Below are 118,166 nucleotides of genomic sequence, written 5' to 3' on the forward strand. Positions count from 1 at the left end.
TTTTAAACTTTGCAATAAACAATGGCAAACTTTCCATCACAGGATAAACAATGAAACATACTTCACATCTGGCTTTAAGTTTTGAAGTTTAGTATAGGCATCCTGTAAACTCAGGTTTTGTGTTTTCATGAGATAAGCCGTCACTACAGCAGCACTTCGACTTTGCCCCACATGACTATAGAAACAAGCAAAAGGCTGAATTTCAGTAACATATAAAAGACAAATAGCACATATTACTGATATACTTATGATTAGTAAATATGACATTGGTAACACTATAATAAACTGAATTAAATAGTCACAAACATTGTATTTTGCTTACCAGAACAGTAGTTTTAGAAAATATGAATCGATGTTTTATCACAACTGTAACTATTTTGAATGCACAACTAAATGACCTGTTAAGCATAATATACTGTAATGTGTGGTAATCTTACCCTCTATTGACATATTAGCAGTTATTATATGAGTACTAAATATAACAACTTATATAAAAGCTGTATAATTTATATGTAATTATAGGTATTTAGGCCTTTTACAAATATTAACTTATTATCTTATTAAGGTGTAAATAATTCAAACACATGTACGTTATGAAAATACTAAACCTACCAATGCACAAGGACTGCTGGTGGTTTGGACTCAGGTTGTGTATTGAGAGCGTCACATATGAAGCTGATACAGTCATCCAGTTTGCTCAGGAGATCTGTGGATGCATCATCCAGAGCCCGGACAAATCTCGTGTGGAATCCGGTCACAGCAGCTTCCTCTGAGTCAACAGTGAGTATGTGGGTTATACCTGCATCTGACAGGCTTTGAGTATCCCTCAGATCGGACACAGAACCGATGTAGAGTCCAGACTCCACTGCTATCATGGTTTACTAGGTAAAGACAGTAACACCTTTAATATCAATGCATTTGGTAGAATCCATCTAGACAGTGTATGTAAAAAGCTAAGCATATATTCACAAATTGAATACATATAGGTGTAAACTTTTTAGCCAAACTGCTACATTTCCGAGGCTACTGATTACATTATAAAACAGTCATTGTAGACTGTATTTTATTTCATACAGAGTCAACATTTATCCATGCAAATCTTCAAAGCATTACTTTACTGTAAGGTACGTTTTATCGCTATTTCTCACGTGTAACCTGTGATCAATGTGTAGGTCCAGGAAAATAAAAGAGTCGGTAGGAAACAAGCGTGAATTTGATAGTTCCGGACAGAACTTCCCGTTGCCGCTAGAGGGCGTTAATAGTAAAGAAATAGCATGTTTCTCTATATTGCAATATTTTACTTTAAGCTGTTAATATAACGACATATTGCATAAGACGTTTAATTCCTGACGTGCAATTCCTGTTTATGTCATCTGTTTTTCTGAATGAACAATGCACATGCCCATAAGCACATTTTTATGATCAATAACTGATTAACATCTAGTTTTTATGAAGTTAATGATAATAGCTTACTACACCCAACCCTACGCCCTAAACACCTTTGTGCATTTTTATTAACGTGTTTTTTATTTTATTTTATTTTATTTTTTATTTTTTTATTACAAGTAAGGACCATCATCTCAAGTCAGTTTAAAGAGATGTTGTTTTTCTATCATGGGAAGGACTTTCTATTGGGGTCTTCAGTTGCTTTTCTACTAAGCTAATAATTCATTCTCATTCCTTAACCCTAGCCCTACCCCTAAAACTAACCCCCATAGAAACCTTTTTGCATTTTTAGATTTTCATTCATTTCAAGACAGTATTTAGTATGTTTATTACAACATTTTCCTAATTTACATTTTATCAACATTTGATCATTTGATCAAGTTTCCATGGTGTTTCTAGACCTGTAGTACTGCCTTTTTGGTAGAGGTTTGGCTGTCCTACATGTGGTCTATGAAAGCCAACACTATGACATCTAAACAAGAGTGAGGGAGACCAATGCACATCACCTTACATAAGTCACATGCTGTCTATTCCTCTTACCTAGGTCATTTATATTATTGCCTGTAACTCAGTTAAAATGAAACAGTCTTCCTCATACCTGATAATTGTGTCTTTTCTCAGAGATCACTTAATAGCATGGGAAGGGTTAGGAAGGTGTTAGACTAAGCGAATTACTGAGAGGTCTTTGTTGAGCATGATGGTGGATTATATAGTGGCGGCAAAATATTTTGACACTTAAAAATTTAATTGCAATATAACAATATAGATTTATCAAACAAAGGTGCATTTGCCAAATGATGCTGAACTTTTTCTTATATTTTTTTTCTCTTTTTTTCTTCTCTTTTTGCAGTTACTGTACTATTAACCAACTGGTCTCAAGATGTTACTGTATAAAGTGGATGTACGAAGTTAGTTCCCCTCAAGTTCACACAGGTGTCCTAGCAGAGTAACCGCATGAACTATGAACATGTTTGACAGCCAGAAAGTGTCTAAATGAACATTTTGAACAGTATATCTATTCTTTTATCATTTTAAACCTTTAAACAATTTAAAAACAAACTTACTGTGCTTGTACGATCATTCTTTAAAATAAAGGCCATGTGATATTTTGTTATGTAATGCAATGACATTCACACATTTTTAAGTGTGGCTATGCAAATACTTTTTGGGGCCACTTTCTTATGGCATATTATGGAAACTTGAATAACACCTCAACAAGTCACTGTAATATTACAGAGCAGATGCCTGTGCCTTAATCTGACTGGTCCTCTCAGGACAAGTCCAACTTAACCTCGTGTGGTCCCTCAGAATCCCTACCCAACCTGTTCAACTCACGTATGTCGTTCCTGGGATGCACAGCATTTGCACAGCATCACTACATTATCACATGAAACCTGGTCAGCAGAAACACATATTTTTCAGTCTTTTCTTTTATTAACCGCAGTAATTTGCCCTGTGGTTGTCATGTTTAGGGTTACTGATTTTGTAAGAACATCAGAAATTTGCATCAGCATCATATAATGGTCTAGACCCAAAAAGGCAGAGATTTAGGATTAAGAGCTTAAAGAAAAACAAGGACTGATGCTTCCTAGAAATGAACATCTCTGAAAAGTTCAATAGGCTTCAAGTTGTTCTCCAGCAATCTTTATGCTTGAGACATTAAGATTTCAGTTGCAAAACATAATTTGCTCTTGCAACAGAACAGGGTAAGATAGGAAATGAGCAGCACAGGTCATTGTCGAAAGTTTCTTCTTGCCTCAATATTTTTCATGAAGGAAATGTTACTTGCACCATATTGATACATCTTGTGGAAACAAAACTGCCTGAAAAAGAAAGTCAAATGCATGCATCCACAATTACATCTTCCATTTACACTTATGAAAAAGGGAAAGTCTCTTGTCTCCAGAATTAAAGACTTAGCCTATATTTCTCATCTACAAAAGGATTCATCATCAAAAAAGTATATGGTTTGCACCAAAGAGCCTGATCATATCTATTTCATTGTTTTGCCCCACTTTATTTCTATAAGGTTCCAGATTTTGCCATGTCTTTTAAATTCAGGTCCTTTCTAAGAGGTGGCTTTCATCTCAAAGAGGCCCAATTCTGTGAAGAGCTGAAGAAGATGGTTGATATCTGGACACTGTTTCTCTCATTTCAGCCAAAAAACTTCCTCTCTGAAGTCTACATTATCCTTCCTGCACTTTCTTCAAACTTTAAATGCACCTGGCCTGTTTGAAATCTCCCTGCAGTACTCATGGTTGTTTTTCATATAAATTATTCTACCAGAGCTCTAGTTTAAAGCGGAAAGCATCAGAATAGTTCTTCTCAGCTGGCAGTCCAAGAGGTGTGACTCCCTGTGCCAGCGCTCTTAAGGCACAATTGATTTTTGCCTTTTGTTTCCTCTCAGAAGTTCCCTCAGGTAGCCCTACTTCATTTGTTTCTATTTCAGTGCTTCAAAACATGAGTGCTTCATTGCCAACTGTTTTCCTGCATTTGCTTTTTGATTAATTAACCATTGTTTAAAGTCTATTTTTCTCGCTCTGTTCTTTCCTCTTTTCTATTAATACACAATTGAAATAAAAACGTGGTATGCCTCTCTTGTACAGTCGTTGTGGAAAGTGTCCCGTGATCATGCTGTCAGTTGTACTCAACTTTCACTTCACTTTGCTTGGCTGATTAGACAATGTTCAGATTATTTTTTTCTTCTTCTAATTAATTATTGTCATTTTTTATATGTTGAGAAATTTCTTTGAGATATTTGAAATTTTCATTGTTATTGCATTGATACTAATGTATCTTGGTTTGTCTTGAACTTCATTGCCAAAATAAGTTTAACTAGTTACTTTGGAATTAAACAATACTGTATAGTTCAGGGTTCCCACCCTTTCAGTGGATTTGCATGACTTTTTCATGATCTTTCAAGATGTTTGTGATTACTGGATACAGTGTTTTACAAATTATTTTGATTTAGGCCGTTTTGCTAATGAATCCTTTACACTGATTTGTGAATGTTTCAACTAATTAATTGAAAAGAACTGACTCAAAAGAATGATTCACTCACTAATCGGACATTATTACAGATTGTAAGCAAGTTTTAATTCAGATAAGAGTAATATCAAGCTGATAAAATATTTTAGAGCAGAGAAAAACTAGAAAAAATGGATGTTTACTATAGAAAAAAGCCCTGGAAAACACAATTTTAGAATTCCCTAATATTCTTCTAGGATTTCCATGACCATGGGAACCCTAGTTACATACCATAAAGGAATGTTTTTATAATGTCTGTCTAATCAGTAAAATGTGTTGGCTTTCATCAGAAACATGCTGAAATTCCTTAGTGGAATGCACTCTTTTCACATTAAACATTTAAAGCTCTCTTTTTTTTTTTTACACTCCTTTAGAGATATTTCAATGGTTTCCCAAAACACCCCTCTCTTGGTATATATTTTATAGTGACAAGCAGCCCGTTCTTTGTGAGCCTATGTGTTCGTTTACGTTTAGTACTCGTGTGTTGATCAGTATGGCATGGGTCGTGTCCCATGAGCTCCTCTGTCAGTCGACTTGAGTAAGATTTATGATGCACATCCTGTGGAGAAAGAGTAGCAACACGCCACTCATGAGGTAATGCTGGCAGTCCTTCCTGGAGGTCATCTCTGACTGTTGTCTTGCTTAAGTCTTCTTCTCACCACAAAATGGTCATAAAGCAGTGGTGGGAAATTTGATATAAGAGTTACTTTGACAGAATACCGTGTAGCCTAATAATGTCCGATCAGGTTTAAGCCAATTAGCTGGCATCATATTTATTTCAGTAAAGTAAATACAGTTCATAACCCTTTAGAATGATAACTCACAACTACTTTCAGTTATAAAAGTCTTCCACTTCTTAACTGTCTTCCATCTTGTAATTACAGTGTTTGAATGTGATCAGGAATTTAATTTTTATCCTACACACAAAGAGTGTGCAACATTGCATTTTGGGCCCATTATTACAGGTCTGAAGGCCAGAGTTTACCAGTAAAGAATACAATACTGTGGTTAATGATTACTTTTTTCTATAACTGGAAACAACACCAGGAAGAATACACTTTTTTTTTCTTTTTTACTATTTAAATGATTACAAATTCTAATAGTTTGCAATTGTGCTTCTATGAAGTAGCCGTCTGCACACAACGATTGATTTAAAGCAATTGGCATGCTGTTTGATGTGATATGGAAAAAAATGGTCTGCATCAAAAAGAGCTTTCACACTGAAAATGTGCAGCACGTTACACTTTTGTGCTCAAAGATTAATGACCTGTGAGATTGATGATACTTGCCGTGGCTGTGCTGGCCATGCCCGAGCCTTGAAGCAGTGTGGTTCCACTCATATGTGTGTGTGAGTGGGTGTGGTCTGTGTATGGGGACTGATTAAAACATTAGGGGGCTCGGTTAACAAATGTATGACAGATGGAGAACTGCTCCCCAAACACACACACACACACACACACACACACACACACACACACACACACACGCTGGTACGGCTATCCTTATGAGGACTCTCCAGAGACATAATGATTTTTGTACTGTATGAACTATATATTCTATCCCCTAACCCTAAACTTAACCCTCACAAAAAACTTTCTGCATTTTTACATTTTCAAAAAAAACATCGTTTCTTATGTTTTTTAAGCGATTTGAATTAGGGGGACACTAGAATGTCCTCATAAACCACATTTATAGCATAATACCCTCATATTTACCAGTTTGCAACCTAAAAAAAAGTCCTAGCAAATGGGAATGCAAAAATAATATTTGCTATGGTCCTACATTCACCGCTACATATATATATACATATATATATATATATATATATATATATATATATATATATATATATATGTACAATATCAGGAAGATAAGACCCTTCCTCTCTGAACATGCCACACAACTTCTTGTTCAGTCACTTGTCATAACTAGACTGGACTACTGTAACGCTCTCATTGCAGGCCTCCCTGCATGTGCAATTAGACCCCTGCAAATGATCCAGAATGCAGCAGCACGTCTGGTCTTTAATGAACCAAAGAGAGCACATGTTACACACATGTTGTCTCTCTCCACTGGCTGCCAGTTGATGCACGTGTCAAATTCAAGGCTCTGATGCTGGCATACAGAACAGTCACTGGGTCTGCTCCAGCATACCTAAAATAATTTATGCAGAGCTACGCGCCCTCTAGAAGCCTGCGGTCGGCTAAGGAACGTCGCCTTGTTGTACCAACACAAAGAGGCACCAAAACACTTTCCCGGACTTTCAGCTTCATCGTACCACATTGGTGGAACGACCTTCCCAACTCCATCCGTGAAGCTGACTCACTCTCTGTGTTCAAAAAACGACTAAAAACACATCTTTTCCATGAGCACATAACCAGTCATTTAAAAAAATAAAAATAAACAAAAAAAAAACATTCCTGTTGCACTTTATTCTGTTTTGAATACTATTATGATGCTAGTGATGCATTGTAATACACCACTTTTCATACCACTGTCTCCTAAGATGATTCGCTTATGTTTTTCCTCTTTTGTAAGTCGCTTTGGATAAAAGCGTCTGCCAAATGAATAAATGTAAATGTAAATATATATATATATATATATATATATATATATATATATATATATACAGTAGGTGCAAAAGTCTTAGGCAGATTATATTTTTCACAAAAATATTTGTCTTAAGATGGTTATTTTTTTATATTCTGCTTTTAGTGTATCAGTAGGAAATATCTGTTTAAGACATTTTCAACATTCCCTTTGCAAATAGAATTGAATAGTAGAACAAGGAGTCCAACAACAGATGTCATGGCCCCCAAAGAGCCTGGATCTCAACATCATTGAATCGGTCTGGGATTACATGAAGAGACAGGAGCAATTGAGACAGCCGAGATAGAAAGAAGAAACTGTGGCAAAATCTCCAAGAAGCTTGGAACATCCTATCTGCCAACAACCAAGAAAAATTGTGTCCAGGCGTACCTATGAGAATTGGTGCTGTTTGAAGACAAAGGTTGTCACACCAAATATTGATATAGCTTTACTGGACTTTATGATGTTAATTGATAAATGAAAACTATTTATGGCATTATTTTTGAATGCATCCTCACAATGCAACATTTTTCACAAGAGCCTAAATCTTGCACAGAAGGCTGCTGTATATTTTAGCCTCTTTTTAAGATTTAAGAAATTTCAGTTTCATAACAAAATTCCTTTAAAAAAATCTTTAGCAAAATTAAATTAATAAAACTTACATTTATTCAAGTTTTATTTATAATTTTGTTAAAGATTACTCAAGTCCGTTTGATGGAATTTTGTTAAATCTTAAAAATAGGCTAAAATATTTGTTTGAACGTATAGAAGTTTACCCTGCGATAGTTTAATTCTGCATTCCAAAAGCCAGACGTGTAAGTCTATACAGTAGGTTGCACTAACAAAATTTATTTTAAAGGTTAAATCTAAAGTAACAATTCCAGGTAAGCACATTTTACAGTGTTAAAAACAATTAATTATTTGAAGCTTGTTTTGGTTTCCATGACCTCATAAACAAGTTTTATTGTACTTGAGCTTAGTTACCTACAGTATCTTTGAGACCAGTCTAGTGTGAAAAATTAGCTTGAAGACGTTCATTTCAAACAAATATCAAAGAGAGCAAATTTGTGGCTGAGTGACCAATATCTTGGAGAACAGTAGCACATTTATCTGGGTGTCAGGCCCTCTGTGTGTTTTTGCCACATGTTCCACCAGACATAGGTTGTTGTCTGAGGGTGAGATGACCAGACAGTGCTCATTTCTCCATGGCTGGCCTCAGCACAGTGACTGTTAGGTTAAGGGGTGGGCCACTCTGCTTTTAACTGGTGATAGATGATTGCAAGGGTGAGGTCTCCAACACTCTGCAACTGAATGGTTCACTGCCAGCCATTGTTGTGGACAAACAGTAAGATAATGCTCCAAACATTCCCTCAAATTTGCCGTGATTTAGAAGGGCTCTAGATTGCGGAGGGCACCGAACATGTGATCTCCTATGATTTCATTCCATTTCCATTAGCCATTTGAAAAGCTATTACACATCTTTGCATTCTGAAAATAAACAACACACACCACCTTGCATGTTTGCTGTTCTCCTTGTTAATGAAAACAATAGGATTGAATACATCACCAGAAATCATTACTTTGTTTACGGTCGCACTAAAATATAATCCACATTCTTGTTAGCCCCATTGACTTTGCAGCTCAGGGTGATTGAAATGCTCTGGAACATGTGGCTCCATTAGAGGGATAAAAGGGAGGTTGATAAATTGTCATTTTAGTCCCTTTCTTTGACTCCACGAATTTACATTATCTAACAGGGAACAAATGAAAAGGCCCTGATTAGTGTGGAATGAGTTGGAAGAGAATCCATTCATCTTTGTTAGCATCCCCCTGTGTTCTTTTATGTTGTGTTTTTACAAGGATGGGAGCCAGTTTGTTTTTCCCATTCGACAGCCCGTCTCATGGACTGACACAGTGGTCATCACTAACACTCTCTCAGTGTCCCGCTTAAACAGGAGTTCAAGACTCTGAATGCTGGTGACTTCTGAATAACCTCCTGAGGTAGTGGGAGCTCACCCTTAAATGACCCCTCAATCTGAAGAGATCTTGGGGGGGCATTAAGGGGTCTTCAGACCCTCTGGTTGCATAGTGGGGACTGAGTGCTTGGAATTTGGAGAATTTTTTCCCCCACTCCAAATTCTCAAAGGCCATGGTCAGCAGATCGTTCACTAAGTTGTTTGTGGACAAAGAATATTATTATAATCCCCCGTCCAATACAACGGCAAAAAAAGAATGCAAGTCTGCAATAATTATTTGGTGTTGATAGGTGTAAATGCACAATGTTTTATTTATTGTACACTGTGTTTTGAAGTTTCATTATTTAGAAATGAACTAGGATGGTGTATTTCTAAGTTATTTAACTAGGCAGATTTGCTTCAACTTTCCATCGAGGAGTTGCTTCCTTTCAGTCCATATATTTACCTGCTAATTAAATAATAATAATAAAAATAAGCTAAAATATTAACATCAAATCTCATGCAAAAAAGATTAAAAAAAAAAAAAGAAGAAGAAAAGTAATTGATTCTCCTGTATAACTGTTGCTTGTATTAGCATGACCCACTATAAAGTACATAGGCTACAATATATACCATACTACTAAATTAAATACTATGTTGGTTTCCAAAAAGCTGATCAACATGGTGATTGGACAGTGACATTTCAGTATTTGTCAGTTTTGCGATTTGATCCATTATTATGTAGGCAAGTGTGATTCTGAGAGTGTAAATTGTAGGCCGTCATTGGGAGAGGTCTGGCCCTCGCCACCCCCTCGATGGGGCCCCTAGTGTGGCAGCAGTGAATCCTCAGACAGATCGCGGACAGCGAAGGGGAGATGCTGCCGTCCAGAACGGCAAAACAAGACACCTTACGGGAAGATTGGACAGTTCTTTCATATTCGTCAAAGCATGGATAGTAATGACACATATCTACACCTTAGTAAGTGTTCCGTAGTTTTTTTTTTTCTTTTTCTGCCTTTTTCTCCCCCGAACGCTGTACTCTTCTTTTTCCGTGCCTCTGTTTTGAGTGCTCCCCCTTAATCTGCGTTATCCGAACTGCGAATTCTTTAGACGGACTTTGGACGAAATGGTCATAAATTGTAGGTGGTTGAATTATCGGCGCGGTCGCGTCAAGTGTTTTGACTTGGAACCAGTGCCAGTGTTAAAATCAGGTGATAAAGACTGTGCCTCTCAGTCAGGGTCAGGGGTTGGCAATTTAATTGCGGTTATGTAATTTATAGCTTTCTAGAGAGCCTCTTGTTAAACTGTTTGCTGTCGAGTAGTTATTAATGGGTCTCAGTTGGTATCTGGACAGCAGCATGTCGCGGGTTATTTATTTAGCAACAGTTTTGCCTTTGTAGGCAGATCGATGTTTAAGACAACCCAAGATTGATCAGGCAATCACGGGAATAGAAGATCGCAACTGATTTGAAATCAGGACATCTACTAGTGGACAATATCTACATCTATTTACGATTAATTTAAGTTTCTTTTAGAGTTGAGTTGAACTTGTGCCTTGCGTACACCCTGAGTTTGTCATGCTGTGGTGAAATTCAGTCCACGGTACCTTGGGCAATAAATATGTTTTTCTTGCAAGACTCCACAATCCACCTCTAGACTTGTGCAATAGCGTATGTGAAAATCGAGATGATCGTTTATTTTAGTGTTCTAGATACCAGTAGGCCGAGTAACTGATATTAGGCTTATATTGATAATTTAACTACTATTGAGCATGTTTTTAATTACTCATTCTTTAGGTTACGTCGTTTGTTTAACAGATTTACAGGTATACTATACAAAAGTGAGTGACTCTTGCTTTGTTGGCTGTCGTGTTATTAAGATGTTATTTCCAATGTATTTAACCGATGAGGTACCGGATCACCTGTGCAGTCACTCTGCTCTCTGTATGAAGGTGTGTCTGCATTTCTTTCTAAGCTACTGCGGTGCATAACATCGAGCCTGGAGTCATTTTTGTTGTTGCCTTCACTAACACCTTCCTTGTTGTGTTTCTTTATCCTCACCCCAGATGTTGTTAATCAGAGCCTTACTGTGGGCTGTAATGTCTATTTTAAGACTTGCGCGCGCTAAATGTCAGCCGCTGCCTCGAGCTTCGTAATTTACGTTACGCGCGTGTCAGTTGTGCGCAGGGCGTTTATGCACGCGCGGCTTCAGCGGGACATTCTGTGAAACGGAGGTTTTTCCCAATTATTAAAAAAAAAAAAAAAAAATTCTGGCATCTCAAACTAAATTAATAAAAGTTTTATGTATGATGGGATGTACAGTAATTATGCTTTCAGAAAGGTAACAGGATTGAAAGTTTTACAGACTAATTTGACATTATAAGCTTTGTGGAACTACAAGATGCTTCTTAGAAAGAGACTTTAGTGTGGCTATTTCTACAAATATCCACTTTTCAATTATCGAGTCATGGTAAAAGGGTTGACCATCCCCTACTGACAATCGTTAAACATAAGATAAAATGCTGAGATTTTAACTTGGCCTTGTGGTGTTTACTTCTTGAAAGGATGATGATGTTATTATAAGTTTTTCTTTTTTACTTATGAAATAGTTCATTAGGTCTATTTTAAATGGTAAAATACTGATGCACAATCTATGTATATGACAAACATATAATGTGTATATGAGGGACATAAATGGCACCTGTATTGTAGGATGACCCATTGACAAAAGAGCGCAACAGTGCCCGTCCACTTTTTCAACCATCAGTATTTTTCCCTTTCATTTCTTCCTTAGGGATTTAATCAAATGCTTCATAAAACAGTTCCAAGCTATTAACCAAACCTGCCAGTTCCGAGGTAAATCACAACATTACAAACTTTGATTTGAAAAGGTACAATACTATGTGCTTAACATCTTTCATGTGTACATACATTCCAATGAAGCATTGCAAATAACATAAGAACGATGGAATAATGTAAAACTACTGATTTAAAGGAAGTGATTATAAGTATCGAAACAATACATTTAGATTTTATTGCAAAATATTCAGATATTTGCAAAGATATAAGTAGTTTAAGAGTGTTGGGAGGCCGTCTGGATTGCGTTATTCTCAGCACGTCATGGAAATGAACGGTCGCTGCAGAGCTTATTTGATGCACTATGTTTGGTGTGATTCTCTGTTTGGTGGATCATTTCCCTTCAGGATCATGGGTAGTGTAGTTTTTCACCAGAAGTTCTTTTAAAAAAATAAACATGAAATATCTTGGACTGATGGCTTCAACAGAAGCATATAGCATTGGTTATTACCGGGTCTCTGTAATACTCGATTTTAATTGGCCAGTGGAGCATGTAGCGGTCTGATATTTCTGAAGGACAACTGCACATCCGGGGATTAAGTCATATCAGACCAGATATTGAGCAGTCAGACAGTAATTATTTTATTAAATAAACACCAACAGAACTTAGACGCAAACCGGTGGTGCAATTTAGCTGATCAGCAATTTCTTTCTTTTCACATAATTAGATAATTTCAATGAAAATCAATATTTAATGTCCATTTATTTATTCATTTGGTTAGCAGCATAATAAGCAGGATAATGTACAGTCAGCCGGTTGTTATTTCAAAATAAACCCCTTCGGGGCAAGGTCGGATTGGGAGACAAAATTTTACAGGGAATTTCAGGATTCCTGCGGCCCACTGAACATAGGTTTCACCATAGATATCTAATATAGCTATTATCATTAGTAGACATAGTAGTAGTAGTATTTATTATTGATTTATAAATGGGTGCATAATAGAATAAATCGATCTAGGCTATGTGAATCATTTTAAAATTATGCAGTATGGGGGTCATTTTTTATTTTCAAATTAAATATATTGTGCAGCAATAATGTAATATTTGAAAGGAGATTTATTAGTTTAATGTTGCCTTAATAAACTATTATATATATATATATATATATATATATATATATATATATATATATATATATATATATATATATATATATATATATATATGCTGTAGGCCTATATACTGTATACTGTAAATGTATCATAATGTGCATTTTCCTGCTAGCGGCCCACTGGCCCAGCAGGAAAAGTCTTGACTCTCCTGATGGCTAATCCGACCCTGCTGATGGCTAATCCGACCCTGAGTGATACAAGAGTGATCTGAGTGATACAAGAGTGATCTGAGTGATACAAGAGTGATCTCCCTGTAGGAGTTTATTTGTGATAACAATTGGCTGACTGTACATTATCCCCAGTTGCGGGTTTACGATGTCTGAGGCCCCAAGCAACCAACAAACCCGGGGCCCCATTTCGAAAAAATTTGCTAAAAAAATGATTTAAAAAAAAAAAAAATCATAATTTTAAATTCTTCCTTTCAGCCACTGTAGCCAAGTACATTCAAATTTTTAATTAAATAAAAAACTAGTTAAAGATAATTAATGGATGTTTTCCAGTTTTTCCACAATACAGTGATAAAAAAGCAATATTTACTTACATATATGTTTACAAAACACTTTTGTGTGTGTGTGTGAGAGAGAGAGAGAACAGGGTGTGCAAAACGTACTACTTCACCCAGTAACATTTTAAAATTCAGTTGTTACAGTATATTAATATTATAACCCAACAATTATTTATTGTTGTCCAGATTCTCATTGTAATATGATACAGTATTATTATTATTATTTTTGAGGATTTGTTGTATACAATAGTAATATAGTTCTGTCTTATTTATTTTCACCTGGAGCTTATATTCTAATGCTGCAGTGTATTGTTCATCATGTTGCAAACGGCTGTATTTTATGTAGGCTAAGCATCGTAGGCAACATTCGTTAAAGTATTGTAACAGTACACCACGGCGGCCCCTCAGCACACTAGAGCATAAGAAAAAACTAAACAAAAACATTGCCGTTTATCAAGCGCTGAAACTTTGCTTGGTGCAGAATAATCTGGAATAATGTTAAAAATTGTAACAGTCACCTCTTTGCAGCCTGAACTTGTTCAGAACTTTAAATCTTTGTGAAACCTGCGCTAAAAACAGTCTAGATGCAGCGCAACGATTGAAACAGAACGCAGGTGTCTCGACACACATTTTTGAAACCTGAAGTTATTTTTAACTTGACACAGAATCTAAAAATGTGCCGGTCCTACATGAGACACTGAAGAAACAGTGAGACGTTGTACAGCAGTCAAGGAAGTTCGTCCAGCGCGTTTACATAGAAAAACAATGGAAAAACAGAGTAGACGCACGCAGAGCATGTAAAGTGTGAACGGCCCCTCATCCATTTACGTGTATCTGTGTGAGTGAGAGCGCGTGGGCGAAACAAGTTCGGAAGGCCTGTATATTTTTTTCATAAATTACAAACCCGAACCCAAAGTCCTACTGACCCGAACCCGGCGGCTTCGTGAACCACTCTGAGACCGCAGACAACAGCGTATTCACATGTGTACCCAGAACAACATGTCACCTCTCAAGTGGTTTTTCCAGAGCTTTCCTACTCGGGCCCCGATGTCCGGCACCCCACGCAATTGCGTGGTTAACGTGGTGGTTAAAACCGCTACTGATTATCCCCTGCTTAACCTCAGAACTAACGGTAGGTCTTTCGTTAAAAGTTATTGTTAAAAATCAATTTCCCTATGGAAAAGTCAATGAGATTTTTACTTCTGGATCTAGACTGTTGCGCTTTATTGCCCTGCCAATTCTTAGCCTTGTCGATTCACCGAAAGTTTCTGAATTCACATGAAATGTAAAAAAAAATAATTGCCATTAGAAGATTATTTAATAAAGAGGTGTATGCAAATGGCTGTACAACTGCAGAGAATTTAGCATTTTGTTTTCTTAATTTTCTCCAAAATTTGAGCATGACCAAAGAGTAACATCTAATGATACAGACTTTGTGTATCCTGAAATAGAGAGAATAAATTGCAGACCCTTGGCAGACTCTTCAGCAATGTTGTAGCCATGTGTTGAGTTCATGTTCCAGTAGTCAGTGAATAGAGTGTGTGATGAACACTTTCAATGCCAGTGTTGTGTCTTGGGTATTTAGAGGCCCTTTTTCCTTGTGTTTCAGGTGGCCTCGTTAGATAAAGACTGCAGTGTCGTATTCCAGCTTCACTGTTGAAACTGAATCCAAGTGTTGGCCTTCTCATGTCCTGAGAAGATACCTGGCAACTATTGCTAAGGGGATGGAGAGCCAGAGGTGTGCTCTCAGTATAATTTCTGTTTGTTTTTAGGGAATCCATCTCCATTTGGACCAGACTCTGTGAAAAGCCCAAGTCTGTTTGCATTTGTTTGCATTCAAAGTAGACTTTACACAAAAACATTGGAACACAGCGTGCCTGATCCATTAGATAACATTTAGTCTGAAAAGCCCCACCGTCCATGGTGACCATCTTCAACACAGGCTGTGTTGATATTCATCTTGCTAATCTAATTGACAGTTGTTCTGCCCCAGTTATGACAGGCTCTCCCAAGGCAAGTCTCAGACAAAAAAAAGAAAAAATTGTTCCAGATCACTCACTCTTGTGCTTTAAGCTGTTGGTTGTGTCACTCCCCTTCCAAGGTCATACCTAGATAGCAATGTATTGGGTAAGTCCTCTGCTTACCAATGCACTGTTCTCTTATTATGGATTTGTTAAATTCTAAAATGAAGCTCAGTTGATTTAAATTGAAAAATCTGTAGTTTCTACAATAAAAAAAATACACATTTTTGCCTATAAAAACTTTTTATTAAACACTACAAAACCAAACCAGCACACATTCCTACCATAACATTTAGAACTAAACCTTATTATCAGATTTTGTGCTTGCATCAATAAACCAGTTCCCTGTGAGCCACGGGATGTTAATCTCTTTAATCTGAGTAGGTAATCCAGCATCACTCCACCACACATCCACAGGGGAATTGTTCCCTTACCCCACTACTCATTAAGAAAACTGATACTTCAAGATCTAGCTTTGGTATATCTTCTTGAAAAGATGAAAAAGTTTGTTGAAATTGCACAGGAGATGGTGTTGCTTAAAATGAAAATGTCTGCCAAATGGAATTGTTTGAAAAACAATGTTGCAGCCTTGAAAAAAGCAGGGAGTGGTAACCAAAGTCTTTCTAGCAAGTCAGTCCACTGTCTGCCATCTTTGGAACGCTCTCAGGAGGCTATTTCCAGTCATGCCAGTGCAGCTCCTACACTGTAAAATATTTCAAATTGGTTAAACGTAGAAACGAAAGTTCACCTGCTGTCTTAAAAACATGAGTAATCTCAACTTGAAGATAACCTTTGTTTCAACTCAAATAGTTATGTTTTACAAGTTGTTTAACCAATGATCATTTGTTGTTTCAGCTTGATACTCTGAGTTAAAACAACTTACTGTTACATTATAAATTCAAGAAAACTCACTTTATCTTGCCAAATAACCATATAATTCCTCACTATTTAAACTCACACTTTCAAGTTAAGATAACTTAAACTATATTCATATCAATTGCCATTTTAAATTAAGAGCACTAATGTTTTTAAATTGTTTCTTAAATGTATTTCTCATCTTCACTAATAACGGCAAGTTTGCCAGTTTCCTTATTTACACTGAATGATCTTACAACTTATCTGCTCAAAATATATAATGTATTTTAACAAGAACAGTGTTACAAAAGCTTTAACACTGGCTTGGGAATTAATTCCTAGTGGGACAACAGGTTCTAATAAAGACTGGTTGTTATCAGTTTAATCAAAATAATATCCAGGTTTCTCCAGTGTTTTACAGAACTGGTGCAGTCACATTCGCAGAGCACAGTCAATGTGCTGAACTTTTCACCATGCAGGAATGTGGCAACATTATTCGATTTTATCAACACAAATTAAAAAATACAAACGCACCTCCTCGCCGCCTTTGTGTTACTCAACAGAAGTTCAGCTACTCCAGCTCACTCAAAAAGGCGGCAACTTCTCTGTATTTCCCGCTCAGTATCACCCCTCCTCCTCCTTCCCCTTTTTCAACTTATAACTTACAGACATTAGTTAAATGAACATTGAAAACCCAGACAAAACTCACAAGTAGTCTAGACAATGGATTGCTTTAAGTTTAATTTTTTGAAAACTTATAAACTTGAGTTCAATATCCAAAAATTGTCATGACAATTGGAGTTAAAGATAAGAAATAAGTTAACATAACTTAATGGGGCTGTCATGTTTTACAGTGTAACTACTTGAATGGGGAGAGACCGAAATCTCAAAAACGGTTGGTCAAGATTACGATCAGAACGTATTTCAAATCAGAAATAAAATTTGACAACACTTGAATCATAAATTGTGCTTCTTTACCTCAGATTACGCTAGAAAAAAGCAATTTTCCCGGCTTGTATAGCTAATGCGTATGTTCGTTCTCGAGTTGATTGACAGGCGATATCTGTAACTAAAAGGTGACTGGCTCTTTTACCTGTAAGGCGGGACTTCCTTTCTATATCCGTTGACCGTTGGGCACTTAGAGCTCCTTGGTTGGGCGTTCCAATTTCTCCCATTTTAATAGAAGTGGCCCATCTCTGCTAAATAATCTCTTGTGGTAACAAACAAAAGACAATTTTCTGCATTTTCTTTTACAATCTTACCAGCATCGACAGCCTAGAGGCTTTGAAAACTCAAAGTCATTCCCTGTGTAGAAATGGTCTTTTTTCAAAAATGGTTTATTAGAAGTTTATTACACTTATGAAAATGTGGATAGCCCACCCTTTCGAGTCAAGGTTTTCTCTTTTGAGTAGAAGGTTAGGTGTTTGTGTTAATACCACTGTTAAAACACTGTACAATTGAACTGAGTCATCTCCCAGTACTTGATTCCATACATCGTTTTGAATGAGTTCCAGGAACTAGAATGAATGAATGGATTTCATTATTTTTTATTTATTCTTTTGTGATGTTCTTACCTATTGTTCCAGTTATAAGGTCTATTCACAGCCATGATAGTTGTTGATTCATACAGAGTTCTGGCCACTAAGTCAGGTGGTATTATATAGTACTATAGATACAGTCTGTTTGAAATCAGTAGATTCTCTGCTCTGAAAATACACTGTCTAATGATGTCATACAAGTAAACAAGAAGCACTTCCAAAAAGACAAATGCTTTCTGTTAATATAGGGTAATCTTTGGAAACAAGACTACTGGAAGTGTTATACATTATAAAGCCACGCTAGGTTTAAAAGTTTTAGTAATTCACTTAATCTTCATTCTAAAATCCTATTAAAAAATATGGCAGTTACAGCCTCGTATGTCTGAGTGTCACATGTATTAGTTCATATGTATCCATATGGTCACATATGCAATAAATAAGCTACACGTGCTTGTGAAATAATAGGATGACTGAGTGTCCGTATTGATCTACCATAATCCACACTAGAAAGCAAATAATTGCTCGTCATCACTCTGTCAAATCTGATCTCCACTTGTTGTTCCACCAGCAAGAGAGAGAGAAAGATCTTGTGCAGGAACTGTGGCTGTGAGCATGCACATCCAGTCTTTCCATGAATAGATGTTCCGTCTGGTTGGAATGTGACATTTAGAGGTCATTAACACCACGAGAATCTGGCCAAGGCATGAAGACTCCTTTAGGACTCTTGAGTGTGTGTGTGTGTGTGTGTGTGTGTGTGTGTGTGCCTGTTGTCAAATGATGAGATAATTTCAGATTTTAACAAAGCAGTTATAACAAATCTGAGATAAATTTAATACAAAAGGCATGTTTACAAAGACTTTAAAGAGGCTTAATTGCAATCCAATAATTGGTCGTACGGTAACTACATATTAAATAAAAATTCTAAACAACCAAAAAAATGTGCTGACATATTTCATTCAAGTATTTCTTTTTTTTAATTCCACTAATAACATCAAAACTCGTAATGTGTGGGCCTATCTTTAACTACAAATTGTCTATAACTGCAACGCCTGACTGAAGTCTCAGGAGCCTGAAATATAACAATGTTCATTTCGAGCTGTACATGACAGAAGTCATAACGTTCAGGTCAGTGAGATTAACTAACGACTGAAATGTTTTTAATTCTTTTAAAAGAACTCATAGAGTCATTCGCTCAGGAATCGGACTACACTGGTTTTGCTGTGTGTTTAATTTCAGTAGAGACTGAGGCCTCGTTGTCTCTGAATAGTGCAGCAGAAAGTATGGTGTTTTGTCTGCATCGCTGGAAAAATTCACGTTCAAAAGCAGGGTCTAAAAACAAAATGTTTTTCATTTTGGTTCGTTCTCAGCAAAAAAATTATTTTTTCGTTCCGGATCAGAAGTTCTGCAGCCTCCTTTTCAAAAGGTTACCGATTAGAACAAAATAAAAGAACGGTTAATAACATTATTTTTAAACTAACAGTACTCTGCACTAAGGGGGAAATACCAATAGCAGTGTTGCCAGATCTTGCAAGAGAAACAAGCAACATGGTCTGGAAAAGCAAGCCCAAAATAAGCCACTTTTCTCACCAAAATAAGCGAAAATAATTATCCAGTTAATTTGTTTTCCTGTGTGGTGGATTTATCGGCATAGAAATCATAACAAGCAGTTAATTAACATTAAGTATAATTTTATTTACAGATCTGCTTCTGAGTCAAAACCCGGCAACAATAATTCATTGAAGACTTTGAAACAACTGAGAAATGTACTTTTTACCTCTAATAATGTATCTGGATTAGTCGTGCATGTACAGTATATATAGTAATTGTACATAGTTGTTAAAAAGGTCTTCATTCAGAGAATGCGACATCCACAATGGGCAGTTAGGCAAAGAAATGTGAGATGCAGCAGTTTCCTTCAGGATCAAAGCACATGTTTCATTTTTTCAGGAAACATGAAGTGGTGTAGTTCCAAAAATGTACTGTGATAAACCCTTTGGCCTTTAGTTTCATGAAAAAAATATCGGAACAAAATTAACCAGTTTTAACTGGTTACCAGCATTTACAAATAGTTTTCTCTCCGGAACATTTGAAAATCACTTTGTTCCAGTTTGTGGTTACGTTCTGCTAAAAATTTCATTCAAAAGTCATGAAAGTCATACTGTTTGAGTATTTTTTTTTTTTAAATGGAACCGGTTCCAAATTAAAACTGGTTCTCGGTTCACAACCCAATTATCTTTGTACCATGGTAATCTCTCCCAGAAAGAAGGGTGGTAGGCCTAACTCTAGTGGTTGATCAATATGGGTTTTTAAATAGGTGATGTGATATCTAGAGTATAGTGTGTCCATTGGCCAATATCATGCAGATATACTTTATACACAATACAATTTAATGATGGCAATGTGTTTAATGATGTACACACTTATTTTACACAATATTTACTCAAAATGCACTGAAAATGTGAAAACAGTATATATACAGTATACTACCCATTGACTAGGCTGTTGGTAGATTTGGAACTGGCAGAGTACCATTTCTGTTAATTGGCCAAGCCAAATATTGGTCAGTTTATCAGACTGCTCAATACTGTATAATGGTCTGTCACTAGTTAACTCACAGATAATTATAATACATGATATATACTGTATATAAATTACATAGTTAAAATAATGAACATTCTGATGAGTTGAGAAATCTGAGTGTCTTAAATTTGATGTGCGATGTGCTCGCAGTCACTGCTAGTCATTCCCGTGACCCCAGCTACTGTGCAAATGCCACCAACCATTACCCCCACGATTACCTCCCAGATGCCTCACAACATTTCTAGGGTGAAAATGACAAATTGTCACACTGTATATATTTTATATTTATACAATATAGATCCTTGGAGAGAAAATATATTGTGTAGAAGCTTGACTAGGTCAACAATGTACATGAATGACAGTGTGATGACAGCTGATTTATTCATCCATTCCAACACAGATCTTCAGTTCTGTTTGTGGTTGTGGATGGTAAATGACCACCTTCTCTTTCTGTTCTCAGGTTCTTCTTTGCAGGTAACGCACAGTCATCTGAGCTCTCCACCATCCCATCCTCCTCTCAGCTCCATGGTGGGCCACCAGCACCCCTCTATTATCAACAGTGTAGGATCACCCTACTCAGTCATCAACTCTTCATCCCTGGGCTCGTCTGCAGCCTCCATGCCCACCACATCCGGCATGGGTTATGGAGTACTCAATAGTCCACAGGTACAGTACAGAGAAAGACCAGGTGTTGTTTCTGTGAGACATTGTAACATTTATATCAAGGAACTGATCATAAAATCTGAAATAAGTTAAGAATTATAACAACTGTTAGTTACGGTTAGCCAGTTAGTCCTCTAATCTGATTGGACAAGTAGCACATAAATAGTGCCAAGTTAGTATAATAGCACTGGGATGCTTCATTAGCCCCGTTCACACATGCAACCAGGTAAATTACAGGAAAATCATTCGGTTGCCTTTACTGGTAAATGTACCACATGTGCTGTTAACACATACCATCAGTATGGAAATTTATAGGTAATGATACAACTTCTCTGTAAAGGGAAATTGCAAGAGGAAAATTTACCAGTATTTTCAAAAAGGTTGTGTTCACACATGACCTCTAACCTGAAAAATTACGTAAATTTTCTTGAAAAGACTGTGTGTGAAAGGGGCTGTTATATCACTCAGACAGAGTGTCAGTCTGTGTTGCATCCTGCTTTGGATTAGTTTGGAAATATTTTTGTTGACAGAGTGAAAATAGACAAAATAACTGGCATTATTGTGTCTGAAATGTAAGTTACTTCTCTCCAAAATATCGTACTCTGGTACCTTTTCTATGCTCTGCATCATATATGCTGTGTCATGGAAGAGACAGTAAGACTTTCTTGACATCCAGGATTCTGAAGACTGTATACACAACAGCCAGTGCAGGAAATACAGAATGCTCTTTAAATGCATTTCTCCTCCGCAGGGCCTCCCTCCATCCCAAAGGAGAGGAGCCCATTCAGTTTAGTCTAGCCTAAAAAGAGCTAATGTAGCATGACGGACAGCCCTAGTACAACCTTGGCTCACACAGAGAGAGATATCATTGTGTTAAGGCTGCGCTACAGCAGGCACAATATGTGGCACTTAAAGAAAGCTGCAGCAACCTGCCATACTATTAGCCATAAATAGTGTCGTGTGAATGTCTTGCCTGAGAGTATGGACGCCTCTATAAGGGGAACGCGAGGGGCAAGAGCTTTGAATAATATATAGGCCATAGGCAGCAGATTAAAGGGTGTGAACGTGATGGTTGTTGGAATAGGATGGTGGTCTGGTGTGGATCACCTTCAGAGCATCTTTGTGCCTCGCTATGCAAACCTGCTGAACAGCTCACCGTTTCAGAATGGCACTCTCACAAAATGTGCATGTTTGTTTGCATGCAACATGAAGGTGTGTGTGCATGAAACATCAAAGTTATGAGGCAACCTTTGCTTTAATGTTTGAAAGTCTCAAAAATAACACTCCTCAGTCATGGGATAGTTCACTAAAAAATGAAAATTCTGTTACCATGCTTCAGTCCAGTATGATTTTCTGTCTTCTATGCACATTTTTTTCCATACAATGAAAGTTAATGGTGACTGAGGCTGTCATTCTGCCTAACAATTCCTTGTGTGTTCCTCGGAAGAATGGAAAAAACATTCGAATTTTGAACAACATGAGGGTGAATAAATGATGACAGATTTTTAATTTTGGGTGAACTATCCCTTTAAGCTGAGTTAAGCAGCATTTTAAAGAAAGACTGTCTATTTGTTATGCATATAATGCTTGAAAGCCAAATGTTTTAGTATGCTATTAAGATGAGAAGCTGTTTCTCTGCAAAGTTTAAGGTAAGGAAAATTTGTATTAAATATGTATTAACAATCTATGCGTTCCCAGGACCATTAAAAATGCAGATTGTGACATTGTATGAAAGATCTTTTTTTGTCTTGGTCAGCTTAGTCAAGTCATTTTTATTTGTACAGCACTTTTCACAACAGACGTTGTTTCAAAGCAGCTTTACAGAAAAGTATGTTATAACAGAAAATTAAGCTGTTATGTCTTAGTCATCTTTGTGCTGTATGATAAAAATGTGATTGTAGATTGTGCTTTAATAAGTAAATAATATTTATTTTTAGACCCCAGTGAGCAAGCCAAAGGCGACCGCGACAAGGAACAAAAAAACTCCATAAGATGTCGGCTAATGTAGAAAAACAAAACTGGGAGAATCAAGGCTCACTTTGGGGGCCAGTTATCTTCTGGCTAAACTGTAAGATTAGTGACAAAGTCTTTGAGGTCCATCCTGTATTAACTGTGGAAGTGCACGTAGATGCATTGTCCTTTTATATTTGGCTGATGAAGGCTTTAGTTGGCAGCTATTTCATTGTCTGTATATTCCATTTTAAAAGAGTGTAGTCCATTCTTTGACCAAGACGATTCAAGGAACAGTCATTGAGGGGCATCGCAGTCCAGCTGGAAGATTGTGGCAGGTAATTTTGGTGAAGTCCATCCTAAGTACAAGGTTCAGGCAGTGGCACATGAAGAATCCCATGTCTTGGAGTTTGCATCAATTCATACTCTGTGAAATCCATTGTAGTGGACTGAAGTGAAGTCTGGCTGGGACAGACTGCAGTTAGTCGTCATCCCTCAGCGGTACGTGGCAGTGGGATTCCGACATCAGGTAGGAGCTGGATCTGGCAGGCTCTGGTAACCTCAGGATATATATCCCGAGGTTGAGACAGGGAATCAAATTGAATAATATTAGCGTAGATGCCATTCACTTTAAAGCAGGGTTATAGAATAAGAGAAACGCTTCCTGTTCCAGTAGACCTAACTGAAGCAGCATAACTATGAATTGAGGGATAAATTAGGTGTAGGCCTATCTGAAGTTTTAGTCTAGACTTAAACTGAGAGAGTGTGTCTGAGTCCTGAACACTGCTTAGAAGACTATTCCATAGTTTAGGAGCCAAATAGAAAAATGATCTCCCTCCTTTTGTGGATTTTGAGCTTAAGGGTGCAATGCATAATTTCTGTGTTACTAGCGGCTCTACACGGATATAATGATTTTTCAAACTGGTTTCCTATACACTCCTACAGTGCCACCTCTTCCATCTTGCCCCTGTCAGCTATTGTTTGGTCAAACAGGTAATTCAGCTGCAAATTCTGGTAGATGGGGGGAGTGTTTGAAACTTGCACTGATTGGTGCTGCTAGTGCCACAGAAATTACACACTTAACCTAAAAGCTAAAAAAAAGATAAAGTATCTTAAAAAAAGATAAAGTATTTTACAACCCCAATTTTGAAAATGTTGGGACAGTATGGAAAATGTATATATATACTGTACACTTATTTCAAATCAGATGATTGCAACATGCTCCAAAAAAATTGAGATACTGACAATTTAGGACTAATAACAATCTTACGTGTTGAAATAACAAGGTGATGTGAAACAGGTGAGGCAATCGTGCTATAGTGTTTAAGGTAAAATAAAAGCCTAGTCCTTTAAGATAGGTCAGCAGATAATCCAGTGCTTTGAGAACAATGTTACCCAAAGACAAATTAAATGGATTTTGGGCATTTCATCCTCTACAGTGCACAATATACGTTAAAAGATTCAAGGAATCTGATCAAATCTCGGTGCGTTAAGGGCAAGCCGAAAACCACTCCTGAATGCGCGTGATCTCCGATCTTTCAGACATCACCATTTTAAAAACGTCATGCATCTGTAATGGATATTATGGCATGGGTTGGGAATACTTCGGTAAACCTTTGTCAGTCAACACCATTTGCCGCTGCATCCACAGATGCAAGTTAAGTCTTTACTGTGTAAAGGATGAGCCATACATCAACACTGTCCAGAAGCGCTGCCGACTTCTGACTGGGCTCGGTCTCATTTGAGATGGAAAGTAGAACAGTGGAATCATGTTTTGTGGTCTGACAAGTCCACATTTAAAATTTTGGGAAAAAACAGCCATCATGTTCAAAATGGCCAGTGGAAAAGAACCATCCAAGCTGTTATCAGCGTCAGGTCCCAGTGTCTGTCATAGTATGGGGGAGTCAGTGCCCATGTCATGGGTAACTTGCACATCTGTGAGGGCACATTAATGCAGAAACACGTGTACAAATTTTGGAGCAACAAATGCTGCCATCCAGACACCGTTTTTACCAGGGACATCCCTGCATTTTCAGCAGGACAGCGCCAAACCACATACTGCCCGGATTACAAGTTTTACAAAATTACACAACTGTGCTTACTAAACTTATCTTCAGTGCCCAAATGCTTAATAAGTGTTATTAGAGAGGGGGCCTGGGTAGCTCAGCAAGTAAAGATGCTGACTACCACATCTAGAGTCGTAAGTTCGAATCCAGGATGTGCTGAGTGACTCCAGCCAGGCTTCCTAAGCAACCAGTTGGCCCGGTTGCTAGGGTGGGTAGAGTCACACTGGGTTAACCTCCTTATTATAACCTACTATAATGTGGTTCTCACTCTCAGTGGGGCACGTGGTGAGTTGTGCGTGGATGGCGCAGAAAATAGCATGAAGCCTCCATACGCGCCGGTAACGTGATCAACAAGCCACGTGATTAGATGCGTGGATTGACGGTCTCAGACATGGAGGCAACTGAGATTAAAACTCCCGCCACCCGGATTGAGGCGAGTCACTATGCCACCACAAGGACTTAGAGTGCATTGGGAATTGGGCATTCCAAATTGGGGAGAAAAGGGGAGAAAATCCCCCCCCCCAAAAAAAAGTGTTATTAGAAAAAATTGTTACACAGTGGTAACCATTCGACTGTCCCAACTTTTTAAAGCGTGTTGCAATCATCCAATTTGAAATGAGCGTCGAATAAAAAAAAAAAAAAAAAAAAAAAAATATATATATATATATATATATATATAAAGCATTTAAATTCACAAGGTACAACATAAAATAATGTGTTGTTGTAGTGCTTTCAATGTAGCACAGGGTGAAAAGAATTGACAAATCACTCCTTTTTGTTTTTATTAGCATTTTCAGACTAATTGAGGTTTATTTGGTTTGTTTGCACTCTCTCTCTCGCCATGATGTTTGTAGTCCTCTGATCTGTCTACTTGACCATGATCTTGTTTCGATCATAAAAAACTGCCACTTCTATTCCTACTTTTTGCTGCCCTCTACTGGTGAACTAAATTTTAAACTTAGCCAAGAGACATGCAGTCATTCAACTTTTATAGCACTTTATTGTAATTAACGACTTGTATTTACAGCCTTCAGCTGTAACGATCCAAAGTTGACATTCCATTGTTGAAAAATGTTCGTCCATACCAGGTAAACTCCTCGAAAATCATTTACTGCTCATGTCTAATTAAGCTCTAAGAGTGGAACAAACAAAGCGTAAACAAACATTACCCTCCAACCAGAGGAGTGATCAGATCATGTGATCTAATGAGGACGTATTCAGGTAACAACTTGATTTGGTTGTTTAGGTGGTAGTTCTGCCTACCTCACACACAATACACCCTCAGCAAATGCATACCTCCTGTCACACGCTTACGCTTACACGTCTTACTGTCATTCTCCTGCCTTACAGATGAACTCTTTGAACGGTGTTAGCAGTTCAGAGGACATTAAACCTCCTCCAGGTCTGGCTGGACTAGGCGGTGTCAGCAGCTACTCATGCGGCAGCCCAGGCTCCCTCTCCAAACACATCTGTGCCATCTGTGGAGACCGCTCCTCAGGTAACTGCCCTCATACTTGAGCACCAACACAAGAGATTACAAGTCAACTTCAAGGGATAGTTACTAAAAAAAATACAAATTCTGGCATCAGATACTCCCCCTCATATTGTCCAAACCTGTATAACTTTCTTTCTTTTTGAGGTAAACAAAAGGCAGCATATTAGGGACTGACAGTCTCAGTCACCATTAATTTTCATTGCATCTTTTTCAATACAATGAAAGTGAATGGTGACTGAGGCTGTCAGTCCTCAGCATTCTGCCTAACATCTTTTGGGTTCCACAAAAGAAAGAAAGTCATATGGGTTTGAGCGATTTTTCATTTAATTTTCATTTTTGGGTGAACTTATAGTTTAACCTGTAAATGATCTCAACATGACCGACTTTAAAATGTGAAATGTTCTGTAACTTTTCTACCTGCAGGGAAACATTATGGTGTTTACAGCTGTGAAGGCTGCAAGGGCTTCTTCAAGAGAACCATCCGAAAAGACCTCACATACACGTGTCGAGACTGTAAGGATTGTCAGATAGACAAGCGCCAGCGTAACCGCTGCCAGTACTGCCGCTATCAAAAGTGTTTGGCTATGGGCATGAAGAGAGAAGGTGATTACAATAAAAAAAAAAAAGAGAGAGATTTATGAATTAATATAGTATTGGAGGGGAACATTCAGTCATTTGAACCTTTATTTACTGTACTTTAAATTAGAATTGTATCCTTTGTGTATTATGAATATTTACAATGAAATGTACTTTGGATGTAGCGGTGCAGGAAGAGAGGCAACGTGGCAGAGAAAAGAGTGATAATGAGGTTGAGTCCAGTGGCAGTTTTAATGAAGAAATGCCAGTAGAGAAGATCCTTGATGCTGAGCTCGCCGTTGAACCCAAGACTGAAGCCTACATGGAGACAAGCACTGGAAACTCGGTGAGAAATCTCGTTAACACTTTAAATAAGCAGTTAAAAGGATATCCCTTTTCATTTTTTAGCAATGTGAGCTTCTGAAGTACCTGTAAAATTGCACGTCTACTAAAACGAGCACACCATTAAAAAAGCCCTGATAAATGACAAAGTGTTGCATTGACCATTAAAGTGGCCACAATGATATTGTATCACAGAGTGTTAAGGCCCCTTCACATTTTCGAAGAAATCGACGAACGAATGGGTGTGACGTCATTTAGAACTAAATCTGGCTAAAAAGATGGTCTTTTTTTGTTTCGGTGGTTTATAACAGCTCGCCAATGCACAATTAACTTCTGATCGTCTGCTAAAACCCTTCTTACTGCCATTGGTCCACATCATCGGTATGTGTGACCTGGAGCTCCACCTACTTTGATTCTGACAGCTAATTCCAATCCTGTTCAGTCAGTTAAGATCAGTCAACATGAATGCACTAGCGTGCAGAGCTATTAGCGAGCTGGTGCAAATTTACCTACATCTACACGATCGTTTTTGTAGAGACATTTTCCAAGAAAATGTCATGCAATACTTTTGTTTAATTAGTCTACATCAAATCTACTCAAATTCTATCAAGTGGCCATCTACTCTGTTTGATATGCTGCTTCACTCATTTGCCATCTGCAACCGAAAGCCATAAACACATCTGTCCAAAGCATAGATTTGGTTTGAACATTGAGAGGATGACAAAATCTTACGAAAAAGTATTTTATATTATATATTTATACATTATATATAATATAAATTCATGGTTTTTAAATGTGAATTCTAAATTCTTATGGTTAAATTAACCGTGATATTTTGAATCGTGGTTAAGAGTAAAATTGTATAAACCCGTCATCCCCAATTCAGTGCATACTCTTATATATTTATACACTGTATCATATATCAAACATCCAGAAAAAGCATTAGGGTTAATGTTTCAGAAAAATTTACCCATACCTGCTCATCTGAAATGCCTGTCTGCTGTCCTCACCATGAAAAACAACTGATCATTTCTATGGACACCTTTAACATCTTCACTGGCCCCACATATGACTTGTGATGTATTTCATATTTTCTAAATTCATACGAAAGTTTTGTGTGGGTAACAGACCTACAGGCCGAAATTGCACATGTTGTCAGCTGCTGACTGTCTTGTGAGTTTTATTCCTGTAGGGGGCGCTTGACGCTTCAAAACCGAATCCTCCATTCATCGACATTTAAATCTAAGAACACTTTATATCCATTTGGATACATTTTAAACTGGATAGTTATTTTGAATAAAAACGGAAAATTGCAAGGATTCATACCTGTGAATGAAAATCCACCACAGCATTATCTATAAAAGCATTTTTTTAAATCCTCATCCAGTAATAATAAACGACTGTGAGTTCATGCATCCTGGCCAGTGCTGAGAAAAGTAACAGGTACCACGTGACACCGCTGTCTAGTTGTGAGATACCAACTCATACAATAGAGGGGTGACTTCAGTTTTTTGTCTCAATATGACAGACTTACAGCCACGCAATTGCAACGTATCTCATACAAAATTATTTTCAGCGTTGATAAAAATATATAAACAAGGACATATGCATGATTGGGGTGGGGGGTGGGGGGGACAAATCACCCTCTTCACAGCATTGGGTGCCCCCCATCTCCCCAAATTCTACGCAGTGGTCCAAAGTAAGAGTTCTTTTGTCTGTATTAACACTTACTACCCATTAACACTTTTTTTATACACCCATCTTTGCAGTAGTAGCCTATCAGTGTCATCATAAATTACAATAACAGAGTGTAATCGGAGCATATTATGGCCGGGTATAGCGTGTTAATGCATTAGCGCCATGAATGCAAAAGATAAACATTACAAATGACACATCATGCAAATGATCATCGAGTAGTTAAAACAGCTTATTTTACTGATCTTTGAATTTTACTCCTAGAACGAGGCATGAAGTCATTGATAACACATTTTAATGTCATTTTTAACATGTAGTCTTGAGCATCTTCATTTTTAAATGTACCTCTAAACGCCTTCCCCAGCAGTATGGTGGGAGTCTGAATGTTTGCTAACAGTATGTCAATGCACATCTGTTTCGAACTTATTTTTGGCTCTGAGTGAAAAACGAAGCACATGAGTGTGTCGGGGCCTTTAGGGTCTCCTAGTGAAATTTGTCTTAACTTTCATAGCTCAAGAGACTGAATGAAGTTTGGCTATATTTCTTTTAAATAACAACTTAAAGATGTTTCTTCTAAAATGTCTTTGGAGAAATAAGTATAGGCAAAAAGGAGAAGATAGATTGTTGACATACAATATTAAGTATTGAGCTATAAAATAAATGTGGAATTCCTAGCCCAGAAAATTTGGCTTTGGAAGAATTTGATGAGAAATGTTCGATTGCTTTTTGAAAATCTAAAAATTGCAGACTTGCTTGTTGTATCTTGAAATCTGATCACAGCATGTGACATTGGTGATGAATTTGAGTAGCAGGAAACTTCCCTGCTGAAAAGACCAGCTAAACCATCATGCAGTTCCCATGCTGGTCTAGGCTGGTTTATGATGGTTAGAGCTGGTTTATGCTGGTCTAGCTGGTGGATCAGCATAGCCATGGTTTTCACCAGCAATACCTTTCTGGTAAAGCTGGTTGACCAGCATGGTCTTTTTGATGAAGCTGGTTCATTCCATGCATGGGGACCAGTACCCAAAACACAACATTAGCTGGTCTTTTCAGCAGGGTTAAGAAGTCTCCAGTTGCTCACCATTTAGTCTTGTTGCTGTCTAGAGATATTAAAGAGATCTCATTTAATAAGTACATGTTTTTCTCTCTGCTTGTCAGACAAATGACCCAGTGACTAACATTTGCCAGGCTGCAGACAAGCAGCTGTTCACTCTTGTTGAGTGGGCTAAGAGAATCCCACACTTCTCTGGCCTACCTCTGGATGACCAGGTCATCCTACTACGAGCAGGTCAGTGGCCCTTTATTCAGGTGCCAAAATGTGTGCATGAAAGATAGCAGCCTCTTTTAGAGATATCTCACTATTTGTGCATATTTAGGTTGGAATGAGCTGCTCATTGCTTCGTTCTCACATCGTTCGGTGACCGTTAAAGACGGAATCCTATTGGCCACTGGCCTACACGTCCATCGAAGCAGTGCTCACAGCGCAGGGGTGGGCTCCATTTTTGACAGGTCAGATTCAAGACACTCCCTTATTATTCCTGTAGATGCACATTTGTACTAAACTTTCCTTTCTTTCCTTCATCTTTATTAGACTAGGCCCTTTTCATATGACATCGAGTTTATTTTATTTACTATTTGTTTAGATTGGAATTGTTTTGTTTTTACTTTTAATTTTAGTTCTCGTTGTGCCATTCCACCTTGTCTGATGTGTTATGCCACTGTCTATTTACTGTGGTCTGTTTGTAGGGTATTAACAGAACTGGTGTCTAAGATGAAGGACATGCAGATGGACAAGACAGAGCTGGGCTGTCTCAGGGCTATTGTCCTCTTCAACCCAGGTAACAACCTCTCCTGTCCATTCCACTCTCGATAGCTTTTTAAATATGCTCAAATCTGTCTGGACAAACTTATAATGAAATATTACTATGAATAGACAACTGTGCACTTATAATGGTATAAGTGCTTCGACAGCAGTCACATTCTTTTAAGGCTTGTGTTCTTATGTTTTATGTAACTGTCCCATTTGTAGATGCGAAAGGATTGTCAAACCCATCCGAGGTAGAGGCATTAAGGGAAAAAGTGTACGCCTCACTGGAGGCCTACACAAAACACAAATACTCCGATCAACCTGGCAGGTAATTCCCTATCTGCTACCTTGATATTTTATTTATGTAACAGCACTTCTGTTCCGGTGTATTTTATGACAGACTTATGCTTTTTATTAGAACAGGTATAGTATGTAGGTCATGTAGGTATAGTGGTGGTCGAGAATGACCAGTTCTCTTTTCTCATAGGTTTGCCAAGCTGCTTCTACGTCTGCCCGCTCTCCGTTCCATAGGGTTGAAATGCCTGGAGCACCTGTTCTTCTTCAAACTCATCGGAGACACACCCATAGACACTTTCCTAATGGAGATGTTGGAAGCACCACACCAAATTACATGACACAAGTCTCGCTTTAAATGTAAATATTCCCCAGCGCACACTTAACCCCATAACATAAAAGAAGTTCTTATTTTGTACCAAGCACAATGTGAAAAAACATGAAGACAAAAGGTTTGTTTTGGTATTTTCGAAGAAAGAGATACTGTTAAAGTAAAATGTAAGAGTACTGTAAACCTTTATTTTGTATATTTTACCAACTGTGATAGGTGCAGCAACTAAATGTGAAAATATTTAATTGAAATGAGCATTGTAAAAACAAAAGTCACCAGCAATGAGTTTTAGAATTCTGTGAAAATAAAAAAAGTCATTAAAAATGTCTTGTTGTTTTTTTGTGGGGGTTTTAATAGTTTAAAGTTGATCATACTCGATGCATGTTGCATGAGCAGTCATACATTTTCAACCATTATTCAAACATTTTGTTAAACAAGATTTGCAAGCAAGAGCTGTAAAGTAAAACCCAGATTCAGCAACCCTTGTATAAAAATTTTACATAAAGCACATACTGTACGGTGCCTCGCAAAAGTATTAATCAGTTCCTACATTGAATTTAACAGTGCTGTAGTTCTCTGTGATATTTTTATTACTAAGCACTGCAACTATTATTGCTTATTTGTTAATTAAATCTAATTATTTTACTTAACTAAAAAACTGAAACCTAATTATGTTATAAAATGCTCTTAGCATTTTTCAGTTCACACAAGTATTCAGTCCCTGTGTAGGGGTCTAAAGGTCTAAGTTGAAACAGAAATAAAAAAATATCATTCTCTCTGGACACAATATCCTGACAATTCACCTATTGCTGTGATTAATTAAAATAACAACTGTATAAAACTTTATCTGATATAACTTCTGTATCTGTAAACAAGCCCTGTAGTTAAGGGATCATCATTCAGTTTGTAAATTTGAAGGGCAGCTGTGAAAACGAGGACTAAAGAGCATTTTAAATAAACTGAAATAAAACAAATACATAAATTAGGAAACGGGTATGAACAATATCTGTTTAGATTTCCCTCTTGTCACTGTAGTCACCAGTCCAAATAAGCTACATCAAACCACCCAGATTTTGCTTAAAGTACATTTTTCGTTTTAGAGGTGTTTATATGTTTGTTTGTTTTTTTTTACTGGAAAATTAGAGAAAAATACTGATTAAATATATATGTATATTTGCATTGTACAATGAGACTTGAAACACTGAAATGATTGGACAAAACAAAAACATAGTTTAGCAGGAAACACTTATAGCTGTAGTTTCTCAATAACTTATTTCTCCCATAAATTACTTCTTTTTTTTTCTTTTTTTTTTTTTTTTTTTGGCATGCATTTTTCCATGAAGATACGTTCACATCTTTGGTACCTTCCCATTGCACAAAAGGTTCTTTATACTGGAAAAGGGCTCTTTGGACAATAAAAAGATTCTTCGAAAGGTCTCCTTCCAGTGAAAGGTAATTTGGGGAATCAAAAATGGTTCTTCTGTCATTGCTGTAAAAACCCTTTTATGGAAACTATTTATTTAAGAGTGCTTGATCATAAACATGCATCCTTTCAATTGAAATATCAAACCCACTGCTGTGACTTTATGTAACTGAGGTGTCAGTGTTATTCAGGTCTGTCTGATTGTTCTAAATCAATTAACTTTGTGACTCACTGGTTGGGAAACTACTTTTCCCCCCAGAATTAAAAAGCACTTGTAAAGTGTCTGGACCAGGCGGGAAAGGAACAGCATTAATGATTTCTACAGCAGACATGAACGAAATGTGCTTCTTTCATCTGCCTCTGTTGTGTGTCTAGACTGATGGTATTTATGTAACTAACATAGCAGTTTGTATGTGCTTACTGTGGTAATGCCATAACAATGCTTTAACAATGTGATGATTTGATGAAAATGTTAACTAATGAAGGGTAACCATGACAACACAATCATAGACATCATAACCATAGAATGAAAAGATATAATATCTCACCTGTGAAATATCTGCATCAAAGTGTGCACTGGCGTATTAAAGCAATATCACAAGAGCAAGAGTGCTTTATGGCCCTACATCAGCACAGCTGTGATTCGGCTGCAGCCTGGTGCTGATAAGTGTGATATTGCTTTTATGCAACAGTTCAAAGAACAAGTAAAGAAAAAAAATGAGGAAAAACGAAGGACTGACACATAAAATGCATTTGCGCATGGAACTACTTTCTTATGCCATGGATTTCCATTGCAAGTTCAAAAGATGGGCACAAGCCTCTGTTACTTATTCAAAAACGTCACTTCAGAACTAGTAAGGATGGCTTGGGCTGTTTCTGACAAGTTATTGGAGAAACAAAGATATGTGTGGGTGTCTGAGAGAGAGAGAGAGAGAGAGAGAGAGAGAGAGAGAGAGAGAGAGAGAGAGAGAGAGAGAGAGAGAGAGAACTTGAACTTGTGCGATTACCTGCGTCTGTCAGTGTCTCTACTCCCAAGCAGTAGTGTTGTGTTGGTCAGCTTGCTGAAGATAATGGGAATTTTGGTCAAATCCTATTTTCTCTGTGTAAAAATAGCCATCCGAGCTCTTACACTTAAGTTTAGGATGCCACAAACACAAACAGAGTGATACAAACAAGGAAGCGTCCAAGTGTTTATGGTGTGAGACATCAGCACTCATGGAACGTCTCTCGTCCAATCAGATTCAAGGACCGGAACTAACTGATGTATAATATGAAAATAATATGCTTTTTTTATAGATACCGTCAAGAAGTAAACTTTATAAACATGCTCTAATTAAATTGATAACTAAATAAATGTGTTATGTGGTAATGTTGCATTTTAAAAAGGTATAGGGGAGAATGGGGCTAGTTGTCTCACTTTTTATGTCAGAGGATTTATTTATTTATTTATTTGGCAACAAAAAAGTTATTGAACATTTCCAACGTTGTTGCTCAAGAAAAATTTACACACATTGGCATGTAATAATTTTGTTTATCATTATTTTTGTCTTTTAAAAATATATACTGTAAACATCCAAATAATTTTCTTGAGAAGGAAATTCCATAATTTATTACAGCAAACCTTACTTTCAGAGATTATTGATTGAATTAAAGCCTGTGAGAACGTGTAGGCCTATATGTTTTTTTTTTTGTTTTGTTTTGTTTTGTTTTTTTTTTTTGTGGTTTTTTTACCCCAGTTAATTTTTCTTACCCCATTGTAAAATTGTTTAATGCTTCTTTTTTTTTAAACATAAATTGATTTTTATTTAGATTAGATTATCCTCTGAAAACAAAGCTTAATATCTTGTGCAATTTTTCTTATTGTTTAAAGGATGTTTAAATATCGCTACTGGGAAACAAGACAAATATACTGATTAAGAGAATTGTTTTTTGCTGTGTAGCAGATCACATTGTCACATTATATGGGGTAAGTTGTCACAATGGAACCTGCCATTGAACAGACTACTATAAGCTTTTCAGCTACATTTAAAAAAGTAAAACAAATATGAAGCAACCAGTTGAAGAAGCAGCAAAAGTGTAAAAGGTAACATGGAAAGATTATCTGACATAATAAATAAATTGTAGCTACAAAATTACAACATATAAAGCACATGTGACAACTTGACCAAATAAAAATGTGACCGGATCCATGCCTGAATATACACTGAAAAAACAAAACAAAATGGTTAACCTAAAAAATTTGCTTCATGTGGTAAAATACTGTAAAATTACCTGGTTTGATTCAATTTAAATATATTATTTAACATCACTGAATCAGTCTCAATTTTGCATTATGTTACCCTAATATTTAAAGGGTTAAGGGTTAGATCAGGCAGAAATAGCTCTTTAAGGTTACCATTTTTTTACAGTGTATTGTGATGTGAGACACTCCAGATGAAGTGGGTCCCGCTTGTCATTAAATTCTCTCTTACCAAATAATAAACTAAATGAAAACCCAGTGCGAACATGATCCGTCTCTGATGTTTTAAAGTTTGTCTCGTTTTTCTAATTTTCTCATTTTTCTCACAAGCTTTGTTCTCAGACTGTTAACAAGGAGATGTCTACACAGAAAAACTATTGCCTTGGATTGCATATGTGTCTGAATGGTGGGTGTCCCTGAGGGAATTTTTACTTTTTGAAGTGCATGACCACAGCAGAGGTTTGAAATAATCACAGCAGTGTATTTTGAGGTGTGGCAAGCTACTTTTACATCTGAAAGACATTACTTCAGGATGAAAATGACTTCCCACAAAGAGGATGTTTTCACTCTCACTTACATTTGTTCACTGGACAGGGTAATTTTATAGCAAAAAAAAAAAAAAAAAAGTCTGAAAAAGTTATAGCAAAATATTGTTATAGCAAAACATTGTTTCATTTTGTTTGATTTGGGTGTTAATAGGTCATCATTCCACTATCCTTTTTTTTGCTTTTGCAATTATTTGCCTCCCAAATAAAGCAAACACATGTACCAAATGGTGAGACACAGATATTTGAAACAGGAGAACTCTGTCTCAAGTTTACTGTGTGGGCTAGCTGTCAGTAGTAAACAACTTAATTCTCATCTTTCATTACAATGTTAGATTAAAGGGATAATTCACCCAAAAATGAAAACTCTGTCATCATTGACATACCGTCAGTTCAAAATCTATATGACTTTCTTTTTGTATGAAACTCAAAAATAGTTATTAAAGAAATATTCGGGGTTCAATACAAGTTAAGCTCAGTCGACAGCATTAGTGGTATAATATTGATTACCACACAAATTAATTTTGACTCGCCCCTTTCTCTTTAAAAAAAAATCTAATATCTGTTGCAGTGAGGCACTTACAATGGAAGTGAATGGGGGCCAATTTTTTAACTTTCATTTCTTCAAACGTATAGCCACAAGACGTAAACAATATGCGTGTAAACATGATTTTAGTCTGATAAAATCACTTACTCACCTTTTCTGTGTAACAGCCAATTTTACAACTTTGTTGCCATGATGATGTAATGTCTATAAACCATAAAACCATAAAATAACTGTAAAAATTACAATTTAAACAACTTCACAGCTCAAATAATACACAAGTTTTAACAGAAGAATTAATGTAAGTGCTTTTATTAAATTATAAGATTCACATTTCTGCTTTTAAACCCTCAAAAAAATGGCCTCACTGTAACCTCGATTTTTGCTTTTTTTAAAGAAAAGGTATAATTTTACCTCAAAATTATTTTCTGAGGTAATCAACATTATGCCACAAATGCTGTCGATTGAGCTTAACTTGCATTGAACCCAGAATATTCCTTTAATAGTGGAAAATCTTTTCCATAGCTACAATCAAAGTGAATGGTGACCCTGGCTGTCAAGCAAGATTTTCAGTGATTAATGACTTACATTTCAGTCTGTTCCTCACACAAACGTATCATATGACTTCAGAAGACTTTGGAATAAAGTAGCATGAACTAATTTTATGGTACATGTTTGGCCTTTTTGGAGAAAGACAGCCCCTGGTCCCCATCAACTTTCATTGTATGAAAAAGAGAAAGACATTCTTCTCCTTTTGTGGTCCACGGAAGAAAGAAAATCATATGGGATGACAACTAATAAAACAAGGGTGAGTAAATGATGACAGCATTTTCACTTTTGGGTGAAATTTCCATTTGATTTAATTGAATTTAACCAGCAAAACACTGTGAACAGACTAAGAAAGGTCAAACACCATCTGTAACAATAAAATAAACTCTTCTATTACATGTTTTGAATATGATTAAAAATCAGAATTGAATAGTAACGGTTCATTTTGACCAATGAGCTATGAATAGTCTATCTGGCATTTATGAAATGTACTGAATTTCAGATCCACTGGACACAAACTTTAATGACCATAAAAAAAGAAAAGCTGAAATTAATTATACAAAATTTAATCCCATTTCTGATATATAAGGAACATTGAGACCCACAGAGATTTTAACTGTGGACAATTAATAGAGGTCACTGTCCCTTCTGTCAGCAGTGTGGACAAATCTTGTGGTTCTGACACATTGCTGGTGTTGTCTGGTATTTGTGTGTGTAGGAGGTTAGATCCTCCAGCCTTTACTTCATCATGCTTTTGATTGGGCTGCGGTGGTTAATTAAACAAGTTTCAGACAGAAGAAATCCAGCTGTCATATGATATAAAAGAGACAAAGTGCCTTTAGAACTGAACAAGGTGAGTTCACAAAGGCACTTCTGTTTGGTAAGTCCTTCTCTGTATACGAAGATCATTTCTATGATACATCATAACATTTAAAAAAAAAAAGTATTTTCAGTATTTTGTGATTATGTCATGAATTTCTGAGACCAGGGTTCTTTCTATTTTTAATAACATTTTTATTTCTGTTTTAATTTTTTCAATTTGTCCTTTCAAATCAGTTTAGTTTTCACTCTGACCGCTACTTTCAGTTTAGTTTCAGTTTTTCAGTATATTTAGTTTTTTTATTTTAGTTTTAACATTCTAATATTTTCTATTACTGTATATCAAACACTAAAACATACATTAATTTGTGGTCATTTTAATTTTAGTTTGTTTTAGGGTAAGTTTAGTACGTTTTTCCAAATATCTTTTTTATGATTATGTTTTCAGTCACTGATAATGTTTTCATTTATGATAATAACACTATAGGTGTTCATATCAGTGTACACTGATCCATTGTGACATCTGGGTTACCATGACTGGATCCACTCTGGTTTCATCTCTCCTGGCATTGGCCTGTGTTTTCCTGCCACTATGTGCTGCTCAAGGTGAGTAATTTATGGATCATTTATAGATCTATCTGGTGAGGTTTACGTGAATGCTGAATGCAGAATGTGTTGTGCAGGCAGCTGCAGAGGCAGATGTGGCGAGCCGTTCGCCCGCGGTCAGGTCTGTAATTGTGACTACAGCTGTTTTTCCCATGGAGAATGCTGCAAGGACTTTGAGGAAGTCTGCACCGTCAGTAAGACCCTCACCACATCAACATAAAGGGTTCTCAGTCTTGGACAGATCTACTCATTCTTTATTACTGCTATTTTCCACATTTAAGAATAATGGATGTACTGGAATTATTCAGTGACCAAAAATGTTGAACAAAATCAAAACTGTATATTTATTTTAGCCTCTTAAAAATAGTCACCCTTTTCTGGGATGATTTTTGGTTGCTTTTCATTCACTATCTGGCCCACTATCTGGTACATCTATAATTTTAATGCTTTGAATAGAAATTTGGGAAAGAAAATGTTCAGAGGTACTGTGTGTGTAAATGGCAGGTGGCTCGTGCAGGGGTCGGTGTGATGAGCCGTTCAGGCGTGGGAGACAATGTGACTGTGATTCAGACTGTGTCCTCTACAACACCTGCTGCCCTGACTACCATGGACCGTGTGGTATGCCAAAAGCTTTTTATCTCCACTAGGAAACTACTTGTTTGATAGTGGTCAGATACCCATATTTTAGTTTTGAAATGTATTCTCTCCTAGATGCCTTCTCCAACTTAAAAGCTCCAAGAAGCTCAAAGATAACCAAAACAACAGGTATCATTTAATGTCAATTTATTCCTCCCCTAACTGTTGTATGGTTCTGATCAATTTAGCCACTGGAGGAAACCCGCTTAGTACTGATTGACAGTAGATACTGTATGTGTTGTTCAGGAAAACATTCTTTGAAAACATCATTCTTTTTTGTAGCAACACTTTAGACCTAAAATCAAAATTGTCCTCAGTCCCTCCCAAGACCAAAACAAAGAAGCCAGAAATGAAGCCTCTCAAAGGCCCTAAGAAGCCCTCAGACAGTGAGAGTGGGGAGGCAGGTACAAGTACATTTATTCTTTGGGGATTGGACACAAAGTCAGACTGTGTCTGAAACACTTCAGGTAACTAAAATGATGCAAATGTAATTAGAACTACAGAACAAGGAAAACAGATATCTGTTGAGTGGCATAAATGTAGTGACCAGAAGATAACCATGTAATTATGTGAAACCACGAGTACAGGAGTGGTTTATATTAGTGGTTCTCCACTGGTTTGTCGCGACCGAAAAATGGGTCGCAGGTCTGCTCTGATGTTTGTAGACAGAAAATAATGCTAAAAGCAAATGATAAAATCCAATTAACCACTAATTGTGGACAAATTAAGTGGCTCATCGACTTTTAAAAGGGAGAAGAAAACGCTAACCATATTGTTTGTTGATGAGGTCAAAAGCTGAGCGTCCAGTTTAACTTTACAGGTTTTTTTTTTACGCAAATTCATCCATCACTTGGTAGAAGATAGCCAAACAGGCAGATGTCGTCATTCTCAAAAAACATAATGTAGCTATATTTTAATATTTGATTTTAAAGACACTTTTGTTTACCTTTAAATAATAAACAGTTTTGGTACTTTGTAAGGATGCCACTCACCCAATATAATATCCAATATAAACTCTGGGTCGTAAGGCAATTCCAGCTGATAAGGTGTATTACATAACCATCTCAGTAGGAGAAACAGTGACCTCAAGTTTGTAATAGTAGAAAAACATAGTAAAAAAACCAAAACAAGAAAAGCAGCAGAGGTAAATTCATTGTGTACCAGTGGCCATAATTTGCCCACTGAAACTAAGCAGGGTTGAGCCTGGTCAGTACCTGGATGGGAGACCTCATGGGGAAAACGAAGATTGCTGCTGGAAGAGGTGTTAGTGAGGCCAGCAGGGGGTGCTCACCCTGCGGTCTATGTGGGTCCCAATGCCCCATTATAGTGATGGGGTCACTATACTGTAAAAAGGCACCGTCTTTCAGATGAGACGTTAAACCGAGGTCCTATCTAAATCTAAAGGTGCCCTTCTGGTAGAGGGGAGAATTAAGCGGAGGTGCCTTTAAGAGCACACACTAGAACACAATCCCCTGCTGACAGGCTGAAGCAGGCAGCACAACAGCACCACCCCCCACCCCCACCCAACAACTTTTGGGTCGGTTTCTATTTCAAGTCCCGGACCGATTTCTCTTCCCACTCTCTCCATTTCCTTCAGCCCCTGTCCCTCCTAAGGTCTGTGCACATAACTGAGTGGGGCAATGCCCCCCCTTCCCCCAGCCGCCCCTTTGACCCCGGCATGGTGATAATGCTATGACCTTGTCTTTGGCCTCTAACCGGCGCAGTCGCTCCTATTTCATGTTACATTTTACAATTAAAAATTGCTTTTTTGATCTGCTTTTTGTTTTAGAATATACTGACAAGTGTATTGCAGCATGTCTCGCAAACCAGCAAGACCCAGATGTCCTGAGAGATGGTGAGTTCAAACAGCAAAGAGCAGCAGACTTGTACAGATTAGTGAATGTTCAGTGCTTTGATTATCAGATTTATTTTTCTCTCTCAGGAAACATGGCTCTGGCCGGGCTAAATAATTTGATGGCTCTGTCTGAAGCTCCATCACTTCTTACTGGAGGCCCCATCGCTCAGGACACTGGCCTCTATCTGAGCTCTTCTGACATACCAGGTAACACCCTAATGAGTTTCCTTAAATTAAAAAAAAAAAAAAGAGAAACAACCATTATCAATCTGCAGACATTTACTTAAGGACTGATACGCAAATTATTAAACAGCGCTTCCTCTCAATATAAGCCTTTCTCTCCTCATAGACATTGGCACCAACCCTTCTGGGTTTCCTTTGCCAGAATCAGGTCCAGGTCCTGCTTCAGCAGTTGGGTCAGAACAAGCAGGTGGACCCTCCTCTGCGAAACCCCTAACCATCCCAGTACAGGTCGCTCTCGCTATCAGTGGACAAGGTGATCCAGTCCAATCCAGTGGGCCTGCCTCTGGTTCAGGCAGACCCAGCAATCTCGCAGACATTGCCCAGTCAATGGGAGCAAACAACCCTTCAGGATTAGGTATGCAGTTACAATAATTCTTCTGAATTTGTGCACATCCCTGAAATTAACCAGACCGGTCATCATCAATGAAAATGTTTACAGTCCTACTGGGTTAGTTGAATTTAATGCTGTTTTTAAGAAAGAATTTACATGTAATGATTAGGCTTAAGGGTTCCACTTCAATCAATCAAAATCAAATCACTTTATTGTCACAACCATATACACAAGTGCAACAGTGGGTGAAAGTCTTGGGTGCAGTTCCGAGCAACATAGCAGTCATGACAGAGATGAGACGTATACCAATTTACAATAAACACAACACAATTTACATATCTAATATACACACAATACAATATATAAATAATAATATAAAATATACAGTATACAGTACACACAATATAGAATACACAGTATACAAAAAATAAATAAAATAGTATATATAAAATATACAGTTGGTTGATAGTCAGTTGTCAGTGTGTTAGGAGAGAATATAATTTAAGACAGTCTAATGTATATTGATCGTGAGCAATCAAGAGTTCAAAAGTCTGATTGCTTGTGGGAAGAAACTGTCATGAAGTCAGCTGGTGCAAATCCTGATGCCTGACCACCTGCCTGATGGTAGCAATGAGAGCAGCCCATGACACGGGTGGCTGGAGAATACACTTTACCTGTATTCACCCTATATCTCTATTGCAGAACATAATAAATGTGGCATAGAAGATATGGTTAGAAATATGCAATCCATTTTTAAAATTTCTTCTTTAAGATGCAAGTTTGAACCCTGACCTCTGCAGTGGCCTTCCTATCGATGGACTGGCAGCTCTCTTCAATGGCTCCATCATAGTTTTCAGAGGTACGCTTTCTATTTTCTGTTTTATAGTTAGTGGGATTTTTTTCCACATAACTGTGCATCTAAGATTTTGCAATATGACATCCATATCAGGTCACTTCTTTTGGCTGCTGAACCCCAAGACAAGAAGTGCTGGTCCTGCTCAGAGAATCACTGAAGTGCTGGGCATCCCTTCCCCCATCGACACCGCTTTCACTCGCTGCAACTGCCAGAGCAAGACTATCATCATCAAGGTACTTAAGAACATGGACAATAATCACTAACTGCAGCCTAAAACTGTACCTTGAAGGGAAAATGTAAGTTCAGTAGTGTTCATTTTAATTTATTGAACTGTAATTTTTGTAACAAGATATCCTGAGTGGTGCTTCCCCATGCAAAACTCACTATATTGATAATAGGTTGTGGGTGGTTGCTGTGGCATTTAGAGTGTCTTTTTTTTTTTGTGTGTTTTTTTTTTTTTTTCTTCACATGTTGCTATGCTGTTTGCTTTCTGGCCCTAGTCAAAAGAACCCATTCCCAAGTCTGGTCCATAGATATGGTTTGGGTCCCTCATTCATTATAAGTTCCAGATATATATATATATATATATATATATATATATATATATATATATATATATATATATATATATATATATATATATATATATTACATTTACCTGTTTTATTCACCAACTGCCTGGCCACTTCGAAAATAGCAAAAATGATTTTTTCCTCAAAAAGCCACTTGATTTGATGTATTATTCATGTCTGATGGGTAATTAGTTAATATGAAGTTTAATACTTAGGGTTAATGTTTTGCTCTAAATTACAAGTATGAGCAATAATAAAAGTGATGCTTGCCTTCGCAATAATCAGTTTTTGGCTGAATCTCTCTCCTAAGGGGGATGATTACTGGAGTTTTGAAAATGGTGTAATGGAGCCTGGATATCCAAGATCAGTGTCTACGGACTTTGGTGGCCTCACCGGGGAGATCAGTGCTGCTCTGCCTATCCCTGCCACCAGAAAGAGACCAGAGACTGTGTACTTCTTTAAGAAAGGTGCCTTTCTTTCTGTTAAATGTACTGAAAACATTGTTAGTACAAGCTGCACAAATGAGAATATTTAACAGATTGTGTCATTTTCTAATCAGGAGGTAGAGCTCACAAATTTTCTTATCCGCCTGGAAGTGCGCCGAATTGCAGTGGCAAGAGATCCAAAAACACCAAGAACCAACATGCTAGACAAGCAGGTAGTGTGCATTTTTAATGCCATATATTTGAGGTATTAGAAACCAATTTCTTTATAAATGTATTGGGAATAGTGTTTAAAATGTAATTATGAATAGCAACAATACGTAAAATATTATAAGATATAAAAAAATCTGTTCTTTACTTGTCATTTAATCTAAATAAATATTACTTTTGACAGGGATGCAGTTGTCAGGAGAGATCAACCTGAGCCTCACATGGAAGGGCTTCCCCACCCCTGTGACTTCAGCCTTGTCTATGCCCAACCCCAGAAAATCAGATGGTTTCGATTACCTTGTTTTCTCTTGGCGTAAGTGATAATATTTTGTTGCAACAGTCTTATACATTTATTCTTACAGGGATATTTCACCTAAAATGTAGGGGGAAACATAAAAGTGAATGGTTACCAAGGCTGTCAGTTCCTAACAATTCTGCCAAACATCTCCCTTTGTGTTTTCTGGGCGAACAAACCCAAGACTTAAGTTTGTACTAAAGTAGTTTGTGAGATTAAAAATTCTATGCATAACTGACAGATTCAAATGTATAGCTGATGTATAGCAATCTTTTATTTTTTACTCTTTGATATAGTAATCTTGTCTCTTTTCTCAGTGCTTTACTGCACCTCACATTTTAGTTTATATTTTAATCCATGGATTTAATAACACTTATCTCTGTAATTTACAGCTAAAATCTTCAATATCAAGATCAGCGGTGAGCTGCCTACTTTGGCGGCTCCTGCCAGCAGTCCCTCACAGCAGAATGACATCAGAAGCTGGCTCAACTGTCCCTGAAAAACCAGCACTAATCAAAAAACACCAGCAGCAGCACGGCAGGAGAGATTTCTCCATTTATTAGCAAAACCATTGAACATAGCATCAGGATGATTACTCACACAAATATAAAATAGCAAATCTAAACCATTGCTTTAAAGCACATTGAAGGACATGAAATAACAAAAAAAGGTAAAACAGCAGCAAGCTGATTCCGGATACTCTAAAGAGCTGTTAATAAGTGTGTGATCAGTGTTTCTGCTGGGCAAACGCTGTTAAGGCAGGTGGATTTAGATGGGAGTGCCTCTGTTGAGTCCTCGACCCCGACCTCCTCGAGGAAAACTCATCCCTGCAGGATACGATTGAGAAACAGAGTTTTCAAGAAATAAGAATCCAAATCCAAAAAGGCAATAGTTCAAATTGTATTCTTTAAAGACCCCGTTAAAATCACTAGCACAGTTTTCTGTCCTGGGTTGATGCTTTTCCTATTAAATGTTTAGGCTGGGGTACACTAGCACATAGATGACATCAAAGCTAATAGACATGGACTAAAAGCCACAAAACTCCCATTTTGATTTCATGGGGTCTTTAACCAAATTCTGTTCTCCATCGATCTCAATCTTTTTAAAACATGTTCATAAAAGCAACATCCAAATGTCTAATTTTATTCAAACAAACTGAATTTTTGTTGAGTAACATCCTGACTTAAAGAAAAGCTTTTGTATTCACAAAAATATCTGTTGCTTCATTAAAAACCAGTAAAGCTTTAAAAAATAATTCTCTGTTGTGTTTGTGTATGTGAGATGGTATGTAAAACTGCAACATGTGTGTATTGATATACAGTACAGAGAGTGGATGAGGGTGGATGTAGCAAGTAGGACAACTGAGTGCGAGTTAAGGAGAAGGTGAATTGAGTAATAGGGTCCGTAGTGCTAACCTCTTCGTATGATCTGGTTCCTCCTGGACAGCTGGTGCTGGGGGAGGAGCCGACTTGCAGGCTTGGTCTGTCCAGTACTGGTGGTGCTAGTATCTAAAAAGAGAAAGATGTAGAGATGCAGAAGATAAACAGGACAAATGCTTATATAAAAGTACAAAGCCAGTGAGATACATGTACCTGCAGAGCTGGACGTGGGCTCCTGGCTAGTGGAGGGCAGGCTGGCATCATCGGACGGCTGTGCTGATTCCAGCTCTGACTGGCTCTCTAGACATGCCTCACCACTAGTCCTACATAGAGTTAACACAAATATTATAATCCAGAATGAAGAAACGAGTCACTGAATAAACCATCGTCAACATGGCAAGATCTCTCAAACAAATAAGTATTATAAGCTTTAACAATCCTTCACACTTAAACTTCTATTATATTTTACACACTATATGTATTCAAAATCACTTACAAATAAATAAAAACAGAAATTGTGCATTATCCATTGACAAAGCTATTGATAATTTGACACCATGGAATAACATGTCTTAATCAGCCAATGGCGCACATTCATCGGCCGAAGCCAAATATATTGGTGTTTAACCAGCAAGCACCACTTACAAGTGATTGTATGATTACGGTTCCCTACCCTTCATTCTCAGCCTCTGCCACAAAGACGTCATCTCCGTCATCTCCTGGGACAGCTTCTCCTGGGGCAGTCAGGCTGGCTGTGGATGTGCTCACCATGGGAACAGACTGAGAAGCTGTCTCTGCTACATCAGATGTGTGGCTCTCTGTGAATACGGTCACTGTCGAGAAAGACAGGAGGAGGGAAAGCAGTTAGATATCTGTTTGGCTAAACAGACGTGCATCACTGCTCTTAAGCCGTCACGACAAACCAGACATCCTGTAGCTGCTTACCTGGAGCCGCCACCTGTAGAGGGGTAGTGGGGACACTCCTGCCTCCAGACTCGTCATCATGAGAAGGTAAGAAGAGAGGACACTCGTACATGCCCAAACCTGCAGCACAGCAAACAGACAAACTGTCACTTCCATGTCACCCACATTACAGAAAGAATGCTCTATCTAAATCTCCGTTCACACTGACAGCTCTTTTAATCACTGGAGGTCACCAAGTGACTGTATAGTTGGTTGCTAGTAGAGGTCTTTACTGCTGGTTGCAACTTCACTGGTGGGCTGCACAACTGCCCATAGCTTTTGAAAACCTGATCACAAATTAAGTATACTGCTGGTAAACAAAAGATGTCCATCTATTCTGACAAGGACTGACAAACATTGAATGTTTCTTGCAAAAAAAATTACATTTTTGAGGGGTGGTCGTCTGAAAATATATAAGAGGTCAATCAGGCTTTATTGCCAAATGTTCTAACATACACAAGGAATTTTGCACACAGAACATAAAACAAGGTAAGAGTATAAATATACACAAATAATAGGACAAATAACAGAATGGCGCATGTACATGTGCAAGGTAGGGGTATGTACAGTTATTGAATTAAATATGTGAATTTACATATGTACATGAGATATTTATTTACATTATTGCACTATGGGGGAGTCCTGAGGCAGTTTAATTGTTCATGTGGAAAACAGCCTGAGGGTAAAAACTGTTCTTGTGCCTGGATGTCCTGGCACTCGGTGCTCTGTAGAGCTGGCCAGAGGGCAACAGTTCGAAGAGGAAGTGGGCAGGGTGCGTGGGGTCCAGAGTGATTCTACCTGCACGTTTCCTCACTCTGGAAACATACAGGTCTTGGAGGGTGGGCACCAATAATCCTCTCAGCAGTCCTTACTGTCTGTTGTAGTTTTCTTCTCTCTGATTTAGTGGCTGAACATACACAGTGGTGGCTGGTTATAGATGTACACAGGACAGACTCGATGACGGCTGAGTAGAAATGTCAGCAGCTCCTGTGGCAGGTTGAACTCCCTCAGCTGGTGAAGTACAACCTCTGCTGAGCCTTCTTCACAATGGTGTCTATGTGGGTGTACAGCTTCAGGTCCTGAGAGATGGTAGAGCCCTGGAACCTGAATGACTCCACTGCTGCCACAGTGCAGCAGTGCATACTGCACCATATCATTAACAATGAATGATAATCAATGCTTGAATTAAAACTCAGTGGAATGCAGACACTGTTTTCCATGCATTTTTTATTTTAACCCTGTGTGTGGTCAGAGACAAATTATACAGAATAGGGAAATTACTCTTCAGTCAATAATGTACTACACTCCAGTATCTTGAAGGAGTCAGATCACATACGTTCCACTGTCTTCACTTGCATTAGAATTCTCTGCTCATTTGCGTAAAGAGAAACTTTTCTCAATTCGAATCGCTGGGCACGACCATGTCGCATCGGCAATGGTTGCTGTCACCTCAAATTGCCAACTCTCAATAAAAATGATTTACTTAATTATTATTACTTAAGTAAAACTGGTCGCCTTGTTGCTGACAATTGCTGTCAGTGTGAACGGCCCTTAACTCTGCCGTTTCTGTACTCACCTCCATGTGTGGCAAGATGGCTCAGGTCAGAGTGAGAAGAGCTGGCCTGGGGCATCATATCCTCAGGAGGGCCGAAACGGAAGCGAGGGACTCCTGCTACCTGAGGGGAACTGAGATGAAGGGATGCATGATTAATAAATATATTTATTCATGCTACCCTCCAGCTACAATAATGTAATGTGAAAAGCTGCTGTGACTCACTGAATGGCCTCTGCAAAGCCATCTGTGCGGTGCGGCACCACAAGGGTGGGCGTGCTGGGAACCATCCTGTCATCATCATCGAAGAAGTGTTGCTGCAGGAACAAAAATACATAGTCAAAAAGCTGAAGTCCTAAACTAGAGGGATGATTTTTATTTATTGCTATGTGGTGTATGAGGGTTTCACACACAAAGCTCACTCACCATGCTTCCGATTCCAGGGGTGAGCTGGGGAGCGCGACTCATGGATGGGCGTCTACTCTGTCCGGACTGTCTCTGTTTGAGAGAACAAACATGATAAAAAAAATCACTAAGTGACAGTATCAGCCCGCATCTTCCCTCAACAAACCAGGCAAAAGTTTGGACACACTTGACTGTATGTACAATTATCATGATCTTAAAGAACTTTTTATTTAAAAGGCTTATGGTTAAATGCATGAAATTCTCATGTATGTATCACTTAAAACAAAACAAAACTTTTTAAATGGATAAGTTGGACCAGATAGTGCATGAAAAGAAGCCAATAAAAGTCCAGCATACATGGGAATTCCTTTGGTACTGTTTAAAAAGCAACTCAGGTAGATTTTGAATGAAGTTGGTTGTAAGAATACCAAGAGTGTGAATCTAGGCAAAGGGTGACTCCTTTTCAGAAGCAGTAGTATAAAAGCATTCATGTGTGTGTGTGTGTGTATATGTTTTTTTAATCCACTACCTATTCTAAAATGTGGAAAACAGTAACAAAGAATGACTAGGTGTGTCCAAACTTGACAGGTAATGTAAATAGATCTACTTCATAGTAGCACACAAATGGATTTAGTTTAAAAGCAATAAAATATTTTACAAAAAAAAAAAAAAAAAATTCACTGAAGTTGAATTTAAATTGAAAAGAGCTTGTAAAGCTTGTTCTTAGATAAACACAGCTGAGTTCAGCTTACTCAGTACTATTCAGTACCTTTACTGTTACAGCACATACAGTATGTGTGTTTATGTAAATAATTCAGGTAAAGGACATATGCATGGTATATACCTGCATAATGGGGGGGCCAAGCTCAGGGACAGGGTGGATATTGAGTCGTGGGGGTGGGGTGTGATGTGGTCTGCGGGGGGACTGGGGCAGGCGTGGGCCCAATGAGGTGGTGGTGGTGCTGGGGACTGGTTGGTGCTCTCTCACAGGTTCAGCAGCAGGGAATGACTCCATAGTGCTGACGCTAGCTTCACCTAAAAGCCCAAAACAAGTTCTATTCATATTCTAAATGTAGCACATTCATGAAAAGACATCAAAAGCAAGAGGATATGCATAATTAGATGACTCAATTCAACATTGCAAAATGAATGCCATTACCATTGAAGTGCTATATATGTCAAATGCTAACTTATTAGCATCCTTATTGGCTCAAAGTTTAGCAACTTGCCTTTTACACGTAAAGGGCCCATATTCAACACTTTTCAAGCCCACTTATATTATATTATGTTGGTCAAGTCAGTTTAAGTTTACATGACCATTTTCCACCTTCTTAGAGATTGACCAATAGTGGATTTTGCTGATACCGATATATAGAATGCTAAAATATATTTTTATTCTTTACTTCCTGTGACTGGCACAGACATGGAGTCTAAAATGAATTAAATCCTAGATACAGTTTATTTTTTAACCAAAATCCCCATAATAACCAGAACAAAATGAAGACTTGATTCATAACGCTGAACTTTTAAATATAAACAAGCCCGAAATACACCAGGGACTCTTTAAACCAAATTAAGCATTTTATAGCCTATAAATATTCACCAGATAAAGGTTTTTGTATATACAGTATGTATTGTATATAGAATACAGTATGTGTGTGTGTGTGTGTATATATATATAATCACCAGATAAGGTTTAATGAAGAATAAGGTTTATTGTTATTCACAAGATTTGAAGTTAGAGATACGATGCATGGGCACATTTTCATTTAGTTGCATTTTTCTTTGCATGCTCTCGCTTCAGTTTAGAACACTTCATTGTCTATGGTTATCCAAATAACAAAATATGCATTGAAGTGAGAATAAAATATGGCTAAATATTGTCAATGATGAAAGATTTAGAATTAGATTTTAAATCCCAGTGATTGTTTTTATTTCACCTCTAGAGGCCGCTGTTATACTGTAAAACCAAGCCAACTCCAGCGCCGGCAAACGAGGAACACAAATCATTTTTTTCTTTCTTTTAGGCGATACAGATAGTTCCAAAAAATAACTACTGGCACAGATTAATCTGTAAAACATATATATTGATCTACCTCTTCTCTCTCTAATTGGCTAACCTTTACATACAGGTGCATCTCAATAAATTAGAATGCCGTGGAAAAGTTCATTTATTTCAGTAATTCAACTCAAATTGTGAAACTCGTGTATTAAATAAATTCAATGCACACAGACTGAAGTAGTTTAAGTCTTTGGTTCTTTTAATTGTGATGGTTTTGGCTCACATTTAACAAAAACCCACCAATTCACTATCTCAAAAAATTAGAATACATCACAAGACCAATAAAAAAAACATTTTTAGTGAATTGTTGGCCTTCTGGAAAGTATGTTCATTTACTGTATATGTACTCAATACTTGGTAGGGGCTCCTTTTGCTTTAATTACTGCCTCAATTCGGCGTGGCATGGAGGTGATCAGTTTGTGGCACTGCTGTGGTGGTATGGAAGCCCAGGTTTCTTTGACAGTGGCCTTCAGCTCATCTGCATTTTTTGGTCTCTTGTTTCTCATTTTCCTCTTGCCAATACCCCATAGATTCTCTATGGGGTTCAGGTCTGGTGAGTTTACTGGCCAGTCAAGCACACCAACACCATGGTCATTTAACCAACTTTTGGTGCTTTTGGCAGTGTGGGCAGGTGCCAAATCCTGCTGGAAAATGAAATCAGCATCTTTAAAAAGCTGGTCAGCAGAAGGAAGCATGAAGTGCTCCAAAATTTCTTGGTAAACAGGTGCAGTGACTTTGCTTTTCAAAAAACACAATGGACCAACATCAGCAGATGACATTGCACCCCAAATCATCACAGACTGTGGAAACTTAACACTGGACTTCAAACAACTTGGGCTATGAGCTTCTCCACCCTTCCTCCAGACTCTAGGACCTTGGTTTCCAAATAAAATACAAAACTTGCTCTCATCTGAAAAGAGGACTTTGGACCACTGGGTAACAGTCCAGTTCTTCTTCTCCTTAGCCCAGGTAAGACGCCTCTGACGTTGTCTGTGGTTCAGGAGTGGCTTAACAAGAGGAATACAACAACTGTAGCCAAATTCCTTGACATGTCTGTGTGTGGTGGCTCTTGATGCCTTGACCCCAGCCTCAGTCCATTCCTTGTGAAGTTCACCCAAATTCTTGAATCGATTTTGCTGGACAGTCATAAGGCTGTGGTTCTCTCGGTTGGTTGTGCATCTTTTTCTTCAACACTTTTTCCTTCCACTCAACTTTCCGTTAACATGCTTGGATATAGCACTCTGTGAACAGCCAGCTTCTTTGGCAATGAATGTTTGTGGCTTACCCTCCTTGTGAAGTGTGTTAATGATTGTCTTCTGGACAACTGTCAGATCAGCAGTCTTCCCCATGATTGTGTAGCCTAGTGAACCAAACTGAGAGACCATTTTGAAGGCTCAGGAAACATTTGCAGGTGTTTTGAGTTGATTAGCTGACTGGCATGTCAAAATATTCTAATTTTTTGAGATAGTGAATTGGTGGGTTTTTGTTAAATGTGAGCCAAAATCATCACAATTAAAAGAACCAAAGACTTAAACTACTTCAGTCTGTGTGCATTGAATTTATTTAATACACGAGTTTCACAATTTGAGTTGAATTACTGAAATAAATGAACTTTTCCACGACATTCTAATTTTTTGAGATGCACCTGTATGTGAAAAGATCAAACAGGGGTAGAAGAATAGGGGTAGTTGACATGAAAACGGTTTCTGCAGTGTCCTGTTGTGTGACATGCAATACTCACTAAAATACTCAATACAAAAATAAATACATTTCTTCTATAATTTTAATTGCAGAATTATGACCTTATATTAAATGAGACTGCATGGAATACAGGTACTTTTACATATTAACTTTTTTTTTTACACCGCAGGACCTTTACAATGAACTAGAATGCAAAAAGTGTGCATGCATGTGTTGTGTTTTCTACCACTGCTCTGAGAGTCTGCTTGTTTCTGGATAGAATCAGATGCTTCTTGACTCTCTTCATTGTCAATGTCTGGATCTGCTGCCCCACCATCCTGTCAACACAAAACCATAACAACAAAACCAATAGAAATGTTCAACATGGGTTTTTGACTTAAACTGTCAGAAGGAACATCAGAAGAATTAATATTTTAAATCTTTTGAATGTTAGAAAAGATCCATTTGGTCACCTCAGCCTCATCCCCCTCGTAGGCCTCATTGACATCTCCACTGCCACTGCCTTCATTACTGTCCTCTGCTGCTTCTGCCATCCCTCCATCACCATCTTCATCATCCTCCTCATCGTCCTCTGCATCATCTTCTTCTTCATACTGTAGAAACCAAGGAGTACAAGTCAATACACAGTTACAGCAGCCAACAGGTCTCTGCTTCTCCATGAAAACACACTAACCTGTCCAGGCTCCTCTTGCTCCTCCTCCTCCTCTTCCTCCTCTGTACCACTGTCTGTCTCTATGACAATGACATCCTGTTTATAATCCTCAGAGGAGTCCTGTCCACTGATCTGAGACTCTGAGGGCTGGGACTCACTCACCTGATCCATCGGGACTGACTGAGACAAAGACTCTTCGTCCCTATGTCCTAACACAGGATAGCCTTCCTGCTGTGAGAGATGACCAGGGAAGATCAGATACACTGATTTACACCCTTAAGTTTAATGTTCATATTGTTCTTAAAGGGATAAAAGTCTGGTACCTCACTAGCATCTGGAGGCTGCTGGCCTTCTGCTGAAGCTTCAACAACAGCATCATTACTCTCCTCAGTGCCTGAAGCATCCTGCAAAGAAAGAATCATGGGATATTGCATCATCCAAACAGTCCTTTCATTTTGGCAAATTGACTATACTTCAACAAGGAACAGTCAAACAACTTGTCCTAACTTAGTGGGACATGACAATATTCCAGCTGTAAGTAATTTATACACTAAATAATAATAAAAGCAAAAATTCTGACTATCAACAGACAGGCCATCAGAAAGTTTTTAAAATTCTTAATTTTTTTATTTGAAATTGTATTGCCCCACTGCAGGAATCAATGGCCTAAGCACTGCCAAAATCTCACAAGCCTTTCCAACAGATGCACATATACATACACTGCTCACTTCCAGGCCCACCCTCCTTACAATGCGAAGCTTCTTAGCGATGGGGGGGTGGGCAGGGTCCTCCTGTGTGGTGTCAGTCACCTCAGTGGAAGAGCTCTCCTGCTCCTCCTCACGCACACGTTTGGGCACAGACGAGCCTGCTGTCACTGACACTGACAGAATAAGCATTAAGTGAATAAATCTATATGTGGTTTTGTTTTCAAGTCATAATAAATACAGTAGATTAAAATTTCTATCAGGAATTGTTTTTCCTTAGAGGAATAGTTCCTCCAAAAATGAAAATTCTCTCATCATTCACTCACTCTCATGCCATCCCAGATGCTTATGTCTTTCTTCTGCTGAACACAAACAAAGATATTTCGAATATTTCAGCTCTGAAGGTCCATACAATGCAATCAAATGGTGGCCAGAACTCAGAAGGTCCAAATATCAGAAAGGCATTATTAATCCAGTGGTTTAATCCATGTCTTCTGAAGCAATCCAATCAGTTTTGGGTGAGAACAGACCAAAATAAAACAGTCAAACACAGCATGCAAGGAGTTCTACTTGGACTCTTTGGATAAGGAATATTCTGTTCAGATGCTCTATTAGTCCTTACCCTGATGAAGGCTTTGTAAGTCACAATGTGTCAGTTTGTGGTATGTTTTAATCCAATAGCCATGACCTAATAATGGCTTTTTAGATTTATACCCTACTCTCAGTGCCTTGGACTACTAGAGCATCTGAACAGACCAAAATATAACTTATTTTTCACTGTACATCTTCCCATGGCAGTCTCTAGGCACGATCATGATTTGATCATGATCAAGCTTGATTACACTTCCTAGTGCTTGATACAGGCGTAGAGCACTAGATGGCACTATAGAAAGTGTAATCGAGCTTGAAATTACAATCGCCAAGGAGACTGTACAGTGTAAAAGGTGGAATATTTTAGTCTGTTCTCACCCAAAACCAAGTGGATAACTTCAGAAGACATTGATTTAACCACATTTCTATTACTTAAATGATACTTTTATGTAATATTTGGACCTTCTGAGTTCTGGCCACCATTTGATTGCATTGAATGGACCTTAGAGCTGAAATATTCTCCTAAAAATCTTTGCTTGTGTTCTGAAGAAGTTAGTTATGAACATCTGGGATGGCATGAGAGTGAGTGAATGATGAGAGAATTTTCATTTTTGGGTAAACTATTGCTTTAAGGCCTACTTAAAATGTTAGTAAAGTTTTAATGTTTTTTCAGTTTTTTAGGTCTGATAGTTATAGTATCTTTTCAAAGTACAATGAACTATCATCTCAAAAAGATTAATCAAAGTTTAATTCCTCATTAAATGTTTTGGCCTGGACATGATTCTTTGTACCTGTGCCAAAGACAGTAGTGGAGGTGGATGGCCTCTCCATTTGTGAGCTATGTACGGCTTCCATAATGGTTGCTGCTGCCTCCTGACTAGCCTGCTGCTGAGTGGGCTGGACAAATGCAGTGGCTTGACTCTGCTGCAGGCTGATGACTGGCTGTGTGGTCTGTATGTTAGGGCTGGTGGAGCGCACCGAGCCACTGGTGCTGCCGAAGACAGTCACATGCTCCACTGGACTCTCAGTGGACTGGAGGGCTGATGGGACAAACCAATGACAAACTTACCAACCAATACACCAAATACAACAAGTCATTGTGGAATGCACAGGAAGAAATAGTTTAAATTTAATTTCCATGAGCCATACCTTCTTGTGTTTCCACTTGTGTGGTGGGCATGACTGTGGCTGTAGGCGTGGTCACTGGAGCTGGAGTTATCATTGGCCGGATGCTTGCCCTAGGGGTGGACTTGCTCCCTGCGATTGTTGAAGGCTTACTGGGGGCGGCTGCAACTGGTGTGGGTTTGATGTTAGCCGTGGGTGGCTCTGATGTGCTGGCACTGTTTATAGACAGAATGTGGAGAAACAACATATCCATTGCATTTTCATTTGCATTTATGCATTTGGCAATCCAGAAATGTATTCAGGGAATGCATTTTAACTAGCGCTGTCAATTTCACATGTTAATTTAGTGTGATTAATTATATGAACATTAACACGTTAAAAAAATGAACAATTAATCATGCCCTTTGACCATACAAAAATTCCATAATAAGGAATTTTCCAACTATGTGAGCAATTCAAGCTTGAATTACCGCCTTGATGTTTTGCCGAATCCAGGGCAGTATGGGGCAGTAAGCGCAGTCTTCACAGTAATTATATGGGATTAATTAAACTGCACATCATGTCATTAATTTGATGGAAATTTTTAATCGATTGACAGCCCTAATTTTAACAGTACGCATGCTCCCTGAGAATCAAACCCATGATCTTGGTGTTGATAGCGCCATGATCTACCAGTTGAGCTAATAGAACATGTATTGAGCCTTACCTTCCTCTGTCAGCAGCAGGTGTGGGTTTCAGAGTGATCTGTCGGGCTTCTGAAGACCTCTGAGCATCCTGAGCCTGGAGAAAATAAAAGACAAACTGCGTCTGAAAAGCTTCTGAAACAATGATCAAATGTAGGATACATCAAGCAGTTTGGTCAATATTAGTTATTAAAGATTATTACTTAAACTGAGTAAGTCTATTGACTGATATAAAAACTCAATCTTGATTTAAATCAACACTGCAATGTAAACACAAAGAGAGCTGTAGCTTTTCTTACTGGCAGAGAACATACGAGCAGTTAATGCAGACTATGTGCTCTTGTACCTTGCTTTGGCCAGGCTCCTGAGCTTCATCTCTCTGGTCACCATGTCTCTCCTGCTGCTCACGGAGTTCTCTCAGCTCTCTCTCTTGTCTGCTCAACCGGCCTTCATATTGAGACTTGAGTGCACTCATCCTCACCTCCAACTCCTCTCTCTGCTGCTTCAGCTCCTCATTCTCCTTCGACAGCTGCTCCTTTGCACCTAAAACACACATGCACTTTTACCCAGCTATCTAAATGGGGACATTCCATTGATTTCTATTGTTCTTAAATAACCCAATGAAATGGTTTGAGGGTAGCAGTTTCTGTCCTGTGTTGATGTATTTCCTATTGAAACAGGAAGCTGAGGCAGGGCATATTTAAGAGCTTTTTCTTTTTTTTAAATACTGCCTTTAGTTTACGTTATAGCCTGCAAAACCATGATTTACTACTTGCTGTTGCTAGTTGTAGGCAGGTGGTATTAAGAGGAGATTACATTCTTGTTCTAGGATGCATTTTATTGGAAAGAAAAATGTAAATGCAAGTGCTTATAATATAATACAATTTTGGTCCATTTTACGGTGTATATCTGCTTGTCATTTTTAGGAGTATACTACCGGCTGGACAGCAAAACGTTCAAGCAGGCACCATCATTGACTGCATATCCCCTCGTAAATGGGTAGTTGTGCCCCTCTTTACTACAATATAGATGACCTCAGAGCTAGTAGAGATGGACTAAAAATCACAATTTCAATTTTGATTTTAAGGGAACATTAAAACCTTTTTTCCACAAGATTTTGATTTTTAAGTTGACCAAGTTTTTTTCTTCTCACTAAATAAAATAAAGGGGGAAAGGGGTAATCCTGCTAAAGAAATAGACTTGTGATGTGTTGTAAATCAGGCTCCTGATTGCTAGTACGTATGGACTAAAGTGCTTTTGATCAGAGGAATATTTGCAGGACTACCGTGCATGACGTGTTCTGGTTTACTAACTGTTGAGCTGGTTGATCTTCTGCTTGGCGCCCATGAAGGCTTTCTTAGTCTTCTCCTCTTTATCAGCAATCTGCTGTCGGAGCTGCTCCTCCAGGTTACTCTTCTCCTGCAGATCTGCTCTAATGCGAGTGAGCTCCGGCTGCACCTGTGCCAGCTGCTCCTGCAGGTTCTTCACCTCTGCTTCACGCTCCTGCACAGTCTTATAATGCACAAAATAATCTTCATCACTATACAGATTACTTTAAATACCCTCTAATACACTGCTGCCAGGCTCTTCTTAGTTTGATTACTTTGCACATGCTTCATAACCAACAATGAAAAAAATAAATAACACTCCTTGTTAAACTTCTTTCCACAAAGCCCCCTCATTCAACATTTCACTCCAACACAAAATATCACAGTCATACTTAACACCTCACTGTCTCAGAAGTTAATGAACAACACTCAATTACTCACTCACTTGCTGGATTGGCAGGAAACCACATTTATATTATATAACTTCAGGTATTAATCAGTGAGCCAAACCAGAAAAGCCCACAATGGTGGTGTTTACACACAATCACAGAGGGGTCCAACAAAGTGTCTTGTTTTGTTTTGAGCAAACTGTCTTTTATTGTCTACTTTTCACAGAGCCAGAATTGTATAAGCTGTTTGAGTGCTTGGATGAATTTTTTTTTTTATCTGGATTCAAACTGTTAAAGCAACCAATGTTAGGAAACTTTCATTATTGTATCCCTCCAACATACAAATAAAACAAAGATTTTTTTTTCCAGTAAATGTTCTGCATCCTGAAGAGATCACAATATGCTCATCATGATTAAATTCACTAAATGTGTATTGAAATTAATATTAACCTAGGTTAATAAATGGTGTAAAAGTATTGTTCATTGTTAATTCATGTTAACCAATGTAGTTAACTAATGTTAAACCTTATTGTAAAGTGTTACCGAACACACTTTAAGGCCTCCACTTTAATACTCAACTGCACTGAGGCACTAAAAGTTACAAAAATATAATTTTGACACTGAAAAAAGAAACTCAGACAAAACCAGATACTCATATTACACTTACATAACATGATTAACTGAGCTTAACTGTGCTTTTGAGGATGACCTCCTACAGAATGGTCTTTAAAGTTGTCATGTGGGTGGCTCAATGGTAAGAGCTCTACATGACGAGTGGCATGAGTTACTTCCAATGATCAATGTCAGTGCACATGCATTGCAATTAAAATTATTAGCTAAATAAAATTAGAGGTTGACGATATATCAGTTTTACCAATTAATCGATGGCAATACTTGCTTTTTTGTAATCGCTATCGGCAAAAATCTATGGCAATAGTTGCCAATAGTTTTTTCATTATTTCGTCATTTCAAAATTAGAGTTCCTGGTGTGTTTCCAGCTTGTTTATACTTAAAAGTCCTGCGTTATTCACCACATTTATTCTAGTTATTTTGGTTGAACAATAAAATGCATCTGGGATTTTATTCATTTAGGATTCTTTGTCTGTGCCCGTCATAGTAAGGAAAGAAAATGAATAATTTTTTTTACATTCTATAAATCAATTTTAAAAACTATTGGTCGATTAATCTGCCTTTCCCACCACCTTAGTTACCGGTATAGGCAAAATCCACTATCAGCCGACCTCAAAATAAAATACACCAACAAAGCCTGCTTCAAGGTCTTCTCGTTTGTGGCCTTTCTAGTTTGAGAAAGACCATGTTCTTTCTGATGAATTTAGGGTTAGGGAGAGCAGAATGGCAAACAGGGCAAAGATTTACAATTTCTCAGAAACTTATCCAGAGATTGGCAGAGGTGCACACTAAACCTCATGTGAGTACCTTGTGTGTGCTGTCCAGCTGGGTTTCCAGCTCAGAGGTTCTGCTCTGTGCTTGACTTAATGAGCTCTTCAGGTTCTCAATCTCCTGCACTGATGCCAGATGCTCTTCCTGTTGTGCTGGCTTAGCAGCGGCCTCTGCCACCATCTATGAAATAGTGAGAAAAATTGAGAGAGAGAAATGGAGAAAGAGAAGGACAGATCAGCTTCTCTCATGCACACATGAATGTGCATAGACCTAATTCACACTAGCACCATCTTTGATTTGTAATGGGAATTACAATGAGGCTGTTAGAGATAGACTTCAATGGGCTGTACTGCAGTTTAAAGTTTTTTTGAATCCTTCCGTGGACAAAACATTGATAAAATATCTGTCCAAGAACATTCAGTATACAAAGAACTCCAGACAACATGAGTTGTGGAAAATCAGATGTGCTCTAGGAGCTTTATACAGCTTTATACCGTTCATGCCATTGAAGAGACTGTAAGTCTATACCTCAAGGCCTCATTGTCATTCCCATTAAAAATCAAAGATGGCGCTAGCGTGAATAAGGTCTATAGGAGAGCTATGACCGACTTCAAGATTTTCAATGAAAAATAACTTGCATTTTGGGTTATTTCCCACTAAAGAGTCATATGCCTTCAAAAAAACTTGGAATATGAGTACGAGTTGCATGAACTAATTTTATGACACTTTTGGGTCTTCAAGGTTTAAAGTAAGTCACTATCAACTGCCATTGTACTGAAATCAGCAAACGGGACACCCTTCAAAATTCCTCATTTTGTGTTTCGCAGAAATATCTCATATGGGTTTGGAATGACATGAGGAGAGTAAATTACAGAATTTTCATTTTTTAGCAAACAACTATTCCTTTAAGGCTCAAAAGCCTTTTAAAATGGTTAATTTAGCAAAAAATTAAAAAAAGGCTTGTGATGGTCTGTTCTGGTCTACCTTGTCATGCTGTTCTTTGAGCTCTTCATATTGGGTTTTGTAGCGGCGGCCGATCTTCTTGACCTGTGTGATGGTTTTGAGTTTCTCCTGGATGTCCAGAGTCTTTGCTTCCAGCTCCTTCTTCAGATTATCTCTTTCAGTGGTGACCTTCCCTAGGCTGTCCTGCAGGTTCTGTACCTGGCTCTGAGCTGTGCTGATGGATGCTTGGCTCCTGTATGGTGGAGAGAAAATGAAGCTCGCTCCATCAAAACCTCTTATAAAGAATACAACATTCACACTCACTGCTGGAGGTGTGACAAGTTCAAATTCAACTAGATTTTTCTGAAGAGAATGTGAGTGTTGTTTTTTCCTTGCAAAACTTGGTGCCACAATGTTAGGGTATTGTGTGAGGTTTTCAGGGCATTGCTGTGCAGTTACAAAGGTGAAACATAGGGCAATGCCAGGGCCATCACAGTGGTTGCTAGGGTGTTGCAAAGTGGTTGGTAGGGTATTTTGGTGGATGTTAGGTATTCACTTCCTGGCCCAAGTCTATGGGATTTGCTTTTCTCCGTGTTTAGTCCGAATAAGTAATAACACATATCTCCACACACTGCATGATTTGAGGTACCATTCATGCCCGTAGCACAAACAGTGCAGAACAACTTAACTTAGGGTCCCCTTGCCTCAGCACGCACCTTAGTTGGTAGAGGATGCAAACTGACCTGGCCAGCTCGTTCTTCAGTTTGCCCGTCTCCTCTGTGAGCTGCTGGATACGTTTGAGATGGGCCTCCCTCTCAGAATGCAGCTTCTTACTTTCCTCCTGATCGCTGTCCTTTTGCTGGCTGAGAAGTTGCTACAAGACCAATCAATCATCGTATGAGACATTGAGAAATACTTTCACAATGTTCACATAATGTTAATGGAAGAGTTCACCCAAAAAGTAAAATTCTCTCATCATTTACTCACCCTCATGCCATCCTAGATGTGTATGACTGTCTTTCTTCAGCAGAATACAAATGAAGATTTTTAGAAGAATATTTCAGTTCTGTAGGTCCATACAATGCAAGCGAATGGGTGCCAAATTTTTGAAGCTACAAAAAGCACATATAGTCATCATAAAAGTAAACCATCAGTGGATTAATGAATGTCTTCTGAAGATAAATGCTAGGTGTGTGAATGAAATAGATCAATATTAAAAACTTTTTACTGAAAATGTAAATTTCCGTCCAGCTTGTTGGCGAGGGTGGAGGTCAAACTGCCACTTGCGTGACGCGAGCGTGAAAGCCTCCTCTGCATACATAGATACCTTATTAGCAGCTGTTCTTATTGACCTTGATACTGTTTTCACACAAAAGTAGTTTGTGCAGCGGTCTTAGCAAGGAGCTCGTTCTCAGGGATCTCCTCCATTCACTTTCAATTCAACCTAATTCAAACAGCTCTCCTTGTTGACCGTTCAAAGATGGCGCCGCAGTTGACGTATCCAAACCAGCCGAATGATGCGTCTACGAATTAATATCTATGCTCCTCGGTTGTAAAAAACACTGCGCTTCCGTATTTTTCCGTATTTCACATGCCAGTTCTCGCTTGTCAACGCATCCTCAATGCTCGTGAATTTTTTGTAAAAAAGTTTTAAATATTGATCTATTTCTTACAGCTGGCGTTTTGCTTTAGATGACATTATTTAATCCACTGGAGTCTTATGGATTACTTTTATGATGGCTATATGTGCTTTTTGGAGCTCCAAATATTTGGTGCCCATTCACCGCATTTTATGGACCTAAAGAGCTTAAATATTCTTCCAAAAATCTTTGTTTGTGTTCTGCTGAAGACAGTCATACAGATCTGGGATGGCATGAGGGTGAGTAAATGATGAGAGCATTTTCATTTTTGGGTGAAATATTTATTTATTGCCAATGTTAACATGGGCAATAAATTAAAAGAGCACAGATCTGTTCATCAAATCTAACTTAATGGTGTTCAATATGATAAGATTCTACATAAGGTGCTGGCAACCTTTTTGACAAAGTGTCATTTTTAATTTTCTTTGTTAATGGCTGTGCCGATCCCTCACCAGCAGCCCCCAACCCAACTTGTGAAAATGCTTGTGAAAATTGAATTGTTTATTTTTCCTTACAAATGATATTATGCCATAGGTTGCCGACCCCTGTTCTCTATGATACACTCAGTGTACAGAATTTCATGCAGTGAGATCCTGAGACCTGTGTGCGAGCCTTCAAGCGCTTGACGTCATCCTCAAGGAGTTTCTTCTCAGCCTGTAACATGCCGCTCTTCTCGCTCAGCTCAGAGTTGGAGTCCTGCAGGGGTTTGATGTCTGCTTCCAGCTTGCGTATCTACAGCCAACGCATGACAATCAAGGTCATACTTGCATGTTTAATTTTTAATTATAAAACATATCTAAAATCTTGGATGAGATCAAATTAGTTGTAATATAGTTGATATACACCCACCTGTGGCCACATTTCAATTGTGGCCACAATACATCAATGTTGCTTAAAAACTGTCAACAGCCTGACTATATTACTTGGAAAAATTATTCATTAAGATTATGTAATAATTTACTGAACATTAGTGTTGCAGTTTTATAAAAGCAATAGTTCAATCAAGGCTGGGCATTATTGTGATTTTACAGTTAGGCAGCAATGCACAATGTGCTTTTCAGATCTTGCCTTGGCCTGAGTCTGCTGTAGTTCATGCTCCAGTCTGTTCTTCTCATTCTTCAGCATCTTGTTGGTCTCAGTCAGAGCACTTATACTCTCCATTCGCTTTATCATGTCTTCCTGCTGTGCCATGGTCTTTGCCGTCACCTGTACAGCAACATGTTAACAGATTTCAACATATGACATTTAAAAAAATATATATCATGTTACGCATCTCTTACTGGCTTGAAAGCTAGTGAAAAGGTATGAATGCATGTTAGGACCTGTAGTTTCTCTCTCTCTGCTGTCAGACTGTCCTGTAGTTCCTTCATCTCTCCCTCCAGGTACTCCATGCGCTGTTTATAGCGCAGGGTCTCCACCTGTGCCACCTCCAGCCGGGTCTCAGCTATCTCTTTCTCCCGACGAACAAACCTGTGGTGAATGGGAGGCCACAACATCAGCAACCTTGTGTGTATAGTAGTGCAAGAAAGTTTAAAAGTGTCATATCATGAGAAATGAAATTTTCCTTGATAAAGTTGAAAACACAGGCTAAGTTTGGAATAATTATTTCTGCACTATATCGATTTGGGCCAGACCTATTAACTGAGGACCAAAGTCCGGTTGAAAATGGTTATTTAAAAATAAAACTGTTTTTGGTGCAAAAATTTTACTTACATAAGTGGGAAAAAATGTATGACATGACCTCTTTAGGCAAGTCAAGTTCTGTTTCATTTTTCCTGACCGCCAGAGGCGGTGCTTAAGCACTAGTGGATTATTGCAGTGCCAGCCAGTTAGGTCAAGAGAATATACTAACAAAGTCACGTGGTGACGTAGGCAGAGCTCCGAGGATGATAAGCCACAGTAGCTCAGCATTCAGTCTCTTTTGCTTTCTCGCCAATATAGACAGGTAACTGATTTTCATCTTTTTGCCGTCAAGTGCAGCTTACTAAGGCAGCGAAGCTTCATCCTCTCAAGCCGTGACAGTGCTTTAAATTTGTGGGGCCGTATCTACTGTTGTGAATTTTTACATCAGTTTGGTAATTTTTTGTAATTTGTATGGGATTGTTTCGTGTGTCGGTAACACTCTGAACCTCACGGTTCTATCCGGTGGTTGGTGATTCTGTTTACCACTGTGAAAAGTTACGGTTCTCTGCTAGCTGAATTATTTCTCTGTTGATTGTTGAATTCTTAAAGCAAGAATCAGGGTGGCAATAAGTCCCTCAGTTCCTTACTTCTCACTCGCAAAATTCTCACCTGGTCGCTCCCCCAGCTTGCATCGTTGAGGGTGGTTCACATTACGGGGTCAAGCAATCAGGTAACGGATGCTCTCTCCAGATATCTTCTACATCCGGGGGAATGGAGGCTTCACCCGGATGTAGTGCAGAGCATCAGGCAGTGGTTTGGGAAAGCAGAAGTAGATCTTTTTGCTCAACCCCATTAGAGCCTTTGCAGAATAGTGACCTTAAATGGATATCCTTGAAAACTGCTTTTCTGTTGGCTATCACTTCAACGAAGTGAGTTGGAGGGTTGCATGCATTGTCTGTTAGTGTGTTATGCATGCGTTGGTTGCTGGATGGATTCGGAGTTATCCTTCGGCCCAACCCATCTTTTCTTCCAAATGTTATTTGTCCTCGGTTTGTAAATCAGTCTCTAGATCTGGCTGCATTTCAGCGTTCATTTCAGTCTGATGATCTATGGGCTCACCCTTTGTGTCCTGTGCGAGCCTTGAGGTGTTATGTGGATGCTGCCCACCTTAGATTTGATATGGTGGTGTGTGGAAGAGTGCTGCTCTGTCAAAGCAAAGATTGTCGAACTGGACTGTAGAAGTGATTACTTTGGCATACAAGAAAGCCCAAAAGCCTCTACCTAGAGTTATCTCTTGTCATTCTACCAGGGCTGTTTCAACATCTTGGGTTGCCTTCAGAAGAGTTTCCATGGAAGATATACTGTATGTGCTGCTGCTCCCAGGGATTCTCCATGCACCTTTGCACGGATTTACAAAGTCAATGTTGCTGCCCCCCATGCCGAGTTCAGCAGTTCTTCGGAAGCAGCCTTTACTAATTTTCAGGTGAGTTGCATTCCTCATGACTATTTTGGAACGAGTCATTCACTTGTGCTTAAGAACCACCTCTGGCGGTCAGGAGGAATGAAACAGAACACCAGTTACGCATATAACTGTGATTCTGTGAATTCCAGAAGACCGCCAAAGTTCTTGGTCACTCGGAATGCGCGTGAAAGGCGTACTGAGACTGAATGCTGAGCTTCTGTGGCTTGTCATCCTCAGAGCTCCGCCTACGTCACCACATGACTTTGTTAGTATATTCTCTCGACCTATCGGGCTGGCACTGCGATAATCCACCAGTGCTTAAGCACCACCACTGGTGGTCATCCGGAATTCATAGAACCACGGTTACATGTGTAACTAGTGTTTATTGATATTGCACATTTCATCCAAAGTGGTGATTCAAAGTGCTTTACATCAAAATGAAACAGAAAATAAAAGATACTTAAAAGTCCATTTTAAAATCACTTAAGAACAAGAAATAAAAATAAGAAAAATAAAAAGTCATAATGTTACAACGAGTTCGGGGCACGTTAAAGGCACGTAATGCCACCACTTCAGCAGTCTTTTCTAATACTTGAGGTTTTGATGTCTAAAGAGGCTATATATTTGATACAGAGGTACTGGGAGAGGTTTTCACCTGAGAATCTCCAGGATCTGCTCATGAGACTTGCCCTCCTCATTCAGAGAGATGTTCAAACTGCACTCTCTGTCTGCCTGCTGCTGAACAGAGGTTATCATCTTGTTGTTCAGGTTCTCCATTTGCTCATGAAGCATGCTGTTCTGTTTCTGCAGCTCCTCGGCTCTCTTCTGCTCATTAGACAACTCCTCCTGAGAGAAGAAATGTAGAGAAAGTCAACTGAGTAAAAGCCCCGGAAAGACAGACAGAAGGATGTTATACTAAGCAAGCCCTCAATTTACCAGTCTACCAAACATTATGATTAAGCATGAGGTTAAATAGATTCAAGATTAAATACAGCATTTTTTATATGATCCAGGGCTCTACAACATCAATCTGAATTAGGATCTCACCTTTAGTCTCTTTTCCTGCTGTTCCCAGTCTGTGCGGACCTGACGAAGCTCAGCCTCAGCTTTCTGAGCCTTCTCCTCCAGGTGCTTTAGGTTCTGTGCTGACAGCTGCCCCTGCTTCTTGGCGGCCTGGAGGGCTTCCACATCCGCAGCGTGCAGCATGAGCTCTCGCTCATACTTATTCTGAGCCTCTGATGCCAGCTTAGCCTGGGGCCCAAGATAAAATGCATACAGTAAATGATTTAAACTATCAGCTGATTGTTTTGTCATGTGGATGACTGTGACGAAATTATTGTTTAGCTGATGTAGTGTCAGGCCCACTTGTAGTTTGCTGTCCTGTGTGGCTCTCTGCTCTTGGGTCACCGCAGCTGCAGCTCTCTGTAGGGCATCCTGCAGCTCCGTCTGCATGTCTGTCACGCTCCTCTTCAGTTCCTTCACCTGTCATGCAGTCAAAACAAGGGAATTTAATCATTAGGGCTTTGCTATTAAGAATAGATATTAAGGACATAATGGAGGTGCCATCTGGGAATGTTCCATACACGTTCTTCAACACTCTCCACAGCTTTCAACTTCTCCTCCTGGAGCTCCAGCTTTTCCTTCTCTGCTTCTGCCAGTCGGGCCTCCAGCTGCTGGTTTAACGCCTGCACAGCCTTCAGCTGGCTGTCAGTGAAGGAGCGTGCCTGCTCAGCCAACTGGAGGTGAAAAGGAGGGAAATTTTTAGAACTGTGACTAGAAGGGTAAAGTTTACACTACATGATAATTCTGTTAAAAAATGATTAGATCAGCCAAAGAATTAAAAAAAGAATTAGTTCAGCCAAAATTGAAAATTCTCTCATCATTTACTCACCTTCTTCATCCCAGATGTGCATGACTTTCTTTAACAAACACAATGATTTTTAGAAGAATATTACAGCTCTGTAGGTCCATACAATGCAAGTAAATGGTGACCAAAATGTAACTCCTTGTTCACTATAAATCTCGACATCTGCAGTCTCCTTGGCGATCATGATTTCAAGCTCGATTACACATCCTAGCACCATTTAGCGCTTTGTGCACACGTCAAGCACTAGGAAGTGTAAATGAGCTTGAAATCATGATCGCCAAGGAGACTGCAGATGTCAAGTTTTATAGTGAAAAAAGGAACTACATTTTGGTTTGTTCTCAGACAAAACTGTCTGGATTGCTTCAGAAGACATGGATTAAACCACTGGAGTCGTATAGATTACTTTTATGCTGCATTTGTGTGCTTTTTGGAGCTTCAAAGTTTTGGTCACCCTTTAACTTGCATTGTGAGGATGTATAGAGCTGAGATACTCTTCTAAATATCTTTGTTTGTGTTCTGCTGAAGAAAGTAAGTCATACACAACTGGAATGGCATGAGGGTGAGTAAATGATGAAAGAATTGGGTGAAATATTCCTTTAAGGCAAAACACAGAAGAGCAACTACAAGTCTTTAAGGCCACATCCACACTATTAAGGGGGCTTTCACACTGGGCACGTTTGCTGTGGTTCGATTCCGAGTGCGACTGTTCCCGGTGCTCCCTGCAGCGTTGGTCTTGTTTCACACTCACTTGATTCTATCGAACCCCGGTCCATTTGCGTTCATCTTACGTCATCACAAACATGCATGGAGAACATAACGCGACTCATCATACTTTTGTTTTTTTGTTATTTTGGTGCCATTATGCACAGCAAAGTGAACGACAACTGCGTATATGTACGGTTCATGGTGTAACTCATCAGATGTCCAGGGGAAGGTGGCTTGCTGCTGCTCACAAACAGCATTTTTGGAGGAGACGGCTGATTGCAAGGAATTCATTTGCATCTTTGTTTACACTGCACGCTTATGCTCGTGTCCAAGGTGAAGTTATCGCCACTGTCATCTCCTATTATACCCTGTATTTATAACCTATAATAGTATTTATAAGGTGGATAGATAGATAGATAGATAGACAGACAGACAGTATTTATAGTGTTGTATGTCATTGTGGTGTCATAACTTTTTTTGGGACTTTCAGGAATGTGTGGATCCTCGTGTGTTGTCGAAACTAATGATGTCGTCATCGGCTAAAACGCATGCGCAGGTTACTTTACTTCCTGAAAGAGTGCGCACCCAAGTCCGAGTTGTTTTCAAATTCACGTGAATCGCGCTACAGTTCCATTGCAACCGAACTCAGACCACCTCCTACAGGTAGTCTCGGGTTTGGTACCGCGGTGCGCTCCCCGGTCCGTATGACAGCTTTCACATTACCAATTTTTCATGCGAACCGTGCTCTGTTTCGAACTAAACTGCCAGTGTGAAAGCACCCTAAGTTTTCATTTGAAATCGCATTAATTTTGCCCCATGAATGCCGTTTTCCTCCACAAAAACAGAGACTTTCGAAAACTCTCTTCATTTTCCTGGTTATCCTGGTTTTAATTTTATTCATAAGTACACATTATTTATCTTCATAATCTCTCATCAAAACATAACTTGCGCCGCCTCTGCAATAACTTTTCTTTTCGGCTGACATCCCCAATACTTCTTGAAAACACTTCCGTCCAACCTGTCCTGGAGTTGTCGCCCCCACCCCCACCAACACTAAACATTTTGGATGTCTCCTTAATCAAACACACCTGATTGAACTCATCAGCTTGTTAGTGGAGACTCCAAGACTTTAACTGGGTGTCAGAAAAGGGAGACATACAAAATGTGCAGTGTTGGGGGGCCTACAGGACCGGATTGATAAAATCAAGTCCCACACTAAATTTGATTCTTATTGAATATCCTGTTTCACTTAGAAAGTATCAAATTACAACAGTAAAATGGGTTTAGAATGCAGTTTCATGTTGACTCTTAAGACACCAGGACAGTTTAGTCTTTGCAGTTAAAAGAGTAAAATGTTCAGGGGCGGCAAACTGGTTGAAGGTCATCATTACCTGTTTCTCTTTGTTTACGGACTCCTCCAAGCTGACCACCATGGATCTGTACTGCTCAACATTGGTGGTGGTGTTTTTCAGATGCTCCTTCAGGTCAGAGTTCTGTTCTTCAGCCTGCTGTAGACGCGCACGGAGCTCATCAACCTCCAGCTGAGGAACGCCAGGAGCTTTGACAGAAAACAACAGGAGCAAAATGTTCTTAAGCAGTACTGGAAAGGATTTGACACTCACAATATAAACATGCTCTCCATCAAATCCATTGTACCCTCTCAATTGTATGGTTACCTCTAGGTAATGTCCTGACAGGCTGTTTAGGTGTTGTGTTCTGGTTGTCATTGTTGTTCAGTTGCTGTCTCAGGGAGGTGACCTGCTGTTCAGCAGTTCTTAGCAGATCCTTAGTCTTCTGATGTAGTGCTGTCTGTGCCTCCAACTGCTTCTTAGCCTCCAGAAGCTGAGTCTAGCCAATAGAAATGAGACAACTTATTCAAGTCGTTAAACTGAACTGTAGTAAAGTAAAAGTTGACAGTTCTACTTTGCCTTTGCAAACAAGAGTGAATCTAAAGGTATAGTTCACCCATGCAAAATCTTGATAATCATGATAATCTTGATGGAGCAGGATGTTATAGCCTATAGGTAACAAACATAACATCCTGCTCCATAGGTGGCATTTTTTATTTAAGAGCTGCATCGGAGGGGAAAGATTATCAGTGAAAAGTGACTTAAACTTTGGTTTATTCATCACAAAAAGCTATTGTATGGCTTCAGAGGATTTGGAAAACAGCACATATGTCACATGGACTACTTCCACTGTTCTTTCTACTTCTAGTGCTTTTTGTTATTTTTGGAGCTTAACAGCCCATTGTCACTATTTAATGGAAAATTTCCATGTGAAGATTGTTTAAAAGTTTTTGTGAGCGTATTACATAGAAAATAACAGAATACAGGTTTGGAACAATATGAGGGTGAATAAACAGTAACAGAATTAAAATTTTTGAGTGTAACATTCCTTGAAAAAAAAAAAAAAAGATGATAATGTTTGTATCAGCTTACATCTTGCTTGCGCTCCAGTGTGTGTCTTTGTTCCACCTCCTGTTCCAGTTTCTTCTTTAACTGGATGATCTCTTGCTCCAGCCGCTGGATCTGATTACTGTAGCGCTGCTTTGTCTCCGTCTCAGAGCGCTCCATAGTGAGCTGTGTCAGAGGAAATTATTTTTTAAAAAAGGCCATGGAGAAGAGTGTTTTGACAAAGTTGGCATAAGTACACAAGCTGCACCTGAATGGATTTGATGTTGGTGAGCAGGAGGTTCTGCCCCCTCTGCTCTGTCAGTATGGACTCTTTCTCCTGTGCCAGTCTGTTCTCCACCTGCTTCAAAATGTCTCGTTCCTTACGCATGTTCTCAACGCGCAACTGCCAAAAGAAAACAACATTTTAGAATCATCTAACATCAATCTGAAGTAGAAGTTAGGGCTTCAATGTGTTTAACTCTGTTTTTTTAAAACATGTTTATTCTGTTCTGTAGCGATTACTAAAGACTAGTCAGAACCTTTGCAAGCACACCAGCTGGTGTCAGCATTCAATATACACACCACATAAATAGGGATGTGCCAGTGTGGTCGGCTAATTGACTAGTCATAAACCAAGTCAATTAGTGGGGTCGACTACTAACATTAATATTTAAATTGGAGATGGTTTTAATAAGAGATGAAATTTTCAAATGAATTTTGACACTACTTCACTGAGAGCGTTTCTGCGTGATGATAACTTGCTGCACTTAGCAGTGAAGCAGCCATATCACCCTGTAGCTCTAGACTGGTTGCCCACTGAAGCTACGCAGGGTTGAGGCTGGTCAGTATCTGGATGGGAGATCTCCTGGGGAAAACTAAGGTTGCTGCAGGAAGAGGTGTTATTGAGGCCGGCAAGAGGTTCTCACCCAGCGGTCTGTCAACCCAGTACAGTGGCATGGACACTATACTGTAAAAGGCACTGTCTTTAGGATGAGACGTTAAACTGAGGACCTGGATCTCTGTGGTCCAAATTCCCCCCTTTGGCCCTTTTCAATCATGATCTCCTAATAAATCCCCATTCATGAATTGGCTTTTTCACTCTCCTCTTCAGCAACAGCTGGTGTGTGGTGCGCATTCTGGCACACTATGGCTGCCGGCATACTATCCAGGTGGATGCTGCACCTTGGCGGTGGTTGAGGAGAACCCACTACTCACTATGTAAAGCACTTTGAGTGTAGTGTCAGAAAAGCACTATATAAGTGTAACGTTCAATCATTCGTTCACCGCTGCCGTTTCAGCCAAAAAAGCGCCACATCAACAATACATTACAAGTGGATCACTGTCGGACATTAAATCCTCGGGTGTGAGTAATGTTCCTGTATTTGTGAGGTGCTGTGGGGAGATTAAAGTCTTTTGCTGATTCTGCCTGACACTGCTTAAACAAATAGTTGCAGTAAAACAGTTTTATATTGCTGGATATCGTGAACTAGATGTTGTGTGCCAGCAATATTAAAAACAGTTATTAGTTTTTGAATGTGCAGCGATAATCGCCCCGAAGCACTCCAATTACAATGAAGCGCGTCCTTCTTCCTTCAGTTTTGCACATCCCTAACACAAACACAAAAATAGAATGTGTTTTGTATGCAAGTGAGACAAGAGTGCCCTTGCAGAAATCTACCTCTCTCCAGAGTCTTTAAACATGCATTGCACATATTTTACTAGAAGATTCCTTTCTTTAAAGATTAGAATGCTTTGACTACAAATTTTTTTTTGGATAAATCGTGATTGGATATTTTAATTGATTGACAGCCATACAGTACATGGCAGTGGATGTTCCTGTAGCTCAACTTGTACAGCATGGCACCAGCAACACCAAGATCATGGGTTCGATTCCCAGGAAACACTGATAAAATGTATACACAATGCACATTTGTTAAAAAGCATCTGCATGTGGATACAACTTATGGAGCTTTCTTTTACCTCAGCCATGGATAGTTTCTCATTGGCCTCCCTCAGGTCTTGAGTTATTGTGTGTATGATCTGCTCGTGTCTCTGATGTGTGGCCGTCATCTTCTGATTCTTCTCACGCAGGGCTTCAATCTCTCGCCGGTAGCCATTCACATTCCCCTGAATCATCTCATACCTGCAAAGGACAATGAAAATTAGATCAAGATAAAGCTACACACAACAGACTAAATATGTGTAGTGTATTATGGCTGGATTATTTAGATTGACCTTGGACAATTAGAAAAATTATGCATAACTGTTTCATGTCAAAGTGAAGTAAACTGATTAAAATGCTGCCAACAACCATGACTGCATGCAGTCTGAGATATTACAGGTAAGGTGTGCTAACCTTTTTAATGCAAACTCCAGCTGAGAGGAAAGTTTGGCCTTTTGTGAGAGCAGGTCAGACACTTGACCACGGAGCCTCTCAATTTGCTCATTCAGAAGCTTGTCGTTTTCAGCCTTTTCTTTTTTATATGTTGTAAAGGCGTCATTGAGCTATTTGGGGAAAAAAAGAGGTCAAGTGTGTAATTTTTCAAAGCTAAACTATTTGTAATGGCTTACAGTTTGTATCTACTTTATATAGCCTTTTAACCTGTTTAAGTGCCGCTTTAGCCTGTGTAGCCTGGACAGATTCTGCGGCTGCAGCCCTCAGTGGTGTATATCTGGTAGGCATGGGTCCTGGCCTGCTGGGAGTGGAGGACTGAGATACAGCACCCTCTGAACCTGAGCACAGACACCAGAAAAAGAAGGAGTAACTCTTAAAATAACACGAATGAGAAGCCAATAAAGATCTAGAGAGAAAATTCTCACCCTGTGGAGGAAGCTCGACTCCGGCTGTCTGCAGCAGGATACGGTACATGTCTCTTTGGCGGACTGCAGAGTCTGCAAGCTGTTTCTGGTGGTTTCTCTGTTCCTTGATCTGCTCCAGCTCCTTCTGAACCTTCTCTATACTCTGTTCCAGCTCAGTTTGCCTAAGAGAGCAGAGAATGATTATTTTACAGTTCTTCAGAGACTTCTTTAAAGTTCTATGCTTGTCTGCTAGCCAGATGGATAAAACTTTAAAGCCCTGTCTCTCAAAACAAGTCTGAGGCCAGATAGAACCTTATAACTCTAGGCCATCATACATGCATTTTTGCTGTGGTCTAAATGCTATAGCCAATGAGACTTAAGTAAGGTTGTTGAGTAGTCAGTACCTGGCAGTCTTGGCCTGGTTCTGATCTTGCTCCCTCTGCTCCTCCAGGTCTCTGATCTGGGCCAGAAGGTTCTGGTTCTGCTGCTGGAGCTCTTGGACACTGCGGAAGGCCACCTGCCGTGATCCCTGCACTTCAGAGCTGCTGCTGACCGCCGAGCTCACGTCATCCCGCACCACCTGATTACCACGAGACTCCTCCAGCTCCACCAACAGTACCCGAACCTGAAACATGCAAAGGAAGAAAAAAAATTGAAAAATGCATTAAAGGAACAGTTCACCCAAAAATAGAACCAATGCAGCATTTTCTTTTTTTTTTATTTAATCTTTTTTTTTTCTTTCCTTTTCTCACAATTTGGAATGCCCAATTCCCACTATTTAGTAGGTCCTCGTGGTGGCGCGGTTACTCACCTCACTCCGGGTGGCGGAGGACAAGTCTCAGTTGCCTCCGCTTCTAAAACAGTCAATCCACGCATTTTATCACATGGCTCGTTGTGCATGACACTGCGGAGACTCCCAGCATGTGGAGGCTCTTGCTACTGTCCCCGATCCACGCACAATTTACCACGTGCCCCATTGAGCGCAAGAACCACTAATCGCGACCACGAGGAGGTTACCCCATGTGACTCTACCCTCCATAGCAACCGGGCCAATTTGGTTGCTTAGGAGACCTGGCTGGAGTCACTCAGCACACCCTGGATTTCGAACTCGCGACTCTAAGGGAGGTAGTCAGCGTCAATTCTCGCTGAGCTACCCAGGCCCCGCAAATGCAGCATTTTCAGTGAATTAACTCAAATGTCTGTTCCTCAAACAAAGCTATCATATGGCTTCAGAGGTGATGGGTGACAATAATTCCAATAATAGGCAGACAACATGTAGCTTACCTGTTCAGACATGTCTGCTAGCTGTCTCTCTGATCTCTGCTTATCTCTTTCTAGTGCTAAAGCTCTCTTATTGGCTTCATTTGTCTCCTTCTGAAGTCGATGGACCTCCTGGTAACCAATAGACAATGAACAGGTTTAGTCTACCATATCCAACATCATGTTGTCTCGTTTTTGCTTTCTCTCTCTTAAACATGTGCAAACCTTCATGGCCTGCTCCAGTTTGGCACAAAGGCTGCTCATGGACTTCTGCATGTTCTCGTACTCCTCCCTCTGGCGTTTCAGGATGGGAGCCTTGGTCTCCACTTCCAGCACTATCTCATCCAGAACCTTGTTTACACGTTTGTTCTCCAGCTTCTCTAGGTGTAGCTGGTCTTGGGCCTCCACAAAGGCATTATACAGCTGAGAACATAATACAGAAGAGTCACGCACATTGATGCAACATACATGTGGGGGTGAATATTGGGAAGAATTGTGTGCATGAACAGCCATAGCTTCAGAAAATAATGGTAAAAACTAAATATTTATATATTAGCTTGTAATAATAAACATCTTTCATACTTCCATTAGCTTCATGCCAGGCTTAACAATTTTGGCCACTGCAGCTGCAGTTGGAGACATGTTTGTCAGTTCCTCTTCTGTGAAAGCTGGAACACCTTTTAAAGAACACAAATAAAATACAGAATGAAATCTTGCACAAATAAACCCTGAAATTCCAAGCCATGTTGGGATCACATGACCAACCAAATAAATTAGGCTTCCCCTAAACTTTTATCAGGCTACAACAAAGACGGATAGAAACCCAGACAGATGTGTTTTGAGCAGCTTACCTCGCCTCTTAAAATCTGCATGCCGCGTATTGGCGTTCTCCAGCTCTTTCTCCAGATTCCTCATCTTCTCCTGTAGCTCAGACTCCACTTTCTCCCTCACACCTTCCAGCTCTGAGAGCTTCTTCTGTGTACCTTTATTGGCTGTTGATGGAAGAGGCAGAACTTCGATTCAACACCACATCATCAAAACGCAGTAAAATATTCACAGTGACGCAATGAGAGACACTTTGCAAGTATACCACCATCAGAGATTATTTAGCAGATATTGGCCACTTCTATTAAAATGAATGGGAGAAATTGGAACGCTCAGCCAAGCAGCTCTGAGCACCCAATGGTCAACGGATGTAGAAAGGAAGTCCTGCCTTACAGGTAAAAGAGCCAATCACCTTTTAAATACAGACATCACCTGTCAATCAACTCTTGAACACGCATGTGCATTAGCTATACAAGCCGTGAAAATTGCGTTTTTAAGTGTCGTATGAGGTAAAGAATCACAATTTATGATACCAGTTTAGTCAGATTTTATTGCTGGTTTGAAATATGTTCTTTGATTGTACCTATTGCACACTGCAATAGGTACAGTACATAATTCCACCATGCAATGCACTCAGTCTTCCTTTTATAGTGTAAAGGGTGAACTGGAAGTAACATCAGATGCAATAGTTTTTTTTTCCTTGACTTTTTGATCTGATTGACAAAGAGTTCAGCTGTTCACTTGGGATGTGCACAAATAATCAAGTACTCTGATCCAGTTCGTCTTCAGCTTTGGGTTTGGCCCCTGGGACCAACGCACTGCTAGGGGATTGTGAGCCGGCAGTATTCCATACCATTAACAAAGCCAGAGCTGCTTCAATGTGGCAGCTTTATGCTTCTCGTTGGAGAATATTTTCTTCATGGTTTGAGGATCAAGGGACAAAAGTATTGAATTTCTTGTGATATCTATTAGATGGCAACAAAGCATCTTCCACTTTAAAAGTGTATGTTGCCGCCATAACTGCACATCATGCCCCAGTTGGTGGTTCCTCTATGGGGTCTCATAGACTGGTTTGCAGTTTTCTGAAGAGGGCAAGACATTTAAAACTGGTTCATTTGACACCGTTTCCTGTGTGGGCTTTGTCACTTGTGCTGGACTTCCTTTGTGCATCATCAATTTTGAACCAATCAGAGATGCACTAAACGGGTCAGTAAACTCCATGGGCTCTCTGTGAGTTGTGTCTACGATGGCTGCCAGAAAATTCACACGATGGGAGAAAGGGGCCATCTGTTGATCCTGACAGGCTACTCTGCCTTAAAGGCTCCATATGGTTAGGATTAGGGTGGGGTTAGAGTATCTGCTGCCTGCCAGGAACAAACCATGGCATCTATGTACAATGGGCGAAAATTCAGGGGTCATTCTTAGACCTGATCAAACATTCTGTCCAAAAGTCATTTAACCTCAATTTATGAATCAGTCCATTAATCTGGCTGCTTTTCAGACGGCTTCATTTCAATCTGAGGCTGATACGAGGTTTCATCACCTGTGTCCTATACGCACTCTGAAGTTTTACGTGGAATCCACCGCAAAGTTCTCAAAGACATTTAAATTATTTGTCTGTCATGGTGGTATGCTTAATGGTGCACCTTTTATTCCAAGCAGAGACTCTCACGATGGATTGTGGAGGTGATTACATTGGCATATGATACGGCCCAGAAACCTTTACCAGAAGGTGTTACTTGCCCTTTTACAAGGGTTGTCTCTTCATCTTGGGCCGCTTTTCAGTGAGCATCTTTGGCAGATATCTGCGTGGCTGCTACCTGGTTTTCGCCATGCACCTTTGCAAGTTTCTACAAAATTAATGTTGCTGCTTACCATACTGTGAGCTCTGCAGTTCTTCTAGAGTGACCTTGATGATTCGGGTAGGTGGCACTCGTCATGACTGTGTTGGTACAGTATGTGTCATCTAATAGTGCTAAGCACTGCCTCTAGTGGTTTTGGAGGAATTCAATAGAATGTTCATTACATATTACATATGCCCACCAGAGTTCTTTGTCATTCCAAATGTGCAAGAAAAGCGTTCCGAGGCTGGGCACAGAGCTACTGCACCATATATCCTTGCGGCTTGGTTTGCGATGCTGTTAATATATTCTTCTAACCTATATGGAGGGCGCTGAAATAATCCATTAGTGCCAAGCACCCCCTCTGGTGGTCATCCGGTATTCACAGAACCACAGTTACATTGGTGTTTTTTGTTTTTGTTTTGTTCTTATTAATGCATATAGTTCATAAAAAAAATTTCCAAAAGAAAAGCACAGTTTGTTGAAGGTATCTTTTCTGAAACCGTTCTTGGTAATGTTTGTGAATAAATAAAAATATAAATTTCACATATTGTCCATGTCATGTGTGTTATTTTTAATGTGCATTTTAATTTATGAGTAATCAATTACTCGTTTTTTTCTTTGTAATCAATTACTACAAAATTACTCAAAAATGCCCATCCCTAGATTTTACAAAGTGGATTAGAATTAAATTAATAATAATAATAAAAAATAAAAAAACGCTTTCAAGTAATTAGCATTAAACACTGCACAAGTAACTGTGCAGTATGCATTAAGCTAGAATTCTATTCAGAACATAGCAAACTTTTAAAGTGGGAAAAATAATAAGGAATTGCACAAACCTTCCACTGCCTCTTTTAACAGTTTGTTGAGTTCTTCTACAGCTCTGTTCAGTTCAGCATTCTTGGCTGCAGTGTCTGATGCTGCATCCTGTGGACACCAAATGAATTTGGATCTTAAAGTGCATTCAGTTTTTTTCCCTCATTGATAAAGTTTTGCGCCTACAGAAATGAATAGTAATTTTGAAACACATCTATTAAATCATGAGCACTCACATAAAATGAAGACTCATGTCAGTGAGTCATATCAGTTACCTAAAAAAAGCTCATTTATAACTACCACCACTGGAGTTGCGAGTTCGAATCCAGGGTGTGTTGAGTGACTTCAGCCAGGTCTCCTAAGCAACCAAATTGGCCCAGTTGCTAGGGAGTGTAGAGTCACATGGGGTAACCTCCTCGTGGTCGTGATTAGTGGTTCTCGCTCTCAATGGGGCACGTGGTAAGTTGTGTGCGGATCGCGGAGACTAGCATGAGCCTCCACATGCTGTGAGTCTCCGCGGTGTCATACACAACGAGCCACGTGATAAGATGCGTGGATTGACGGTCTCAGAAGCCGAGGCAACTGAGAATTGTCTTCCACCACCCGGATTAAGGTGAGTAAACGCGCCACCACGAATACCTACTAAGTAGTGGGAATTGGGCATTCCAAATTGGGAGAAAAGGGGATAAAATAAATAAATAAACATTTTAAAAAAGTCCCCTTATGGGGGCAGCCATGTTGGGATCACATGACCAGCCAAATCCTACTTGCTGAATCTCAGTAACCATCCTGTTATTGGACACTTGCACTCATGGATTAAATTAATCATGGCTGACTGTGAATACATTTCTACAATGGCATCGGTAACTGAAAACTATTGCATTTGAATAATGCTGCATCCTCACCTGTCAGTGTAAATCCAAGAAGAAATAAACAGAAAAATTACTAGCACCTTTAATCATATCAAACACTGGCACTCAAGCCTCCAAAAGAAATACAATTACTGACCTTATACAAGTTACAGAGCTTGAGGTTGGCATTCAGCTCATTGCGGTACTTTTCCTCCATGGAGGTCCGCTGGTCTTTAGCCTGAAATTATAATAGAAACATTACATTTTCCATTTAATTTCCCCAGAATGTGAACTGAAAAACCAAATAAAAACTTAATGATGTTTGTGATGGTGTACCTCTTTTAGTTTATTCATCAGATCTTCAGTACTGTTCTGCATGCGGTCATTGTTTTTCTTCATTGTGTTGACTTGGTCCTGAAGCCTAGTCACCTGATCAGTATGACATAGATATGGTTGTGGCAGATAAGTGATCTTTTAAAGACAAAGCCTAATTCAGAGACAGGTCTAAGAAATTAAGACTCACACCTCTTCCTTCTTGCTCTCTAAAGAGCACCTGAGCTCTAGGATCTCTTTGCCCTTCTCCCTGGACAGTGTGAACAGCTCATCTGTCTTGCTCTTGAGCTCTGAATTCAGCCATGTGTTCTGGTTCCGGAGGAGCTCCTTCTCCTGTTCCATCCTCTTCTCACGATACTAATGAGAAGGAACCGATCATTAAACCACTTTAGAAAAAGATCAAGATCATCAGATTTAACTACTCAGTATTAAGGAAAGTCAATGCTTACCTCAATGGAAACCTCAGATGACTGGAGTTCATCCAGTTTAAGCTGGAGCTCCATCTTGATTGTATTGGTCTCCACAAGTTTGTCATTGAGACGTTTGAGATCCTCTGTGTAATGATGACAAGCATCACGTTGGCTATAACTTTAAAGCTCTCAAAAATTTAGATCAATTATGTATCGAATAGAATGCTTTCAAACCCCAATGTAAATGACGACCTTGATCACTGATGCACAAAACAATGTATTCATACCACTGAGGTTTTCCACTTCTTGAGATCTCTTCTCAAGCAAACGTGAAAGTTCTCTGTTTTCTGCCTCAATTTCATATTTAGGTCTTGGTGGCTTACTCTGCAATGAAAAAGCATCCCATACTTTCTATGCCTTAATATGTAAATATAAAGCATTTTCATAAAAAACAAATAATAATTACCTCCTGTGTTGCCCCCTGCTCTTCCTCTATATCCTTTAACTTCTTTAGTTCCTCAGCTTTAAAACAAAAAGCACAAGAACACTCCTCTTATACAGCAGCTCTGCATTAATACAATTCACAAACCCAGAACAGAACAGAATAAAGCACTGAACTTACAGAGACGGCCGTTCTCCTCCTTGATGCTGTGATACTCTTTACTTTGGGACAAGAACTGCTCTTGACTCTCAGCTAGTTTCTTCTCAAGATTGAAGTACTGTTGCTCTGTAGGTATACACACAACATGACTTAATCGGACCATTCATACCAGTGGTTATTTTGATTCAATATTAAGATAAAGGGCTTAACTGCATAATTGGACAGACACAACCATAATAAAAGTGAATCAATTATGCTTTAAATCATTAAACCATGCTCAACCATTCTCTTATCTGAATGTCAAGTTATCTGCCAAATGCACACACAAGGTTCAAAGTGGAAAAGACAGCAAAACAGACATAAACATTTCTTTTGTCCGTCAACATTTCTAAATTAATGGTGAACTCAGAATTAACTAGTTAACAACGGCTTGTGTCTATTGCAAACCTCTTGACACAGTTTGCTAACACATATGTGTAGCAGTTCAGACCAAACAATGCTTCACAGAGAAATGTTTTGATTAATCCCCTGAAAATTTGTTCATTAATGTTTTGCATCAACATGAACGCGCCAATGATGCCTAAAAGTGCTCTCTAGGCAGGCAGTACACTGGGTTTTGAGACACAGTTGTTGAATGACTATCTGGCCTGCACGTCTGATACAACCTACCGCAGTCTGCTTTATATCTCTCGTGGTGTGATTTCAGGGAGTCTATTTCTGTCTGCTGGTCTGACAGAACCTTCTCGAGTTTGTTTTGAAGAGCTTTGGGCAGTTTGTTTATCTCTGTTCTCTCCAGCGCTTGCTGCAAGAGTGCCGCCGCCATTTCTCCAGCAAACTGCAAAAGTTAGCATTAGCAGCTAGCCGCCACAGTTACATCATATTTGTGCGATCATGGTAAACTGTCTGGGATGTCCGAATCATTTCAGTTAATCGGTTCGTTCGGACACTTCGTTTCAATTAACCGCTTATAAACCATTCACAACCGTGTCATCACTAAGAAGTGTTACCAGAAGTTTCCACGCGGAATTTTACGTAAAATTTTGTTGTAAAATGGGTATTCATCACAATATTTTTAGGTTATTATATTGTGTCAAATGTTATTGTTCCAACAACATTGTTAAAGGGACAGTTCATCTTGAAATGAAAACTCATCATCAGTGTTGGGTGTAATGCATTACTAAGTAAGTAATTACTGTAATTAAATTGCTTTTTCATAAAAAAATAAATAAAAGTAAGGGATTACTGCTTCTGATGTAATTGTGTTAAATACTTTATAGACTATATAATAGTGAATTTAAAATCGAAATTTAACGTCTAATGTTAAAATGTATGTTTTGTAATTTAATTCAGCCCCCTTTAAATTCTTTGGCTAGTTCATGAATAATTTATTTGATTTTATATGATTCATTTGAAAGAATTAAATGAACAGTTTCATATCTATCCATGTATTTTTCATCTGGTCGAGGTTGATAAGGGTTTTAAAAAGTAATTAGTAATAAGTAACGCAATTACTTTTCAGACAGAGTAATTAGTAATCAATTACACTGTAGAAGATGTAATTAGTAGTTAGTAATTAATTACTTTTTTAGAGTAACTTACCCAACACTGCTCATCATTTACTCACCCTCATACCATCCCAGATGTGTATGACTTTCCTTCCCCTGCAGAACACAAACTAAGATTTTTAGAACAATATTTCAGCTCTGTAGGCCCTCATAAGTAAATGGTGGTGAGAACTTTGAAGCTCTAAAAAGCAGTTGATCATGTAGGCCACGAAAAACAAATCAACAAAATCCTTTTTTTTTCTATAAATCTCCACTTTCACTTTTTTGGTGATTTGCATTCTTTGCGCATTGCCACCTGCTGGTCAGGGCTGGTCAAGGGTGGAGATTTAAAGTAAAAAAGGACTTAAACATTGATATATTTCTCTCACTCACCTATCATATCGCTTTTGAAGACATACATTAACCCAGTCTTACTTTTATGCTGCCTTTATGTGCTTTTTTAATGAGCTTCAAAGTTTTGGTCACCATTCACTTGCATTGTATGGATCTACAGAGCTGAAATATTCTTCTAAATATTCTGTGTTCTGCAGAAGAAAGAAAGTCATTCACATGAGGGATGCCATGAGTGTGAGTAAATGATGAGATAATTTTCATTTTTGGGTGAACTATCCCTTAAGAACTAACGTTGCCAATTCAAACAATAAGGTTACTATACAATACTGTTTGCATTTTACAGTTTTACTCCTAGTCATCCCATATGGTTGGGTGATCTACCAAAGCTTTGCGAATCGGTTAGATCGAGTCATTAAAAATAATCGGTTTAAAAGTACGATTCGTTCGTGAATCGCGCGTCACTAAACGACAATGTCCAATCAGGTCTCTGGATATACATGACGTATATTTGATGCGACGACATGTCACACGTATTGGTTCCAGTACTCATCGGCTGTCTGAATAAGTGTGCATGAGCTAAAGGTATATTTAAAGGGTTTTCTTTACAATATCATATGCGCTGTTGTTATTAAATGGTATACTCCCATAAATCGTATTGTCCTTTGTGTGTTTAAAGAAGTGCAAATCTATTGCAATTAGTTTTATGACAATTTCAACCATAGTGAGACATTGCACTGCTTCTTCGGTGTTTTGAAACTATGCAGTAGAGAGAATAGTTTCACGGAGATATGGGTAATAACTGTCTAATGACTGCATAATTCGGGCATTGAAAACTCTATTGCTCAAAGATGTGTTTAACGTTATTTTATACCTGATTTAAACCTCATAATCCCGTCTCATGGAAATTAAACATATGTTTGGTAGTTATTTTGCATCGCACTTCGATGAGGCACAATATCAAGTTTACTTTTGTTTTTAGTTTAAAGGCGGAATGGGTAGAAGCTACTTTGTAGATGAGGTAGTGGAGAAATATCTTGGTGGTGTTCAGGCACCTCCTGGATCATGTGTCACTGGACTCCTAATGGGTCAAGTAAGGAAACTAACTGTCCTTAAACCTAACCTATATTTATTTTTCTGATATTTAATTAAGAAATAGTCTGACACTTACTGTAATGAAATGCCTTTTTCTTTCACAGTCCTACCCTCAGAGAGATTTTGTGGTGTTGGCTGTGCAGACTCCTCACAGGGAGAGTGAGGGGCAGCCAAAGGCTTTGAGAGGGGGCAGCCCACTGGATGGCATTGATGTGGAGTGGGTGACAGAACATGCCAGGCAGGTGGGTAGCCTGGTATCTGACCATACACATTGGCTTTTAAATGTTTCATTGTCAAATGAAGTTAGACATAAGTTGCGCAATTAATGATTTTGTTACAGGTGTCCCGAATGTTACCAGGAGGTCTCTGTGTTCTTGGCCTGTTTTTGGTAACCCCACCTGAACTCTCTAAAGATGCCCAGAACACTCTAAAAAGGGTACGATTAATTTGCATGTATGTATACATGAATGTAGCTGTTTATTTAGTAGTTCACTGGACCTCAGTGATGATATAATAAAAGACCACCATAAATACCATCTCCTCTGGGTTCAGTTAATTCAGCGTCTCTTCACATAGCTTATATTTGCTGTGGATAAATACATAACTAAAGGAAGACTGTGGGATCTTTTGGAAGAAGATGTGACTGATCTAGTCACACTGCACATTTGCTCCAAAACAAAGAAGTATCCTTGACACTACCATCCATTTTACAGCTATTATCTCTGAAATAAAGTGAAGTTATGCCTGCAAAAGTGTTGTTAATTTGATTTTTAGGATTCCATCTATCTAGAACTATCTACTGTAGGTCTGAATGATCCTTGACTGCAATGTGCAGAGCTGTCTGCAGAACATTTGATGTGAAAGATCCAAAGGTGCAAGACTTTTTTTTTGTTTTTTTTTTTGTTTCTAAAATCTTTAAATATGGCAAGAATTACTGGGGTAAATAGTTTAGTATTTGGGAACTCATGCTTACTGGTTTACAGAGTTCAGCTAAGCCAGCAGATTGGAAGTATCAGACGGGTGTCTCATCATCCTGGGCAATGTTGACCTGCTCTGTAGAGCTCAACCTGCAGATCCCTGTGACAGAATCCTCCTCGGATAACACAGACAAGTGCATGAAGGTGAGACAAAACACAGACATGTATACTAAAGGGATAGTTTACCCAAAAATGAAAATTCTCTCATCATTTACTCATCCTCATGCCATCCCAGGTGTGTTTGACTTTCTTTCTTCTGCAGAAAACAAACAAAGATTTTTAGCAGAATATTTCAGCTCTGGTGGCCCATACAACGCAAGTGAATGGTGGCTAGAACTTTGAAGCTCCAAAAAGCACATAAAGGCAGCATAAAAGCAATTCATATGACTCCAGTGATATAATCCATGTCTTCAAAAGCGATATGATAGGTGTGGGAGAGAAACAGATCAATATTTAAGTTCTTTTTTTACTATACATTTTTCTCCCTGCCCAGTAGGTGGTAAAATGCACGAATAATGTGAATCACCAAAAACAAAAGAAAAATAAAGTGAAAGTGGAGATTTATAGTAAAAAGGACTTAAATATTGATCTGTTTCTCACCCACACCTTTTATATCACTTTAGAAGATATTCAGAAGAAAAGAAGATTAAACCACTGGAGTCATATAGATTGCTTTTATGCTGCCTTTATGTGCTTTTTGGATCTTCAAAGATCTGGCAACCATTCACTTACGTTGAATGGACCAACAGAGCTGAGATATTTTTCTAAAAATCTCTGTTTGTGGTCTGCAGAAGAAAGAAAGTCAAACACGTCTGGGATGGCATGAGGATAAGTAAATGATGAGAGAATTTTCATGTTTGGATGAACTATTCTTTTAACGCATAACAGAAAGTTCCTGCATTACTCTAGTCATATTAGGATGGACTTTATAATTTAAACTTTGAATTATTGTCTTAGTAGCATATTAAAACATGTAACAATTGATTCATAACATATACTGACATTTGCACATTTAGTATATGTATATTTTGCTATATATTTGTAAGGAATTAAAAATATTTTGGGTTTTTTTTTTATGTAGGATGTAGGTTTGAACAAAACAGTATTTAGATTTACATTGTGAATTTAAAAAAAAAAATTAATATTTCGTACCCCTTGTCCAGGATGGTCTTAGGAGATGGGCTAAACAGATCGAGGCTGGTCACTGTCTCATAAATGGCAGACAGGCATCAGGTGATTCTGATCTAATCTCAGGACAGGTAGAAACCTTAATTCTATTTATTTTTTATTTTTTTCTGGTGGCAAATTTGATTCTACATTTGAGATGAATATTTGTTCTTTTCAGAAAAAGAACACAAAGATTACTCAACATCAGACACTCCCAGCACGGATTCTTGTCTCGCACGTGAGTGCCCCGTCTTCTCTTGAACTGTATGAAAGGGGGATATATGTGCATGCATATTGCCAAACGTATGCTGATATTTGTGTCACAGGAACAGCCAGAGGAAGATCAGAGGTCCAGTGCTGTGGTTCAGAAGTGCTGTGGCTCTGTGAGTGTGAGAGGGGTGGTGCACTGCAGGGCCTACATCCACAACAACAAACCCAAAGCCAGACACGCAGCACAGGTTATTAAAGTCTATTCTCACTGCAGTTCAGTTTCTGTGGTGGTTAATGAGATCGTTTATCAAAATAAGCTGAATGTAAATCAGTTTCATTCAATAAAATTAAATTAATCTATAACAGTGCTTCTTTTTACAGTACATGTGGTCACACATTATTTGTTCATAAACAAAGAGCTGACTAGAGTTGAGTGAGATTTTCTGTTCACCTGTTGTTTTATGTTATTGCTAAAATCACTGCTTATGTGCAATTTCCAGGCCATTAAGAGAGACATCATAAATACGGTTTCCTGCAGAATGGAGATGTTTCTGGAAGATCTTTTAATAAATGAGGGGAGCCACAAAGGTACAGTGATCTATATCTTATATTTGATGTTGAAGTTCCACTACAAACTCCAAAAACTCAAACTTCTCTTCGATCTTTGTTAACCATAAAAAGCATAAAACTGACCACTAGATGGTGGAAAAGTGCCTTTTTTCTCAACTGCATCCTTAAAGCAGTGTTTCCCAAACTTTTTTCTGCCAAGGCACACTTTTTACAACTAAAAATTCTACAGCACACTACTATCACACATAGGCTAACCATCGTCAATGTTTTTCCTTTTCAAGAACCTGTCCATGTTTTCTGTCCATCTTAGTAGCGTGTTTACTTGTAATGTTTGAAATTCGGCTATGCAAAAAGTGACATAGGTAGGCTACACTGTGTGGGGTCACAGGTGGCAAGAGCGCTAAATGGGTAATGAAAAACAACAAATTTGCTTCTTTTCTAATTTGTATATTTATTCTTGCAATGCCACAACAAATTACAGGGATGCAAACTCATGAGGGGACGAAAAAGGTAAGACAATCACTGGTCCACGAAATTTTTTTCTGGGGATATATTTTTTTAAAGAATAAGTTAAAAGCACCAATTCCAGCTATTTTAGTGATTCAAGTTTATTCAAGTTGACAATTGTGCAGAATTAGCTGCAAAATAAAGAGTATTTTGGTGAGGTTTGCATCTGTTTCAAAAATTTGTTCAGTTTTATTAACTGATTAGTTCAGCGACCCCTTCTGGAAATGTCACTAGGTGGCGACAAATGAGCGTCTTATGTGCTATGAGTGAGTCAGTGAATCATTTTGAATCGTTCATGACTGAAATCTACCAAGAGACTTTATAGTGTTTAAGCATTAAAAGAACAAAGCAGATCTATAGTCATCCTTCAGTCTGAGCATCATTTTTCATCCAAAAAGACAACAATAATAGTCTAATAATAGTGAGTTTCAATAACATCCTTACCTTCTCCTTTATTAAAACTTGCATGGCTACAAATCTACTGACTTCAGTATAAGAATTATAAACACAAAGCAGATCTACGGTATCATTTTCCTACAGTAGCCTATTTAAACTGCTGAGCATGGCTTTTATCAGAAAAGACCACAATAATAGTCAAAAAATAATCATTTTGAGTTTTAATAATGTTCTTTCGTCATTGTAAAGCGCATTTCACATGAGTTGAGTCGAGGCGTCAACGCTCCGTTCAACGCCAGCGTCATGCGCTGCACTGCCCTCCACATGACGAGTTGCAGAAAGCGTCACAGAGGGGCGATTTTATGACTTTTCCATGTAAAAAAGCGGGAGGTGTGCACAATAAACTTTGAAAACATGTATTTGGAAGAGAGAGAAAAAGCTTGCAGTTGCTTTGATAGCAGAAAGTAAGAAAAGGACTCGTTTATGTTTAGGTCTAAGCGTTTTCTTGGTGAATTTAAATTAGTTCAGAAACCTGGGGTCACTGATATTCGTAAATGATAAGGTAATATTTAATTAAAAGAAATTATGAGACATTCAATGTCTCTTCACAAATTTGGACAGTTTTTAAATATTTTTTGTTGCTTTGCTCTCTCAAAGACATTATTGGTGAAGCAAAAACGTGTGTGTGATAAACGCTTTGGTGTAAAGTGGCGTCACTTCATAGACTTTAATGTATTCTACAGCGCTGACGCGAGTCATGTGAAAGACCCTTAACACGTATAAATATCACTCACTTTTGCACATTAATCATTGCTCTTCACAATCACAAAAGTGACCAATTGTGGTTTCAAATCGGTGAATATCTCTGAAAGGTGAGGAGTTTGGATCCCTGAATTTTTTTTTCATGCATTTATTTTTTGTGAAATTTGATAATTTTCCATGGCACACCTGACAATCTTTCATGGCACACTAGTGTGGTTGGGAAACACTGCCTTAAAGGGATCATTTAATGCACCTGTGTTGTTGCAAACTTGCATGACTGACTTTCCTCAATACAACACAAAAGAAGATGGTTGAATGGTAGCATCAGTCACCATTCACTTTCAATGAATGGGAAATACATGTAATAAAAGTGAATAGTGACTGAGGTGGGTCAACTATCCCTTTAATCCATGCCAGTTATTGTATCAAATTAAGGAATACATTCATTAATAATTAAGGACTTTAATGGTTATTTTTGCCTCTCTAGGTCCATGCAGTTGGCCGCAGGCTCTTCCGCGACGTGTGTTTTCGCCAGTGCCCGGCTCTGGCCTGTCAGTGTGTGACTACATGTTTCCAGATGAAAGCACTGCTGATGTAGCCGAGCGTCTGAAAGAGATGCTGGACTGGGAACCACTGGAAGAGGACATAGATAATAGTCTGGAGAAAAGTCAATGTAAGCTTCCCTCTAATGGTTTCTCTCAAAGAATGTAGGAAGTAATACAGTATATTCTTTAATATTCTTTTTAATGTCTCATATTGTAGTATGGCTTATTTTGATAGTGGAATGTATTTTTGAAAGCATTGTACTGGTTTTTATATCCACCAATACAATGCTTCCATGTGGACCTCAGATACAGTTGTGCTCAAAAGTTTGCGTACCCTTGGAGAATTGGTAATATATGTACCATTTTTAAAGAAAACATGAGTGAGCAGGCAAAACACATTTCTTTTATTTCTTATGGGATTCATATTCAACTGTAGGTTATAACAGAATGGCACAATCATAAAACAAAACATGGCAACAAAGAAAAAAATGAAATGACCCCTGTTCAAAAGTCTGCATACCCTTAGTTCTTAATACTGTGTATTGCCCCCTTTAGCATCAATGACAGCGTGCAGTCTTTTGTAATAGTTGTCTATGAGGCCCCAAATTCATGCAGGTGGTATAGCTGCCCATTCGTCTTGGCAAAATGCCTCCAGGTCATGCAAAGTCTTTGGTCATCTTGCATGAACCGCACGTTTGAGATCTCCCCAGAGTGGCTCGATGATATTAAGGTCAGGAGACTGTGATGGCCACTCCAGAACCTTCACCTTTTTCTGCTGTAACCACTGGAGGGTCAGCTTGGCCTTGTGTTTAGGGTCATTGTCGTGCTGGAAAGTCCAAGAGCGTCCCATGCGCAGCTTTCGTGCAGAAGAATGCTAATTGTCTGCCAGTATTTTCTGATAATATGCTGCATTCATCTTGCCATCAATTTTCACAAGATTCCCCGTGCCTTTAGAGCTCACACACCCTCAAAACATCAGTGAGCCACCACCATGCTTCACAGTGGGGATGGTATTCTTTTCACTATAGGCCTTGTTGACCCCTCTCCAAACATAGCACTTATGGTTGTGACCATAAAGCTCTATTTTGGTCTCGTCACTCCAAATTACAGTGTGCCAGAAGCTGTGAGGCATGTCATGGTGTTGTCGGGCATATTGTAACCGGGCTTTTTTGTGGCATTGGCGCAGTAAAGGCTTCTTTCTGGCAACTCAACCATGCATCTCATTTTTGTTCAAGTATCGTCGTATTGTGCTCCTTGAAACAACCACACCGTCTTTTTCCAGAGCAGCCTGTATTTCTCCTGAGGTTACCTGTGGGTTTTTCTTTGTATCCTGAACAATTCTTCTGGCAGTTGTGGCTGAAATCTTTCTTGGTCTACCTGACCTTGGCTTGGTATCAAGAGATCCCTGAATTTTCCACTTCTTAATAAGTTATATCCTTTTCCATCTTTATAAGGGGCAGTTATGGCTCAGCAGTTAAGGCTTTGGATTACTGATCAGAAGGTTGGGGGTTCAAGCCCCAACGCCGCCAAGGTGCCACTGTTGGGCCCTTGAGCAAAGCCATTGACCCTATCTGCTGCAGCAGCGCTGTATCATGGCTGACCCTGCGCTCTGACCCCAGCTTAGCTGGGATATGTGAAAAAAAGAATTTCACTGTATATGTGCAAATGTATAATGTGTGATAAATAAATAAAATTATAATAATTAATTATTATAATTATAATTAAATTTCCATTATCTTGTTACGCAGATCTTTTGACAGTTCTTTTCTGCTCCCCATGGCTCAGTATCTAGCCTGCTCAGTGCATCTACGTGAGAGCTAACAATCTCATTGACTATTTATACACAGACACTAATTGGAATTTAAAAAGCCACAGGTGTGGGAAATTAACCTTTAATTGCCATTTAAACCTGTGTGTGTCACCTTGTGTGTCTGTAACAAGGCCAAACATTCAAGGGTGTGTAAACTTTTGATCAGGTCCATTTGGGTGATTTCTGTTATCATTATGATTTAAAAAGGAGCCAAACAACTATGTGATAATAAATGGCTTCATATGATCACTATCCTTAAATAAAAGACAGTTTTTTTGCATGATCAGTCATATTTTCAAAATCAATGCCAAAATTTCACAATTTCTGCCAGGGTATGCAAACTTTTGAGCACAACTGTATGTGAAGAGGGTATTGTGAAATGTGCAGCAAGCCCTTGCAAAGTCACTGGGATTTAGGGATGAATGAGCACAAGTATTGTAGGGTTTTATTGTTAGCGGAAGAGGTATTACTGCTGGCCGCAGGGTGTAGAAAATCTGATCCCTTTTAATAACACGTCCTTTGGAAAGTTTGGATTATATTCCCAATGACAACAAAACTCTAGTACTGTTTAGACAGAGGTTTAGAATATTCTTCTTCTAATCTATTTTTCTTTTATTTCCCTTTGTTTCTTTTTCTGTTCTTTTAGTTGATCTTTTTTCTTCTTGTTTTATTTATTTAAATTATTTTCATTCTTTTTTTTTTTACCTTTTTTCTCTTGAACATCTCTTTTCCTTTTTCATTATTTTACTTTCTTTATTCCTTTTCATTTTGTCTTTTTCTTTTCTTTTTTCATTTTCTCTTTTTCCAGTTTCTTGTTTATTTATCTTTCATTTTCTTTTCTTCTCTTTTCTTACTATAAACTGACAATAACTAGTGATTAGAAATGTGCACCTTTGTTTATATGTGTCTTTCAGTGTTTTCTTCTGTTTCTGAATGGGAGAAAACTGACAGCCGCAGTGATGATTCTATTAAACATATGACTTCACAAGTCCAAGTTCAAAATCCAAAAGGCCATAAAGCCCACCAATACTATGTTGGTAAGTCCTCATGAATTAAATAATGTCTCTCGCTATGAGTAATAATTATTTGAGCCTGTGTACATGCACACCGATATGCTGATAGCTCCCAAAACCAGCTTACTTAAAAAAAAAAAAACCAACAAAGTAAAAAAAAAAAAAAAATGTGTTTACATGAGATTTGAAATAATCAAGTTACTCTCCGCTTTTGACGTCAAGCTATGAACAGGCATGCGCCTCTTGTGTACAATGGATAAGCCAGTAAGAATGCCGGTACATGCAACACGAAATCGGGGTAATGGGTAAAAATCTACCGTGTTCATCGATTTAATCTTAAGCTGTGTATGACCTCACATAGAGAAAGGAAATCCGTTTAATGCTCTATGATAATGAAAATGCTGGTAATTGCTTCCTCTTAGTAATAATTTCAGTAATAAAAACATTCATTCTTCTAGTATCTCTTGGTATTAATTAAGGCTAAATCCTGAATGACCAGTAAGAAGACTATTAATCTACCTGCATACCACAAGGTTATAACTATATTGTCACATTTTTGGATACAGCGTTTATGGATAGCTTCATGTTGCGTGTTATTTGGATAGATATGACCATGTTTTCCTTGTGTGATTCGTATCATTCTTGGAGCCCCACTCACCTGATTCACTTCTTGATTCACCTCTTATCTCTCTCTCACAGGTATGGCAGTAGCAGCAGCCATTGCTCTCCTTGCCACAGCCACATCCCTGCTGTATTTTAGTGAATAACAACGAAAGCTGCATGTACTGTATGTATGAGTGAATAAGTGAGTGCGTTTGTTTGCACAGCATATGATCAAATGATCGTAAATATTCTTATTGATATTCATATTGATGTAACATGAAATAATTTACTTTAGTTTGTACTAAAGGTAATTCATAATTCATGAAAGCTCATTGTATTGTCATTTGAAATGGCATAATGCTGTCAAAATAGCTAAAAATTACACAAAGAAAGAATAATTGTAATAACTAACTAGTTACATGAACTACTATTTCCACAATTTGTATTTTCTTTTTTTTCTATTTTGAAAGAACACTTACAGATAACATGTCTTCACATGTGCACTCTTAATAACAGATCAAAAGAAAAACGTTAATTATCATCCTGTGCATGTATTTCTGGAATATCAGTGGCTTCCCAAGTAATGTATATTGTCCCTGTGCCAATTCTCCATGCCATTTTCCCCTAAATCATTCTAAAACCAGTTTCCTCTGGCTTCAGCATTAAAGACATATAGGATGCAGTAAATGGAATGGAAAATGGCCAAGGCATGAAATATAACTGTTGGAAGCATTTTGTGTGTAATGATATACAGTAAAAATTTAATAATGCCCTTCTCTTTCACTTCTAAAGTAATAAATGTATCAAACACATAATTATCAGGTGCATCCTGATAAGAGTCACTGATATGAGTCACTCACCTAAACCCACATTTGCCTGCACCTCCAAACAAACACTTAAACATGAACCCTTATAATCCTGTAATTGTGTGGTCTTTGAGGTATTAGGTGGGTACATGTCACGACACGTTTTACCAGGAAGGACATTTGTAGTACAAAACTAGCCATACAGTCATTTCGACATAAAGGAGCAAGGAGTGTCGTTTGCCTTTCTGTGTCGATTTTGTGATATATTTTAATTACAGACCAGATAACAGCTTTGACACACAATATAAATGAAAGTACAGTGTCACTGTGTGCTCTTTGTGACAAGCTTAAGCACACTGAAAAAATTATGGTGTCTTCTCATGTTCTCTGCAAATAAAAATGAGCATGACTGTGAGCCTCTGATAACACTATGACGTATGTCAACTGCTGTGCATCTTGCTGAATGTGAGTAAGTGCCTTAAGGTGTGCATGCGTGGGTAAGGGGGTTATTGTTGGAGTCATGGCCCATTAGACTTCCTGGCGTCATTACTGGATTTATCTCTGAAACAAGTCTGACAGCCCTCATTGTTTGGCAAACGTAATTCACTTTCACCTTGATCATTCCACATCAGCATTCTCTTCTTCATCGGGACAGGCTGCAAACTCTTTTTCTGGTAGAAGACCATACTCATTTAGGAAGTTTTCCACGTCACTGGCAAAGAACTCCTCACTCAGGTGCTTTGTAATGCACAGGAAGTTGCCCAGCAGCTCTCCGGCCTTGTACACCAGCAGGGCGGGCAGAACATCGCCTGAAAAGCGCTCACCAGCCCCTGTGACAGAGGCCTGAATTCGGCAGAATTTGACGCTGGAATACTCTGCTGCCAGGCAGGTCAGGCAGTTGTTGAGTGCGTCACAACCTTTAATCTCGTCATCGTAGATGTGCACCACCACGAGGGTTAAGTGATGCTCTTTCTCTATGACATCCAGGAAGGCCTCGCCACTATCCAACTCAAATATGGCATCAAACTTTTGCCCGAAGCTCAGGCACTCATGCATCTCCTGCATACATTGCTTGCGATACTTACAAAGACACCTCTCGTCGTCCTCTTGGATTATCTCGTATTCCTGAACACTCATCTGCATGTGGGCAAACACAACACCATTTCAATAAACAGCGCCTATCACTACAAGTCAAAAGTTTGGACTCTCTTGACTAAATTTGGTTCTCATGATCTTAAAGGGATAGTTCACCCAAAAATGAAAATTCTCTCATCATTTACTCACCCTCATGCAATCCCAGATGTGTATAACTTTCTTTCTTCTGCAGAACACAAACTTTTTTAGAAGAAGATTTTTAAATATTTTTAGAAGAATATTTCAGCTCTGTTGGGCCATACAATGCAAATGAATGGTGTCCAAAGCTCAGAAGGTCCAAAAAGGACATAAAGGCAGCATAAAAGTAACCCACACGACTACAGTGGGTAAATCCATGTCTTCAGAAGTGATATGGTAGGTGAGGGTCAAGAAACAGATCAATTTGTAAGTCCTTTTTTACTATAAATCTCCACCTTTGACCAGCCCCAACCAGTAGGTGGCTGAAAGTGAAAGTATAGATTTACAGTAAAAAAAAAAAAAAGGACTTCAATATTGATCTGTTTCTCACCCACACTTATCATATCTCTTCAGAAGAGATGGATTAAACAACTGGAGTCATATGGACTACTTGTATGCTGCCTCTATGTCCTTTTTGTACCTTATGAGTCCTGGTCACCATTCACTTGCGTTGTCAAGTCAAGTCATTTTTATTTGTATAGCGCCTTTCACAACACACATCGTTTCAAAGCAGGTTTACAGAAGATCAGGCATTAACAGAAGATAAAACTGTAATATCTATAATGTCTTAGAGTCATCTTTGTGTAGTTTGATAAAATATGATTGTGAATTGTTTAAAAATAAGTAATTAAATAATAATTGTATTTATAACCCCAGTGAGCAAGCCAAATGCGACTGTGGCAAGGAACACAAAACACCATAAGATGTTGGTTAATGGAGAAAAATAACCTTGGGAGAGACCAGGCTCACTGTGGGGGCCAGTTCCCCTCTGACTAACATCATGAATATAATGCCAATATTACTTATGTATAGTGCAAGTTATGGTTTAAAATTATTAAACTAAGTAAGTGTTAAGGGTCAGTGTTTAAACAAAGATTTTGTGTGAACTGTAAGATTAATGACTAATGTCTTTGAAGTTCATCCTGGATTAACTGCAGAAGTTCACATAGATGCAGTTGTCCTTGTTAGTTGGCTGATGAAGGGTTTTGTTGGCAATTAATTGATAGTCTATGTATTCCATTTCAAGAGTGTAGTCCATCATTAGACCGAGGTGATGTAGGCAGAGATCGGTTAGGTGCATCGCAGTTCAACATGGCCGGTAATTTCGGTGAGGTCCATCCTAAATCCAAGGTTCTGGCAGTGGCATATGAAGTATCCCATGTCTCATGGTTGGAGTTGGCATCAGTTCATCCTCTGAAGTCCATCGTAGTAGACTGAAGTGATGTTTGGCTGGCACTGGCTGCTATTAGTCATCATCACACAATGACACGTAGCAGTGGATTCCAACACCAAGCAGGAACGGAGCTGGATCTTGCCGGTTCTGGTGACCTCAGGACAGGAGTCCTGAGGTTGAGACAGGGAAACAAATAAAATAATATTAGCATAGATGCCATTCAATTTATTGCAGAGTTATAGATCATGATCACTGTTTCTGGTTCCAGCAGACCTAACTAAAGCAGCCTAATTGTGAGTTGAAGGATAAATTAGGTGTATGCCTGGCTAAATAGATGAGTCTTTAGTCTAGACTTAAACTGAGTGAGTGTGTCTGCATCTCGAACTATGATTCCATAGTTTAGGAGCCAAATATGAAAAGGATCTACCTCCTTTTGTGGATTTTGATATTCTAGGAACTATTAACAGGCTTTGTGATCGTAATGAACGTGATGGAATATAGTGTGGTAGAAGGTCACTTAAGTACTGCGGAGCTAGACCATACAAAGCTTTGTACGTAGTTAACAGAATTTAAAAATGAATATGAAGTGTAACAGGTAGCCAATATAACAACGATAAAATTGGGCTAATATGATCATATTTCTTGGTTCTCATCAGCACTCTGGCTGCTGCATTTTTAACCAATTGAAGTTTATTTATTGATCTTGCTGGACATCCTCCCAGTAATGCATTACAGTAATCTAATCTTGAGGTCATGAACGCATTAATTAGTTTTTTGGCATCAGCAACAGAGAGCATGTGTCGTAACTTAGCAATATTTCTTAGGTGGAAGAATACTGTTCTACAAACATTGATTTTCAAAGGACAGATTGATATCAAATATAACACCTAAGTTCTTCGCAGTTGAGATGATGTAACAGTACATCCATCGAGAGTTAAATTATATTTTAGAGGTTTTTGGTCCAATAATTAATACCTCTGTTTTGTCGGAATTGAGTAGAAGGAAATTTCTGGCCATCCAATCTTTTATTTCATTGATACACTCTGCTAATTTGGAGAATTGTGAAATCTCATCAGGTTTTGAAGAAATATAAAGTTGGGTATCGTCGGCATAACAGTGGAAACTTATTCCACAATTCCTGATAACATCTCCCAGGGGAAGCATATACAAGGAGAAAAGCAAAGACCCTAAATCTGATCCCTGTGGCACTCCATACTTTACTTTTGTTTGGTTTGACTATTCCTCATTTACATAGACAAAGTGGTAGCGGTCTGCTAAATAGGACCTAAACCATGCTAATGCAACTCCACAAATGCCAACATAATTCTCCATCCTATTCAAGAGAATGTTGTGATCTGTCGTGTCGAAGGCAACACTAAGATCTAAAAGCAATAGAAGAGAAATGCAGCCGCGATCAGATGATAAGAGCAAGTAATTTGTAACTATGATAAGTTCAGTCTCTGTACTGTGATGAGGCCTGACTGAAATTGTTCATATATACTATTTCTCTGTAGAAATGAACATATTTGGGAGGACACAACCTTTTCTAATATTTTCGACATAAACGGGAGATTTGAAATCGGTCTATAATTAGCCAATTCTCCAGGATCAAGTTGTGGCTTCTTAATAAGTGGTTTGATAACTTCCATTTTAAAGTTTCTTGGGACATGTCCTAAGGATAGCGAGGAGTTAATCATATTAAGAAGAGGTTCTGAAATTACAGGGAATATCTCTTTTAAGAGCTTAGTTGGTATTGTATCTAACATACATGTTGTGGCTTTTGATGTTTCGATAAGATTTGTTAGCTCTTCATGAGCTATGACAGCGAAGGATTGAAGTTGCACGTGAGGAAAATTATGAGACACTGTTTTCTGAGGTACTGTGACAGATGATTGCATTATTCCAATTTTATTTCTGATTATTTCAATTTTATCTGTAAAGAAATTCATGAATTCATTACTATTGTGCTGTGACGGAATATCTGGTTTAGTCAATGATTTATTCCGAACCAATTTAGCCACAGTACTGAATAAACACTTAGGATTGTTGTGGTTATTTTCTATGAGTTTGCTAAAATATGCTGACCTGGCAGCTTTTAGTGCCTGTCTGTAGCTACAGACACTATCCTTCCATGCACCGCGAAATACCACTAATTTTGTATTCTTCCACTTGCTCTCCATTTTCTGAGCTGCTCTCTTGTGAGCATGAGTGTGATCATTTTACAATGCTGCAGGGCTTTTTTCTTTAATTTTCTTTAATCTAAGGGGGCGACACTATCAAGAGTACTAAAGAAGACTGTATTTATATGTTCTGTTATTTCATCAATTTCTTCTAGGCTTTGGGGTTTACTGAGTGTATGAGATAGATCTGGAAGATTGTTAGTGAAGCTATCTTTAGTGGTCGAAAGAATAGTTCGACCTGAGCGATAGCTTGGTATAGATTGACTAACATTAGCTGATCGCAGCAAACAAGAGATGAGGTAATGATCCGAGATGTCATCGCTCTGCAGCAGAATTTCTATAGTATCAAAATCAACTCCATATGACAGAATTAAATCTAGCATATGATTATGGCGATGAGTTGGTCCTGTCACATTTTGTCTGACTACAAGAGAATTGAGAATATCAATAAATGCTAATCCCAGTGTGTCATTTTCATTATCTATGTGAATGTTGAAGTCACCAACAATTAAAGCTCTATCTACAGTAACTGCAAGATCTGATAAATAATTTGCAAATTCACCAAGGAAATCAGAATAAGACCCGGGTGATCTATATACCGTAGCAAGGGTAAAAGACGACAGAGTTTTTTAAAAATTTATATCTATATCTGACGGTGTCACATTAAGCATTATTAGTTCAAAAGACTTACATTTATATCCTGTCCTCTGAGTAACACCAAAAACTTCACTGTAAATTTTAGCAACACCTCCTCCTCAACCCTTCAGACGAGGGTCATGTTTATAACAATAACCTAGGGGAGAAGATTCATTTAAACTAATGTATTCATCCAGTTTAAGCCAGGTTTCAGTCAAACAGAGCGCATCCAAACTATGATCTGTAATAATTTCATTTACAATTAGTGCTTTGTTAGAAAGAGCTCTAATGTTTAGTAGCCCTATCTTTATATGGTGTTTATCTTTAATTTGTTTGTTTTGTTCAAGTTTGACCTTAATAAAAAAAATTCTAAATGATTTAGTGAGGGTTTTGTGTTTGGTAGTCTGGGGAACAGACACAGTCTCTATATGATATCTAGGTGATACAGTCTCTATGTGTTGTAGTTTATGTGACCTGTGTGACATCTCAAGGCAGCTAGCAGACGTTCGGATTAACCAGTTTGTCTGCTTCTTGACCTGGGCCCCAGTTAGTCAAATACTATCACTATTAAGACTATGAGCCAAATTACTAGAGAAGAGAGCGGCACCTTCCCTGGAGGGATGGAGTCCGTCTCTCTTTAGCAGGTCAGGTCTACCCCAAAAAAGTCTTCCAAATGTCTATAAATCCTATTCTGTTTTCCAGACATCCAGCCATTCAGTGACACTAATCTACTATAAACCTCGTCACCACGACGAGCAGGGAGGGGGCCAGAGCATATTACAGTGTCATCGTTTTTGCAAATTGACACACCTCTTTAACATTATCTCTAGTGATTTCCGACTGGCGAAGCCGGACATCATTAGTGCCGACATGAATAACAATTTTAGAAAATCTACGTTTAGCATTAACCAGCACTTGTAAATTTGATTTGATGTCAGATGCTCTGGCACCCAAAATGCATTTAACAATAGTGGCTGGAGTCTCTATTTCCACGTTCCTTACAATAGAATCACCAATTATTAGGGCTCTTTCAACATGATTCTCAGTGGGTGCTTCACTGAGTGGGTAGAATCGATTGGAAACCCTAACAGGAACGGGAGAGTGGTGTCGCTTTGCTGAGCGAGTATGCCGCTGAGACGTCACCCAAACGCCCTGCTGCGGGGGCTCTACAGCCGGAACCAAAGTGTGTGTGTTGCTCTCTGTACTGCCTGCATCCGAAACAGTATCTACCGGCTTCTTTTTCTCACTGAGCTCCACTAGCGTTCAGATGCGTGCTTCTAACTCATGAACCTTCTCCGTCAGCCTGACTAATTCCTTACATTTATCACATGTGAATCCCTCACTGCTGACGGAAGAGGCTATTGTAAACATGTGACATGCAATGTAGGAAGAAATAGCATGAGTGGATGCCATGACTTACCGTAGTTGGTTGTTGTTGTTGTTGTTGGTTGTTCCTGAGTGGTGAGGGTTTGAGATCGATGTGAATCCCTCACACAATTGTTTGTTGTCATGGTTGTTCTTGATAAGCGGTGCTTTGAGATGGATGCAATAATCCGTGTAACACAGAGGAGAAAAACGGGTGTGCGCTGTTAAATGCTCGCAGTTTAATAGCGATAAAAATATAAAGCGGATTCATGTGGAAAATGCACGCAGTTGAATCGCGATAAGAGAATAATGCGGGGGAAAACCCAATGCGCGCTGAAAAATGGCAGATGTTAAGGATTAAAGGCTGAAAACAGATGGATAAGCGATGCTAAAAAAGCTAGCAGGCTTCAAACACAGACTCGAGCTTGGCGCCAGCAGCAACAGGTAAAATACACACAGATGAAACAGTAGAAAAGTGGAAAAACCTGAAACACGCGGTAAAATTACAAAGGATAAAAAGACAAACGTATGAGAATAAGAATAAGCAATGCTAAGCAGGCTAAATACACTTGTACAGCGTGCAGTCAGCAACCATTGTGAGGATCAACAGAGCTGAGATATTTTTCCAAAAATCTTAATTTGTGTTCTGCAGAAGAAAAAAGTCATGCATATCTGGGATGGCAAAAGGGTGAGTAATTGTTTCATTTTTGGGTGAACTATTCCTTTAAAGACCTTTTTTTATCTACAGGCTTACAAAGTCTTGACATTTTTGTAGATAAATTAAAATTGTGCCAACATTTGAACTTTACAAAAGTAACACATGATTTAAATGGATGAGCCGGACCAGATAGTGAGGAACAAGCAGCCAACATAAGCCCAGCATGCATGGGAATATCTTCAATACTATTTAAAAAGCATATCAGGTGGCGCCTCATAAAGTTGTTTAAAAGAATGCCCAGATTGTAGAGCTGTTCTATAGGCAAAGGGTGGCTACTTTGATGAAGCTAAAATATAAGACTGATATAACATTTTTTGGCACAACATAAATCCAAAATTTTCATTTGTGTTATTTCTTAGTTTTGATGACTTTACTATTATTTTAAAATGTGGAAAATAGTAATGATAAAGAATGAGACACCTATTGATTCCAGACTTTTCATTGGTAGTATATGTTAGCTCAGGCATGAAATGAGGTGTATGCAGTTTGCAGGATGATTACATTTCTTTGATATTTTATGAAAACAAAGTGATGCTTCGTACATCTGGAATTAAAGTGGCTTCCTCTGAATCCTACTGTAATTGTGTTGTAGAATTTGTGTAATGATAGAATGTGAGCTGGGGAATTTTTCCTGTTTACCTTGCGAGTGGGTTTTTCCTGTCTGTCATCATTGTTAGATTTGGGGTTAGACATCTGTCTGAGAAGTTCTCTCTTGTCTGGAGGGATGCTTTGAGAGTCTTCGCTCTCCAGTTTGAACTTCCTCCAGTCATGGATTACCCCTTTGGGCCCTTAGATGGACAAAAAGTTTTGCAGCCGTGATATTGTGCAATTTAAGACTTTTCTGTCATCTAATTATTAAATCAACATTTCAATCTACTAAATGGATCATTTGAGTTTATTATCAATGCAGTTTGAAATGCATGCACTATGTGGACCCCCAGATTAATCTGAAATTCATGCACTATGAAAAAATGACTGATGTTAGTCCTTTGAATGGCTTGGAATCTATGCCTTTTTTCACTTTTATTGTAAAGTTAGTTCAGCAAGACACTGAAATGGTTGATAGCTGGTATGAGTAATTGCAGGTATTTCTTTCTTTAATTCAGTTTCCAAATCTATAATACAGCCTTTAATACTGGATAACCCCAGTATTGCCTCACATTACTGTAGAAAATTAACTAATGTTACTCAGATATTTTTTGCAATCTCTATGGGGTGTATCTTCCTCAGATTATGAATTCACTGCTGGACAGTGTATTTTTGAAGAGGGTGGTTGTATTAATATCAATTAAGGCAATGATTTAAACCTGTTTCAACTTTTTTCAAACCTGTTTTTGTTGCTGGTAGTTCCTCATTCTCAGTTGACATGATTTTCCTGGAATCCTCTTTAGAGACCTGATGATATAAATGACAGATACTAAAAGCCTTTTTTTGGCTTTATTAGTTCATTTTTCTGTACTTGAGATTGAATTTCCAGAAAGAGCAGGCAAGGAAGTACAAATAAAAGGAAGTTAATAGTCTATCAGAATATGCCCATTTTGTGCATCTTCCTCCTAAGATCTAAGAAATCCATGCAAATATGAGAACCATCACTTTGCTTTAGCCAGACAACACGAGAGACAGCTGGGAAGTTTTGTGCTTATGTTGGGTTACGTTGGCATTACTATTCTGGTATAATCTAGCATACAAAGTTGATTGTGTTGCATGAGATGTTGACACTGTCAGAGTCTGTTACAATTATTTAGGTTAAAGTGGAATTAGCAGATTACTTTGGTATAGGTGATGGATTAGATTACAGTCAGATTATATTGAGTAACGGGTTTGGCTAGAATAGATGTTCTTGTATTTTTAAGTGTCGATTACGTGTCCAAAAGTGTTCAAATACTTTTTGGTGCATGCAATTAATAACACCACAGTCTCAACAAACCACAGACTACATTTCTCAGAGCCATTTCTCATGCTGCACAATGTACTTCTGAGCAGAGGGTTAGCTTGTTACCACAGAATTGTGCTGATTGTGTCAGATAAAACATTAGACTCAAACAGAAATATGTCAGAAATAAGCTTGTTCATTCTGGCACCATACAGTTCGCATTGTCATCCCTCAATGTTTTCAGTCAAAAGTTTCACACCCTTCACATGATTGTGAACTCATGGCAAAACAATTAAAACTCAAAATTTCACATAAAGTTTGAGTTAAGTTGTATTTAATGCTAGTTGCACAGTTCATGCACTGGGGTAGATCTGTCTAAGTCTAAGCCCTCCACATATGTCTTAAGCATGTTTCACACCTACTGTATTGTGTTGACTCACAAGTAAACATTTTTAGGTGAACTATATTCCTTACTAAATTAACGCCCCTTGTTACAAGTGTCACAATACTATGGCAGCAAAGAGTTTTAGTAGTAGAACAAGGCCCTCTATAGTGTGGAAACATTCAAAAACAGCTATTTTGTCTAAATGCATATGTTTTTGTGTATCTTGCATATAATGCTTAATAATAGTTGAAGTAACAGTCCCAGAAGCCGAATGGTCAGATAAATATCATGCTTACCTGACTGCTTGCTGTCACTATCTGTCTTTGTCGTGCTCTGTTATCAGTTTACTGTCTCAATTGCAGTGGGACTCAATTGCATCATGGTTACTGGTTATCTCAATAATAATTTGGTGTCATGTAATAGGATTACTGCAGAGGAATTAAACCTGTCTGTCTTCATCACGAGCACTGAGAGAAATGAGCAGGCTGAATTTTTGGAGATGCCCCTATAAATAATGAAAAATTTAACATTTAAAATAGTATATTTATATATGTTTATTATTTATAATATTATATTTAAATATATATATATATATATATATATATATATATATATATATATTTAAATATATATACAGTATATATATATATATATATATATATATATATATATATATATATATATATTTGAGCATTTTTTAAGATTACGCATTTCAATTTCATAACAAAATTTCATCAAATTAAGTGTAATGTTTAACTAAATATAATTAAATAAAACTTAAAATATATATATTTTTATTAAGTAATTAATTCAATTCAATTTGATGCAATCTTGTTATGAAATTAAAATGCCTAACTCTTAAAATATTTTTTAATGTCACTATTGCTGATTTATGAGTAGTGACGTGAACAGCAGTGAAACTTTTATAAACATATGAGGACCCTACAAGTAACTTGAAAGACATATGTACGGCTTTTAGAACGTTTTATAAAGCAAAAGAAAAATAATACCTTTACCATACCTTATTTGTATTTGCTTACTCATAAATGTTCTATGTGAGGTATAATCATTCCTCTGAAAAATGTAAACACTGAGGCTCAGTGGTGAGCATCCCAACCAATGGCAGATAGGGAAGTGTGTAGAAAAGCTATTTAAAAACAATTATTATTTTTGCAATTCTGTTTGTGATGCTAGTGGTGCCAACATTACAAACTTTATTTTAACCTAGGTATATGTTCATGTTGTTTTATTTTTGTGCAATTAGATCTGGTGTAATAGTTGGGCCTGCCTTTACATGTCAAGTCCTAAAGCTGATGCATTGTGACTTTACACTTTGTTTAGAGTGACTGAAGGTACACACTGATCTCACAACCTGTCCGTTCATGAGTTGTGAAGGCAATTCGAACATGTTACTACATGCCCTCTCCTCTGGGCATTTGCCTTTTCTCATCTGCATTCCGTCTCACTTTATATTTTTCCAAATTCTACAAGGAACAACAAAGAGTAAATTTGTCAAGAAAAACTAAACATTAGCATGGATGTTTGGTGATTGGTTTTTAGTGTAGAGATTTCTCTAATCTCTCAGTCATCACTAGATGGTTGTAAAATGGGCCATAAGGATTTGGAAACTCATTCTGGAGTACTCATGATGGTGTGAGAGGAGAGCAGAGAGAGATTTCTCACCACTCCTACAGCTATTGGTGTTATATCAGCAAACCCACATATTTATCCAGCTATCTGTGCAGGGCAATCTGCCAACCAGCTGTGTGCACAGTCATTCTTTTGGATAATTTCTGGGCTGTTAACACGCCTTGTATTAACACACTTCACTGAGGGGTGGAGACTGCATAGCATTACGCATGGTTTCACTTCTTATGCTTTGATAATTCTGTAATTATTAGCTCAGCAGCTTTTATTAAGGGCACTGTTGTGAAGGTGAAATTTTATTATTGACAATAATATTAAGTCTTGTACAATCAGGCCAGGAGCACACTGAATAAGGAAATCAGAGTTTCTAAAAGAAGATACTCTGAGAAGCTGAAAAACAAGTTAACAACTGGCTGACGACCTGAATGTGTTCTTCTGTAGATTTGAAAGGCCCAATCTCACACCCCACACCAGCCCTGACCTTCACTTCACACAAACACCAACACCTCCTGCAACCTCCCTCCTCCCCCCTCCTGCTACTCAACCTGCACTTAAGATCTGTGAAGAAGAGGTGTCCCATGTCTTACGAAAACAAAAGATAAGGAAAGCACAGAGCCCAGATGGTGTTTCACCCACATGTCTTAGATCCTGTACTAATCAGCTGGCCCCCATCTTCACACTGATCTTCAATAGATCACTGGAGCAGTATAAAGTCACATGCTGCTTCAAATGCTCAATCATCATTCCTGTCCCAAAGAAACCAAAAATCACAGGACTTAATGACTACAGACCTGTCGCCCTGACGACTGTGGTCATGAAATCATTTGAGAGACTGGTGTTGGCCCACCTGAAGGACATCACTGGACCCTTTCTAGATCCCCTTCAATTTGCTTATTGAGCAAACAGGTCTGTGGAGGATGCAGTCAACATGGGATTGCATCATATCCTGCAACATCTGGACAGACCAGGGACATTTGCAAGGATCCTTTTTGTGGACTTCAGTTCAGCTTTCAACACCATCATCCCAGCTATTCTCCAGACTAAACTACACCAGCTCTCTGTTCCCACGTCTATCTGTCAGTGGATTACCAGCTTTCTGATGGACAGGCAGCAGCTTGTGAGACAGGGGAAATTCACTTCCAGCATGTGTACAATCAGCACTGGTGCCCCCCAGGGATGTGTGCTCTCCCCACTACTCTTCTCCCTCTACACCAATGACTGCATCACCAAAGACTCCTCTATCAAGTTCCTGAAGTTTGCAGACGACACCACTGTCATCGGCCTCATCCGAGATGACAATGAGTCTGCATACAGAAGGGAGTTTAAGCAGCTGGCTGTCTGGTGCAGTCAAAACAACCTTGAGCTGAACACGCTCAAAACGGTGGAGATGATTGTGGACTTTAGGAGGAACATCCCAACACTGACCCCCCTCACCATTCTAAACAGCACTGTGGCAGCAGTTGAGTCATTCAGGTTCCTGGGACCGAAGTTAAAGAAACACCCATATGCACAAGAAAGTTACATTTAATGGGTAACACTTTACAATGAGGGTTCATTAAAGGTGCTATATGTAAGATTGACCTACAAGCATTTGAAATGGGTACTGCAGTCCAAATACAAAATACTGGAGAGTTGTGGAATGACTTAGCATTTTCAGATTTCCTTGGGTTAGGTGGGCTGCATCAGGGTGGACAATAACAGGGTGGACACTCAGTGGGTAAAACTAGCATGCTCTATAAAACATATCTAGCTAAATTTATAGTGATGACTTTAGAGAGAGAAACGCACACAGCAGAGTCTTGTGTGTTGCAAACAAAGTGTATTAGACTAAAATGTGTGTGTAATAAAAAGCTTACGTGGATTGTTTACCCGGGTCCTGCTTCCTCCTTGACAAAGTAGCAAGAAACCTGTCACAACATGTTATGATTGACCTAACATCGCAAAATAAAGAAAAACATAATAGAACAGAAAAGCAATTTTAATGTGTATGAGCTGCTTAAATTACATATCAGTCATCTAGATGCTTATTTTGGCAATATTAATGACATTGTGTACTGTAGAGTATACTGTAGGTACACCTAAGGTTCAGATTCTTTCAAAATGACAGGAGAAGATGGACCATTCTTTTACAGACTAACTTTTTTTTTTTTAAAGTAAAGATTTCAAAGCAATTCCATGTTCTTTAAAATATAACTCTATATCAGTATATTGCTTTACAAAAGTCCTCTGTGATTCATTGAAAAAGATATAGTTGACTTTCCCTTCCCCCATGGAGTACTGCAGTGCCTGGCACAGTTCAAATAAAGAATGTTGCGTAAGAAGTGAAAGTTTGAGGAAGCATAAATCTCCGCACTTTCTACAGACCCATTAGAAAAACTTCCTCTAGTTCCTGCATACAGAAGTGATGTGTGTGTCCAGTGTTGACCTCATATGGTTTTATCATTACCTGCTGTGGAAATGACGCTTTAAACACAGCTCACCACTTTGTGACCTCAAAGCTGGACTGTCTAAACAATCTTCATCAGGCAAGAATGCTTGCTTTCGTGCAGTGTATAACGCAAAGGATTACATGAGTGAACCTCTGACTACATCTCAGATGTTCCCTGATGTTACATTTCCATAAATTATTTCTTGGACTGGATATAACAAAAATGATGCCTTTTTTTGCCACTTGAGACTTATATTGTATGGTTCTATATCAATGTGATCTCTTATTTTAGATATGATTTTAGACCACTTGTCTTGTACATACTGTATATCTTGCCAAAATAAAATAGATGCAACTTGCAAGTTGTTCGGTTAAAAATAAAATTAAATAAATAAATAAAAAGATCTATTTAAAAAATCAATCCATCTAAAAAGATTGACATTGATGTCTGCAGCACTTGAATAACATGAGTCAAGCCATTTTCTGAGTTAAAAAAGATGATGAATTAAGTTTTTTAATGAATCAATGAAGTTTTTTTTAAATCACTTTGTTCCATGCTCTAAGCCAGTCCCCTAGGGCATAACTCCTGTTAAGTGGGAACCTGAGTTCCCTAAAATAACGTAAAAAAAAGTGTGCCTCTGTGCCAGTGGATTCTGTTTAAACATATCTGAGGTTCTTTTTAAATTAAAACACTATATTGCAAATGCTGTGTGCAAGTCATGCTGTCTATTATCACAATACCACAAAGTTCCTTTAATAGGAAGAACTGTATTCCAAAGACATTGAATGCTTTATGATATAAATCAGAGGTAATAGAAAACATCACTCACAGGTAATACCGATACAATCATCACAATCTTGACCAAATCAGTTAGCAAGCGTTTCTTCATTTATATGACAACCAATCTATATCAAAAGGAATTGAATGATAAATTAAAAAGTGATCAACATCACAAGTATGTAAAAGTTTCCAGCATAACACAATTTGTTGTGTGTACATAATAAATGGGCTATGTACACTTGCTCAGATCATAGCATATTTGAAGGCCATTGACAATTATGAAAAACAAAGATTTTATGGCTATTCATATTCTGAAAGAATTACACTTTCAATAACAAGATCACCTCCCAATCAACAATACAACATTGTTGTCTATTAAAGTCATTAGGAGTCAGAGATCTTTATGCTTATTGAATCCATCTAGCATGTTTATATAACAGCTTTATGAGTCAAAGTTAGTATAAAATGCTGGGTATTCATTGCATCAGGATTTAAGAGCGAAAGTCTGGCTCAGTGCTGTCATGGATAATCGCAGATTCAAGTTTGAACAAGTCTGATGTGCTGTGAACAACTATCCATTGTTGGACTCTGGTTTGCCATGGAAACATTGTTACAGTTTGCAAAACAAAAATATTGCAGAGCCAGTAAAAATTAGAGGGATGCAGCAGAGATGTGAACGAGCAAGTGTTGTGTGTGTCTGTGCATGAGTGTTTGTAATTACATTAGCAGTGCATGCAGTATCTGAGCAATCATTATGTATTTGCATGGGTTCCATTGCTGTTTAATATTGACTGTCAGTTGTTTTACATTATGTGGAGGAATAGTGTCTAGAGTGGAGTAAACCATCAAATTTCCTTCCTCTACTGGACTTTAATAAATGCTGAGCTGTTCTTGACTGAACTCAATGGCAATGGACAATGATCAAATCCCTAAAAATCTAGTAGAAAGGTTGATATTTGGTTTTGGCAGTAGCCAAATGTTTAATGTGGCAGCAAGTACAACTAAAGCACTTATTGTTACTCCATTGCTCAAATGAGCAATAATATCTGTGCTATAATTTTGAGCTGCCAATGTGGAATATGCCAGCTCTTTGTTTAATCTCTAAAGGAGCCTGGTCTTGTTCTGACAAAATTCAAAGCGATGGATCTTTTTGTATGTTCTTGTACCAAAGAGAACGTCCTGCTCACTATTGTGATTGCCATCATTCTTACTCATGTTTTGTGAATGTTCAAACATTCATATGAAATACATTATTGTTTAAAATGTGTAGCTAACTGTCTGTCATTGTGCAACCATCATATCGTCTATGTAATGAAGTTACACCATTGTATTTGCAAGGGTAAAAAAACAGCAGTTAACTCAGTTTTATTCAAAAACTTTGACAAAGAAATATATTGTATGTTTCATGGCCTTCATATTTTGGTGACCTTCCTACTGAAAGGACCTGCACTGGTCACCAGCATTGTTCACCAGCATATGTTGTGTTTTGGATGCTGGTGTGCTGGTGTCCCCATTAGCCTTCTTAATTGTATTAATCAGGAATTCTTCCTTCGTCAACCAGCCTCACTACAAAGACCTTATTTAAGTTTTGCTGGTAATGGTATATTCTGGAGCTATGCTGTTTCCAGCTACAGAAACTGTGCAGTTGTTACCTTAAAGGGATTATTCACCCAAAAATGAAAATTCTCTCATCATTTACTCACCCTCATGCCATCCCAGATGTGCATGACTTTCTTTCTTCTGCTCTATAGGTCCATACAATGCAAGTGAATGGTGACTAGAACTTAAAGCATAAAAGTAATCCATACGACTTCAGTGGTTAAATCCATGTCTTCAGAAGTGTTATAATATGTGTAGGTGAGAAATAGATCAATATTTAAGTCATTTTTTTACTATCAATCTCCACTTTCACTTTCACATTCACAATATGACAAACGTTTTTTTTTTTTTTATTGTAGACCAAGCCAGCACTGACCAGTTTAAACCAGCTTAGACCAGCAAGGGAATTCATAGTTGTCTAAGCTGGTCTTTTTTTATTGGGATCTTACTCATTGCCAGAGGAAAGATGATGACGTACAAAGTGTTTTTGGTTCCCTAATGATTACTTTAAACATTTTGTAGTAAATGTTGGAAGGTGATCTCCCCTTTCCCAGAAATGCTGGAAAAATCACTGCATGAGCTACTCTCTTATATAACACTTTCAGTTAGTGATTGCTAACAAACATTTTCAACTGTTCAATTGCATCGGTGTGAAGAGTGGTTTTATCTAGAGCATATTAGCTGCCTATTTGCTCCCTGATTACTTCATCTATTTGCTCTCACTGACTTTATATATTTATTTATTTTGGACTATATTGAATATATAAATAATAAAGCATTTTTAAAAATGAGAGCTGTATGATGGCTCTACATAATCATCATCTCTATAAAGGTGGCCAGAATTCTCATTTTGTATCTTTTTCATTAACATTGGACTATGGAAGACACAGACATTTTCCATTCCAAGCTTTGCTCAGCATGCATCCAAGCACAGAGCTTACCCCAGAATACATAGACAGAGACAGTGCCCTAATTCAGGAGTTCCTGCCCCACATGCATAAACTGCCAGGCTTAATGAATCATACAGTCTGCTGCAGCTTTGCTGAACACTGGTTTAGCCTACTGTTATTACATTCACAGCATAGCATGAGTCACTGAGAGAAAGGTGGTTTAGGATGAGAGAAAGCAGTTGGTGAACTAAAGGAAGCAAATGTGTAGTGGAATTCCCAGACTTTCACAACTGTAGAGCAAAGGTCCAATAAAGTGTTTCACTGAAATTTGGTCAGTGCTGTTTTTTTAGGTCTTTGAGGTATTTTTTAGCTGAGCATTGACTGAGTTTTAAGCCTCGCTTAAAAAAAAAAAAAAAATAGACCTGTGTCCCCTAGCAACAGGCCTTACCTAAGAGAGTAAACAAATGTGTGCCGGTTGTGAGCTGAAGGAATGTGACAGTACATTAATCTTGTTGTCTTTACCCTTACATGTCCAACACATCCGGACTAAACACACCCACTCACTCTTCCACTACGTCCACAGTACTTCAGATGTTTAAACATTTGCCCTCACATTTTTATTATATTGAGACCTTTTCCTCCTGAGTCAGATCATAAATCCCAACAATGAACTGAGAATTTGTTAATGATTCTTGAACAAGATAGTGACAAAATTAAACAGATTATATAATATACTTATCTCACTCTAACTGTTTTTACAGTTCATTAAGAAGATGTTTATGAGCAAATACAAGATGTATACACAGGTGCAGGGGTCCTTTGATTAATATTTAGTATACAAACAGTGATTCTTCCAGTGGTCATATACTGACAGTCATTGCCACCACTGAATTCATATTTCAGTTCCTTTTCAAGGCTCATTTACATACATTAAACTTTCTGAAATTAACACCAGTCCTTGTTTTAAGTTTAAACACATACAAAAAAACATTTTCTTAGATCCTCTGAGTGTAATAAATGAAAACCAATTGCAACCAATGCAGAGCTATAAATAGCACACCTTAAAATTACCCCATCCAGACATAATATGATCCTAAATGTGATCTTTCAAATAAAATACCTTGTTTTTACCCAGGCCCCCACGAGGGTACACATCTTAATCATTATTTTCAAAACAATTTTAACTATAATTTTATAAAATTATTTTAAAACAATACTGCTTCACTTTTTTTTTTTTAAACTACTTAATAATGTTTTTTGTTTATATATATATATATATATATATATATATATATATATATATATATATATATATATATATAAAGAGTTTTATCCTTTTACAGTCATTGGGCTTTTTTTGTATCAAAATTAATTTTAATTCAGAAATTGAAAATATTTTCACCATAGAAAAGGTGTACTCAATTCATTATATATATATATATATATATATATATATATATATATATATATATATATATATATATATATATATATGAATTACATTTTTAATGTACAAAAAAGTGAGCATCATACAATTTACTCTTAAATACATATACTTTGACAGATTGAAAGTATGATGCCATTGAATGACTTGGAATTTAAATCAATATGACTTTCAATCAAGGTTGTAGCATGGAATTCTGGGCCCCCTGACTGTATATTGCTTTGGTCCCCTTTCATATAAAAAAATACAGTTTAAAATTAGTTGTGGGCCCCTCCTGGACATGTGGGCCCCTAGAATCATTACCACCTTTCACCCCATTAGCTACGGCCCTGCTTTCAGAATGCAGATTAACAAAAACAATTTTTTTTTTATTGTTTCATGTTTTTTGTTGCTGTGGGTTTGTCTTGGTGTGGTTGAGAGAACTGTCATACAGTAGTTTTTGACCTAAGCTGCTGTTATTGTCTGAGCTCATACAGTGTGCAATACTCATGACATCAAAGACCATCAAAGGATGAAGCTAGACAGAATTATTTGCTGGCATTTACTAAAATAAGCTCTTTAACATTAAAGGTGATGTAAGGCAGAATGTTAGGTATGTTAGTCTGAATGTTTGTCACAGATGTCCTGTGATGCCAATTGAGTGAAACGAGCATTTTCTACTACATACTACACACACAGCAGTGCAGTGAGTGATGTTCATTTTGAAATCTAAATGATGGGCACTGTCGGTACAATGTCAGGTCTGTCAATGCTTGTCATCTAGTGTCGGCTGAATGAGGCATCAGTCAGCATTTTGCCATAGTTGTGGTAGTTGTGTGCATGTATGCAAAAGTGAATGACGTGTACATTTTCACTAGTCTAGGAGTCTATGAATGATACTTCGCACAATCAGAGCATTGTAGTAAATGTGGTTTCTGGTGAAACTGTCTAAACTATCAACACTGTGTTTATGTTTGAATGGGTATGTGTGAGGGCTGTAAGGAATGTCTGTTGCCATGTTGCCATTGATGCGGCGAGGAGTCGTAGAGGGTATGACTGAGCTCACGCCTTCAGGCACTAAAGTAACATCAGTAAATATCATGTCGGGTAAATCACAATGTAAACATGCTTTTAGCATACAGATACAGGCACATACCCTGATAACTGTTTGTTATCATATCCAAATACTTGATTCAAATACTTGTAGACCCTACAAATTGTACACTTGAGTAAATTGTTTTTGCGGTTGTTGTTAGTAGGACATAGGTCAAAGAACACAGGACAACGCCATCATGGCAAATGTTGTATGTCTGGGAATGTAGCCTATGTAAAGTTGCATACTACTGTACACACCTGCATATCTAAAAAACTCATCTCATCATCACAAAATTACACAATTCTTGCAACGTGATCACATGGAAAGTTGGCATGTTGCTTTTGAATGTTCCAGTACACTGGCACTGGCCCCATCGTGCCAAGCATGTACTGACAAACACCATCTCCTATCAGATATTTTAGCATCAGTTCAGACGTGTTTACCATCTCCTATGGCCCGACCGGTATCACAATGCAAAAGCAGTGTGGGAGGCCCGACTTCTCTAATCTGCCAATTTCCTGCTCTTTCTTGTTTCTTATACAACACACATGCAGGGAGCAAGTGACTTTCAGAACCTAAATTACATCAGTGATTTGTGTTCCCTCTCCACCTTTATATGAGCTGTATAAATCAAGACCTGTATGACTTACATGACCTCTTCTCTACCTTTTTCCTAAACATCCATCTCTCTTTTCCAACTGTCAGTTAGGACATTTGGCTCATCACACACAAGTGAATAAGACATTTGTCAGTGGCTTTGGCAAGGCCTGTTGATGCTTGTGACTAACGTTATTTTAGCAACGCTCCCAGTAACACCCAGAGGATTGTCTCAGCACAATTGTAGCCCTTTTTCACCAATTAATTCTTTGTGTGCTGAGACACATCTTTAGTACATTGCAGTGGGCCAAAGCTAATAAAGATTTGATGCCACTTACCTGAAAATCTTTGGCAAATCCAGTGATTAGTTCTTCCTTAACCTCCTGAGACCCGAGCGTGACTGCTGTGTGCATTTTCTAAGTTGTGATAATTTAAATAATACCAAGCTATAGAAAGTCAGAACGTGTTTATATATACATATATATATATATATATATATATATATATATATATATATATATATATATATATATATATATCTCAAAATGTTTATTATGTGTTCAGGAGTGTTGGTTACAAATGTTTTTGAGACGTTATTGACATTACAGCTGACTTTCTGTAAAGCTGCTTTGAAGCAGTGTGTATTGGGAAAAGGACAAATAAAAAAAATATACAAATACAAATTATTTGACTTTTATGTTGCAATGTTTTTTTCTTTTCTTTTTTTTTCTACTTTGTCAAAAAAAAATTTTAAAAAAAATAATAATAAAAATAAATAAAAAAATCTCAATGTTCTGTCGTTGCACTGTCAAACAAACAAGTGATAGCCAGTGCTGAAGCATTTTACCAATCAGAAATTAGCATAAATAATTCTGATTCAAAGTAATGCCCAGCATCATACATTCACTGCCAACCATGTTAAGCCCACCCCAGCACCCCCCTAGATCCGACCCTGGGATGCTCCCTTGCTCCTTACTTAGTGAATGACTGAACCCCCAGTGTGCTGTCTGTCTGCACTGGTCTCAGAACAGTAAATGCACCTTATTTTCATCCTAACTCCACATATAGCCTCTGAAAGCAACAATTTTCAGCTTTTGGATGAACCCATTGATTCTCAGTGTGAAAAAGGATTTCAAAGGAAAAATAGCGCTAAAGTACACATTAGTGTACATTGTGTTTAGTAGCGTGGTGTTTCATGATAAATCACTCAAATTTCACTCAACAATCTGCTAAAACTAATGATGAAGACTCCAGTCTTTTCACTCAAACAGGTTTTAATGTAAAAACGTAATTATGTTTCATACCAGATGTAGTTTTGTTGCCGTTTCTCCCAAAGACATCTCTGCTGTGATCGGCACCATGTTGTTTTGTCACATGACTCCATACGGCAAAACATTAACCCTTTACTGACAGCCCAGAGCCTTCTGAACTGAGATCAGTCAGTTTAAATTAATTAAAATTATGCTTTGTGTATAGTGAAGCCAAAGTACACATCCATGCATGTGTTCGCGGGGTTTCACAAGGTTAAATGTGCTCATTGTATCTATCAACCCAGTAGCTTGTAAACTCAACTTTGTTTCCAGGCAGACTGATCAAAAAAACCTGTGTCCTCTTACTTCCAGAACTTGTGTAAAGATAGCCAATCAGATTAGAACTGGTGATTTCAGAAAGCACTTGCCATTTTTGTAATAGGCATCAGACTTTAATTCACAGACTGTGGGTGGTTCGTGGTTTGGCCATCTAGGGCTAAGACTAGCTACTTTAAACTGACTGTTGTTGCACACTACCTTTTTTAATCAATGAGTGCGTTTACATGCACGTTCTTAACCAACTATACTTAATGTGCTGACAACGCGTGTGGTCATGTAAACACAAAAAAAGATTGACACTGGCAGATTTTTGCCCATTAACCTGATTTGGTGTTGCATGTTAACACCTTCACTGGCATTCTTCAACATGCACAAGTGTTGGGCAAATGCCTGTTTATGTTTTCAAGTCAAAATCAAAGATTACCCGATTATTTCAAGTCTCGTGTAAACACAGTTTTCCTGCGTTGTCAGATTTTTTTGAATAAGCTGATTTTGGTAGTTATCTATATCTGTATAGTTACCCATTGGTGAGCATGTAAACACACCCAAAAAATGTGTATCGTTTCCAGTCTCGAGAACTTAATGTCTTCTGTATTTGGACTTTGTCTGGGAAAAGTTAACTGTTCGCTCTCTTTAATATTTCTTCCAGTTCCAGTTTCCACTTTCCCAGTAAAGTTTCCATGGGAAATATTTAATGCCCCTTTTGAACAGAAACACGTTCCCGAAAGTTACCATGCTTAGTTTGCTGTGTATTTTTTCAGCTTTAAAATAATGCCGCTTAACAGTATTTGTTATTTCAGGTCAAAGTCATGTCTGGTGCACATTTTGAATCTGTGCTTTGTCTATTTTTCACTATTTAATGGTTATACCTTAAACCAGTAGTTGTCAAACTTTTTGACTCCAAGGCTCCCAATTGCCCAAGACAATATTTGAATGCCCCCTTCCCCCGGAAACTAGTAGTGTCAATACATAAAATAATTAATCGCAATTAATTTGTAAAAATAATTTTGTGACTCCAGAAGTTTCAGCAACTGTCATTTTATAAGTTGTGGGCCTCCATCTTGATTTCTAGTTGCATTTAGCATTTTAATTAAGTTATAGTATTTTAATATAACTTATTTTAAATGATTCTGAGTCATCTTGTGGCCCCCTAGGAAGTTTGCTTAGCACCAAACCTCCCCATGGGCCCCGGCACCATGGTTGAGAACCACTGCCTAAAGCACCATCCAAAGAATAAGAGGACTGTAGAACAATGATTTTAGGATCATCTGAAAGTTATGCACAGATTTTACCCGGGCTTACAACTTTTGACAATTATCATGGGACCCCAGAGATCAAGTTTTATTTGAGTAAGCAAGTCGAATACATAAGTATTGTGTGGTGTGTCAAGAGTAACCGGCAATAAATGATACCAAACTTATGTAAAAAGTCAAAATGATTTTATTCAGAGAAAAGAACATTGTTGGTATAAAAACAGATACATTCAAAATTGTTTTAAAAAATATCCCTCCTTTCAGTATAAGAGGGTTTCATGAGAACACCTAACGTAACAAGGGGGTTTCTTTTTTTTCAAGTATTAATGGTACAAAACTTAATGCCAACAGAATGTCAAATAACACATACTGTATATCAATAACAACTTTCCATAAATTAATAAATAATTCAAATAAATAAACAAATAAATAGAAATTTAATTGTTAAATCATGTATCACGGTGAAAACTTTGACAATGATTTAGAGCTCTGAACTCCGCTCTCTCAAGACAACAGTTGGATTAATATTATTTTGCGTGGAGTGCACGGTGCTTGAATTGACATTTTCTGAACTTGTTTTCTGATATTTCACATCAGGCACCTGAAAGGAAACCATTGGACAGGGTCCTTTGATGTTCAAGCACACCAGCTTCTTTAATGAGGCAGTGTTAACAATGTCAAATCCCACTTTCCCACCAAATGTGCTGGGCATCCAGTATTCAGGAGAACAAATAGCATTTCCCATGAGGCCTTTGAGAGAGTAGGGCGCTCCCATCTCCACCATTGTCTCCCCAAAGACAGCATTGGGTCTGGGCTTCTCCACAAGAAGACCGGGGTACAGCTCAACTGCATCTATATGACCATACAGCTTCTCCAGTTCAGCTGCTAGCCCCTTGTCTCCTGTTTTATCACACAGAAATATTAAGAATAAATCAAGGGTCACATATTTTTCATTATATTCCCATTGTAAACATAGCTGTTTGTCAATTTCAGACTGTCAGTTTCACTGTTTATCTTACCTGTCATTTCCTCAAATGAGGAATAGGGCTTCATGTTGAAACGTTTTCTGTAAGCATTAAAAGACTGGTAGCGCATCGCTCTGGAATGCTCGAGAGCTTTAACAGCTACTCCCTGCACTGCAACTGGCAGGTTCCATCCACCAGAAACCTATCAATACAAAAAAGGGCCGAAATTAGGTCTACCATGTGGAGACTAATTTAAAAGATAGTTCACCTTTCTATCTATGAGTGTAACTCACCCGTCCAGCCCTCTGCTTAGTGAAGGACTCCACCAAGTTGCTGATGCCATGTTCTGTCACTATGGAGTTGTTAAATACAAACTGATGGTGGCCATAGACCTGATCCTGGATCTGAAAGTTGTCGGGCATCAGCGGATGCCAGTGATAAAGAGTGTTGAATTCGGCCGCAATGCGATTCTGGTACTGGAAGCGTTGACTGAAGAGAAGCTCTGGGTCAAACTTGAGCTTGAAATGGTAGCCACTCAGGTGCTGAACATAGTCCTCAATCACAATTTTGATGGTCTCACCTGGGTGAAAAAGGCAGGAGAAAAATCAAATCCCTTGCTTTCTGGATCACATCCGCAATATTTAGTGAATTAGGAGTGTTTTTCAGACAATGCCATCTTACTCACCAATCAGGATGAGTCGAGTGGTTTGGAAGATTCTCTCATCGTCCCAATCAGGATGTTCTTGCTTCATGATTTCACAGACACGATTGTGCTCACGCAGCCAAATGGTAGCATACATCATCAAACCTGGAACCAAACCGAAGGCCTCATGGCCCACAGCAAATTTCTGTTCCTCTGGGATGTGAGGAGGGTAATGCATCTCCACCTGGACATCCTTCACTAGAGGAGGGTACACCTCTCCATCTACAACCTAAGAACCAATCACATGTTTCATGAAATAAATGTCCTGTTAAAGACCGTAGAACCAACAGGTTAGTTAATCTCATTAAAGCGCCATACCTGATACTTCAGCTTGCCATCTTTAAATAAGCGAAGTTTGTGTTGTCTCTCCAATGTCTCCCCATAAATATGCCCCAAATCCACCTGGAACATTACAGAACTGTTAGAAATTGCACTGCAGTTCCACATAAACCTTTGAGGGGATGTAAAATTTCCCCTTCAAGTTAAATGTGAATGACACTTACTCCATGACCCAGAGCTTTAGTGAAGGCTGGTCCTTTTTTAAAGTCAGTCTTGAAGAACTGGTGACTGAAATGCTGGGCAAAGAAAGCAAACATAAGACTGGTCCTCTGTGGATCAGGGATGAACTGTTTCCTCAAGAGCACCTTCTCCACCACCTGCTTTGCATTAGGGAGATCAGGTGCAGGGCAGTTCTTGGGCAATGGTGGAAGACTGCGGGTGTAATAGGACAGGTTGGCGTACGCTTCCCAGCTTTTGTAGTCATAATCTGCATTGTATGTTGGTGGACTGTCAACCAGGTGTGACCTTGCTGGAAAACAAGAAATGGAAAATAATTTTATAGTATTGACCTTTTGTTATTTTCTTAATTGTGTGCTTAATGTGAATCATTCAACTTACATGTCAGGATATAGCGCATTATGGTGTCTCTCAGATAAGAGATGTTGTTGATGATGTCCCAGATCCATTTATAATGTGTTAAAAAGTGATGCACAAGGCTTGGTCTTGGTTTCAGTGTGGATTTGATGAATGTGAAAAGTTCAGCTGCAATGCAAAAAAAAAGACAAAAAAAAAAAGAAACAAGTTTTGAGTGCAAACATTTTCTACACATACTGTGTCGAATATATATATATATAAACAAACACAGTTTTCATCTATGTAAAGACAATCAAGGGCCAGACTTACGGGTAGTGCAGTTCACACCATAATATCCTGTCCTGGTACAATCACATTCATAGGCATCAGCACCCTTGGATAAACACACACCCTGGTTTTGGCAAGGTTGTGCACAGCAAGGGTTGTCTGGAATAACAGTCAAAAAGAAAACAGAAGCGAAGATTATTTCCAGGCATGATCGATTTGGGTACAGGATAACAATTAAACACCATAACAATGTACATATCTTAGGTACCTCTACTCTCACTTTTAGAGCAGTTTACTTACATCCTTCACAGGGAAAGATCCAAAGACTTGACAGTAGCACCAGGCAAATGACTCTATGCATTCCAGAAGTGTGTTCTAGAATATGTCTTACTTCGAAGCAGAGTTGTGTACTCTGAGAGAGCGCCTGGAAAATGTGCGCCTTGATACGAGTCTGTGCCTTTTAACTGTTACAAAAAACTCTTGCGCAATTTATAAGAAACGTCACAGCTCTGCTTGACGGTATTTTTCCACAAATTGCACATTTCATATGGACTCATATTCCGGTTAATTTAGCTACAGATTAATTGGCATGGTTAAGCAATAAATAAATAATCATAATTTATTCATCAAAAAATTAAAGCTATATTTATAAAGGTTAATTATGTGTATATTTATAGACACATGTAATAAAGATATCGGTTTTAATTAGGGTGCAATGGCGCTAAAGGTTCCCTGGGGTAAAAGGTACTTTTGATTTCATTTTCTCCTAAAACACTAAATAGCAACAAAAACCTACAGGACTTTCAGTAATACGTTTGTCACTATACACAATAAAATATTCCTGATCCGTGAGATCTTA

At 38.3% G+C, this 118,166-nt stretch overlaps 6 protein-coding genes across 15 annotated transcripts in view; 3 read left to right on the forward strand and 3 right to left on the reverse strand.

Moving 5' to 3' along the window:
* LOC127441472 (dual specificity protein phosphatase 12-like) overlaps nucleotides 1-1,189 on the reverse strand; it is a 4,382-nt gene extending 3,193 nt beyond the window's left edge. For 2 of the 4 annotated variants that reach the window (XR_007897313.1, XM_051698933.1), the window contains exons 1-2: nucleotides 613-1,112; nucleotides 62-175 (exon numbers count right to left, since the gene is read on the reverse strand). Coding sequence is in view for 3 of the 4 variants with exons in the window: in XM_051698933.1 (XP_051554893.1) it covers nucleotides 62-175; nucleotides 613-875 (377 nt within the window). In the remaining variant the exon portion in view is untranslated. Of the gene's footprint in view, nucleotides 1-61; nucleotides 176-612; nucleotides 1,113-1,148 lie in introns of those variants that run through there. The other 2 variants (XM_051698931.1, XM_051698932.1) reach the window with 2 other exon arrangements.
* An 8,611-nt stretch (nucleotides 1,190-9,800) lies between these two features.
* LOC127441047 (retinoic acid receptor RXR-gamma-A) lies at nucleotides 9,801-32,010 on the forward strand. Of its 2 annotated transcripts, XM_051698196.1 has the most exons (11): nucleotides 9,804-9,996; nucleotides 15,099-15,227; nucleotides 20,944-21,149; nucleotides 26,513-26,660; nucleotides 27,081-27,260; nucleotides 27,419-27,579; nucleotides 30,429-30,558; nucleotides 30,647-30,779; nucleotides 31,017-31,108; nucleotides 31,300-31,405; nucleotides 31,565-32,010. In XM_051698196.1, the coding sequence occupies exons 3-11, from the start codon at nucleotides 21,009-21,011 to the stop codon at nucleotides 31,710-31,712; spliced, it is 1,239 nt and encodes a 412-aa protein (XP_051554156.1). In that variant the 5' UTR covers nucleotides 9,804-9,996; nucleotides 15,099-15,227; nucleotides 20,944-21,008; the 3' UTR covers nucleotides 31,713-32,010. The 2 variants fall into 2 exon arrangements, with proteins under 2 accessions (XP_051554155.1, XP_051554156.1); XM_051698195.1 differs by lacking the exon at nucleotides 15,099-15,227 and having other exon boundaries at nucleotides 9,801-9,996.
* Nucleotides 32,011-38,354: 6,344 nt separating this feature from the next.
* LOC127440995 (proteoglycan 4-like) lies at nucleotides 38,355-44,398 on the forward strand. Its single transcript, XM_051698103.1, has 13 exons — nucleotides 38,355-38,427; nucleotides 38,505-38,621; nucleotides 38,932-39,045; nucleotides 39,139-39,192; nucleotides 40,853-40,918; nucleotides 41,006-41,125; nucleotides 41,268-41,518; nucleotides 42,279-42,351; nucleotides 42,442-42,581; nucleotides 43,231-43,387; nucleotides 43,480-43,578; nucleotides 43,758-43,886; nucleotides 44,261-44,398. The coding sequence occupies exons 1-13, from the start codon at nucleotides 38,355-38,357 to the stop codon at nucleotides 44,365-44,367; spliced, it is 1,500 nt and encodes a 499-aa protein (XP_051554063.1). The 3' UTR covers nucleotides 44,368-44,398.
* A 13-nt stretch (nucleotides 44,399-44,411) lies between these two features.
* LOC127440994 (nucleoprotein TPR-like) lies at nucleotides 44,412-80,039 on the reverse strand. 4 transcript variants are annotated; one of them, XM_051698102.1, is made up of 51 exons: nucleotides 79,847-80,039; nucleotides 79,199-79,303; nucleotides 79,043-79,098; nucleotides 78,864-78,960; nucleotides 78,616-78,719; nucleotides 78,359-78,523; nucleotides 78,170-78,262; nucleotides 77,991-78,071; nucleotides 77,006-77,093; nucleotides 74,349-74,489; nucleotides 74,080-74,174; nucleotides 73,723-73,920; nucleotides 73,522-73,629; nucleotides 72,642-72,862; nucleotides 72,259-72,419; nucleotides 72,041-72,171; nucleotides 71,795-71,943; nucleotides 71,419-71,581; nucleotides 69,707-69,841; nucleotides 69,484-69,624; nucleotides 68,719-68,890; nucleotides 68,434-68,600; nucleotides 66,054-66,206; nucleotides 65,836-65,952; nucleotides 65,518-65,721; nucleotides 65,126-65,316; nucleotides 62,708-62,855; nucleotides 62,454-62,591; nucleotides 61,986-62,117; nucleotides 60,489-60,619; nucleotides 59,788-59,998; nucleotides 58,840-58,983; nucleotides 56,999-57,197; nucleotides 56,032-56,228; nucleotides 55,709-55,782; nucleotides 55,027-55,217; nucleotides 54,669-54,917; nucleotides 53,311-53,462; nucleotides 52,906-52,986; nucleotides 52,604-52,810; nucleotides 52,383-52,523; nucleotides 52,157-52,247; nucleotides 49,012-49,202; nucleotides 48,189-48,260; nucleotides 47,988-48,079; nucleotides 47,787-47,896; nucleotides 46,193-46,291; nucleotides 45,921-46,080; nucleotides 45,461-45,570; nucleotides 45,284-45,376; nucleotides 44,412-44,695 (listed from the first exon to the last, which is right to left on the reverse strand). In XM_051698102.1, exons 1-51 carry the CDS (start codon nucleotides 79,998-80,000, stop codon nucleotides 44,637-44,639), a joined length of 7,062 nt encoding a protein of 2,353 aa, XP_051554062.1. In that variant the 5' UTR covers nucleotides 80,001-80,039; the 3' UTR covers nucleotides 44,412-44,636. The 4 variants fall into 4 exon arrangements, with proteins under 4 accessions (XP_051554062.1, XP_051554061.1, XP_051554060.1 ...); XM_051698101.1 differs by having other exon boundaries at nucleotides 52,604-52,813; XM_051698100.1 differs by having other exon boundaries at nucleotides 53,302-53,462.
* Nucleotides 80,040-81,564: 1,525 nt separating this feature from the next.
* LOC127441040 (protein odr-4 homolog) lies at nucleotides 81,565-91,542 on the forward strand. Of its 2 annotated transcripts, XM_051698183.1 has the most exons (14): nucleotides 81,583-81,657; nucleotides 82,055-82,165; nucleotides 82,272-82,409; nucleotides 82,508-82,603; nucleotides 82,744-82,850; nucleotides 83,003-83,039; nucleotides 83,151-83,288; nucleotides 84,308-84,403; nucleotides 84,490-84,549; nucleotides 84,638-84,769; nucleotides 85,022-85,109; nucleotides 87,244-87,429; nucleotides 90,026-90,148; nucleotides 90,824-91,542. In XM_051698183.1, exons 2-14 carry the CDS (start codon nucleotides 82,067-82,069, stop codon nucleotides 90,889-90,891), a joined length of 1,368 nt encoding a protein of 455 aa, XP_051554143.1. In that variant the 5' UTR covers nucleotides 81,583-81,657; nucleotides 82,055-82,066; the 3' UTR covers nucleotides 90,892-91,542. The 2 variants fall into 2 exon arrangements, with proteins under 2 accessions (XP_051554145.1, XP_051554143.1); XM_051698185.1 differs by lacking the exon at nucleotides 82,055-82,165 and having other exon boundaries at nucleotides 81,565-81,657.
* A 440-nt stretch (nucleotides 91,543-91,982) lies between these two features.
* LOC127441041 (prostaglandin G/H synthase 2-like) lies at nucleotides 91,983-117,751 on the reverse strand. 2 transcript variants are annotated; one of them, XM_051698187.1, is made up of 12 exons: nucleotides 117,608-117,751; nucleotides 117,350-117,466; nucleotides 117,065-117,208; nucleotides 116,671-116,975; nucleotides 116,486-116,569; nucleotides 116,150-116,396; nucleotides 115,758-116,044; nucleotides 115,519-115,666; nucleotides 115,092-115,399; nucleotides 100,267-100,321; nucleotides 99,578-99,726; nucleotides 91,983-92,670 (listed from the first exon to the last, which is right to left on the reverse strand). In XM_051698187.1, the coding sequence occupies exons 1-12, from the start codon at nucleotides 117,666-117,668 to the stop codon at nucleotides 92,152-92,154; spliced, it is 2,424 nt and encodes an 807-aa protein (XP_051554147.1). In that variant the 5' UTR covers nucleotides 117,669-117,751; the 3' UTR covers nucleotides 91,983-92,151. The 2 variants fall into 2 exon arrangements, with proteins under 2 accessions (XP_051554147.1, XP_051554146.1); XM_051698186.1 differs by lacking the exons at nucleotides 115,092-115,399; nucleotides 115,519-115,666; nucleotides 115,758-116,044; ... (4 more) ...; nucleotides 117,350-117,466; nucleotides 117,608-117,751 and adding an exon at nucleotides 101,493-101,636 and having other exon boundaries at nucleotides 92,100-92,670; nucleotides 100,267-100,333.
* Nucleotides 117,752-118,166: the final 415 nt, after the last annotated feature.

The sequence above is a fragment of the Myxocyprinus asiaticus genome, chromosome 5 (genome assembly GCF_019703515.2).
Source record: "Myxocyprinus asiaticus isolate MX2 ecotype Aquarium Trade chromosome 5, UBuf_Myxa_2, whole genome shotgun sequence".
Classification (NCBI taxonomy): Eukaryota; Metazoa; Chordata; class Actinopteri; order Cypriniformes; family Catostomidae; genus Myxocyprinus; species Myxocyprinus asiaticus.

What these genes read in the sequence shown, in the direction of transcription:
- LOC127441047 (XM_051698195.1), top strand. Translation starts at nt 9,966, where the DNA reads ATGGATAGTAATGACACATATCTACACCTTA. An exon ending in AGACAAGCACTGGAAACTCG is followed by an intron (nt 27,580 to 30,428) that starts GTGAGAAATCTC and finishes TCTGCTTGTCAG; the next exon opens with ACAAATGACCCAGTGACTAA. An exon ending in TACTCCGATCAACCTGGCAG is followed by an intron (nt 31,406 to 31,564) that starts GTAATTCCCTAT and finishes CTTTTCTCATAG; the next exon opens with GTTTGCCAAGCTGCTTCTAC.
- LOC127441040 (XM_051698183.1), top strand. Translation starts at nt 82,067, where the DNA reads ATGGGTAGAAGCTACTTTGTAGATGAGGTAGTGGAGAAATATCTTGGT. An exon ending in TGACAGAACATGCCAGGCAG is followed by an intron (nt 82,410 to 82,507) that starts GTGGGTAGCCTG and finishes ATTTTGTTACAG; the next exon opens with GTGTCCCGAATGTTACCAGG. An exon ending in TTGATGTGAAAGATCCAAAG is followed by an intron (nt 83,040 to 83,150) that starts GTGCAAGACTTT and finishes ACTGGTTTACAG; the next exon opens with AGTTCAGCTAAGCCAGCAGA.
- LOC127441041 (XM_051698187.1), bottom strand. Translation starts at nt 117,668, where the DNA reads ATGCATAGAGTCATTTGCCTGGTGCTACTGTCAAGTCTTTGGATCTTT. An exon ending in AATGCGCTATATCCTGACAT is followed by an intron (nt 116,976 to 117,064) that starts GTAAGTTGAATG and finishes CTTGTTTTCCAG; the next exon opens with CAAGGTCACACCTGGTTGAC. An exon ending in CTCATTTGAGGAAATGACAG is followed by an intron (nt 115,400 to 115,518) that starts GTAAGATAAACA and finishes GTGATAAAACAG; the next exon opens with GAGACAAGGGGCTAGCAGCT.
- LOC127440995 (XM_051698103.1), top strand. Translation starts at nt 38,355, where the DNA reads ATGACTGGATCCACTCTGGTTTCATCTCTCCTGGCATTGGCCTGTGTT. An exon ending in CCCAGATGTCCTGAGAGATG is followed by an intron (nt 40,919 to 41,005) that starts GTGAGTTCAAAC and finishes TTTCTCTCTCAG; the next exon opens with GAAACATGGCTCTGGCCGGG. An exon ending in GCAAGACTATCATCATCAAG is followed by an intron (nt 42,582 to 43,230) that starts GTACTTAAGAAC and finishes CTCTCTCCTAAG; the next exon opens with GGGGATGATTACTGGAGTTT.
- LOC127440994 (XM_051698099.1), bottom strand. Translation starts at nt 80,000, where the DNA reads ATGGCGGCGGCACTCTTGCAGCAAGCGCTGGAGAGAACAGAGATAAAC. An exon ending in TAGCAGACATGTCTGAACAG is followed by an intron (nt 72,863 to 73,521) that starts GTAAGCTACATG and finishes TGCATGTTTCAG; the next exon opens with GTTCGGGTACTGTTGGTGGA. An exon ending in AGAAACTATCCATGGCTGAG is followed by an intron (nt 69,842 to 71,418) that starts GTAAAAGAAAGC and finishes TTCTTTTGGCAG; the next exon opens with TTGCGCGTTGAGAACATGCG.